The sequence below is a fragment of the Anomaloglossus baeobatrachus genome, chromosome 2, assembly GCF_048569485.1.
Source record: "Anomaloglossus baeobatrachus isolate aAnoBae1 chromosome 2, aAnoBae1.hap1, whole genome shotgun sequence".
NCBI classification, from domain to species: domain Eukaryota; kingdom Metazoa; phylum Chordata; class Amphibia; order Anura; family Aromobatidae; genus Anomaloglossus; species Anomaloglossus baeobatrachus.
In genome coordinates, this window is record NC_134354.1 from 586,514,956 (window position 1) to 586,659,134 (window position 144,179).

Genomic DNA, 144,179 nt, shown 5'->3' on the forward strand with positions numbered 1-144,179 from the left:
TATAACTAATTGACTACCTCCTCTTCACTAAAGTCTATGATGGTGAGGATAGGCTCGTGCTGGAAGGTAAAGAAAACCAAAGATGAAAATAATATGGTTCCCAGGTCTCCAGTGATATTTTAGAGCTTGCCACCTAACCTTTGGGTTGCCAGCAGCTCCTTTGTCATCTGGAAGCACGGTGGACCCTGACTGGCGATTGGGAATACACCACCTTATCCTAATCCGCCAGTCCCCCCGTAACACTTTGTGCTGTGCTTTGAGCAGATGATGGGAGTGGACGTCAGCAATACGCTTTCTGTGCGTCACTATAATCCCTCCCTCTCACCGGCCAATACTCCCCATACTCTGAACGCTGGATGCTTGATACACGCACGTGCGTTAGAGACATGCCCCTGTGAATATAACCACACCCAGACCTCACACGTCATACATGTCACATACTGATTATACTTGGAATGGCACTGCCGCAAGTCTGCGCATGCGCTATATGGTCTTTGCCCATTTGCTGATGCTTTCTACTTAGAGATGGCTTTGTTGTGATGACATCACCCCCTGATGAAGATGACACCAAAACGTGTGTTGGGGTGGGCGTCAGACACATATCAACCACCAGCAACAACACAGGTATTTGGTATTTATTACCTATTGTATTTACTCTATATCAGATGATCCACAGTGCACTCTGCATCACCACTGTGGGTTATACAAGCACTGTCTTAATTGCTGTGCCTCTGATTATAGTTATGCCTATATTGTGTTCTGGCACTATGTACTTTAGGAGTTGCCTGGGTGTGCCTTTCTCCTCATATCTATTGTTTACATGACCAAAATCTTATTGAGGCTGAGTTTATTTATAAGAATTAATTTATGAGCAATATGCACTTTGTATGATGTTTACAGAATATATTTCATCCATTGACAGAGAGATATATCTGAAATCTGTTCACACATATTTATCATTTGTAATCTATAATACCTATTATGCCTTATTGGCATAATTTTGGCATTAATTTTCTTTTGTGTGTTGATGCCCTATTTTTGTAACCATTTCTGTCACATATTTTAATAATAAAGTTATTACAGTTATGAAAAAGTTTGGGCACCCCTATTAATGTTAACCTTTTTTCTTTATAACAATTTGGGTTTTTGCAACAGCTATTTCAGTTTCATATATCTAATAACTGATGGACTGAGTAATATTTCTGGATTGAAATGAGGTTTATTGTACTAACAAAAAATGTGCAGTCCGCATTTAAACAAAATTTGACCGGTGCAAAAGTATGGGCACCCTTATCAATTTCTTGATTTGAACACTGCTAACTACTTTTTATTGACTTACTAAAGCACTAAATTGGTTTTGTAACCTTATTGAGCTTTGAACTTCATAGGCAGGTGTATCCAATCATGAGAAAAGGTATTTAAGGTGGCCACTTGCAAGTTGTTATCCTATTTGAATCTCCTATGAAGAGTGGCATCATGGGCTCCTCAAAACAACTCTCAAATGCTCTGAAAACAAAGATTATTCAACATAGTTGTTCAGGGGAAGAATACAAAAAGTTGTCTCAGAGATTTAAACTGTCAGTTTCCACTGTGAGGAACATAGTAAGGAAATGGAAGAACACAGTTACAGTTCTTGTTAAGCCCAAACGTGGCAGGCCAAGAAAAATATCAGATAGGCAGAGAAGAAGAATGGTGAGAACAGTCAAGAACAATCCACAGACCACCTCAAAGACTTGCAGCATCATCTTGCTGCAGATGGTGTCAATGTGCATCGGTCAACAATACAGCACAATTTGCACAAGGAGAATCTGTATAAGAGAGTGATGCGAAAGAAGCTGTTTCTGCAAGCATGCCACAAACAGAGTCGCCTGAGGTATGCAAAAGCATATTTGGACAAGCCAGGTACATTTTGGAAGAAGGTCCTGTGGACTGATGAAACAAAGATTGAGTTGTTTGGTCATACAAAAAGGCGTTATGCATGGAGGCAAAAAAACACGGCATTCCAAGAAAAGCACTTGCTACCCACAGTAAAATTTGGTGGAGGTTCCATCATGCTTTGGGGCTGTGTGGCCAATGCCGGCACCGGGAATCTAGTTAAAGTTGAGGGTCACATGGATTCAACTCAGTATCAGCAGATTCTTGACAATAATGTGCAAGAATCAGTGACGAAGTTGAAGTTACGCAGGGGATAGATATTTCAGCAAGACAATGATCCAAACACCGCTCCAAATCTACTTAGGCATTCATGCAGAGGAACAATTACAATGTTCTGGAATGGCCATCCCAGTCCCCAGACCTGAATATCATTGAAAATCTGTGGGATGATTTGAAGCATGCTGTCCATGCTCGGCGACCATCAAATTTAACTGAAATGGAATTGTTTTGTAAACAGGAATGGTCAAATATACCTTTATCCAGGATCCAGGAACTCATTAAAAGCTACAGGAAGCGGCTAGAGGCTGTTATTTTTGCAAAAGGAGGATCTACAAAATATTAATGTCACTTTTATTTTGAGGTGCCCATACTTTTGCACTGGTCAAATTTTGTTTAAATGCGGATTGCACATTTTCTGTTAGTACAATAAACCTCATTTCAATCCAGAAATATTACTCAGTCCATCAGTTATTAGATATATGAAACTGAAATAGCTGTTGCAAAAACCCAAATTGTTATAAAGAAAAAAGGTTAACATTAATAGGGGTGCCCAAACTTTTTCATATGACTGTATATTGACTTTTATGCAGTTTTTCTTTATTGGTCCACTTTGATACAATGTAAAGGATTCAGTGTACACCTTGTATAACAGAGTAAATTTGGTGTGCCCTCTAAATAACTCAACACACAGCCATTAATGTCAAAATTGTGCCCCAATTTACTATTTTCCCTCCCCGGTGTCATGTGACTCATTAGTTTTACAAGGTCTCAGGTGAGAATGGGGAGAGGTGTGTTTAATTTGGTGTTGTCGCTCACACACTCCCTCCTACTCATTAATGGCAGTTCAACATGGTACCTCATTGCAAAGAATTCTCAGAGGATCTAAAAAAAAAATTGTTTTTCTACATAAAGATGAACTAGTCTATAAGATTGCCAACACCTTGAAACTGAACTGCAGCACAGTGGCCAAGACCATACAGCAGTTTAACAAGACAGGTTCCACTCAGAACAGGTGTTACGCTGGAGGATATAGACCGGGCCACATCACCAGGTAACCCTGGAAGGGCATAACTAATCGACTACTTCCTCTTCACTAAAGTCTATGATGGTGAGGATAGGCTTGTGCTGGAAGGTAAAGAAAACCCAAGATGAAAATAATACAGAAATATACCCTGCTGTAAATAAATAAAAGCAATATTGCATATAAATATACAAAGTGTACAGCCATCTCACCGCGACAAGGGAAATAGGGATGGTGCCTAACACTCTCTAGTATTAAAACCTCACCATGTGTTAAAACACCTCAATCTGAATAAGGGCAGAGAGTGACTGGGTCCCAACTATGGACACACAGCCATGGTAAGTGTGCCGCCCCCACATCAGCAGCCGGGCTGCTCGGATCCGGATCCGCGGTGGCTCGAGGGGTCTCCGGACCCGGGGGGTTGTGCGGCCACTCGATAAAAGGGGGGTAATGTACAGGGGATTTGGAAAGTTCGTGACACCACCCACGGTGCGTGGTAAGATGGTGTACCTCCGCTGCTGTTGGTGGGGGAGCCCGGTGGCGGTGGTATAGCAGCAAGGTGTTTAACCCCTCCGTGGGTAGGGGGTTTTGTGCCCCGGGGCCCGTTTGGGTGTTGGTGATTGGGATGCTGTTGGGAAGAGGAAAAGGGCTTTTCAGCGTACTCACTCAGTCCAGAAATAACAACACCGACAGCTTTTCTGAGCACTACTGCAGCCTGGAGGGAGCACGCTGGGATCCTTGCCATTGGTGTTGCTGTTAGCCTGTGGCCTTTTCCGTGGCACCTTCTCACTAGTTGGACCCTCAAGCTTGAAACTTTTCGGGTCCCGCTCACCCATATGGCTAACGGAGTGAGCTTGCTCTCAGGTTTCATGCGTAGGATTTCTTTGGACTGTATTTGGGAAAGTCCTATCCCACCAGTGCATTAGTACCCCAATTTTGGAGTGGGTTGGAGATGAATCTTGAAGTCTTCATCCCCGTCGGGTAAATTACTGGGATACATGAAGCTACTTCCCGGCCTAAGGTCCACGTACCCCGTCGTGCCCTGGCCCTTGCCCGGCGATGGCTCAAGGCCGCCAACTGCCTGGACTGCGTGGGACGCTACTGGTTTCTATGGTAATGGAGGCTCAACCTGCTCCGTTGCAGCCCCTTCCTGCGACAATCCAGTCCCAACGTCCCGGATCCCAACAACTCGCCACCCAAACAACCTGTTCATCCTGGAAACCTATGGTGGGTCCGTGACTGGGTTAAGGTCCCAGGTGTTGACTTTTAGACGACTCTGGTTGGCACAGGAGGTACAACTATTATACAAAACACAAGTTTGTGTTGGTCACGCAAGTCCTGTGACCGTGGTCCATTTTCACTTATATTTATAAACTTAAACGAAGTCCATGTACTGGTTGTACACTTTTCAACAATTTACATGCAAATCTGGTAACTTTCACTCTTTTCCTTTAAACTGGTTGATTAGGCACTTATTTACTAACATTTTCTATATGGAAAATAAACTATGAAAAACAACAAACGAAAGCACCGATACCTAACAATTCTATGGCATCGCAACTACTGGTACTGTAACATTTTTTAAACACTCAGCTCCGCTCTCTGGGGGGCAGGTAATCAACAGCAGCGGCTGGTACTACTCGCTCATCGACTATAGCAAGCCGCTTCACATCCAGGGCGTACCAGCCCCGTTGAGCCCAATGCCGGGTGTAGCTGACCACTTCCCCAGCCTCCAGGTTATGACCCGGGTGGCCACTGGGGAGATGTTGCTCAAAATCTTGGGGCGTGACAAATACTTCCTCAGAGAGATCCGCTTCCCATAGGAAACTCCATCTTTTCTCAGGGTTAAACCGCCTGACGTACCCCTTACGCCGCGGCCCACGGACTCGGATTGTGGCTTTCCTCCGATGCTCTTTTTCCTTCCAGGTTCGGGCAAGCTTCTCCTTTTGTTGTCACTCTTGCGTGGTCATGGCTGGCGTTATTTGTCGTTGATGTGGTTGTCGTTCCCAGTAGGGGACATCAGCGTCCGGCCTCAGCTCCTCCCTATCTGGCTCTGGCTTTACTTGGACTCTGGCGGCCCCAACAGCCGTCGGGATGCCGTGCGGTAGCGGAACAGGTGGACATCTTGGCTTCGCTCCCGTAGGTACAAACTGAAGGACCGACTGCTCCGCAGCTGGGGTTGCAGGGTCTGGGTGTTCCGCCTCTGAGGGCGGGCCCGGTGATGTGGCCGGGTCTGGTCTGGCCGGTGTCTGGGTGGCCACTGCCATGACTGGAATGAGGGTCATGGTCTGGATCTCTGCAGCTGAAGCTTCTTGTAGATGCACTGAAGGTTCCACTGCCGGGGTTGGCGTAGGCAGCTTAGCGTTCACCGAGGATGGGGTAGTTGATGGTGGAGTGCTCACCGCGAGCGGGGATGGTCCAGATCCCTCAGCCGCTGTGGTCGGATTTGGGCAATCAATATGGACTGGGTAACCGCTTACCCTTTCTTCACATGGGATTTAAATCTCATGGGCTCGCACCGCCACCGCCAGGCTCCTCATCTCTTCCCTTCAATGATTCAGAATAAACAGGAACTGCGTCTGCATTCTCCTGCACAGCTGCTCTGTTTCCTCCTCTATCCATGTCGCGGTCCCAGGGACAGCACGTTCTGGGGAACAGTCTCGCTCCGCCATCTTGCCACTGTGTCTTCAAGGAACGTTGCCGCAGAGTCCTGGTGTCCCTGCTCCACTTCCGCTAGTAACACATTCTGGCCCGCCCCCTCGGTCTTTTCGCAGCACTCTCTCGCTGACCGTGGCCCTCTGGGAACTTCCGGTTCCAGCCTCACAAGGAAGACGAAGAGCGGGGCTTAGGCTTCACACGCTTTTCCGATGAAGACACCTTTTTGGCTCGAAAAGATGGTGAACCATGGCTGAATTGGCGGGAAAAGGACTCTGGACCTGCAGTCTTTGGCTTTCAAGGCGCACGTCATCCAGGTAAGTGGGTCCTGCTCGTATCCTGTTCGTGACGCCAGGAATTACGAGGTGTGCCACCCCAACAAAAGCAGCCGGGCTGCTCGGATCCGGATCCGCGGTGGCTCGAGGGGTCTCCGGACCCGGGGGGGGTCGTGCGGCCACTCGATAAAAGAAGGGGGGTTATGGACAAGGGATTTGGAAAGTTCGTGATGCCACCCACGGTAATGTGGTGTACCACCGCTGCTGTTGGTGGAGGAGCCCAGTAGCGGTGGTATAGCAGCAAGGTGTTTTACCCCTCCGTGGGTAGGGGGGTTTGTGCCCCGGGGCCAGTTTGGGTGTTGATGATTGGGGTGCTGTTGGGTAGAGGAAAAGGGCTTTTCAGCGTACTCACTCAGTCCAGAAATAACAACAACGACAGCTTGTAAACCAGAATTCTGAGCACCACTGCAGCCTGTAGGGAGCACGCTGGGATCCGTGCCCATAGTGTTGCTGTTAGCCTGTGGCCTTTTCCGTGGCACCTTCTCGCTAGTTGGATCCTCAAGCTTTTAAACTTTTCGGGTCACGCTCACCCGTATGGCTAACAGAGTGAGCTTGCTCTCAGGGTTCACGCGTATGATTTCTTTGGACTGTATTTGGGAAAGTCCTATCCCATCGGTGCGCTAGTACCCCAATTTTTCGAGCGGGTTGGGGATGAATCTTGAAGTCTTCATTCCCGTTGGGTAAATTACCGGGACGCGTGAAGCTACTTCCCGGCCTAGGGTCCACGTACCCCCCGTCGTGCCCTGGCCCCTGCCCGGTGATGGCTCAAGGCTGCCGACTGCCCTCCTTGGCAGTCCGTGCCCCTTGACACAATCCCCTGCGACCGGGGATCCAGCTCCTACCAGGCCCAGACTAACGTCTGCCACCTAGTACACTTCAGGAGCACTGCTCCGGACCAGTGACCTCTCTCTCTCAGAGAGTCACTTTCCACCTCTTCCTCCTTTCACTCCTGTTTTCACTCTCCTCTCACTTTCTCACTTTCACCTACCAACCCCCATATGGGCGGCCCTATTCCCTTCAGGCGCTCCAATGGTGCGTCTGGTGGGTTCGGTGTAAAGTGTTTCTAGGATTTTGACTGGCTAAGCTGTTAGCAACACCAAAGAACCAGGATCCGTAACCAAGGAGGAGTGGATACTGTGCAGAAAGACAGATTTCACAATACCCTGTGACGACCTGATAGGCCAGGGCGTCACATAAGCACTGTAGATGAAATGCCCAGCTAAGAGAAAATGGTGCCCCTCCCTACTTGTACTGAGTACAAGAGACTACAAAGAAACAAAAAAAAATGTCTCTTGTACTCAGTACAAATAGGGTATGGCCTCTTTTTCACTGAGCTAGGCATTTCATTTGTAGTGCTTTCCATGGCTGTGTGTCCATAGTCGGGACCCAGTCACTCTCTGCCCTTATTCAGATTGAGGTCTGTTTTGACACATGGTAAGGTTTTAATAGAAAGTGTTATAATCACATAGGGACAGTACCTATCTTAACATGAGTAGAATAGCAGTATTTCAAGCTTACTTCCTAAATTGAATTTATTTTAAAGCACATAATAATAAAAATATAAATGTGATAAATGTAAAAAAAACACTGATCAAAATTAGGGAACACTTTCAGATACCGGCAAGTTATTGGTGTTAATCTGCCACCTGGTGCTAATTTCCTTAATTATCTGACAAACCCTATTTAATTGGCAGCCTAACTTTCCAGTGTCCACTGCCTTTGCAAAAATGGTATGACATTCCAAAGTGACTGAAACCCTCCGGCAGAAGGTTGTCCAGATGAAGGCCAAAGGGGTGACCCTATCAGCCATAGTAAGAGAAGTTGGTCATGAAAGTCTGTGATTTCGAGCATATTGCATCTTTACAACATCGCCAACTCTTTCAAGTCGCCCTAATAAGGCTGATTGCCCTCGCAAGACAAATACAAGAGAGGATGATGCAAAGATTCTCCATGAGTAATCGACTCTCCATGAGTAATCATTTCAACACTGCAGCTGGAATTGCTCACCAATTCAGCACTGAACAGGGTAAGGATCTGTCTCGTCATATGTTTTAGAGCATTTGGACTGAAAGCCCACTCTGCAGTGACCAAACCTCTCAGTAGCAAAAAGAATCAAAAGGCTAAGCTCATCTTTGGTGAGGAGTATGTTGTGTGGACAGAAGAGAAGTAGTCCACATTTTATTTGGGTCTGATGGGAAACCTTATGTTCATCGATAAACTGAGGAAAGACTGAAACCAAAGTGTGTTAAGACGTCCATGAAAGGTGGTAGAGAAAGTGTCATGGTTTGGGGAATGTTTTCTGCAGCAGGAGTTGGACCTCTCATACAGCTATATGGCAGAATGAATGCAAATGTGTATCACAACATTCTTCAACAACACGTGGTTCCTTACTTGCGTTCATCACTCACTCAGCCAGCAATTTTCATGCAGGTCAATGCCACCTGTCACACAGAAAAATGGGTAAAGCAGTTCCTTAAAACAGAAAACATTGAAACAATGAAATGGCCAGTCCAGAGTCTTGAACTAAACACAATAGAAAAGCTCTTGGTGACAAAGTTATGGCCAAGAAACCCACAACAGTCAAAGAACTGTGGAAGAGAATGGAAGAAGAGTGGACCAAAATCACACCAGAGCAGTGTGAGAGGCTAGTGATGTCCTGTGGCCGCAGATGTGCTGAAGTCATTCAAAGCAAAGGCCTGTACACTTCCTACTGATTGGTGACTGTTGTAACCTTCAGAATATTAAGTTATAATTGTTCTCTGTGCTACAGTCATTGCTGTTCTCTAATTATAATCATCACGTTTCGGGCAAAATAAAGGGTTTATAGTGATAAACTTTGGTTCTTTTGTAAAACACTGTTCTTGTGGCATGGTAAATCCCTTACAAAAAAAAACTTCAAATGTTGATCAATGTAAATTACATTATTTAGGAAAATAGCAAGTGATCATACATTGTTCTCTAATTTTGATCTCCAGTGTATCTTTTGCGAATGCCATCCAATCTTATGACATTATTGATCAGTTTTTTTCAATATTTAGAGCAATTTTCCTATTCATTTTTCCTTTTTTTCTGAATAATATTGTGATTTCCTGGCACTCTCACAAGAAACAGAAGATCATAAGAAATGAGAGTGCTGGAAAACTTGTTTTTCATTTCTTTGTCAAGAGTTGCATTTTCATATGAATCACATTAGGAGTGCCAAATATCCTTTGTATTCTAGGGTTAAAGTGACTGGACAAAACTTTTTTGATATCTACGTTGCATGAATAAGTGCCAGCAGAGAACGGAGCCAATGAGTGGCTCAGACCACTGTTGCTTCGATATTGACAGTAAGGAAAAGTGGTTGTCTGAAATCTGAATCTGAGATGTGATTTTCCTCATACCATTATGTACAGTTCTCAATTGGACAAAGAGTCAGTAATCACTTGCTTTCCAATCAGAAGCATCTCCAATAAACCAAACTACTCACTTTTCTTTCATATTTTAAGAATTTGACAACTACTAGAAGCATGGAAAAATGTAGCCATAGAGCCTACGTAGCAGTGACAGGTTCAGTGTAAGGTAATTATACTGGGGCCTGCCAATCTTACACTGTATTTTTCAATAACAGGCATACAAATGAATGGTGATTATCCAACGAAATACACTACTTACGGGCTACATAGCAAGCACTATTTTCTCCCTTATACATAGCAGATATAAAAAGTCTACACACCCCTGTTAAAAGGTTTTTGCTAAGTAAAAAAAAATAATTTCAGAACTTTTTCCACCTTCATTGTTACCTAGAGTCTGTACAAATCTATTAAGAAAGAAACAGAAATTTGTTCATGTGGAAAAAGAAATTATATTGTGGTGGCATAAATTTGCACACCCATGAACTAAAGCGGGCTTTACACACAGCGACATCGCTAGCAATGTCGCTGCTGAAAGCACCCACCCCCGTCGGTTGTGCATTACGGGGAAATCGCTGCCCGTGGCGCATAACATCGCTAACATCCGTCACACGGACTTACTTGCCTAGCAACGTCGCTGTGGCTGGCGAACCGCCTCTTTTCTAAGGGGGCGGTTCATTCTGCGTCACAGAGGCGTCACTAAGTGGCCACCCAATAGAAGCGGAGGGGCGGAGATGAGTGGGCCGAACATCCCGCCCACCTCCTTCCTTCCTCATTGCGGGCGGCCGCTGGGACGGTGAAGTTCCTCATTCGTGCGGTGTCACACATAGCGATGTGTGCTGCCGCAGGAACGATGAACAACCTGCATCCTGCAACAGCAACGATAATCGAGATTAGAACGACTGGTCAACGATCAACGATTAGGTAAGTAATTTTTATCGTTAACGGGTCATTCGTGCGTTTCAAATGCAACTACGTCGCTAACGAGGCCGCATGTGCGTCACAAATTCCGTGACCCCAATGACATCTCATTAGCGATGTCGTTGCTTGTAAAGCCCGCTTAATACTTTGTTGACATACCCTTTGAATTTCTGACAGCATTCGGTCTTTTAGGTAGGTATCTATCAGAGTGGCACATTTAGAATTGGCAATCTTTGCCCATTCTTCTTTGCAGTAGCGCTCCAAATCAGACAGAATTTTTGAATGGCCTTTTCTTAACAATCCTATCAAGGCTGCGGTTATTCCAGTGCTTGTGCATCTTCTTCTACCACACTTTTTCCTTCCACTCAACTCCCATTAATATGCTTAGATACAGCACTCTGAACAGCCAGCTTCTTTAGCAATGACCTTTTGTGGCTTACCATCCTTTTGGAGTGTGTCAATGACTCAATGACTGTCTTCTGGACATATGTCAAGTCAGCAGTCTTCCGCATGATTCTGTAGCCTACTGAACCAGACTAAGGGACCATTTTAAATGCTTAGGAAGGCTTTGCAAGTGTTTTTGTGGTAATTATTCTAATTTTATGAGATAATAATGTTTGGGTTTTCATTGGCTGTAAGCCATAATCATCAACATTAACAGAAATAAACACTTGAAATAAATCACTCTGTATGTAATGACTCTATAGAGTATATGCATTTCCCTTTTTGTTTTGAATTACTAAAGTAAATTTACTTTTTGATGATATTGTAATTTATTGAGATGCACTTGTATATTAGTAAGAAATCTGAATGTATTCAGATTATAATTGGAATACACAGGGTGGATATATTATACAGGGTGTACACACCCTACTGTATACATACAGATAAGAGAGAGAGCTGGGTTTGCAGGGAGAGCTGGTAGCATTCCCAGATACCAAGTGAACTCTGCTGAATGCAAACATGCTCACTCGTGTAGCAATCCCCATCCCTGTCAGTTTCTAGAGCCCGGATGTGAAGGAGAATCTGATGTGTCATCACAGGAAGCAAAAGATTCTCAGACAAAGATCATGTGACCAGCAAAGCAGCTCAGGTTACTGCAGGATTTAACAAAGCAAGATATTTAGTGAAATGCTTATGTATTGCAATTAATTCACATAAAAAGGACATATACGTTAGTGGCTAATCATATTAAAGAAGTTGTCCAGTTACCAAAACTGATTTTTTTTTTTCTGATAAATCTTGCTAATATGTGCACCTCAGCACATCTAGCATGTTTTTTCAGCAAAATTACCTTTCATTGTACTCTAGCAGCACATCTTCATTGCTGGCTCCAGCTCTGATGGGGTTAATTTCTCTTCTGACTTCCTGGGTTTAGTTCCTACAAGTACCAGAATTCTTTGTGGCTCTAGGGCGGTGTCTAGCTTATCTAACACACCCAGTGTGTGTAACACCCCCACTGTCCTCTCCACCCAAAGCCTCCTCCCTGCCTCTTCCCTGTGTGGATGCACTGAGAGAAATCACACAGAGACAGCAGCAGCTCCCAGCTCTGCACACAACCAGGGGAAGAAAGAGTGTGTGAGTGTGTGAGTGTGTGAGTGTGTGTGTGTGTGTGTGTGTGTGTGTGTGTGTGTGTGTTACAGAAATTATGATTATTAGCCGGCGCAACATGTGAAAAAAATAATTGGGGAAAAAAAAGTGACGGGGTGATGAGATTGCTTCTTTTTCCCTCTTGCCTAGTCTGTGTGTCGTCCGTATCATCCGCAAACCGCATATGACCGGATCCTGTGGATTAAATGTGCAGCGCATGCAACCGTTATTTTACCGGATCCTTCTGCAGCGGGACACAGAATTTATCGGCCGGCGCTGGAGTCAGCTGACTCCTGATCTCACAGCCCGCACACGCTGCAATGGCTGCAGGTGGGCTCATTCACATGACCATTCCATTTGTCCTGGTCAGTTCCTGTTTTTTTGCGGCCCCACAGACAGGAGCATCTTTTCAATGTCTTTTGTGTAGGATCGGATGGTACACGGTAGCACTTCCATGTGCATCCGATCCTACAAAAAAATAAAACACATCGGATGCCGTATGTCCACTCCGTTATTATGGAACATGTCCTATTCTGTTCCGTAATAACGAACCGTGACTCAATACAAGTCAATGGGTCCGCAAAATTCACGGAAGCAGCACGGAAGCACTTCCGTGTGACTTCCGTCGGGTGCCCGTGCAGTCAGTGTCACGCTCCAGCCCCAGCCCCGCGGCTGCCCGCTCAGCAATGTCAGCAGCGGCCCGTACTGCAGTGTCAGCAGCCACGGAGATGACAAGCGCTACCGTCAGGAGGTTAGTAAGTTCATTACCTACGGTGATGAAGTCCTGCCCTCCTGACGTCAGCGGTCTTCACTGCCTTCTATGCTCGCCGCTTGTCACATCACCTCTCGCTGTCGACCCGAGACTGTGACTAGTGGTGACATCACGGGCCGCTCGCGATACTTGGTTTGTGAAGGCGGCGGTCATTGAACTCGGTGACAGCGCTGCTGTCAGGAGTTCAGCGATCATCGCAGGTAATATACCTCGCTAACTTCCTGATAGCAGCACTCGTCATGCCCTGCAGTGACCTGGGCTGACCTATTGATGTTAGCTCAGGTCACTGCATGGCTCTCCCAGCAAATAGGGAACATTCTGTTCTTCGTTGACTGGGACATTGACTATGGTATGGATCGTCGTGGGACCCCCTTGTATTACACCAGACCTGGATTTGTTTTTCTTTCTAATAAATTGGTGAAAGAGGGAATGTGTTGGGGAGTGTTTTTCCAAATAAAAATGTGTTTGTTGTCTTTTTTTTTTTTTTATTACTGCTTGGGTTTGTGATGTCGGGTATCTGATACACGCCTGACATCACTAACCCCAGGGCTTGATGCCAGGTGACATTACACATCTGGTATTAACCCCATATATTATCCCGTTTGCCACCACACCAGGGCAACGGGATGAGCTGGGAAAAGCACCAGGACTGGCACATCTAATGGATGCGCTACTTCTGGGGCGGCTGCAGCCTGCTATTTTTAGGCTGGGGAGTGTAAAATAACGGTGAACCTCCCTAGTCTGAGAATATCAGACCACAGCTGTCCACTTTACCTTGTCTGGTGATCCAATTTCGGGGGACCCCGTGTTTTTTGTTTTAAATTATTTATTTAAAATAACAGCGTGGGGTGCCCTCTGTTTTGGATTACCAGCCAAGGTGAAGCTGCCAGCTGTGGTTTGCAGGCTGCAGCCATTTGCTTTACCCTAGCTGGCTACAAAAGATAGGGGGACCGCATGTCTTTTTTTATTATTTATTTATTTTTTGGCTAAATACAAGACTAAGCACCTTAGTGCCACATGAAAGTCACAAAAGGGTGCCAGCTTAGAATATGCAGGGAGGTGGGACATTATATATGTCTTTCTCATCTATCTATCTATCCATCCCTCCATTCATTCATTCATCCCTCTATCTCTATCTCTATATCTATCTATCTATCTATCCATCTCTATATCTACTCATCTATTTATCTTTCTTGCTGCTTACATTTTTTGCGGTCCGCAAAAAAAACGGAAAGCACGCAGCTGTCACACGGATGCCACACGGATGCATCCGTGAAAAAAAAGGACCGTTTTTTGCGGCCCGCAAAAGCGGAACGGTCATGTGAATGTAGCCTTAACAGCAGTCACTGCCTGCTGCCGATCACATGTGACCATGTGCGGGCTGTGTGTGCGGGCTGTGTGTACAGAAGTTCAGCTGAGTTCAGATCAGCTGACTCAAGTGTCGGACGATCAGGCTGGGGCCACACGGGGATTACTGCGATCCCCTCGCATTACACTCGGCTCACGCTCAGTACAGCAGAGCTAAGTGTCATGCGTGTGTCCCTGCGACTGAGGTCCGACTGTGCGAGCAGACCTCAGCTGTGGGGGGCGGTCTGGCACTCGAGGGGTGGGCCAGCACTGAGGAGTGGTGGGAGGGATTTCTCTCCCTCTCTCCTCCGTAGTCCACCGATGTACCGCAAGTGCAGTGCGATTTTTCTCTCACCCCATATACTTGAATGGGTAAAAGAGAGAGTCTTGCATTACAGTTGTAGCATGCTGCGATTGTTTTCTCGGTCCAATTAGGGCTGAGAAAATAATCGCTCATGTGCGCTGATACACAGGCTAATATTGGTCCGACTGGAATGCGATGTTTTATCGCACTGCACTTGCACTGTTTTTCTCGCCGTGTGGCTTAGACCTTACTTGTTCTGTGTCCCCCTGCATCCATCGCAGCGTGTGCGGGCTGGAGTTCAGCTGAGTTCAGATGAGGTGACTCCAGTGCTGGACTGAACTCCGCTGACCTCACAGCCCGTACACGCTGCGATGGATGCAGGGGGACACAGAACAAGTAATCGGCCGACACTGGAGTCATCTGATTACTTGGGATGAATGAGCAGTAAAATGCTCTGGTGCTCAATGGGCGAAGCCCATGTCGATTTTTAAAAAAAAAAAAATTCATTAAAAATAAAAAAAAAAAAATTACATTGTTTGTGGGCTCCCGCTGCATTTTCTATTGCTAAGGGTAACCCACGCAGTTACTGGCTGCTAACCCCCGCTGCTTGGTGTTACTTTCACTGGCAATAGAAATCCAGGGAAGCATTTTTTTTTTTATAAAGGTTTTTGCCTGAAAACGTTTTTCAAAAAAATTACTGGGCTTCACCATATTTTTTGTACGCTAGCCAGGTACAGCAGGCAGGTACGGCTGCCCTCAACCCCAGCTGCCTATTTGTACCCGGCTGGGAACTAAAAATATAGGGAAGCCCTTTTTTTTTATTTCATGAATTTCATGAAATTAAAAAAAAAATGACGTGGGCTTCGCCATATTTTTGTATGCTAGCCAGGTACAGCAGGGAGCTACGGGCTGCCCCCAACCCCCAGCTGCCTATTTGTACCCGGCTGGGAACCAAAAATATAGAGCCCTTTTTTTTTTCATGAATTTCATGAAATAATTTTAAAAAAAAATGACGTGGGCTTCGCCAAAATTTTGAGTCCAGCCAGGTACAACTAGGCAGCTGGGGATTGGAATCCGCAGTGCAGGGTACCCAAACTTTCTGGGACCCCCGCTGCGAATTGCAGTCCACAACCGCCCCAGAAAATGGCGCTTTCATAGAAGTGCCATCTTCTGGCGCTGTATCCAACTCTTCCAGTGGCCCTGGTGGCAGGTGGCACGCTGGGTAATAAGGGGTTAATACCAGCTATGTTTTACCAGCTGGTATAAAGCCCGAGATTCTTAATGTCAGGCCAAGTTTATCCTGGCCATTAAGAATCTCCAATAAAGGGTTTAAATAAAAAAAAAAGACACCACACAGAGAAAAATTTTAATAGAAATAAATACACAGACACAGTAGAGAGCGAGGGGGGGGAGGAAAAGAGAGCGAGGGGGGGAGAAAAAGAGAGCGAGGGGGGAGGAAAAGAGAGCGAGGGGGGGAGGGAAACAGAGCGAGGGGGGGAAAGAGAGCAAGGGGGGAAAAGAGAGCAAGGGGGGGAAAAGAGAGCGAGAGGGGAAAAGAGAGCAAGGGGGAGGAAGAGAGCGGGGGGGAGGAAAAGAGAGCGAGGGGGGAGGAAAAGAGAGCGAGGGGGGAGGAAAAGAGAGCGAGGGGGGAGGAAAAGAGAGCAAGGGGGGGAGAAAAAGAGAGCAAGGGGGGGAGAAAAAGAGAGCGAGGGGGGGAGAAAAAGAGAGCGAGGGGGGGAAGAGAGCGAGGGGGGAAAAGAGAGCAAGAGGGGGAAAAGAGAGCAAGAGGGGAAAAGAGAGCGAGGGGGAGGAAGAGAGCGGGGGGAGGAAAAGAGAGCGAGGGGGGGAGGAAAAGAGCGAGGGGGGGGAAAAGAGAGCAAGGGGGGGAGGAAAAGAGAGCGAGGGGGGGAGGAAAAGAGTGAGGGGGAGAGGAAAAGCGCAAGGGGGGGAAGAGAGCGAGGGGGGGAAGAGAGCGAGGGGGGGAGAGAGCGAGGGGGGGAGAGAGCGAGGGGGTGGAGAGAGCGAGGGGGGAAGAAAGCGAGGGGGAAGAGAGCAAGGGGGGAAGAGAGCTATGGGGGGGAAGAGAGCGATGGGGGGAGGAAAAGAGAGCGAGGGGGGGAAGAGAGCGAGGGGGTGGAGAGAGCGAGGGGGGTGGAGAGAGCGAGGAGGGGTGGAGAGCGAGGGGGGGGAAGAGAGCGAGGGGGGGGAAAGAGAGTGAGGGGGGGGAAAGAGAGCAAGGGGGGGAAAAGAGAGCGAGGGGGGAAAGCGAGCGAGGGGGGGAAGAGAGCGAGGGGGGGAAGAGAGCGAGGGGGGGAAGAGAGCGAGGGGGGGAAGAGAGCGAGGGGGGGAAAGAGAGCGAGGGGGGAGGAAAAAAAGAGCGAGGGGGGAGGAAAAGAGAGCGAGGGGGGAGGAAAAGAGAGCGAGGGGGAGGAAAAGAGAACGAGGGGGGGGAAGAGAGCGAGGGGGGGAAGAGAGCGAGGGGGGGTGGAGAGTGTGAGGGGGGAAGAGAGCGTGAGGGGGAAGAGAGCGAAGGGGGGAAGAGAGCGAGGGGGGAAGAGAGTGAGGGGGGGTGGAGAGAGCGAGGGGGGGAAGAGAGCGAGGGGGGTGGAGAGAGCGAGGGGGGGAAGAGAACGAGGGGGGAAGAGAGCGAGGGGGGGAAGAGAGCGAGGGGGGTGGAGAGAGCGAGAGGGAAAAGAGAGCGAGAGGGAAAAGAGGGGGGGCAGAAGAGTGGGGGGAGAGAAGAGTGGGGGGAGAGAAGAGTGGGGGGAGAGAAGAGAGGGGGGGCAGAGGTGCTCTGTCATTAACTGTCTCCACTCTGTGACTTGTGGTGCAGGTGACAGAGTGCAGACAGTTGGTCCCATGCAGCAGGACAGGTGGCAGAGCACAGCGGTGACATGCCTGTCAGTGTCTTGCTGCGTCCTGTAGTGCTGCTGGGAGGAGCAGATGATCACACTGCCCGACATCGCCCGCTCTCCTGACATCGCAGCAGAGCGGGCGGGTGGACAGTGTGATCAGATACTTACGTGCAGGGGGGGATTTCAGCTGAAGAACCCCCCTGTATTCCACCCTGGCGCCCCGTGCCTCACCATCTGCAGGACGCTAGCCGGCTCCACACTGACGTCCTCCGTCTCCTCCCCTCGATGCTGGGCTGTGACGTGCGGAAACAGAAACAGAAGCCAATGAAGAAGATGCATATAATGGTAAGTAGAACTCATACAGAAAATAAAAAAAATGGGTGAACCACCCCTTTAATGTTGCTGTTGGCCTTTTGGTAGCCTCCCAGACCAATTTTCTTCTTGTCTTTTCATTTTTGAGAGATGTTAAGTTCTAAGTAATAAAAGCTGTGGAAAAAGAGCACAAATAGGGTCTTACCTGGTATGGGAATTAGATCTAGTGCTGAAAACACACTTACCTGATTGAGTTGTGCCAGTCACAACCACTTACTGCACATGAATAGGTGGTGGTTAGCAGCGGCCCCGAAATATAGAAGTGAAATGGATGGAGAAAAGGAATAGGGGTATAAGCCGCACTATAACCACAGAATCCAGAAGATTTAATTAAGTCCCTTTTTATTTTCATCATGACAAACAGATGTAAGATTCCTTTTGTCCTGATTAAGGAGATGGATATATCTCTGAAACGTAATGACCTGTGAAAATAAAAAAGGGACTTCATTAAAACTTCTGGATCCTGACTTCTGGGTCCTGCGCTCGCATGGAAGGCAGCCTGTGAAGAGAGCTACTGCTTCTTTATCAAGACCCCTGCAGTCCCAGCACATAAACCAGCTGATAAGAGGTCAGAAAGAGGAGATAAGATAGTGTGCATGCCCCTCAGACATAATGGAGAGGTATGTACACAAGAATGGGACTGCAGGACAGAGCCCCCTAACCCAGAGGAATAGCCCTGCTATAATGGCTGAGGAGGTGACCAAGCCCAAGAAAAGCAATAAACCTGGTAATCAGCTTACCCAGCAGGAGGGAGGGGTTGAGCAGGAGATAAGCACTGCAGGTCTCAGCATTTCTTACAAGTCCCTAGCAGATGAGGTGGTAAAGATGTTAACCCCCAAGCTTCAGGAAATGCTGGAGCAGACAGTGTCTGATGCCCTGAAGCAAATGCAGGAAGCCATCTCACAGCAATCAGAAAGACTGGCTACAGTGAAGAACAGACTCAGCACTGCGGAGGATGAGTTGGGAGAGGTGCAGGCCGAGCTGCAAAGAGTCACCAGGCTGAAGCAGCAGCTTGCAGATAAAATTGACGATCTAGAGAATCGCTCCAGACGAAACAACTTAAGAATCATTGGGCTCCCAGAAACTATGACCCTCACCAGCTAATGGGGATATGCATGGAGGACATACCTCACGCTCTGGGGATTGCTGATACACTCAAGGCCAAAAGGGCACACAGAGTGGGACCCCCAGCCCAGCACACAAGTGCAAACACACCTCCAAGACCCAGGCCAGTGATTGTCAGATATTTGAACTTTGTGGATAAAGCTAACATCTTATAAGCATTTCGGAAGAAGACATCCCCCATGGTGGTAAGGGGACATAAGATTCTGATATTCAGTGACTATTCGGCGGAGGTCACAAAGAAAAGAAGAGCCTTCAGCGATGTCTGCACAGAGCTTTTCAGAAAGAAGATAAAATTTGCTTTGCAATTCCCGACCGTCCTTAAAATCTTTGCCCCAGGAGGAGGTACAGAGACATTCACAGCCCCTGATCAGGCAAGACGTTATGTGGACAAGACTTTTGCAAAATCATCACCCCTGGCGAAGAGTGGGGATGCTACTCCCCAGAGGGGGTGAGGACATAAAATAGCCCATACAGGGGCAAAATTACTGATGATTAATGTGGAGTATTGATGCTGTTTCTAAAGGAGCGATGGGGGAGGGGGATTTGTATGGGGGTCTGGAGTTCATGATGTGGGCCTGAAAGCGTTAACTCTACCATAAACCAGACACCCCCAGTCCCTCTTCATACCCCCACTTTCCCCCCCTTTTTTTTTTTTTCTTCCTCTTTCCTTCTTCTTTCCCTGTCTTGTCCAACCCCTTTATCATCCCATCACCCAAACACACCCCCCTCCAACACATAACTGCCCCCCTATATCCCCATACCCACACTCCCTCCAACTACACTCCCCCACCCATAAACTACTTTCCACCCCCTTTGCCACCCACACCCCCCTTTGTCACCCACAAACAAACCCTCTCCTGGCCCCCGACTACACACTTTCTCCCACCCACAAACTACCTCCCACCCCATCCGTCCCAATCAACTCCCCCATCCCATTCACACCTCCCCCCATTTACGACCCTTTTCCTTCCCATAACCATCCTCTGAACCCCTCCTCCATTTTTCCCTCCTTTCTTCCTTTTGTTTCCTTTTTCTTTCTATTCTTTTCCTTCATCTCTCCTGGGAATGAGCCTCTCTATACTGGGTCAAGGTTCAACCTACTTTCAGTCCTCAGGGCTTGGGGATACTTGTATATATTTCTGAAGCTATGTTTAGCATGCCTTTAAGTGAAATGTGGAAGCTCAAGAAAGCGAAAATATTTTGAGGAGCGAAAGAGGGATCAGTAGGAGTCCCTACATACATGTGGGAAAAAAAGTGAAGTCCGCAACTGTGTTTTCCTACAAAGGATATAGGATAGCGGTGTTATTTTCTTGGTTTAATTGACTTTTTTTTTTTTTTGCACCACCAGAGAGAGACGCGGTGGACAGGTGTTAAGAAGGTTTTAGTTAAGATAGGATAAGAAGTAAGATTTCAAGTAATATATAAGGATGCGAATTGTGTCATGGAACGTTAAAGGTCTGCAGTCGCCACACAAAAGACGAATGATATTGAGGCACTTAAAGAAGCTTAAAGTAGACATTGCCCTACTTCAGGAGACCCATTTGAAAAATCAGGATTTCACTAGAATGTGCAAAATGTGGGTGGGAGAAGTGATGGGATCCTCAGCCCGAAATAATAAAGCAGGTGTGTTAATACTACTCCATAAGCAGGCAAATTGTAAGGTAATAACACAGGAAAATGATGGAGATGGGAGAATACAAAAAGCTTTGCTTGATACCCCATGTGGACGACTCAAAATCTATAATGTGTATTCACCAAATGAGAGTAATAAGATTTTCCTCCAGGAGTTGGAGAGGCAGGTTTTGGAGGACCCTGAGAGGAACATAATAATAGGAGGGGATCTTAATACGGTAATGAACGTCAAAGAAGATAGGTCGGGCACAGGACACAAATGCATGATAGCCAGGACACATGACAGGGTGCTGAATCTATTCACAGAACATACTAGCGTAATAGATGCTTGGCGAAACTCACACCCAGCAGACCGAGAGTACACTCATTTCTCCCACGCCCATAACACATGGTCTAGAATAGACTATTTTCTACTAACACAAGGTCTACTCAACAAAATGAGGAGGATCGACATATAAGATCTGGTGATATCAGATCACGCCCCATTACTCCTAGACCTAGAAGAGACCTACCCCAAGGGAACAGACATACTGTGGAGATTCCCTTCACACTTAGCCCAGGACGAGAACTTCCAAAAACTGGTGAAAATGTGGTGGCAGGAATATACATGGGATAATAAGCAGCATGAGGAAAATTCCCATTTATACTGGGACGCAGATAAGGCAGTACTAAGGGGAAGAATAATGGGATATGTGAAAGCATTGCGAAACAAAACAACTAAAGCATACACTGAAGCCAGCAGAAGGACCAGAGAAGCATACACAAACTACATTAATAATCCATCTATTGGTAATAGGAAAAAGTGGATAAAAGAGAAAGCAGAATTTGACTTGTGTGTGGACAGGGCAGAGAGGATGAGGGGCCAGAGAATTGCATCACATTATTTTAGATTCGGGAACAAGGCAGGTTCGCTTCTGGCATGAATGGCAAAGGGAATAACTCCTTTAACATCTATAACTCATTTGAGGGACCCATCTGGGGCTAGTCACAATGACCCAAAGAAAGTCAATGACATTTGGAGAATTCTACAAAAAACTGTATGAACAAGGGCCAGCAAATGACACAGAAGGAGGCATCTTCCTAAACAATCTGTCATTACCCACAATTACGGAATCGGACAGAGAAATCTTAAATGCCCCAATAAAAGAGGAGGAAGTGAGAACAGTGGTGAAAAACCTTAAAAATAACAAGGCCCCAGGCCCCGATGGAATGACGGGGGAATTTTATAAAATACTACAGGAAGATGTTATTCCTACTTTAGTAAAAGTTTTTAACTACACTCTCCAAAATAAAATTCTACTACAGTCTGGCCATATGGCGTATATAAAGGTAATACACAAACAAGGAAAAGACCCCTCGGACCCTTCATCATACAGGCCCATATTGCTGATAAATCAAGACATTTAAATAATCTCTAAAATCCTGGCGGACCGGCTAGCATTGGTCCTCCCATCGATAGTAGGACCACATCAAGTGGGGTTCGTTAAAAATAGGTCAGCAGTATTCAACATTCGGATAGTGTTGGCGGTACTAGATGGAACAAAAAGACCGGGCCTGATAAAGGGGAACCCGTGTGTTGTTGGCCTTAGACGCGGAAAAGGCCTTTGACAATGTAAATTGGCATTGGTTAGGGCTAGTATTAGATAAATTTGGTATAATGGGTACTTTTCGGAACTATGTGGAGGCACTTTACGCTACGCCTGAAGCTAGAATTTCCACAATGGGCTTTCTGTCAAAATCTTTTCAGCTACAGAAGTGAACTAGGCAGGGGTGCCCCCTGTCCCCTCTTCTGTTTGACTTGGCCCTTGAACCACTAGCCCAATACTTAATAAAATCAGATGATTTCTCAGGAATCAAGGTGGGGAATAGTGAGATAAAACTAACCTGCTTTGCAGACGATATGCTTTTATTTATGTCAGACCCAGACAACCATCTGAAGAACGTAGACAAACTGGCGTACTTTGGCTCCTTTTCAGGCTACAGGATAAATATCAGTAAAAGTCAGATTCTATATTTGACACCCCTGGGAAATAGGCAAGGTGAGGGAATAGAAGTAGCCATAGCCCCCCACTACATCACTTATTTAGTAATTAAAATAGGCAGAGACTCAATGTCATTATATAGACTTAACTATCTACACCTAATTGAAAAAATAACTAAAGAGCTAGACAGGTGGAAAAATCTTTCCCTGTCCCTGTTTGGCAGAGCACATCTGATAAAGATGATCAGCTTCTCCCGCTTGCTCTATCCTCTACAAACTATTCCCTTACTGCTGAAACACACCGATATCAACAAGTTGCAAAAAGCGTTTGTAAAATTTTTATGGCAGGGAAAGAGACCAAGAGTAGCCTACTCAAAGCTGTGCCTACAGAAAAAAGATGGAGGGGTACAAATGCCCATGATTAGATTGTACAACTTAGCGGCGCTTGCCAGACAAATAAAAGACTGGATCAATGGGACAACCTTCTTTTCTAACGTTCAGCTGGAGAGGGAGCTAACAAGCCCTTTTAACTTGGTAGCAGTATTACATATGAAGCTAGATAAAATACCAACGTACGTGAAACAGAGCTGTTTAATAAAGGACACGGTGGGGGCCTGGAGAGCACTAAGAAAACTGTATAGACTCCCTTATTGTCTTTCAAAATTTACCCCGTTGTGGGAGGATCCAAATTTTATTCAAGGGTCTCAAAACAAATTATTTCAAGGATGGAAGCAGAGGGGGATACAGAGGTTGGGTGATTTACTGAAAACTGAGGAGGGGAGAGTTCTGAGCTGGGCGGAGGTATCGGAAAAATTTAACATGGAAAATCACCATTACCTACAATATTTACAAATAACAAGACATTACACATCAGTGGTAAAAGAGGTTGGGAAGGCTGAAAAGAAGGGGAGTTTTGATGTATTGATTGGTCAGGGAGCGGAAAATGAATCCCTTTCAATCATATACCAACGATTGAGAAATCAAGTACAGGGCCCCTGGAAAGAGCAAATATTTAAAACCTGGGAGACTGCTCTAGGCGATCCGGATATCTATGATAAAATTCTAAGGGGGTTGGAATCTGTTAAAAAAGTAATGATAAATGAACAATGGAGGGAGATGCAATTTAAGCTAGTACACAACGCAATTTACGCCTTTAATATACCACATAGGAGCTCACCAGTGCATTTCTTGGACCATTGCCCTAAATGTGGACTCCATAAGGCAAAACTGTTTCACTGCATATGGGAATGCCCACGAGTGAGGGGAGTGTGGGAGGAAGCGGTGGCGTACATATTGAGGATTTGGAAAGTAGTTATACCCGTCACCCCTCCGGCCTGTTTGTTTCACTGTATAGAAGCCCCTACGGAAACTGACAGAGCAAGTGCTCACATTCCAGGTATAATACACGTAGTATTGCTTGTAGTTAAGAAATGCCTACTTAGGAATTGGCTGATAAGACAGACTCCGAGAAATACAGAAATAGTTGATACCCTAAAAACAATAATGATGTATGACAAACTGGATTCGGAGAAACATAAGGAGAAGTCCACTAAAAGAGTCTTCAAAAAGTGGAGAACATTTATTGAGCAAAGCTTCACACAAACGGAAATCACCAAGTTAATTAAAGCATTTGAACACACGTCTTGGTATTGTGTGGAAGACATTGCAGGGACACTAGGGACACTGAAGGCAGGGAGCATCCAAAGGACCAACTGAATTGAACAAATAGGTTAGGTTGTTAAGTTAAAGATAATTATTGTTAAGATAATTCTATGGAGTTGAAATTGTTGTGACAATGAAAAAGAAAATGATGTAACAGAAGCATTGTACAATACGGAGACATTTTATGGAATGTAACAACATGTTCTCTTGTTGCTATATGCCATATGCTATATGTGCTTGCTGACATCAAATAAAATATGTTTTAAAAAAAACAAACTTCTGGATCCTGTGGTTATAGTGCGGCTTATACCCGTATTCCGATTCTCCATCCATTTCACAAGTTCTAAGTAATGTCACTGTTGTGCCAAATTTCTACCACTTTTTGACTATCTTCATAGTGTTTCATATAGTCTATGGGGACCTGAACATGGTAGTAAAAGGAATAGGGGGATTGAAGCAAGGGCTTTACACTTACCAGTCACCGCAGAGCTCTAATGCTACTTCCAGGGCTGCTCATTAACCTCATGCATATCCACTGCTTCCCCGCCCACTGGCAGTCCCCTTTTCTTTGGTTACAGTCAGATGCGTCCCCACCCTGTGTGACAGTGTGTTTGACTGCTTTCAGAGACACTGTCTGTGTCTATATTGTTGTAAAAATAAAAAACAATTGGCGTGGGGTTCCCCCATATTATGATACCAGCACAGATAAAAGCATATGGCTACAGGCTGCAGCGCCCAGCCGTGCACTTTTCTTGGCTGTGTATCAAAATAAGAGGGAGCCCATGCATTTTTTTAAATGATTATTTAAATAATTTTAGAAACTGGCGTGCGGTCCCCCCCCCCCTCAATTTTAATACCAAGCCATAATAAAGCAGACAGCTGGGAACTGATATTCTCAGAATGGGAAACCCATGCTTATTTGATCCCCCCAGCCTAAAAATAGCAACCTGCAGCCACCCAGGATTGTCGCATCCATTAGATTCAACAATCCCGAAACTTTACCTGGTTCGTCCAGATTGCCTTGCTGCAATGGCAATCGGGCTAATAAAGGGTTAATGACAGCTCACAGCTGGAACTAAGCCCTAGATTAGTAATGAGAGGTGTCTATGAGACCCCCAATTACTAATGTGTAAGTGAAAACAAATAACACCAAAAAATAAAATTTGTTTTACTGTTAATTCGGTTTCTAGGAAACCCTCCACGACAGCTCACAGGAGGTTAACTCTCCGCCCTATTAGGGACAGGAAACACAAAGAGGTTAAATAACCCCTCTCCACCTCCCACCTCCAGTGTTTTTCCAAAGTAACCACAAATGCATGAATGGTCTAAATCTTTTATTTCACAAATAACCCATTAAAATGCCGAACAAAAGAAAACGATAGTAAGTGAATAACTGTGCTGTCGTGGAGCGTTTCCTAGAAACCTAATTAACGGTAAAACAAATTCTATTTTTTCTAGTCACCCTCTACGACAGCACACAGTAGGAGTACCATCGAAATGGAGTTAGGATGGGATCACAGCTTGTAGGACTTTATGACCAAAGGACAGGTCCTTATTGGAATGCAAGTCTAGTCTGTAATGTTTGGTGAAAGTATGGACAGAGGACCAAGTAGCGGCTCTTCAAATTCTGTTCGATGGAAGCATTTGCCTTCCTGGCCTAGGAAACTGACATTGATCTTGTGGAATGGACTGTTAGATGATCCGGAGGAAGGAGGCCTTGGTTAGTGTACGCTTTATTAACTGCTTTCTTAATCCAGTTGGATAGTGTGCTTTTGGAAGCCTGTTTACCTGCATTCTGACCCACTGTCTGGATGAAAAGATTTGAATCCTTCCTGAAGGTTTTGGTTTTCTGTAGGTAGGGTACTACCGCTCTATGCACGTCTAGTGAATGGAATTCCATTTTTTTCTTGTTAGCTGGGTTCTGGCAGAAAGATGGTGAGACAATGTCCTGGGATCTAACAACCAAGGAAAAGGGTGCACCGCCAAAAATGATTATATTGTGTGTTGAGGCAAGTGCTCACCCGTGCGGCAAGGGGACTGTGGAGACAAGAAGAAAAAAGTACCGCACATAATGGGGAGCACAGCAACAATAATGGTAAAAGGCAACCTTTATTTGTAGCAAAAAATTAAAAACCATTAAAATACAAAAAACACACACCTAGTAACACGGCATGCGCCCACCGCCCAGCTCCACAGCAATATTGTGAGTATTACAAATCATGAAATACAAGCATTAATGACACGTGGCAAAATTTGAAGTAACAATGAACAGCATGTATACAGCCGTAACAATACCCTTGCTCACGGGATCCCATGCTCACCCCCCGTCCTTGCCTCTACATTCTCTAATCATCCTCTCCTTTAGAGGGACTTATGGTCTGTATATGAGCATAGGCATATTGCTATATCAGGTTATTTGACTACAGTCAGTAATTGTAATTTTATACTTCTGACTATGTCCTGGTACTGCTGGGCCTCTTTCTGCCCTGTCGCTTTATGAGGGTATATGTTTATATTGATTTTTATTGTCATTCTCCCTTTTGGTATTGTTACGGCTGATACATGCTGTTCATTGTTACTTCAAATTTTGCCACGTGTCATTAATGCTTGTATTTCATGATTTGTAATACTCACAATATTGCTGTGGAGCTGGGCGGTGGGCGCATGCCGTGTTACTAGGTGTGTGTTTTTTGTATTTTAATGGTTTTTAACTTTTTGCTACAAATAAAGTTTGCCTTTTACCATTATTGTTGCTGTGCTCCCAATTATGTGCGGTACTTTTTTCTTCTTGTCTCCAATGTCCTGGGATCTATGAAAATCTGACAACAGTTTTGGAAGGAATGATTGATCCAGATGGAAGACAATCCTATCATCAAAGATCTTCATATACTGTAAGACTCCCTTATAGAAAGAGCCTGGAGTTCACCCACACGTTTGGCCGTGGTGATTGCTATCAGAAAAGCTGTCTTCCAGGATAGGGTCCTCTTGGGTGAGGAAGTCAGAGGTTCAAAGGGGGTTTGTGTTAGCTCTTAAAGAATTATGTTTAAGTCCCAAGAAGGAACTATAACGAGTTGTGTAGGATGAGACCTCACTGCCGAAGACAGAAATCGTTTGATCCAGCGATGGTTTCCTGATCAAAATAAGAACTGAGTGCCGAGACCTGGACTTTAAGTGTGCTTGGACGGAGACCTTTTTCAAGGCCGTTTTGTAGGAAGTCAAGGATGTGAGCCACATTCGGATTAAATGGGTCAAGAAGCTGGAGGTTTGCACCAGGCGGTAAAGGCATTCCATATTTTGAAACATATGAGATTTGTGACTGGTTTACAGAATTTTTGAAAAGTCTCAATTACTCTCTCTGACAGGCACCTGGCTCTCAGAATTATGGCTTCAGAAGCCACGCTGCCAAGTTCATCCACCGTAGATCATGGTGGAAGAGAAGACCTTGATGGAGAAGGTTGTGGATCTGAGGCAATATGAAGGGGCCATCCTGGGACAAGCTGATGAGGGCCCCAAGCCAGCTTCTCTTGGGCTACAGTGGCGCGACCACTATTGTAGGGACTTTATCTGTTCTGATCTTTTGCAGAGTCCTTGCCAGCAGTGGTATTGGTGAAAATGCATAGGCCAGTGGAAATCTCCAAACGAGGGAGAAAGCATCCACTGCTAGAGCATGATCATTGGGATTCAGGGAAAAAAATGGATCTATCTTTGCATTTTGCTCGGTTGCAAAGATAGATCCACCTCTGAATGGCCCCATCTCAGGACTAGGGTGTGGAAGATTTCTGACTTCAGAGACCACTATCCTGGATGACTGTCCTTCCTGCTAAGTTAATCTGCCTGGGTGTTTGTGGAACCTTTCAGATGAACTGCCGACAAAGATAGAAGATGTCTTTCTGCCCAAAAGAATATTTTTGAGGAAACACTCTGTAGGCTTACATGGCATATGATCTCGTGATGTCGAAGGTGGGCCACAGGTGTCATATTGTCCGAGTAGAGAATAACATGCGTCCCCTGTATCATGGGGACTGCAGCTCTGAGGGCTTGGTCCACTGCTTTCAGTTCCCGGTAATTTGAGGATCTGCGTCTGACCTCTTGGGACCAGAGACCCTGGAAGGGAACTTGTCAGACTATTGCTCCCCAGCCCCTCTGGCTGGTATCCATCGTAATGGTCATAAGTGCATCTTGGCTCCAGCAGACTTCTTTTTGTAGATGTTTTGGAAACATCCACCATAGTAAAGATGCCTTTATCGGACCTGGTAAAAATATCTTTTTTGCTCAGAGACCCCTGAGAACCGTATCAAAAAGCTTGGATGTGTGCTTGTAGGGAATGTGAGTGGGCCTAATCCCAGGACACCGCCGGGATACATGATGTCATGGACCCTAACACTGACATTACGAATCTTAGGGTCACAGATCTCTGACCATGCAGGTCAGTAATTTTGTTTCTGATACCCATCTGTTTGTCTATGGGCAGAAAGGAAGTCTGTTTGATGGAGTCCAACATAACTCCCAGGAAGACTTTCCTTGTGGAGGGAATTAGATCTGATTTTTGAGGATTTACTACCCATCCCAATCTTTTTAGGATCTCGAGGGTTGTCTGCACCTGCTGTTGGAGTAAATGGGCTGAGGGAGCTACTACCAAGAAGTCGTCGAGGTAGGGAATGATACATATGTTTTGATTTCGCATGAAGGCCACTACCTCCCCCATTAGCTTAGTGAAGACCCGAGGAGCTGAGCAGAGACTGAACAGGAGGGCACAGAATTGATAGTGACGGAAATGGCCATTGTGATAAACTGCAAAATGGAGGAATTTTTTGTAATAGTAATAGATTGGGACATAATTTGTGTCTTTTAAATCGACTGTAGCCATTAAAAACTTGTGACTGATAGAGGTGTAGTGGATCTGACGGATCCCATTTTGAATTGTCTGTAGACGATGTGCCGATTTAACGGTTTCAGAATTATTTTTAACTTGTGGGTGCCATTGGTTTTTTTTATCAAGGACAGATGGGAATAGTGACCTTGACCAACCTCTTTTTCTGGCACGAAAGATATTACTCCTATTTTTTGGAGATTCTGGATGCTTAACATAAGGGGGTCTTGTGATCCCTGGGAAAGGGAGGAAGTGACCCTTAGACATTGTGCAGGGTATGTGGCAAATTCGATTCTTAAGCCATCTCTGATGGTATTTATAACCCATTAGTTTGTCGAAATCTCTTGCCACTGATGAAGAAAATCCGAAAAACGACCCCCTATTCCGATGGCGTCATTGTTTTTCTTAGCAATGACTCTGATCTTCGCTCTTCTGGGACATAAAGATGTTCCTGCCTTTGCCTTCTTTTTGATAACTCCACCGGCCCATTTTACCCTTTCTTCTGTACTGAGTGGGTTGACTCTGGGGGGGATGAAAAACAATTTTCTTCTGCTTCTCCTCTGGCAACAGCTTCTTTTCATCAGTTGCATTTCCCAGGATGTCTTCCAGGGCTGAGCCAAAAACATATTCTCCTCGAAAGGGGATAGAATAAACCTTAACTTTAGAAGCCGCGTCACCGCTCCATAGCTTAAGCCAAAGGGCTCGTCTTGTAGAGGTGGAGAGAACCCCACTTCTGCTGCCACCCGGCCTGACTCAGAAGATGAATCTGCGAGAAATCCAGTCGCCTTTTGCAGAAGTGGAAGGGAAGCCAGGAGATCTTCTTTTGGTGTGACCTGGGTGAGGTGGTCCTCGAGCTGGCCTAGCCACCTAAACAATGACCTGGCTACACATGTAGAGGCTACACCGGTCTTGTGTAGTACCGCGGAGGTTTCCCAGGATTTTCTGAGGAGGTTTCCATCTTACGGTCCATAGGACCTTAAGTTGGGAGGAGTCTTCAAAGGGAAGAGTCGTCCTTCTGGCCACTCTGCTAACTTGGACATTCACCTTAGGTACTTTCCAGCAGCAGGCGGGATTGTTCTCTAGTGGGAACCTGTTTCTCAATTCCCGAGGGATGATAAGGCGTTTCTCTGGGGCCTCCCACTCCTGAAGAATCATGTCTCTGATGATCTCGTGCACTGGGAATCCCACTTTCTTTCAGGCTCTTAAACCTCCAAACATCTCTTCCTGTACTGACTTGGCTGATTTATTTTCCTCAACCCCATAGCTTCCAGCACCGCTCCCAGTAGCACATCCACGTCATCCATTGAGAAGAAATATTTGTTCTCAGATCTATCCACTGAAGAGATACCTTCTTCCTCTTCCATTACCTCATCTGGCAGTGATGAAGGAATTTTTAAAGAGCCCAAATCTGACTCCTCCATTGGGCTAAGTCTTGTCTTCTTGGGTGCCAGCTGCAGTGGGGAGGGGCTGGAAGAGGGATGCTATAGAAGACAGAACTTCCTGATGCACCAGACTTTTTAACTCTTCAATGAGGGAGGGTGGTTCCTCTCTAACTACACGGTCAGTACAGGTTTGGCACAGCTTCTTAGTATGGGCCGAAGGAAGCTTCTTGCTACACATGATACATTTGCGGCTGGAAGTTATCTCCTTCTTGGGCGCAACATTCTTATCTGCCTAAGGGGAGAGAAGAAGCCGTAAAAATGCATCCCAGGAGGAGGAGAGAACTCCTACATATGTAAGAGACTAACCAAAGTGACATATGTATACCCCGACCTTCTCCGAAGTTGCAGTATACTCACTGAACCAGCGGCTGTGCTTGGCTCCACAGAAGCAGAGTGGGTAGAACGATCTCCCTTCATCCTCAATCCAACATGGAGGGTGCTCCAACCCGGGGTCTTTATGCAAGTCCGGTTAGGTAAGAGAAAATTTCAAGTGGCGCTCTCATCACCGGCCACGGAAGCAACACAGGTAACCTCTTCATGCCCCATAGGGACAGGAAACAACACTAGAGATGGGAGGTGGGGAGGGGTTATTTAACCTCTTTGTGTTTCCTGTCCCTATTAGGGCAGAGAGTTAACCTCCTGTGTGCTGTTGTGGAGGGTGACTAGAGAAAAATCATTTATTCGTAATAAAACACAGAAAAAGATACCCTCTTTTTCCATTGTATTAAACCCCAAAAGGTCCCACGACAATTACGGCTCTGCTACATTCCTGAAGGCACAGCGTGCGGGCATAGAAAATGACTGCCTGCAGTTAGCTTCAGGAAGAGATTGAGCTGCAGCGATGAGCAGTGTCATCACTCAGATTATTTGTGATCACAGCTGGAGGTTTCCACGGTTCTCTAATTGTGACTGCAGGTAACTTTGCCTCAGGTGACCTCACTGAACTCAGTGACCTCCCGTCAGGTAAGGTCATTGAATTCACAGACTTGCATCTCTTAATAGAAAACCAAATTTTTTGCCTAAGAGATGCAGATTTGGTGCTTAAAATTCTACATATTCCTGCACCCAATCTACACCTCCTGTTAAAAAAATGCTTCAAAATACCATGCAGTTTTGATGCCATAGTGATGCGATTTTTTTTCCTGTAAATGTAGATTGGGTGCAGGAATATGGTGTAAAAATGTCAGCACCAAACCTGCATCTCTTGACCAAAAAATGCACAAAAACGGTTTTGACGCCGTTTCGGTGCGGTTTTCTGCCAGGAGATGTAAATTTGGTCCTGAACCTCCATGTTTTTTTTACTTAGCTCTATTACACTTGTTTCTCATGACTGAATATACCCTGATCCCTTATTAATTATAACTCTGCAACACCAGTTGCTGTCCTGCCCCGAATGGACCACCTAAAAACACTAACACATCTTATCCATGATTCATAAAAGGCTGTTCATCTAGGGCTCAAACATACACCTCCCCATGTGAGACATATAACCTTGTTTCAATTTATTAAAAAATATTTTATTTTTGAAAATCTGAAATTATAATTTAGAACATGAAACAGTGTATTTATAAAATGATATCCTTATCTAAAAGGTAGGGTCTCATTACTATTCAAAGTGCAGGTCTACATAGATCAAGTCTATTGGCTGCACTGCTAATTGGGAATAAATACTCTTTAGCCCATAAGAAATTGTGCTAGAAAATTACATCTTGTAATCTGTGTTCATTAAAGGACAAAATATCCTGAGTAACAATTCCACTCTTATTAAGGCATGCCCTTTAATTTAAGAACATTTCCTTGTTTTTTTGGACTTGGGGCTATAAAAATTCATCTGCTCAGTTACAGACCATTTAATTTTGGATGCATCATTGCCAGTTGGTTACTGTAATTAGCATTCCCTGTGTTGTGTCAGATTCCCTTAAGCTATGCTAACTAGGGCTACACTTCTTGTATGAAAACAGAGGCAGAATGTGCAAATGAGCCAGGCCACCCATTTCACAGACATAAGTTGGACCTAAAGCTTCTTGGCATGGAGCAGGTTGTAAACCCACACGTAGATCTTATTGACTGTGTATTTATGACAAGGACAGATAACATATGTGAGCCACACGGAAATATCAGACTCCTCTTCAATCTTATCTAAGCCTCCAATTTTATCATCCCTTGTTAATTCCATGCATGAATAATGTCATAAATTAATGCTCAACCACCTTTTACTTGTACCTGTGTACATCTGCTAATTTCTTTGCCAGTAAACCTACAGAAGACTGGTAGTAAAATTAATTTAGCATGTGTCTGGACTTCTGCCTTCAGGTAAAAATTAAGAATGTAATTAAAACAGTGCGGCATATATTAATGAAAACCTTCACGAGCTACCACTAAAATATAAAACATACCTGCATCCTCCATAATGTTCTTCTGTACTCATTACTGGAGGAAAAGGCTCAGCTCACACTAGAAAGGCAATGCTGTGACTACCAAGCAAAGACATCTCTGAGATTACTGATTGAGTTGGTTGATAGTTACCTTTTAATGGCTAACTGAAAAGATGCTAATAAATAGCTGGCTTTCGAGATTACTCAGGTCTCTTTTAAACTATTTTTTTCTAGCTACTGGCTAATATGGTAGAAAGATATATTCTACCTGATTGAAAGGGGAGAGGTTTACAGTTTGAGACGTAAAGTACATATACACAAGAGCTGTGGCTGGCAACTTTGTTTTTCAACTTCCATATACACTTGAGTTTTCATGTGTTCTCTACTGGGAGAGGAGAGAAAGCATCTGCAGGACTGCAAGTTATCTCCCAGAGAATAAAATGATTTGGCGTTTGGACTCACCTAGTGAAATGGAGCCTAAGGTATGGGTGGACATATGAGACTAAAGGCATCGTGCAGCAGGCAGGTGAGGCACACGGGAAATGTGTAGTAGAAATACTGGAAGCCGCAGGCAGACAAGAAACCGGGAAGAAGGTAGAAGAAGCACAGGAAGTCACAGGAAGAAAAGAGACCAGGAAGCAGGTAAGTAGGAGCACCGAAGGCCGCAAATAGGCAGGAGACTGGGATGAAGGTAGTAGACGTACCGGAGGCCGCAGGAACACAGGAAACCAGGAAGCAAGTAGTAGAAGCACCAAAGGCCGCAAGCAGACAGGACACATGAACACACTAAAAGTGTTAAAACCAAGACACAGGTGTGTGTCTTGGTGGGCCTTATATTGGTTCAGGCAGAAGATCACATGCACCATCTGCGAAGCTTGAGGTGGAGATCACCAGAATTCAACAGAAAGGTGTAAGGTGAGGTGAGCAAAACTGTGATTCAGAACAGGTGTGTAACAGTGGGTATTCTTTGATCTTTTTGTCCCCCAACATCATTCAGTCAAGCATGAGCGGGAGAACCCCCATAGACATCAAATGAAAATAGCAAGTTCAGTGGACTTGAAATTAATGTGCATACAAAAAGATCCTGTTGTGATTACTAGGGAGAAAGAGGGAAAAAATGGTGTGTGGAATCAGTAGGTTAATCAACATACAACTAAAGTGAAATCAGAAAACTTGGCTTCCTTATCCATTTATCACACAGTTACAGTGCCTTGTGAAAGTATTCAGCCCCCTTGAATTTGTCAACCTTTACCCACAAATCAGGCTTCAAACACAAAGATAAAAAATGTTAAATTAATGTTGAAGAATCAACAAGTGGGACACAATTGTGAAGCTGAACGAAATTTTTTGCTTATTTTAAACCTTTTTTAAACATAAGGACTGAAAAGTGGGCGTGCAATATTATTCGTCCCCTTTACTTTCAGAGCAGCAAACTCACTCCAGAAGTTCATTGAGGATCTCTGAATGATCCAATGTTGTCCTAAATGACTGATGATGATAAATATAAGCACCCTGTGTGTAATCAAATCTCTGTATAAATGCCCCTGCTCTGTGATAGTCTCAGTGTTTAAAGCGCAGATAGCATCATGAAGACCAAGGAACACAACAGGCAGGTCCGTGATACTGTTGTGGAGAAGTTTAAAGCCAGATTTGGTTACAAAAAGATTTCCAAAACTTTAAACATCTCAAGGAGCACTGTGCAAGCAATCATATTGAAATGGAAGGAGTATCATACCACTGCAAATTTACCAAGACCTAGCCATCCCTCAAAACTTTAATCTCAAACAAAGAGAAGACTGATCAGAGATGCTGTGACGGGGGGACCGGCAGATTAGGACCAGGGGGTATATTTCCCAATCGCCAGTCAGGGCCCACCGTGCTCCAGATGGCAATGGAGCTGCTGGCACCCTGTGGGTTAGGCGGAGACTATAGAGCTGATGACTGAGAGATAACCCAGGAGACCTGGGAACCGGTCACGTGAGTAGGGACATGTCAAACCGGACGTCAACCCAGTTAGCTTTTCAGTGGAGCGGGCACTACTCCGACCACGTGTGTAGGGAACACGTCATGCCGGATGGTAACCAGTTAGCGTTGACAGAGAAGACCGCTGTGACAGCAACCTGTCGGCCACGTGTGTAAGACACGTCAGGCCGAGCGGTCATCCGATAAGCGTTTCTGGTCACCAATCGACTGGCCACGTGTGTGAAGGACACGTCAGACCAGGTAGTCACACCAGTAGCATTTGACTGGGAAGCTGAGGAGGGAAATAGGGTTCACACACCCAATCCAGGAACACCCTGTTAACTCCAAAGGGGTTCTGGAATACGCTGTCCATGCGCATAGAGGGCACAAACGGACAGGTGACGCTGCAGCCGCAGTCCAGTTAACGCCACTGGACTGCTATAGCACAACTGGAATGGCAGCAAGGAAGCACGACGCCTGACCCTGTTGTGCTGAGCCACGAATCTTGGTGTGAAAGGCACCGTTCGCCTAGCCCTACCTACCGCTTCCAACAAAGCTTATGCCACCACGAACACTAAGTGAAGACTGCGTACCTCCATGTTGTCTCCAGCCCCTTTTATAACCTGAGTCCGCCTTAAACCCAGGGTGGAACCACCAAGGTCCAATAGCAGGGTGCCATGTCATCAGCAACATCACCAGTGGCCTATCCGGAACCACCACGTCATTGATGACCTCATGGCAGCCACACCCAAAACACTTCACCAGTCATCGTCTGACGACCAATGGTGAGGTGCTGTGTCACAGGGGCGGGCCTCCGCGAGCCAGTCCGGAGTGGCCACATCATCAGGACACCTGATGTGTGTCGGCCTATCAGAGCCTGCCACCTCACGGACATGCCCAGTGAGGTCCTTACCGGATCTAGCCTCTGATGCACTAAGTGCCTGAGCATGCTCAGTAGCCTGAACAACAGTCTCGGAAATCAGACTATATGCCTGAGCATGCTCAGTAGGCACAACACAGGACTTAGACACGGCATGATGTCCAAGTATCTGTGCAAAGAGGCTTTTCACACTAAGTGTAGAAGCATGCTCAATAGGTGAAACACTGGACTTAGGCTCTGGCTGGGGTAAATTGGCGAGCGCATGTGCACTAGCCGCCTCTCCACACTCCATGTGGAGGAAGAAGCAGCCAGCTGGACGACCTGAGGCACGGCCAAAAACGGCAGCCGGCGCCTGGGCGCAACAGGAACCGCAGCAGGCTGCTTGCGGCTATGGCAGCGCCAATTTGTAACAGATGCAGACAAGAGACCCATGATCACTCTGGATGAACTGCAGATCTACAGCTGAGGTGGGAGAGTCTGTCCATAGGATAACAGTCAGTCATACACTGCACAAATCTGGCCTTTATGGAAGAGTGGCAAGAAGAAAGCCATTTCTCAAAGATAGCCATAAAAGTATTGTTTAAAGTTTGCCACAAGCCTCCTGGGAGACACACTAAACATGTGGAAGAAGGTGCTCTGGTCAGATGAACATTTTGGAAACAATGCCAAACGATATGTTTGGCGTAAAAGAAACACAGCTCATCACCATGAACACACCATCCCCACTGTCAAACATGGTGGTGGCAGCATCATAATTTGGGCCTGCTTTTCTTCAGCAGGGACATGGAAGATGGTTAAAATTGATGGGAAGATGGATGGAGCCAAATACAGGACCATTCTTGCAGAAAACCTGTTGGAGTCTGCAAAAGACCTGAGACTGGGACGGAGATTTGTCTTCTAACAAGACAATGATCCCAAACATAAAGCAAAATGTACAATCGAATGGTTCACAAATAAATGTATCCAGGTGTTAGAAAGGCCAAGTCAAAGTACAGACCTGAATCCAATCGAGAATCTGTGGAAAGAGCTGAAAATTGCTGTTCACAAACGCTCTCCATCCAACCTCACTCAGCTCGAGCTGTTTGCAAAGGAAGAATGGGCAAGAATTTCAGTCTCTCGATGTGCAAAACTGATACAGACATACCCCAAGCAACTTGCAGCTGTAATCGCAGCAAAAGGTGGTGCTACAAAGTATTAACTTAAAGGGGACGAATAATATTGCATGCCCCACTTTTCAGGTTTTTTTTAAATGTTTAAAATAAACAATAAATTTCGTTCACCTTCACAATTGTGTTCCACTTGTTGTTGATTCTTCACCATTAATTTAAAAAAAAATATCTTGTTTGAAGACTGAAATGTGGGTAAAGGTTGACGAATTCAAGGGGGCCGAATACTTTTGCAAGGCACTGTATTTCTCTCCTTCTGTCTCCTGAACTTTCTTTGATAGTGAAGAAACATCTCTTCTGTCATGCTCAAACAAGATGAACTGCCAGCATAGTGAGCTCTCAGGCTACACCTTCTATTATACTCTATGAGGAGAGGAGGGGGAAGAAGAGAGGAGCAAAGTGAGGAAACAGGCAGAGGGAAACACAGAAAGATGGTGCTGAGCTTTCTATCAAGTCATTCCCTTCACTCCAGTCCTGGATTCACATGTACACAGATCAATACTGCTGTATAATGTGCTCCATACTGCTGTTCCTTTTTTGAGCTACCTAAAAAATGATGAGCAGGAATCCCTCTCTGTGTGATATAGTGCCGGCTCCGTGCCAGCATCCCAGCTGCTCGGATCCGGGTGCTCGGTGTCTTGAGGGTCTCCGGACCCATGGGGTCGTGCGGTCACTCAAATAAAGGGGGGGTATTTACAAGGGAGATTATAAAGTTCGTGATGCCACCCGTGGTATGTGATAATTAGGAGTACCACCGCTGCAGTTGGGAGTACTCGGGGATGATGGAATGGGGCAACCAGGTGTGTTGACCCTCCACGGTTAGGGGGGGGGGAATACCCCGGGCCTCGGTGATGGTAGGGGAGTGCCGTTGGGTGCAGGTTTGGGAGGTTGGAAGGCAGGGAGCAGGGAACTCACGGTTGGTAGTCGTGGTGCTGGATGAGGTTGGTGCTGTTTTGGAAGGCCATTACACACACAGACTGTAGTTAAACCAAAAGTCCTAGAGTACCGTTGCCGCTCCGGAGGGGAGCCCATCAAGGTGTCCACTCCCAATGATATTGCTTTGCTGTGTTACAGTCTAGTGTAACCTTCCGGGAGCTTCCACTCCTCAGCCCCTCTCACCATGAGGGCTGCTGCTTCACTGTCCTGGGAGCTCCAACTCCCCAGCTTTCTCTCCCCCTGAGAGCTACTACCTTGCTCCCTTTTCTTTTACTCCCCTGGAGCTGACTGCTCAGTCCCCTCCCACCAGTCTGCCTGACTCTCAGGTGGGCGGCCCTTTCTCATTAGATCTAGACACTGGTGTGCGTGTGTGACTGGGGTTTGCGTGCTGATGTTAGCAATATCATTAGGTGGCACCTGGAACCAAGGTGGGTGGGTTCTGCACTATAAGGACAGGAGTGCAGTTCCCTATGACACCCTGACTAGTGCAGGGGCATCACACTATGTATGGCAAACACTATAGCAGCTAGTCTCCTCTCACCAGCTCAGTCAAATGTAAATGAGAGATAAAGCATGCAGAGGACAACAGGTAAAAATGCAGAATATAAGTCACATAATGGCCAGATATACACACAGGACAGCTTAGGCTAGGTTCACATTTCCGTTGTTTTGCATAAGTCACATGCGTTGCTTGACGCTTGTGACTGATGCATTGTACAACGGGTGACAAGAATTGGAATTCATTGTCATGATAAAGCGGATTACGTTGTAAAACGAGAGAGAGAGAGAGAACGATTATCTGATCATTCACAATAGCCGGCCGCTAGCTTTTGAGAGCTGTCAGCTGATCGCCCAGCGGCTGGCTTCTGTGAACAATCAGCTGACCAGCCAGCTACTGTGAACGATCAGCTGATTGCTCTCAAACGCCGGCGGCCGGGAGATCAGCTGATTGCTTAAAGAAGCCGGCCGCCGGGTGATCAGCTGATCGTTCGGCCGCCGAGAGAGACATTAATTTGAATGATTAAACACAAGATTTGAGCATGCACAGTGAAAACATAAGGATTCCGCTGCTCTAAAAAACATTACATGCTGCGTTCATGCCGCTCGACGGTCAGTCGTTCCACAACTGATCAGTCGGGCAGCAAATACAACGCAAGGGCATCAGTCGCAATCCGTCGCTCATTCAAGGCTATGGGAAACAACGGAATCCGCCAAACGGATTGCGTTGTTTATCAGAGCGGCTTATTGTGAGTGATCATAAACAACGGAAATGTGAACCTAGCCTTATACTGAAAAATTTCTTTATAATATGGTTATTCTTTAGCCCTAGAACGCATACCTGGGGCCTCACAGGCCTGCTAGGTTACTTGTTTACTATGGTAGATTTCTATGGTTGCGCGTTCTAGGGTTAATGAACATAAAAGTGCCATAACCATAACTTGCCACTTCAGTAAAAAGTGTAAATATGGTAGAGGGCAACCATACAGCACTGAAAGCTAAAAATATAAAGGATTTTCTTATGTTTTTGCTGTTGTGGTATTTCATTCAGCATTTTTTTGTGATTAGGATTTTTAAGACCACAAACACACATTAAGTATTTGGTGAGTTTTTTTTACCTGAGTATTTGTAGGCAAAACCAGGAGTGGGTAATAATACAGAAGTGGTGACTTGTTTCTACTATACTTTTCCTCTGATTGTTCCACTCCTGGGTTTGGCTACAAATACTGAGGTAAAAAACTCAACAAATACTCAATATGTGCATGTGTCCTGTTTACACAGTGCGTCCCAAACCATTTCATTTCAGGCTATAGTGTAGACTGTTTTTTTGAACAAAAAAAAACATCTTAGGCTGGTTTCACACTACGTTTATTTAACATGCGTCAGGAACGTTTTTTTGCTGCAAAAGCGGATCCTGCTTTTACAGCAAAAAACGCATGCAAACGCATCTGTTATTTTGCAGGATCCTGTCACTGGATGTTTAGGGGCGGGCATTGGAGTCATGTGATCGGGAGTGAGGGGAACTAAACGTGCCAGACTGGGAGCCGGCTTCTGACAGCTGCAGACGCTCGTAACCAAGGTAAACATCGGGCTTGGATACCCGATATTTATCTTGGTTACGAGTGTCTGCAGCTGCTAGGAGCAGGGCTGTCTGCACACGTAACCAACGTAAACATCGGGTAACTAAGAGAAGTGGTTACCCGATATTTACCTTGGTTACGAGTGTCCGCAGCTCTCAGGTGGGAGAGAGAGGGAGGGGAGGAAGGGGGAAAGACAGAGATAGAGAGAGAGAGGGTGAGGGAGGGAGGAGGAGAGAGAGACAGATCACGCGAGACTGGTTCTGTGCATGCTCAGTAGAGCAAGCAGGATCCTGTCTATCAGCACGCAAGCGTTCACCTGCGTTTGCGTGCTGTTTAGTCAGGATCCGGTGACATTCAGTATTTGGACGCAGCTCAAAAACGCTACAAGTAGCGTTTTTGAAAGATGTTAAAAAACTGCAAGTCGCTGGATCCTCACTATAACGCACGCAAACGCAGGTGAACGCATGTTAACGCGAGTCCATTGCAAATGCATTGAAGTGAAAACGCATTTGCACTGGATCCGTTTTTCCGCTAAAAAAACGTTATGGACGGATGTTAAATAAACGTAGTATGAAACCAGCCTTAGCTGGAAGAGACAATCCTTGGTACCTTTGCATGAAGTTTCAAAGATAAAGCTAATGATAGGGCGTGATCACATTATGCGATTGCACTGCAAAAGTTTGCATTGATTTTGTAAAAACTTGTGTCCCTAGATCCTACTCTAGTTGGAGCCCTTATACTATTTATGCTGAACAAAAATAAAAACACAACACTTTTGCTCCCATTTTTTATGAGCTGAACTCAAAGATCTAAGACCTTTTATATGTATACAAAAGACTTATTTCTCAAATATTGTTCACAAATTTGTGTAAATCTGTGTTAGACCGTAGTCACACTTGTGAGTGACTCATATGGGGCACGCGCGAGTATCGCATTGCATCACCCGACACAGCCGCACACTCTCCAGACAGGAGCGTCTCAGTTGCACAGAGATACATGTGTAGCGCCCGTGCGGTCATGCTACTAAGATCTGCAACCTGGTTCCTGGAGTCCTAGCTCTGGCTAAATCCGCACACACCTAAAACCCTCACACAACACCACCCTGGACCACAAGGAGGCATGATCAGAGGGTTGGCCGTCCTATGGTGTAAAGCCTGTCCAGGATGTGGAGGTTGCATAGGAGGTGTAAATCCAACCCTCCTGTAGTTAGGTCCCTAAAGGGAAGGGGAGGGGTTGGTGAGTGAAGTGAAGGAGAAAATCAGGCAAGTCCAGACAGAGAGAGAAGAGAAGGAAGGAGGAGGACAACCGGCTGGGTGTCAGGTCTGGGTGCGAGGCCTGAGGTGGCACGATGCCCAGAGGAGAAGCTGGCTGCGGGGACTGCAAGGGACTCTGACAGAGCTGTGCAAGAGAAGTGCATGGAGGGGAACATAGCCAGGCTACACAGACAGAGGCGGGACAAACGGAACCAGGAAACTGTCCCCAGCACCAGGGGAGTGTAACCTGTGAGTAAATCTTCAGTAAAGACTCCCTGTTTCACTCGGATTTGCCTGTTTGGATTCCTTTCAGCCTGCACCTCATTCAGCACCACGGTAACCAGCAGTGTGTGTCCCTGTTTCCTCCATCCAACACCAAGAGGTCTCATGGCCTGTTCCTGCACTATCCACCTCATCCAGCACCTAGAGGACACTGGGGTTTACCCTACCTGCGGAGGGGGTTAATACACTTGCTGCTGATTCCATCAGCCCCAATCCCTCATAAGCAGCAGCAGCGGCACCTATTCCCTTGCCGCACTACCGCAGGTGGTGTCACGAACATTAATGTCATTATTCTTTGTAAATAGCCCCTGCCATTTCATTAAGCGTCCCCAGGGCACGGGACCAAGCAACGGCCACCCGAAGTGACATTCCCGTTTGCAACCGCCCGGCACCTAGTACTGCCTTCCCTGGGCGACACACATGCAGCTGACCCTCTTCTGTCAGGAGTGTGCGGCCATACCGGGTGATGCGATGCGATGAGATGCGAGACTCGCGAGTGTCAAGCATGAGTCACTCACAAGTGTGACTCTGGCCTTAAGGTGGTGTCACACACAGCGACGACGACAACGACGTCGCTGCTACGTCACCATTTTCTGTGACGTTGCAGCGACATCCCGTCGCTGTCGCTGTGTGTGACATCCAGCAACGAGCTGGTCCCTGCTGTGAGGTCGTTGCTGGTTGCTGAATGTCCTGCTTCATTTTTTCGTCGTCGCTCTCCCGCTGTGAAGCACACATCGCTGTGTGTGACAGCGAGAGAGCGACGAAATGAAGCGAGCAGGGAGCAGGAGCCGGCGTCTGGCAGCTGCGGAAAGCTGTAACCACTGTAAACATCGGGTAACCAAGGGAAGACCTTTCCCTGGTTACCCGATATTTACCTTCGTTACCAGCCTCCGCCGCTCTTGCTGCTAGTGCCGGCTCCTGCTCTGTGCACATGTAGCTGCAGTACGCATCGGGTAATTAACCCTATGTGTACCGTAGCTAGGAGAGCAAGGAGCCAGCGCTAAGCAGTGTGCGCGGCTCCCTGCTCTCTGCACTGTGACATGTAGCTGCAGTACACATCGGGTTAATTAACCCGATGTGTACTGTAGCTAGGAGAGCAAGGAGCCAGCGCTAAGCAGTGTGCGCGGCTCCCTGCTCTCTGCACATGTAGCGACGTTATGATCGCTGCTGCGTCGCTGTGTTTGACAGCTAAGCAGCGATCATAACAGCAACTTACAAGGTCGCTGTTACGTCACAGAAAATGGTGACGTAACAGCGATGTCGTTGTCGCTATGTGTGAACCCAGCTTTAGTGAGCACTTCTCATCCTTTGTGGAGATAATCCATCCACCTCACAGGTCTAGTATATGAAGATGCTGATTAGACAACATGAATATTGCACAGGTGTGCTTTGGGCTGTCTACAATAAAAGGCCAGATTAGTAAGTGCAGTTTTACAGTATTGGGTGGGGGAGGAGAGGCCAGTGGGGTCAGAAAACCAGTTAGTGCCTGGTGTGAATGTGGCGCCCCTGACCTGGTCAGGCACCACTGAGTACTGCACCCATGCTGGGGACAGTACAATACAGGTAATCCAGAAGGCTGACCGAGGTGTGACTACACAGGCGCATAGTGATCAGGTCTCACACATGTACCTATGAGAGGACCCCTGGGGATCCCAGGAGGGGGAAAAGCCTTCACCTCCACTGGAATAGTGGAGGGGGCCAAAAGCCTCCATCTCCTCTCAAGGGGTGTGGTAAGAGAATCTGGTTGCTAGGTGGCGTAGGCAGGCACAAAAGGGAAAAGAGAAGGAGGAGTAAAGAGTCTGCAGCAGAGTGTGGAGGAGTGAGGAGCAGGAAAGTGAAGCTCTGACAGGAGCAGCAGTGAAGGTCCCAGATGTGAGCCGGTTCAGAGCAGAGTCCAGGGAGCTCCGAGGAGAGCTGACCCCTTCCCCTGGGCTGCTGTAGTCTGACAGCGTCCGCGCAGTGGCTACCGACGGGGGAGAACGGTCACCTAGGAGTGCTACCCGAAACCCATCTCCAGCTAAAGAGAGAGCACAGAGTGGGAAGTAAGGAGACTGCTAGGGAGTACCAGGCCCAAACGGGCGGCAGATCCCGGAGCGGGGATAGATCCACCTTTCCTTGCTAAACCTGCCGGTGTGGGGCCCTCAAAGCCCACACCACAACACCCAAAAGCCGCAGCCACGTAGCCACAGTTAGGGCCCATAGTTCACAGGAGGCAAGCAGCTGGAGTGATCTGGCCCAGGCAACAAGCAAACGGCAAACGAAGGGGAGAGAGGCTTCAGCAACTTCCCTGGGTGACCCCCATAGGGACTAAAAGTCGGGGTTACCCCAAACCACCAAGGGCTAAGGAAGGCGAGTTGGTAGTCACCATCAGAAGTCAGCCTGAAGGACACCTGGTTCCCGCCTGGTTCATCCCAGCTACGCCCGGGTTACTCACCCTGCCACCTGAAGTGAGTAAAAACCCTGAAAGACATTCTGCCTGTGTGGAGTTATTCTGCGCCTTGTGGTTCTACGCACCTACACAGGGCCCTGGGGCTTGCCTCACTCTCAGGAGGCTATTCCAACTAACTGCACTCACCATCAGCCCCAGGCGTCCCTCAACCTGCAGTGGCGGTCCCCACTGACCGCAATACTGAGAGTGGCGTCACGACAAGAAGAAGATCTCCTACCTGTGACCAGATCCAGCTGAGTGGAGTCCCTGAAGGTAATGCACCGACACAACACCTGTGGGGCTTCACATGAACACCATTTTCCTCAAGCAATGCAGCACATCTCCTTTGCATAGAATTGATCAGGTTGTTGATTGTGGCCTGTGCACTGTTGGGCCTCTCCTTATCAATAGCTGTGCAAAGCTGTTGGATATTGGCAAGAAATTGAACAGTGCTATAAACGCCGATCCAGAACATCCTAAACATGCTCAATGGGTGACGTATCCAGTGAGTGTGCTGGCAATGCTAGAACTGGGATGTTTTAAGCCTCCAGGAATTGTGTACAGATCTTGCAATATGGGGCCATGCAGTATTATGCTGCAACATGACGTGAAGGTCATAAATGAATGGCACAACAATGGGACTCGTCACGATAGCTCTGTGCATTCAAAATGGAATCAATAAAATGCACCTGTGCTTGTTGTCTATAACATACCCCTGACAATACCATGACCCCACTGCCATCATGGGCGACTCGACGCACAACGTTGAAATCAGCAAACAGCTCACCCACCCGACACCATAAAAGCAGTCTGCCCTGTAAAGAGAAAATTGGCATTCATCCATGAAGAGAGCACCTCTCAACTGTACCCGTGTGAAGCCCCACAGGTGTAGTGTCGGTGCATTACCTTCAGGGACTCCACTCAGCTGGATCTTGTCACAGGTAGGAGATCTTCTTCTTGTCGTGACGCCACTCTCAGTATTGCGGCCAGTAGGGACCGCCACTGCAGGTTGAGGGTCGCCTGGGGCTGATGGTATGTGCAGTTGGTTGGAATAGCCTCCTGAGAGTGAGGCAAGCCCCAGGGCCCGATGTAGGTGCGTAGTACCACAAGGCGCAGAATGACTCCACACAGGCAGAATGTCTTTCAGGGTTTTTACTCACTTCAGGTGGCAGGGTGAGTAACCCGGGCGTAGCTGGGATGAACCAGGCGGGAACCAGGTGTCCTTCAGGCTGACTTGTGAGGGTGACTACTAACTCGCCTTCCTTAGCCCTTGGTGGTTTGGGGTGACCCCGACTTTGAGTCCCTATGGGGGTCACCCAGGGAAGATGCTGCAGCCTCTCTCCCCTTCGTTCGCCGTGTGCTTGTTGCCTGGGCCAGATCACTCCAGCTTCTTGCCTCCTGTGAGCTATGGGCCCTAACTGTGGCTACGTGGCTGCGGCTTTTTGTGGTGTTGTGGCGTGGGCTTTGAGAGCCCCACACCGGCAGGTTTAGCAAAAGAAAGCTGGATCTATCTCCGCTTCGGGATCTGCCGCCCGTTTGGGCCTGGTACTCTCTAGCAGTCTCCTTACTTCCCACTCCGTTGCTCTCTCTCTAGCTGAAGATGGATTTCGGGTAGCACTCCTAGTTGACCGTTCTCCCCCGTCAGTAGCCACTGCGCGGGCGCTGTTAGACAGCAACAGCCCCACAGGTCTGCTCCTCACTGAGCCCTATGGAGTTCTGCTCTAACTGACTCACTGCCCCTTCTCTCCTGTTCTTGCCTACGCCACCTAGCAACCAGACTCTCTTACCACACCCCTTGAGAGGAGATGGAGGCTTTTGGCCCCCTCCACTATTCCAGTGAAGGTCAAGGCTTTTCCCCCTCCTGGGATCCCCAGGGGTCCTCTCATGGGTACATGTGTGAGAGCTGATTACTATGCGCCTGTGTACCACACCCCTGTCAGCCTTCTGGATTACCTGTGTTGTACTGTCCCCAGCATGGGTGCAGTACTCAGTGGTGCCTGACCAGGTCAGGGGCGCCACACCCGACACCATCAAATATGAGCATTTGCTCACTCAAGTTGATGAACTTAAGCCAAATGGAGACCCCAATGAGGACATCTAGCATGCAGATAAGCTTCCCTGAGAAGTTTCTGACAATTTGTGCAGAAATTCTTTGGTTATGCAAACTGATTCTTGAAGCAGCTGTTTGGGTGGCTGCTCTCAATAGATCTTGGAGGTGAAGATGCTGGATGTTGAGGTCCTGGGTTGGTGTGGTTACACGCGGTCTGCGGTTGTGAGGCCAGTTGGACGTTCTGCCAAATTCTCTGAAATGCCTTTGGAGACGGATTATGGTACAGAAAGGAACATTCAATTAATGGGCAATAGCTCTGGTGGACATTCCTGCAGTCAGTATACCAATTGCACACTCCCTCAAAACTTGCGACATCTCTGGCATTGTGATGTGATAAAACTGCACATTTTAGAGTATGTTTTTATTGTGGCCAGCCTAAAGGCCCAGTCACACTAAACAACTTACCAGCGATCCCAACAACGATACAACCTGATAGGGATCTCTGGTAAGTTGCTAGGAGGTCGCTAGTGAGATGTCACACTCAGAAGCACTTTGCACGCTGCGACATCGCAGGCCGATGCTGCGATGCCGAGCGCGATAGTGCCCGCCCCCGTCGCAACTGCGATATCCTTGTGATAGCTGCCGTAGCGAACATTATCGCTACGGCAGCTTCACATGGACTCACCTGTCCTGCGACCGTCACTCTGGCCGGCGACCCGCCTCCTTATTAAGCGGGCGGGTCGTGCGGCGTCACAGCGATGTCACACGGCAGGCGGCCAATAGGAGCGGAGGGGCGGAGATGAGCGGGATGTAAACATCCCGCCCACCTCCTTCCTTCCGCATATCCTACGGAAGCCGCAGTGACGCCGGTAGGAGATGTTCCTCGCTCCTGCGGCTTCACACACAGCGATGTGTGCTGCCGCAGGAGCGAGGAACGACATCGGAATGTCGCGTCAGCGTAATCATAGATTACGCCGACGCTGCACCGATGATACGATTACGACGCTTTTGCGCTCGTTAATCGTATCATCGAGCCTTTACACACTATGATGTCGCATGCGATGCCGGAAGTGCGTCATTTTCAATTTGACCCCACCGACATCGCACCTGCGATGTCGAAGTGTGCAAAGCCCGCCTCAGCGACGCTCCAGCGATCCCACCAGCAACCTTACCTGGCAGGGATCGCTGGAGCGTCGCTACACGTGTAAGCGATGCTGTGCTTGGTAACTAAGGTAAATATCGGGTAACCAACCCGATATTTACCTTGGTTACCAGTGCACACCGCTTAGCGCTGGCTCCCTGCACACCTAGCCACAGTACACATCGGGTTAATTACCCGATGTGTACTCTGCTACGTGTGCAGGCAGCAGGGAGCCGGCTTCTGCAGACGCTGGTAACCACGGTAAACATCGGGTAACCAAGAAGCCCTTCCCTTGGTTACCCGATATTTACCTTCGTTACCAGCGTCCGCCGCACTCACACTGCCAGTGTCTGCTCTCCTAGCCACAAGTACACATCGGGTTAATTACTTGTGTAGTCTGGCTACGTGTGCAGGGAGCAGGGAGCCGGAACTGCTCACTGCACATTTAGTTGTTGCTCTGTCGCTGTCACACACAGTGATGTGTGCTTCACAGCGGGAGAGCAACAACTAAAAAATGGTCCAGGACATTCAGCAACAACCAACGACCTCACAGCAGGGGCCAGGTTGTTGCTGGATGTCACACACAGCAACATCGCTAGCAAGTTGTGCCTCAGCAGCGATGTTGCTAGCGATGTTGCTTAGTCTGACGGTACCTTTAGGCACACCTGTGCAATAATCATGACATCTAATCAGCATTTTGATATGCTACACCTGTGAGGTGGATGCATTATCTCCACAATGGAGAACTGCTCACTAAAATAGATTGAGAAATTTGTGAACAATATTTGCAATAAAAAGGCCTTTTGTGTATCTAGAAAAAGTTTTAGATTTGTGAGTTCAGCTCATGAAAAATGGGAGTAAATTGATTGATATAATTGGCAGAGAAAATGGTCAACTCCTTCATTGTTTTTCCTGGTACATCAGCGGTCCTGTTCACCTGCTAGGGATAGCATTATTCTCTATAATGGAGTCATGTTGCAATTCCCTGCCTTGTGCATGAACAGAACTCCTATGTGCTGATATATCAATTTTGTGACTTCTAGTATTTTAGCAGCTGTTTCAAGCAACCCCACCAAAATGGGTTAAGCTGGGGTCGAGTTGGAGCAGGGCGTAACTATGCCCACCTGTCATATTCATGGCTAGTGGTGGAGTTTCTTACACCTCTACTTTGAGATAATCGCACACAAAAGCAATGTAAGGCAGGATTCAGGCTAAGTATATGAACAATTCACCGTTTTTCCTCCAGATAAGGACTACTTCACTCGTCAGTTTTTCTCATACAAATATTTTCCTTATTTTTCACAGGTAGCAATCGGACGTATGATAGTCTCTGGGGTACTGCACATGTCCAATTTTTGTGGGCATGCACAGCTGCGTTCTCCCCAGGAGAACACTCACGTCTCTGCTGGAGGATCGTCACTGTGTCTAGGACGGAGTGTTCACAGATTGTGTGCACCCGCCCTTATGGTAAAAACTGACAAACTGACTGAGCGCTAATGACACTCTTACTAAACCACTGATGAAACTCGGATCTTTTGCACATAACAAAGATCACTATTGTCTGAATGAATCCTAAGGCTATGTGCCCACGGGACTCAGTACCCGCAAATTTTGCCGCGGAAAACCTGCGGATTTATCTGATATTCAAAGGGACATGGGTAGTGTCTCTGTCCATGCTGTGGCATGTGCGGCTGCGGAATATGCTGCGGATGTCTCGTAGCCGCACATAACTGCATGTCAATTATTCCTACGGAATTACCTGCGGAATTCCCGACCCTCCACTATGGAGATACAGTCCGGGACTTCCGGCAGGTAAGTCGCACGAATGTCTGCAGGTTTCCCGCAGCTATTTAACTGGAATCTTGCAGCTATGTATAGCTGCGAATTCCGGGGAGCAGCTGCGGGAAACTTGCGGCCGTACCTGCGGATATATCTGCAGGTACATAGTGCCGTGGACACATAGCCTAACAGTGACAGTTTTTCACCCATATTGTGATCTGGAGATCTGTTTCTGACATCTATAAGACATCTGTTTTTATATATCAACAATTAGAATATGACACAATGCCAAATACAGTTTCCTATGTTAATAATTGCAATGCACCCATTAAATCCAGATGCCGTACAGATGATGTCCGTGTGGCTTCAGTTTTGTTTGAAGCAGCCACTGAGTCTAATTAGCAAGTCTGATCTGATAAATGGATCAGAGTAGTGCATGCTGCAGTTTCTTAAACACAGTTCATCAGTAAAAACGTTCCTCTGAATGTCCCCATTGACTTGCTTTGGTCCGTGTGTTTGTGGTCTGTTTGGCACATAGAAAACACATGTATTGTAAATATGCCAGTCTGAACGAGTCCTAAGAAGCAAAATGTGAGTACACCCCAACAGCTACACAACAAATTCAACCACACAGGACTCAGAAAACTCATGGAGCTAAAAGTGCAATTCACATAACGCTGCCTTATATTTATTTCAAAAGAAGATGTGCCACAAGCTCCAGCAGGAACGCAGGGCCTCAGAACTCGGAGCCTAATCCTGTCATGGTGCCTCCAACGGCTCCGGCAATCCACAGGTTAGTAGACAAATGTAAAAGGGAATACAGTAGTAGTGGAAGGTAAATAGGTGGTCACAGGGCTGATTCTGTAGTCCAGCTATATGTAGTGGCTAAGCTTCCTGGTGTGGTGATTTTCACGTAGTTCTGTGAGGGCCTAGGCTATGAATCAATTGTCCAAAATAATAAAATAATCTGTCTTTTTATAACCATTGCTTAAATGCTATCATGTATACTAGGGTGCACATCTTCTGGAATGTATTATTGAAACTAATCATGCTAAGCTGAACAAAGCAGACATGCAGGAGGCTATCTTAGACTGGTCTCTTGAATGTCAGTAACAAGCTGCAGACGTACGCACATAGATTTTTGCTTATTTCCAGGTGCTTTGTCAAGGACAGTATAGTTTTGTAGGGAACTGTAGCCAAATAAGGGAATAAATGAAACCAAGTTAGATAATTGGTCAACAGCAATACAAATGTACTGAATGAATTGTATAACTGTGATTGTTTTACAATATACGGGTTAGAAGACCATTGAGCTTCTCCCAGATAGAGATACGTCTCTGTGTGGTCATTTTTCCTCACACATATATCTGCGCAGATCCAATCTGGAATCCTCCTCCGAGACTCTGAGAGACACCATAGAGGTCTCCCCCAACAGTTCCTGTTATACGCAGACACCCAGATCATATGGCATGAGATAGAAGCCGGGGTGAATGCAATCCCACAACAAACACAGACATCGGATGTTTCATGAACAAAGAGAGTGAACCTTTACTCCACATGAACTGCAGTATAGACAATGCACCCTATAAGCCATTCCATATAAGGCCCTGTGCCCACACTGCGTATTTTGACACAGATTTTCAGAAATCTGCAGCAAAATCTGCATGTCCATTGTGAAGCCAGCAAATTCTATGACAATTTCAAAGTGCTGTGCCCACGATGAGTATTTTTCCCTTGCGTATTTGGTGCAGATTTCTTTTTTTTCTGCACCAAATATGCAAGCGAAAAATAAGCAAGGTGGGCAAAGCACTTTTGAATTCTCAGACTTTGCTGGCTTCAGAATGGACATGCAGATTTTGCTGCAGATTTCTGAAAATACGCATCAAAACTACACAGCGTGAGCACTGGGCCTTACAGTTTCCACAGCCTATATTATAGTTTTTTCCTTATCAGCAGGATTAAGGGTATGACCGCACTTTGCGTCGTCCTAGTTGCATTTCTAAACGCATGTTTTAGAATTAATTGATTTTGCCAAAGTTGCCTTTTTCAGAAATTTAGCGCTAAAAACGCATGCGTATTTACCACGTTTTAGATGCGTTTTCAGCGCTATTTGCATGCTTTTTCCCTTGCATTTTGACAGATGCGTTTTGAATATCAAGACACTGCTAAATAACAGAATGAAAAAAGAGAAAAAAAAGCAAAACATATATAATTTTTGAATTATTTAAGAAAATAGTTAGATTTCATGAAATTATAGCAGGTTTATAATATTATTGCTAAAATAGAAATAAAAACATAATTTTCAAAAATGTAATTGTCGGACTATGTGTGTGTAAAGGGACATATTATTCCATTATTTTAATGTCTGAAAAGCATGCGTTTTTGAAGTAAAAAACGCAGTGTTTCTGCACCTAAAAAGCATGTAAAACGCAGGAATTTTGATGTTTGTTGCTTTTTGATACTTCTCATTGGCTTCAATGTTAGCAAAACGCTGCAGAAATGGCAAACACAATTGACGTGCTGCTTCTTTGAACGCATGGGTTTTGCCACAAATTATGCAAATTAAACGCAGTGTTTTAAAACGCAAAGTGTGGACTAGAAATCTACATTTTCCATAGACTATTATGGAAAAGCAAAACGCATGCCTTTTGGCATCAAAATGCTGCAGTTCAAAACGGACTTAAAAAGCAGCTGAAACGCAGGTAAAAACCAAAGTGCGGTCATACCTTTACTCTCCCTCATCCAAGCTCTGAGAGGATCTTAACATCAGGCATCTATAACGGTCTTGGCTTTGAGCAGTTTTTGGGTTTTCTGGATCTTGCTATTGTTTGGCTTCTACCTTGATTTAGAATAAATGGCAGCCTGGATTTTCCCTCACCACAGTTTCCTTCTCCTTACCAGACACAGACACTAGAGGATAGAAGTGACTGGAAGGAGGCCCACTGACTCCAGCATTCATGCACCTCTCCCACCAAACTTAGTCCTCACATCCTGAGTCCTCAGCCAGAGACACTGTTCTCATTTTTCCTATCAGAAAAGGACCCAGAAATGTCCTCACTGCTGCTTCACTTCCTTTTACCATATAAGGTAAGGGTAGTTTTGAGAAAGGCCAGTAGAGGTCAGTGTGGATGCTGCATCTCTCAGAGCAAGGCTTCAGAAGGCACAGATAATGTCCAACCTTATAGGAAAATACGTGGCCCATCAGGGGACTTTCTAGCAGTGTCTACTCTGAGTCACTCCAGATGTAGCAACTACAGATGAGCAAACCTGAGGTTTGATGTTCGCACCAAACACAGACTTTACAAAAAAAAAGTTCACGTTCCGAGTTTGGATGCTTTATGTATGCAAACCACTCGTGCGAGCATTGCTGTGCCCGGACACGCTTGGTGCTCAGCCCAGTGTGAACCGCTTGTAGTGTTTGATAGGCTCGTACTGAGGGTAACAACAGTGTGATAAGATGTAGTGTGCACCAAGCAACCCACCCCTGGAAGTGATATGTTTATGGCTGGCTGCTAATGGGTGGAGACCCAAACTGCCCAATTAGTGACTTCCATTGGGGTTCAGGTTAAGTCCAGGTCCCATAATAGGAGTAAAGCTGGGCTCTACTGCTTGTAAAGGGGAGGTGCTTAAAGGGAAAAAGAACTATAGATAGTATGATAAATCCCAAGCACTCAATCAAACGCAGGGGTAAATGCCAAATATAATTTTATTTGTGGATTATTTGCAAACAGAAAAGAATGCCACTACCAAAGAGCAAAGCCAAGCCGACGTTTCGGCCTATGTTAGGCCTTTGTCAAGGTCTTGCGTTAGAATAGTACGGTGAATGTAGACAAATTAGACGTTTGAGGACTGTATCACAGGTAGGGCTTTTTACTTTTCAAGAACAGTTTGCCAGAGTCAGGAAGACATAGGAAATAGGAGGAGGAGTAGAGAGGAAGCCTGAGGCGCACAAGGGATGGGGACAGGGTCCCAGAGTTACGGGCAGGAGGCATGTGGCCTACATTGAAAATCAAAAACAAGTCCGGGTCCCAAACTGAACTTCATCTTAAGTCCGGCTGCACCCACCGAATCGAACTTCCATGGGTCCGCTCATCACCAGTAGTGACTTTTCTTAAGGCTGGGGCCACACAGGGATTACTGCGATCCCCTAGCATGACACTCGGATCACACTGGCAGTACAGCAGAGCTGAGTGTCATGCTAGTGTCCCTGCGACTGAGGTCCGACTGTGCGATCGGACCTCAGCTGCGGAGGGGAGGGCCGGTACTGAGGAGGAGCGGGCCAGTGCTGCGGAGGGGAGGGAGGGATTTCTCTTCCTCTCTCCCTCGTAGCCGGCTATTGCGATTCTCGCCCTGCACTCGTGGTACACTGGTGTACCGCGAGTGCAGTGCGATTTTTCTCTCGCCCCATTCACTTGAATGGGTGTGAGAGAAAGAGTCTCACATTACACCCACAGCATGCTGCAATTGTTTTCTCGGCTTCATTAGGGCTGAGAAAATAATCGCTCATGTGCGCTGACACACAGGCTAGAATTGGTCCGAGTGGAATGCGATGTTTTATCGCACTTCACTTGCACCATTTTTCTCGCTGTGCGGCTTAGGCCTAACATGAAATAAGGCTGTACATCAAACTTAGATAATGGCATAATGCCTCAAGCATATGGAAAAATATTGGAAAATACAATGAAAAATGCTACTTGCTAACTTGAACATGTGAATAATGAATTGCATACCTGCCATGAATATTAGGAAAAAGGAGATATTTAGCAATCGCATTGATCAATGTAACTGAGCCCCAAAACCTCGTCAAGGTATATCTCTATATTAGGGTCCCTAGCTCTGTGACCCTAACTGTGTGTCATCTCATTGCAATTAAAAACTGCTGTGGGTGGAGAGGGGTAACCAAGGACTGTCTTATATAGGAGATGGAAAAAATATGGCCGAAGGGGGCGGAGCTGTGTTCACATTCAGAAAAAAAAACTACATATAACTGAATAGGATAACTGAAGTGAGCACTAATATATATATTCTGAGTGCAAGCCAAAAAAATACATACTATATAAGGATAAGGCTGCACATCAAACTTAGATAATGGTATAATGCCTCAAGCATATGGAAAAATATTGGAAAATACAATGAAAAATGCTACTTGCTAACTTGAACATGTGAATAATGAATTGCATACCTGCCATGAATATTAGGAAAAAGGAGATATTTAGCAATCGCATTGATCAATGTAACTGAGCCCCAAAACCTCGTCAAGGTATATCTCTATATTGGGGTCCCTAGCTCTGTGACCCTAACTGTGTGTCATCTCATTGCAATTAAAAACTGCTATGGGTGGAGAGGGGTAACCAAGAACTGTCTTATATAGGAGATGGAATAAACATGGCCGAAGGGGGCGGAGCTGTGTTCACATTCGGAAAAAAAACTACATATAACTGAATAGGATAACTGAAGTGAGCACTAATATATATATTCTGAGTGCAAGCCAAAAAAATACATACTATACAAGGATAAGGCTGCACATCAAACTTAGATAATGGTATAATGCCTCAAGCATATGGAAAAATATTGGAAAATACAATGAAAAATGCTACTTGCTAACTTGATATAATATAGAGATATACCTTGACGAGGTTTTGGGGCTCAGTTACATTGATCAATGCGATTGCTAAATATCTCCTTTTTCCTAATATTCATGGCAGGTATGCAATTCATTATTCACATGTTCAAGTTAGCAAGTAGCATTTTTCATTGTATTTTCCAATATTTTTCCATATGCTTGAGGCATTATACTATTATCTAAGTTTGATGTGCAGCCTTATCCTTATATAGTATGTATTTTTTGGCTTGCACTCAGAATATATATATTAGTGCTCACTTCAGTTATCCTATTCAGTTATAGGCCTAACATGAAGACTCATAAACTCCAGCGCTGTGTTTACAGGGGTATTGATGTGGCACACCAAATGTTAAGCATTCTCCAAATAGGGGTTTGATCCACTTTTTCAGCCATGTTTCATCTATTTATCCGTTTTCATCATCAAAGTGGCATATTTTTCCCTTTAAAAAAAAAAACGTTTCCAAGCTTTTCTTACCCATTAGACAATAAAAATGGACAGCAATAGAATGACATCCAATGGCTGTTATATTATATACCTTTACTTGAATGTGAAGTCTGGTCTACAAGTTAGCTCAAAAGCGGACGACCATAGAGTACGAGTGCGTTGTGCTATCAGTAAAAACACAAATAGAACAAGTACATGAAACACGGACGTCAATGAGGCCCCAAACTAAACTATTATTCACACAGCCCAGTCTTGTTTTACATCTGCAAAATTCATTAATAAGAGATGGCACATGGAGGGTTTGAGCGTTCCTTCAATTCTATCAGAGTCCCATAGACTGAACAGCTTATTCGGATCCCTAAAAGCAAACCAGAATATTACACAAACGTTCAATATCTCAGTTCAATATCTCAGACACATGGTTCAGATACATAACCAGTGTGAACAGCTCCACCGAATCGCCACAGTCCATGTGTCATTTTAGAAAAGGCCCAGACATACTGCCATGGGTATGAGGCCTCAGCAAAATAATGTGCCAATGTTCTCACCTTCCCCATTTCTGAATGCCATCATGCCCCCTGCCCACCACACTGGTCACAGCACCCTAAGGCTGATTTCACACATCCGGTTTTTGTTGAGCGGCACAATATGGCGCTTTGCAGAAAAAACGGAACCGTTTTTTTGCCGTTGGTTGCGTTTTTTCCGCATAGACTTGCATTAGCGCCGTATTGTGCCGCATGGCCTTGCGTTGCGTCCATTTTTGCTGGATGCGGCATATTTAGCCCATGCGGTGGCCGGATGGAACGTTGCCTGGCACTTTTTTTGTGCGGCGATGAAACCGCATCGCGCCGGATCCAGCGCGATTTACAATGCAAGCCTATGGACGCCGGATGCGGCGTCATGCGGCAAAAAACGCATTCGGCAGCGGATGCGTTTTTTGTACTGCACATGCTCAGTATCAAGCCGCATCCGTCAAAAAACAGACGGGGCGCATGGAAAAACTTATGCAACGGATCCGGTTTTTCGCCGCATCCGTTGCATAGGTTTTTGAGCCGGATTGAGCCGCACTGCAAAAACCGGATCCGGGACGGTTGGGAGGTATGCGCCGGGATGTGTGAAAGCAGCCTAAGCTGTCACTGCTGCGGCAGACTTGTCTTGTAGCCTTGGGTACAGGACTTGTACCCGCTCCCTGCATGCTTGGCTATGCACGCTCGGCTATGCACGCTCGGCTATGCACGCTCCTGCACAGGACATGGAATCAGCCATATACCACATGACTTGTTGGTCACTGCTAATACAAACTGGCAGAAACCAATCCTCAGAATACAGGCTGGGGTTACAATCACACCCGGACCATGAGGGCCACAAAAATCCTGTAAGAATAGCAATGCCATTAAAGACTTGCAATACTTGGGGCCCATGAGTTTCAAGTTACACCACTGACAATACCTCTTCACTTTTTATAGAAATAAAACTTATAATTGGATTTGAGCAAGTCTTCACGTTTCTTAAGATATCATACAGGGCGCCATCTCTGCAGTAGTGATGGGTAGCTCCTGAACGAGCCGGCTCTTCATAGTGAATCATATGAGTCGGCTTCTGGCAGGGAGCCAATTGAAATTTAAACGGCTCTTTGCCAGTTCCGTTCCACAGTCAGTCCCCTCTTGTCCCGCCCCTCCCTCCCGGCAGTAGTCACTCTGATCTTATCCAGGAGACTGAGAATGCATGCTCCTCCTGCTGCAGCACATAGCACTGACTCACTGCCCCGCCCCCCTCCAATCTGTGACAAGCAAGCAGCAGTCAGGCAGTCAGGCATTTTATTAAAGGAACACTGACATCTGGATTTAGCCTGATTATAGTTATTTACCGCCAGCTTGTAAATCCTCGCTGAGTGAGGGAGAAACAGCGGATGTAAATGTGCGTCCCTTGTTCTCTCCCATTCACTTGAATGGAAGAGAACAAATGATCCAGCGATGCATATGGGCAGGGCAGATAAGGATCTTCTCTGCAAACATACCATCGCTGGATTGAGCATCACTGGATCGCAGGCTCAGGTGCTGCATCGACTGTGTAAATGCACCATTAGCTAGTGCAACTTGGAATGGTTATGTTGTTTCTGGTATGTGAACAGGGCCGGCGTCAGCACGCGGCATACCCGGGCAAATGCCGGGGCCCTGGAGAGCCGGGGGGGCCCACTCGGCCTCGTCAGTTCTGGTGCCCCTTGGCTGGGGCCCACTCGCCTAAGTTCTGCTGCCCCCGGGCCGAGTTCCGGGGACCGCAGTCCTCGGCAGGAATCTGCAGCGCCGTCCCTTTAAGGCGTGCAGACTTCCTGGTTTGAACTTCATCTGTGGGCGGAGCGACCGCCCGGCGTCCTGCTCAGTCCCACAGATGAAGGAGTTGCAGTGCCAGCCCACGACCCCCAGCACAGCACTTCTCTCCGGCGCTGTGTGGGCCCCCTTTCCATCATGACCTGAGCGGTATGTGCCCTCCCCGCCCCCCGATTTATGGGCCCTGGTGAGCTGTATGGGCTTCTCCCCCCCTCCTAGGTGTATGCCCTGCCCCCCCGGTGCCGTATGTGCTGGACCCCGGAGCTGTGTGTGTGGACCCCCCAGAGCTGCGTGTGTGGGGCCTCCCAGAGCCGCGTGTGTGGGCCCCCCAGAGCCACGTGTGTGTCTGTATGTATGCAGCACAGCTATGTGTGTATGTATGTAGCAGAGCTATGTGTGTATGTATGTAGCAGAGTTATGTGTGCATGTATGCAGCAGAGCTATGTGTGTATGTATGCAGCAGAGCTATGTGTGTATGTATGCAGCAGAGCTATGTGTGTATGTATGCAACAGAGCTATGTGTGTATGTATGCAGCAGTGCTATGTGTGTATGTATGTAGCAGAGCTATGTGTGTATGTATGTAGCAGAGCTATGTGTGTAGCAGAGCTATGTGTGTATGTAGCAGAGCTATGTGTGTATGTAGCAGAGCTATGTGTGTATGTAGCAGAGCTGTGTGTATGTATGTAGCAGAGCTGTGTGTATGTATGTAGCAGAGGTATGTGTGTATGTATGTAGCAGAGGTATGTGTGTATGTATGTAGCAGAGCTATGTGTGTATGTATGTAGCAGAGCTATGTGTGTATGTATGTATCCATCAGAGTTGTGTTGTGTGTGTATGTATGCATGCAGCAGAGCTGTGTGTGTCTGTATGCATGTATGATGTGTATCTATGTATGTCAGTGTATATGACTATAGATGTGTCAGTTCTATATGTATTTTTGTGAGTTTGTCTTTAAATATGTATGTGTGTGTCTGCGTTTGGATGGGGCCCACTGGGACTCTTCCGCCCGGGGCCCACAAAAACCTGGAGCCGGCCCTGTATGTGAATAACCTCCCAGCAGCCCCTGTTACATGATAGCAGTGCCATTCTGAGGGACCAACTTCATGCACAGAACTAGTCCTATACAAGGCAGTACAGCACTCTCAAATCACATCCGATTTTGCATACAATTGCCAGTAGTGTTGAGCTAACTGAATTGCACTTGTTTGATTTCTGCACTTTTGTGCGGTCCAATTTGAATGTTTAAATTAAACCGCATTGTGAATATACGCGATACTGCGATATACGCGACCCGTATACAATCATGGGTTAAAACATACCAGAATTTGGCTTCAAATTTAAAGCCAAAGGTAATAGGAAATGAAGAGCCGTTTTCGGAGCCAAAAGAGCCGGCTCACCAAAAAATCGTATTTTACCCATCACTACTCTGCAGTCCGCGGCGCAGTGCCAGTGTGAATATAGCTATACTGTACAGGAAGAAGTGATGGGGCACGCTAGCTCGGTGCATGCCCTGCGGCTGCGCAGAACGGCGCCTCACAGGTCAGGTACCCGCGCTCAGCGCTTCACAGCGGGTCTCGTGCATGCGCGCAGCGCATCACAGCAGGGCTTGTGCCCGCGCATAGAGCCTCACAACATGTCTCGTGCCCGCGCATATCGGCTTACGGGTCAAGTGCTCGCGCACAACGCTTCCCAGGTGACGGGGGAAGCCCGCGGAGAAGGAATCATGGCGCCAACCACCGCGCGTTCTCCTGCCTGCAGGAGTGTGGCCTCTGCCGCCACCCGTAGCTGCGCTTTGTGTATGGAGAGGAGTGCTCTGTAGTGGGTGAGGAGTCGCGGGCACAGAGGAGCATGGCACACAACGTAACGCTGGCACTAACGCTGCCCATTACCTGCCACATCTGCCTGGGCAAGGTAAGCTGAGCCGGCTGTGCCCCAGCTGGATCGTCTGCACGGGTCCTGCTGTGGAGGTCTGTAGTGCCTGCAGAACACATGGAGTTGTGCTTCTGACAACCAGGCGCCTGGCTCTACTTTCCCCAGAGTTGTCAGGCTTTGCACACAGTTCAGGGTCAGTAATGTTGGGTAGTTGTGTGAGGAGTGATGGCAGTGGGCATGTGCCCGGCCCCGGGAGACGCAGCGCCTCGTGCTGACAATGTCAGGCTTCACATTTTGGTTTTTGTTGCTGTGGATCTTTGGAATTGTTGGGTGCGATGTGTACCCCTAAGGCTAGGCACACAGTACGGAGGGCACCGGCAGGATGATGCCAAGCGACATAGGTACCCCTGTGATAAAACATACTGCCTGGTATACATTGGTCTGCCATTTTAATAAGCGGCCCAATCTGCTGCGATTTCCCATAAAGGCAAATAAACGGCATATCAGTCAGAGCTAGAAACCCGGCGGAGACTTTACAGTATACATCAGGAAAAGGTCCTCGCGCTGTGGCGAGGTGCAGAGATACAGAGGGGGTCCAGACGCCGCTGTGTAGCATACCAGCCCAACACTCTTTTTGGCCTTGGCTAGGATAAAGGATTTGTCTATAGGATAGGTGATAAATGGTAGTGAGCCACCACTATAGTACCACGCTCAGTACTAGTGATGAGCCACCACTACAGTACCACGCTCGGTACTAGTGATGAGCGAGCACTATAGTACTACACTCGGTACTAGTGATGAGCGAGCACTATAGTACTACACTCGATACTAGTGATGAGCGAGCACTACAGTACCACGCTCAGTACTAGTGATGAGCGAGCACTACAGTACCACGCTCTGTACTAGTGATGAGCAAGCACTACAGTACCACGCTCTGTACTAGTGATGAGCGAGCACTATAGTACTACACTCGGTACTAGTGATGAGCGAGCACTATAGTACTACACTCGATACTAGTGATGAGCGAGCACTACAGTACCACGCTCAGTACTAGTGATGAGCGAGCACTACAGTACCACGCTCTGTACTAGTGATGAGCAAGCACTACAGTACCACGCTCTGTACTAGTGATGAGCGAGCACTATAGTACTACACTCGGTACTAGTGATGAGCGAGCACTACAGTACCATGCTCAGTACTAGTGATGAGCGAGCACTACAGTACCACGCTCAGTACTAGTGATGAGCGAGCACTACAGTACCACGCTCGGTACTAGTGATGAGCGAGCACTACAGTACCACGCTCAGTACTAGTGATGAGCGAGCACTACAGTACCACGCTCAGTACTAGTGTTGAGCGAGCACTACAGTACCACGCTCGGTACTAGTGATAAGCGAGCACTACAGTACCACGCTCGGTACCAGTGATGAGCGAGCACTACAGTACCACGCTCGGTACCAGTGATGAGCGAGCACTACAGTACCACGCTCGGTACCAGTGATGAGCGAGCACTGCAGTACCACGCTCGGTACCAGTGATGAGCGAGCACTATAGTACTACACTCGGTACTAGTGATGAGCGAGCACTATAGTACTACACTCGATACTAGTGATGAGCGAGCACTATAGTACTACACTCGATACTAGTGATGAGCGAGCACTACAGTACCACGCTCAGTACTAGTGATGAGCGAGCACTACAGTACCACGCTCTGTACTAGTGATGAGCAAGCACTACAGTACCACGCTCTGTACTAGTGATGAGCGAGCACTATAGTACTACACTCGGTACTAGTGATGAGCGAGCACTACAGTACCATGCTCAGTACTAGTGATGAGCGAGCACTACAGTACCACGCTCAGTACTAGTGATGAGCGAGCACTACAGTACCACGCTCGGTACTAGTGATGAGCGAGCACTACAGTACCACGCTCAGTACTAGTGATGAGCGAGCACTACAGTACCACGCTCAGTACTAGTGTTGAGCGAGCACTACAGTACCACGCTCGGTACTAGTGATAAGCGAGCACTACAGTACCACGCTCGGTACCAGTGATGAGCGAGCACTACAGTACCACGCTCGGTACCAGTGATGAGCGAGCACTACAGTACCACGCTCGGTACCAGTGATGAGCGAGCACTGCAGTACCACGCTCGGTACCAGTGATGAGCGAGCACTACAGTACCACGCTCGGTACCAGTGATGAGCGAGCACTACAGTACCACGCTCGGTACCAGTGATGAGCGAGCACTACAGTACCACGCTCGGTACCAGTGATGAGCGAGCACTACAGTACCACGCTCGGTACCAGTGATGAGCGAGCCCTACCATGCTCAGTACTCGTAACATGCATTTAGGTGCTTGGAAGATTCTTATGGAAAAATGAGCTCCCCATTAATTTCTGGTACACCAGTCACGCCCATCTGAACGTCTGACCTGCTTGTTACGAGTACCGAGTACGGTAGTGCTCACTCATCACTAGTACCGTGCACCTGAGCATTGTAGTGCTCACTCATCACTAGTACCGTGCACCCGAGCATGGTAGTGGTCGCTCATCATTAGTGATAGCTTATTGATCGGTGGGTTTCCAACTTCTGGGATGTGCAGCAGTCATCAGATCAGGCCCCATCTCTGTTACAATGGAGGAGTAGTGCGCATGCTCTTCCACTGCTCATCCTCTGCTGCCGATTGCTGCACTCAGCTTTTTCCAGCAGCCAAATAGAGGTGAGTGGAGCGGCAGTTGGGAGGAGGACGACCCGCTGCTCCATTTCATAATTGTAATCAAAGACTTCCCATCAGATTATAAATGTGGGACGCCCCCTCTCCGCTCCCCCAATCCTGCAGATTGGTGATACTTTTTCTCCAGACAACCCCTGTAATGAAGCCCTATGGATGCACTTAGCATGTACGCTGGTAAAAGATAAACCTAGATTACTAATGTGATCTGAGCAGTGGTGCAATTTCCTAATCCAAAGTGTGACTTGTAACGTGAGTATGGGACTTGTTACACTCTCATCTAATTTGCTACTACAATTAACTTGAGGGAAATCTCTGAAAGTGATTCTTTTTTTTATGTTCATATTTTACCAATTTTTGGATTATCTAGTTCTCTAATTTATATCCAGATGTTCAGGTATATTAATAATGAACTTTCAGTTGTATATTAGGGACATAGTGGCATATCTGCTTATGCTCCGTAGGCTGTTATAGGAAGCAGAGGGCACATTATACTAACATTTACCACCCTGTCCTGGTCGTTGGGCGCTGGCTGTGTTATGAGAGCCTGTGCCAGCTGCCGTACCCACAGGGCATATCATTCCTTACTGTCCGGCTCCACTATTGGAGATATAATGTACATACTCTAGCCAGGCTGTATATTGTGTTCAATATGTTTACAAGGGGTTGAACTGCTCATCTTCATCCTGTGACACTATTATGTCCGTGCTTCTATTAAGGTCCCTTTTTTTTGGTTACAGGTACGAGAGCCCGTCATTTGCACCAACTATCATGTTTTCTGTTCTGTCTGCATTGAACTATGGTTGAAAAACAACAGCCAGTGCCCTGTTTGTAGGGTGCCCATAACTCAGGAGAACCCCTGCAAGAATATCATAGGTATGCTAAATTGGGCTCATTTATTTTTATTTCCATGCCTGACCATTAAGAATTCTTTTGATTTTGTAATGTATTAATTCTATTATAGTCATACATCACAGATTTGTTACCTGACCCTGATAGTGGTCATAGGCAATACTGTACACAGATGGTATTATTCATGTATTTAGCTCCATTAATGCCACAGCGCTTTACATACACTAGCTACAGTGTCCTCTTGGAGCTCGCATTATAAATTCTCTTTCAGTATGTCTTTGGGGTGTAGGAGGAAACCCACATAAACACAGGGAGAACATACAAACTCCTTGCAGATGGTGTCCTCCTTGGTGGGATTTAAACCCAGGTCCCCAGCGCTGCAAGACTACAGTGCTAACCACTTGCGCCTAATACCACGGTAATGTGCACAACTGTCCCGACACCATCCACATCCCGTAATGTGCACAACTGTCCCGACACCATCCACATCCCGTAATGTGCACAACTGTCCCGACACCATACACATCCCGTAATGTGCACAACTGTCCCGGCACCATCCACATCCCGTAATGTGCACAGCTGTCCCGGCACCATCCACATCCCGTAATGTGCACAACTGTCCCGACAGCATCCACATCCTGTAATGTGCACAGCGGTCCCGGCACCATCCACATCCTGTAATGTGCACAGCTGTCCCGGCACCATCCACATCCTGTAATGTGCACAACTGTCCCGACACCATCCACATCCTGTAATGCTCTCAGCTGTCCCAACACCATCCACATTCTGTAATGTGCACAACTGTCCCGACACCATCCACATCCTGTAATGCTCTCAGCTGTCCCGACAGCATCCACATCCCGTAATGCGCACAGCTGTCCCGGCACCATCTACATCCCGTATTGTGCACAGCTGTCCCGACAACATCCACGTCCCGTAATGTGCACAGCTGTCCCGACAGCATGCACGTCCCGTAATGTGCACAGCTGTCCCGACAGCATGCACGTCCCGTAATGTGCACAGCTGTCCCGACAGCATCCACGTCCCGTAATGTGCACAGCTGTCACGACAGCATCCACGTCCCGTAATGTGCACAGCTGTCCCGACAGCATCCACGTCCCGTAATGTGCACAGCTGTCCCGACAGCATCCACGTCCCGTAATGTGCACAGCTGTCCCAACACCATCCACATGCCGTAATGTGCACAGCTGTCCCGGCACCATCCACATCCCTTAATGTGCAGAGCTGTTCCAACAGCATCCACATCCCGTAATGTGTTCAGTTGTCCCGACACCATCCACATCCCGTAATTTTCACAGTTGTCCCGACACCATCCACATCCCGTAATGTGCACAGCTGTCCCGGCACCATCTACATCCCGTAATGTGCACAGCTGTCCCGACACCATCCACATCCCGTAATGTGCACAGCTGTCCCGACACCATCCACATCCCGTAATGTGCACAGCTGTCCCGACACCATCCACATCCCGTAATGTGCACAGCTGTCCCGGCACCATCCACATCCTGTAATGTGTACAGTTGTCCCGACAGCATTCACATCCCGTAATGTGCACAGCTGTCCTGACACCATCCACATCCCGTAATGTGCACAGCTGTCCCGACACCATCAGCATGCCATAAAGTGCACAGAATGATGTGGTTGAATTTGATGGAGATTTGGGGTTTTTTTTTCAACCTAATTAACTGTGTAAATATAAGATTTCTCTCGCGCCTCCCCGAAACTCTGATATATTGGGGAAGAGCGTTTCAGACTCTCACCTACAGTGGAAACCTTCAGAAAGAACCTGAAGATCTACTTCTTCCGACAAGCCTACATCCTGCATTAACCCGCTTTCCTCTATACCGCTGCATGACTGCCCCCACTACTGTACCCTCACCCATCCCCTGTAGACTGAGCCCTCGCAGGCAGGGTCCTCTCTCCTCCTGTACCAGTCTGTGCTTTGTATTGTTCATGAGTATTGTACTTGTTTTTTCATTATGTATACACCTTTTCATATGTTATGCACCATGGAATAGATGGCGCTAATGTGCTTGACATCTGAGATAATGTGCCTCCGCAGGCTCCCTCTGCCCCCACCCTTTTAAAGAAACCTCTTTTACACAGTCTTCTCTATCCATGTTTAGCATTAGTATAGTAAGTATATTACATTTCTAAACTTTGTAGAAAGTGACATTGCACTAAGCCAGAGGACATAATTCTTTAGAAAGCACATTTGTCTTGTGCTTAGTGCATTGTTACAGAAACCATACATTCTTCATATCGATTTTTATTTGCAGCAAAATGTGTCTATCATCAAAATCAAAAAGTATTTTGTTTTGTCAGGTGGGACAAGTGAAGATGAAGGCACGCTGACTCATACAGGCCGAAAGCACCTCCGCAAAACTAGACTTCAGCTTCTTCAGAAAGAATATGAGGTAAGAGATACTCAACTTTACGTGGATAACAAGACGTGCTCTGAAACACTTGGATTGTATCTTAGAGAAGAAGAGTATAAAGGAAAGCCCATCCACTGAACACAGTGCCTTGTCGGATGAACCTGTAAGCAGAATGGCTTTTAACCCCCTTTACCTGCCTCCTGCAGAGTTGTGCCATCATCTGCATTGAGCGCTCACACTGATAGCGTTATCCTCTACTTTGACAGTGAGCTGAAATAACCTGTTTAGTGTCAAAAGCAACATTTTAATTTTATTCTCAGAAAATTTATTCTCTGTAATTTTGATGTTCTTACAATTATGGTCTGGGGTCTATTCCTACCCCAGATCGTAATATGTAAAAAAAAAAAAAAAAATATAATCTTTATGCTCCCCTCTCCAGCCCCTCTGCTACTCACTGGCATCTGTTTGCTCCTCATCGCATTTTCAGTTCGCCCCTACATATGGTGAAATTAGGGGAGGGCTCTGTGCACCGTTCATGCTGTGCTAGCTTGGGACCTTTCATGCGCTTGCACAGAACCCTCCCCCATGCCTCATCACAGCTGGGAGAGCTGGCACACAGTGAGAGGCTCAGGGATTTCGTCACAAGTCGCCTATCTAAGGCCCCTTTCACACAGCAGTGATACCAGTATGTATGATGTCCATTTTCATACGTACCGGAGACAAGGACATACGCAAACCCATTAAAATCAAGTCAGCGCAGACATAAATGTTTTCACAAGGACCGTGTGTCCGTAAGGCGCACACGAGTGTCCGTATGTTCCGCACGGAGACAAGTTTGGTTTTCTCCAGCAGCACTGATGTCACATGGACCACACAGTGGTGTGATATGTGTCACGTACTGGAGAAAACTTTGAAATAGAATTATTTTCTATACTCCACTGTCTCCAGCGCTGCTGTTTTTGGCGCTACTCTCTCGTTTCATGGCCCGCTCATTATGCTCATGCATATTCACTGCACCACAGACCCGGAGTCAGCAGCCCTGGGGACAGATGAGTAAAACGTTCCCGATCTCTGTGCTATCACAGCTAGCACATGATGAACACACTTGTGCCAAAATTATGGAGGGCCATAGCCACCTTCAACACATCCATGAAAAATGTGTGTTTACCACGGACATGTGAAAGAGACCTAAAAATATGGCGAGGTACGGAAGGGTGATGCGGAGGTGTAAGATAGATGAGCAGTAAGGTGAGTTTAAGGGCTTTTTTTATTTTCTAACATTTTGATGGCCTTCTAGGGTTCAGAAATAAGCTAGCTGCCATTTTGATGAGTCTGTATGGAACTAAATTACTGGATTTTTCAGACTATAAGACACTCCAGACCATAAGCTGCACCTAGGTTTTAGAGGAGGAGAATAGCAAAAACTTGAAGCTAAAAAAAAATAATGTGGTTATGATGCACTATTTTGGGGGAGATCTGCTGTTGAAACTGCTATAGAAGTAATGTCCCCCATCCTCGGCCCCATTCTGGTATATATGTCCCTCATCCTTGTATATATGTTACCCATACTGAGCTCATCCTGGTATATATATCCGCCATTATGGGCCCATCCTGGTATATAAGCCGCACAGATAAAAAAAAAAAAACAATTCTACTCTTCTTCCCTCTGCTCCACCCTGTGAGTGGCGTCCTCTTCTGATGCCGACAGCTGACTTCAGCTTCTAAGTGACGGGCAGCGCATGACGTTACTGCCATGCACCCCCATTCGCCGATGGTAGTAGTCGGGTCACTGCTGCAGGAAGTCGGTGGCGGCAGGTGCAGTGAATATTCGTTTTCCCATTAAAGGGAAATGAATCTTCACTGCTCCTCACACCTATTATCCCACCCACCTCTTGGCACTGAGGTCAGTGATAATAAAAAAATCTTCAGTCATTTACTGTCACTGACTTCGGTGCAGGGTTGGGTGGGATTATGAGCGTGGGGAGCAGTGAAGATTCATTTCCCTTTAATGGAAACAGATAGTCACTGCTCCTGCCACCGCTGGCTTCCTGCAATGAGGACCCTGCTCCACCACACGCTGCCACAGCGAGTCAGGTACATTCGATTTACAAAATTCACCCTCATTTTTCCTTCCAAATTTTGGGGAAAAAAGTTCATCTTATAGTCCAGAAAATACGATGCAAAACAATCTGCATTTTCACTAATGTGTATTTTTGTAACATTTCAGTAGAATTTAATTCAATAAAATCTATTCTCTCCTATCGATTGAATACCCATGTTCATTAGGAGCGCTGTATTCTTCAAGGATTGTCTCTTCTTCCCAAATGGGTTAAATTGTAAAACCAACTTCGCAATTTACTTCTTGTTAAAAAACAAAATCCTCTCTTCTCAAAAATGGCAGTTTGTTTGGGTTTTTTTTTTTTTTTTTACTTTTTAGATTACAGCTGACAGGTTTCCTAGGCAAGCAACAGTTATAAACTCTTTGCTATAGAGCTTGCAGGCGCTGCTCTGAAGCTAGCTGGGTCTCTGGATTTGTCCAGCTCCCCTGTTCCTGCGCTCCTCCGATGCTGCAGAGACAAATCTGCCCTGCTTACAGCATGGGATACCACATTTTGGACCTGCGGTGAAGCCATACTACAGTGACCTGTCAGTCAGGACTACACCGTGCCGGGCGGAACCGTAGAGACTGATTTGTGGTGCACTCCTGAAGATTGAGGATGAGCAGCTGCTTTTGCACGTCTGGCTGCTATTGAACCCTGTAACACCATTAATGATCTCACAGGGATTCTCTGTTCATTGGGGGCTGAGACATACAGACAAGACACAATCTGGATCTTCTCTGCACGTCTCTAATCACATCCGTTATTTGTGTGATCTATATGTGGGCAATAAAAAGAGGAGATCTAAAAGATAAATACATGTGAACTTGCAAATGCCAAAAATAAAATATATAAAAACAATATGTGCATTAAACTGAGCCAAACGATGTACTTGTATTGTATGTCATAGCCATGTATGGGAGTAAAGATTATGAATTACTGAAACAACCTCAAAACAGTATGTGACGAAAAGAGAAATTCCATCAGATTAAAAAAATAACATTCCAGAAGATAAAATCTCTGCACGGTACATATTCACGATCTAGTGCCAGTGGCAAGGTTGAATGTGGCTGTTGCTTAGAAAAAAAGCCATAGAACGTCTTAACCGTCTCGCGATTATTACTCTTCAGTATGTGTTTTGTATGTTTTAGGATGAAATAGAATCCCTATTGCAAGAGATAGAGGAGCTAAAAAGAGCAAATCTTCATCTAGAAGAGCGCCATGCTTCCAATCCTGCTGCCACATCCATATCCTGCAACTGTGCAAACAGAGACGCTGACGATGGAAGAGCTAATATTCGTGATAGTCTGCTGGAAGAATGGAGCAGAAAGTTGGAAATGGTGAATGCCGCCAATAAAAAAGTTCTGCAGGACATTGAAAAGTTAAAAGAGGTGATTTTCTTTTCTTCTATATACCGTATTTTTCTGACTATAAGACGCACCTGACCATAAGATGCACACTGGTTTTAGAGGAGAAAATTAGGAAAATAAAATCTTAACTAAAAAATGTGGTCATGACACACTGTTATGGGGCGGGGATCTGCTGCTGACACTGTTATGGGGGTAATGTCCCCAAATTCTCTACTAAGGTACCCCATTCTGGTAACGATCCTCCTGCCTTGTATATGATCCTGCTCATAAACCCCCATCCTGCTCATATATCCCCATCCATCCTGCTCATATACCCCCATCCATCCTGCTCATATACCCCCATCCATCCTGCTCATATACCCCCATCCATCCTGCTCATATACCCCCATCCATCCTGCACATATACCCCCATCCATCCTGCACATATACCCCCATCCATCCTGCTCATATACCCCCATCCATCCTGCTCATATACCCCATCCATCCTGCTCATATACCCCCATCCATCCTGCTCATATACCCCCATCCATCCTGCTCATATACCCCCATCCTTCCTGCTCATATATCCCCATCCATCCTGCTCATATACCCCCATCCATCCTGCTCATATACCCCCATCCATCCTGCTCATATACCCCCATCCATCCTGCTCATATACCCCCATCCATCCTGCTCATATACCCCCATCCATCCTGCTCATATACCCCCATCCATCCTGCTCATATACCCCCATCCATCCTGCTCATATACCCCCATCCATCCTGCTCATATACCCCCATCCATCCTGCTCATATACCCCCATCCATCCTGCTCATATACCCCCATCCATCCTGCTCATATACCCCCATCCATCCTGCTCATATACCCCCATCCATCCTGCTCATATACCCCCATCCATCCTGCTCATATACCCCCATCCGTCCTGCTCATATACCCCCATCCGTCCTGCTCATATACCCCCATCCGTCCTGCTCATATACCCCCATCCGTCCTGCTCATATACCCCCATCCGTCCTGCTCATATACCCCCATCCGTCCTGCTCATATACCCCCATCCGTCCTGCTCATATACCCCCATCCGTCCTGCTCATATACCCCCATCCGTCCTGCTCATATACCCCCATCCGTCCTGCTCATATACCCCCATCCGTCCTGCTCATATACCCCCATCCGTCCTGCTCATATACCCCCATCCGTCCTGCTCATATACCCCCATCCGTCCTGCTCATATACCCCCATCCGTCCTGCTCATATACCCCCATCCGTCCTGCTCATATACCCCCATCCGTCCTGCTCATATACCCCCATCCGTCCTGCTCATATACCCCCATCCGTCCTGCTCATATACCCCCATCCGTCCTGCTCATATACCCCCATCCGTCCTGCTCATATACCCCCATCCGTCCTGCTCATATACCCCCATCCGTCCTGCTCATATACCCCCATCCGTCCTGCTCATATACCCCCATCCGTCCTGCTCATATACCCCCATCCGTCCTGCTCATATACCCCCATCCGTCCTGCTCATATACCCCCATCCGTCCTGCTCATATACCCCCATCCGTCCTGCTCATATACCCCCATCCGTCCTGCTCATATACCCCCATCCGTCCTGCTCATATACCCCCATCCGTCCTGCTCATATACCCCCATCCGTCCTGCTCATATACCCCCATCCGTCCTGCTCATATACCCCCATCCGTCCTGCTCATATACCCCCATCCGTCCTGCTCATATACCCCCATCCGTCCTGCTCATATACCCCCATCCGTCCTGCTCATATACCCCCATCCGTCCTGCTCATATACCCCCATCCGTCCTGCTCATATACCCCCATCCGTCCTGCTCATATACCCCCATCCGTCCTGCTCATATACCCCCATCCGTCCTGCTCATATACCCCCATCCGTCCTGCTCATATACCCCCATCCGTCCTGCTCATATACCCCCATCCGTCCTGCTCATATACCCCCATCCGTCCTGCTCATATACCCCCATCCGTCCTGCTCATATACCCCCATCCGTCCTGCTCATATACCCCCATCCGTCCTGCTCATATACCCCCATCCGTCCTGCTCATATACCCCCATCCGTCCTGCTCATATACCCCCATCCGTCCTGCTCATATACCCCCATCCGTCCTGCTCATATACCCCCATCCGTCCTGCTCATATACCCCCATCCGTCCTGCTCATATACCCCCATCCGTCCTGCTCATATACCCCCATCCGTCCTGCTCATATACCCCCATCCGTCCTGCTCATATACCCCCATCCGTCCTGCTCATATACCCCCATCCGTCCTGCTCATATACCCCCATCCGTCCTGCTCATATACCCCCATCCGTCCTGCTCATATACCCCCATCCGTCCTGCTCATATACCCCCATCCGTCCTGCTCATATACCCCCATCCGTCCTGCTCATATACCCCCATCCGTCCTGCTCATATACCCCCATCCGTCCTGCTCATATACCCCCATCCGTCCTGCTCATATACCCCCATCCGTCCTGCTCATATACCCCCATCCGTCCTGCTCATATACCCCCATCCGTCCTGCTCATATACCCCCATCCGTCCTGCTCATATACCCCCATCCGTCCTGCTCATATACCCCCATCCGTCCTGCTCATATACCCCCATCCGTCCTGCTCATATACCCCCATCCGTCCTGCTCATATACCCCCATCCGTCCTGCTCATATACCCCCATCCGTCCTGCTCATATACCCCCATCCGTCCTGCTCATATACCCCCATCCGTCCTGCTCATATACCCCCATCCGTCCTGCTCATATACCCCCATCCGTCCTGCTCATATACCCCCATCCGTCCTGCTCATATACCCCCATCCGTCCTGCTCATATACCCCCATCCGTCCTGCTCATATACCCCCATCCGTCCTGCTCATATACCCCCATCCGTCCTGCTCATATACCCCCATCCGTCCTGCTCATATACCCCCATCCGTCCTGCTCATATACCCCCATCCGTCCTGCTCATATACCCCCATCCGTCCTGCTCATATACCCCCATCCGTCCTGCTCATATACCCCCATCCGTCCTGCTCATATACCCCCATCCGTCCTGCTCATATACCCCCATCCGTCCTGCTCATATACCCCCATCCGTCCTGCTCATATACCCCCATCCGTCCTGCTCATATACCCCCATCCGTCCTGCTCATATACCCCCATCCGTCCTGCTCATATACCCCCATCCGTCCTGCTCATATACCCCCATCCGTCCTGCTCATATACCCCCATCCGTCCTGCTCATATACCCCCATCCGTCCTGCTCAAATACCCCCATCCGTCCTGCTCATATACCCCCATCCGTCCTGCTCAAATACCCCCATCCGTCCTGCTCATATACCCCCATCCGTCCTGCTCAAATACCCCCATCCGTCCTGCTCATATACCCCCATCCGTCCTGCTCATATACCCCCATCCGTCCTGCTCATATACCCCCATCCGTCCTGCTCATAAAATACCCCCATCCATCCTGCTCATAAAATACCCCCATCCTGGTATATAGCCTGTATCCTATGGCACAGAAAAAAAAAAAACGTTTATACTCCCCTTCCCTCACTCCCTGCAGCACCAATCATCTTCCTCTCTGTCTCAGCTGCAGCTCTGCTGAGTGGAGCCGTCACCGTTGTCCTGTCTGTGCCGGTCAGCTGATCTGTGTGGACACTAGCGGCGTGCACAGCGATTACATAATCGCTGTGCTCACCGCTCTCTACACAGATCAGCTGACCGGCACAGACAGGAAGACATCGCGATGCTGCAGGGGGATGGCTCCACACACGGTGACGGGTTAGTACACTGATTCACTGCACCCCGCGCTGATAATGATGCACGGGGACAGTGAATACAGACGCACATGATCACTCCAGGCTGTCGTTGCCAGCGGCCGGCTGTAAATTATGCGCGCACCCCCCCTCCCACCTGTCAGCGCCGGCTTCACCGCTGAGAGATGGGCGGGAGGATGGGCGTGCATATGAAATGAGTGGGCCCACGTGGTCACTGCAGGGGCTGCTGCAGCCTTCTCGTGCCCCCGATGACCCGCTCCACCTCAGCACCCTCAGTCCCCGCAGCTACATTCAGACCATAAGACGCACCCCCCACTTTCCCCCAACATTTGGGTGGGGGGAAAGTGTGTCTTATCGTCCGAAAAATACGGTACCCGCTAGCACAGTACAAATATGTATTTTGAGTAATGAGTTTGTGCTTTATTCTGCAATGAAATAGAAGTGTAAGATTAAAATCGCTTTGTAGACGAGTATAATTTTCATGTAGGAGAACCTTGGAAAGCAAAGTTAATAGTTCAAAAAAGTGTCCCTGCTTTCAATAATAAACACATTTTGCCAAAAGGCAACAAAAACAAAAGACCAATACAATTAACTTTTATTGGCTAAATTTATTAAATGACCAAAATTATGTTTAAAACAGGTAGCAGGGTGGTATATTGTATTTAGTCATTATGATATTAGTGTAGAATGTAATATAGGATATTCGATTATTAGATGGCCACAGACCAATCACTCCCTATTTATCTTCCTATTTAGGTTATTCCTACCCTGTATCTGCTAGTTAAAGGGAACCAAACATCAGGATTTTTCCCTGCCGCCCATGACAGCACCACCTGAGAGATAGGTTCCGCCCACATCAGGACAAGAAACCCACTGATAAAAAAAGCGGTACCTCTCCTCCACATCAGTTTGGTTTCCTGTCCTGGTATGGACAACCCATTGCTGTCCCAGGTCCGACCCGATGTGGAAGCCTGGTACTTACCAGAAGCCGATGTTCAGGCCTGGATGCACCCCCCCTCGGTCTCAGACCTCTGCGGCGGTGAGTCGCGGGCCTGGAGCGGGAGCTCGGCCCGGCATCGCTCCAGGGATGTGCGCACTCGCGGCGGTGGAAGGCTTGTTCCTGCTGTGCATTACGATGGAGTGCAGCTGAAGACACCACTCCTCCTCAGTGCATAAGGGCGAACTCCACTAGAGCAGTGTCTACGTCTTGGGCAGAGAGGGCTGATGCCTCTATTGACAAGATCTGTCGGGCGGCTACTTGGTCGTCTCCTGGTACACTATAGGCTGAACTTCTCCTCCACAACTGACCTTTCCTTTGGGAGACGGGTCTTGCAGGTGGTGGTCCCTCCCTAAGGTGGTAGTCTATATGAATCTCTCAGGTGGTGCTGTCATGGGCGTCAGGGAAAAATCTTAATTACTCACCGGTAATGGGATTTTCAATAGCCCATGACAGCACCCTTCGTTCCCCCCCCTATTCACTGGTTGTGGGCACCCTTCGGGGAGTGTTAGAGTTAATGGTGTTTTCCTTGGGTGGTGGTATGATTAATCTGTTGTTTGTGTTTTGTTGGTCCCGTCTGGCTCTGAAAACCTACTGATGTGGAGGAGAGGTACCGCCTTTTTATCATTGGGTTTCCTGTCCTGATGTGGGCGGAACCTATCTCAGGTGGTGCTGTCATGGGCCATTGAAAATCCCATTACCGGTGAGTAATTAAGATTTCTTTGTCGCTCCATTGAGAGACCCAGACAATTGGGTGTATAGCTTCTGCCTCCGGAGGCCACACAAAGTATTACACTTTAAAAAGTGTAACCCCTCCCCTCTGCCTATACACCCTCCCGTGGATCACGGGCTCCTCAGTTTTTATGCGTTGTGTGGAAGGAGGCACACATCCACTCATGCATTCTCATACTTAGTTATGTCGGTTGGAAGAAAAGAGGGCCCCCACGGGGCCCCCGGCATGTTCCCTTCTCACCCCACTACGTCGGCAGTGTTGTTAAGGTTGAAGTACCCATTGCGGGTACAGAGGCTGGAGCCACATGCCGTCTCCTTCACCATCCCTTATGCAGCTCTGGGAGAAGTGGGATCCTAAGCGGTCATCCATTTACTGGGACCGTGCTCCCTCCGCAGCCCCTGTGGGAACCTGCCGGACCGGAGCCTCTTCAACCTCAGGGACCGGGCCCTGCAACTCAAAGGTACTCTGTGTCCCCATAGGGGACTGTGCAGGGAGCGCACCTTCTTCCCGGAAGCCGCGGCAGCTGCTGAATTGAGAAGGCCGGTGGACTTCCGCGCCGACCGTGCCTGGTTGTCGGGCGCGGTCTCAAATTTAGTCCCCGGCTTCATCGCGGCCTAGTCGCAAAAATACCGCCCCCGGGCCTACCTGTCAGTGGTAAGGGCGGGATTACCGACCTGACGTCGGATGTGAGGGCTGGAGCATCCTGCATGTTTTCCTCCCCCCTCACTGATCACTGTGGGGACCCCAGATTCCCGCACTTTCCTGGCGCCGCCCACGGCTCCACTCCTCCCCTGAGAGCTCCAGCAGCCATTTTTTGGCATTCTGCCGGTGGAGGATTCTCAGTGAACAGCTCTGCAGCTCCGGGGGATCCAAGGCAGGGAATCTGGAAGACACACTCCGCTCGTTAGCGGTCGGTAAGCCACACCGATCACCCGGTGCTGGTCCCCCTAGGGTGCCGGATTAGATACGTATATATCTATATCTATCTGTTCGGTCGGGCTGTATACCCCTTTTCCATATACCCTCAGTGATCACTCTCCTAGGAGACAACAGCATGTCGTCCACAAGGAGCAAAGCTGCTAAGGCACAGGGTTTTTTTGCCGCCTGTACCTCTTGTGGGGCTATGTTACCTGCGGGTTCCACCTACCCTCACTGTGAGCAATGCTCGACCCCTGTTTCGCTTGCTCAGCCGGAGCCTCGGACACTAGTGGGCCCCTCGGCTCATGTAGACCCCCCTGCTCCCCCTGTCCAGGCTGCAGGGAGAGAGTTCGCCTCTTTTGCTGAGAAACTCTGAGTCACTTTCTCAATCCATGGCTCAGTCTATGGACAAATGGTCTTCTAAGCTGCTAGAGGCTTTGCAGTCCAGACCGGTCCTTTCACAGGCCCCGGCCCCTGTTGGCTCGTCGCCTCCAGGCCCCTCTCGGTCCGCGCCGCAGCGCGCTCCCAGGTTGGCCCCTAGGTCTTAGGCGGAGGACTCCTGCCCGGACCACAGTCCTAGACCGGCTAAGCGGGCTCGCTGGGAATCTTCCCCGACTTCCTCACGCTGCTCGGGATCCCAGCTTGAGGACTCTCTGGAGGACGAGGCGGACGTCGCAGCTCAGGGCTCTGACCCTGACGTCGCCCTTAACCTTGATACACCTGAAGGGGACGCCTTAGTAAATGATCTTATCTCGTCCATCAACCAGGTGTTGGATCTCTCCCCCCCGCCTCCTCCTGTAGAGAAGTCGGCGTCTCAGCAGGAGAAACACCAGTTTCGGTTCCCCAAACGTACACGCAATGCGTTTTTCGATCACTCTAACTTCAGAGACGCTGTCCAGAAGCCCAGAGCGGTCCCGGAAAAGCGCTTTACTAAGCGCCTCACTGACACGCGTTACCCCTTCCCATCTGAAGTCGTTAAGGGTTGGGCTCACTGTCCCAAGGTGGATCCTCCAGTCTCAAGATTGGCGGCTAGATCCGTGGTATCGGTTGCAGATGGCTCATCGCTAAAGGATGCCACTGACAGACAGAGCTCCTAGTGAAGTCCATCTATGAGGCCACGGGCGCGTCTTTTGCCCCGGCCTTTGCAGCCGTGTGGGCACTCCAAGCTATCTCGGCTTGTCTGACTGAGATTAATGCTGTCACACGTAATTCTGCTCCGCAAGTTGCGTCTTTGACCTCTCAGGCGTCAGCCTTTTCATCCTACGCCATGAACGCCGTCCTGGACTCTGCTAGCCGTACAGCTGTAGCATTCGCTAACTCTGTGGCAGTCCGCAGGGCCATGTGGCTGCGCGAATGGAAGGCAGACTCGGCTTCCAAGAGGTTCTTAACTGGTTTGCCGTTTTCTGGCGACCGTTTGTTTGGCGAACGATTGGATGAGATTATTAAGGAATCCAAAGGAAAGGATTCCTCCTTACCCCAGGCCAAACCTAAGAGACCTCAACAGAGAAAGGTTCAATCGAGATTTCGGTCCTTTCGTCCCTCCGCCAAGTCCCAATCCTCTTCGTCCAACAGGCCGGAGAAAGGCCAGAGGAACTCCTATGCGTGGCGATCCAAGTCTCGCCCACAAAAGGCCGCAGGAGGCACTGCCTCCAAGACGGCTTCCTCATGACTCTCGGCCTCCCCTGACCGCATCCTCGGTCGGTGGCAGGCTCTCCCGCTTTGGCGACGCCTGGTGGCCACATGTTCAAGACCGATGGGTGAGAGACATTCTGTCTCAGGGTTACAGGATAGAGTTCAGCTCTCGTCCTGCGGCTCGCTTCTTCAGAACCTCTCCGCCCCCCGCTCAGGCCGACGCACTTTTTCAGGCAGTAGCCGCTCTAAAGATGGAAGGAGTTGTGATCCCCGTTCCCCTTCAGGAACATGGTCGCGGATTTTACTCCAACTTGTTCGTGGTGCCAAAAAAGGACGGGTCATTCCGTCCCGTTCTGGACCTCAAGCTACTCAACAGACATGTGAGAACCAGACGGTTCCGGATGGAATCTCTCCGCTCGGTCATCGCCTCAATGTCACAAGGAGACTTCCTAGCATCGATCGACATCAAGGATGCTTATCTCCATATACCGATCGCACCCGAGCATCAACGTTTCCTGCGTTTCGCCATCGGGGACGAACACCTCCAGTTCGTGGCATTGCCTTTCGGCTTGGCGACAGCACCACGGGTTTTCACCAAAGTCATGGCATCCGTTGTGGCGATCCTGCATTCTCAGGGCCACTCGGTGATTCCCTACTTGGACGATCTCCTAGTCAGGGCCCCGTCTCGGGTGGCGTGTCAACAAAGTCTATCTGTCGCTCTGGCGACTCTCCAGCGGTTCGGGTGGATCATCAACTTCCCGAAATCCAAGTTGACACCGACCCAATCACTGACATACCTTGGGATGGAGTTTCATACCCAGCAAGCGTTAGTCAAGCTTCCGAGCGACAAACAGCTTTCTCTGCAGGCAGGGGTGCAATCCCTTCTTCGGAGTCAGTCACACCCCTTAAGGCGCCTCATGCACTTCCTGGGGAAGATGGTGGCAGCTATAGAGGCAGTCCCGTTCGCGCAATTCCATATTCGGCCACTCCAATGGGACATTCTCCGCAAATGGGACAGGAGGTCGGCTTCCCTCGACAGGAACGTCTCTTTCCCTTGCAACCAAGACGTCACTTCAGTGGTGGCTCCTTCCCAATTCTCTATCGCAGGGAAAATCCTTCCTACCCCCAACCTGGGCTGTGGTCACCACGGGCGCGAGCCTGTCAGGGTGGGGAGCGGTTTTTCTCCACCACAGGGCTCAGGGAACCTGGACTCCGATAGAGTCTTCCCTTCAGATCAATATTCTGGAGATAATGGCAGTGTATCTAGCCCTATTGGCTTTTCATCGGTGGCTGGAGGGCAGGCAGATCCGTATCCAGTCGGACAACGCCACTGCCGTCGCATACATCAACCACCAAGGCGGCACTCGAAGTCGTCAAGCCTTCCAGGAAGTCCGACGGATTTTGCAGTGGGTGGAAGCCACAGCCTCCACCATCTCCGCAGTTCACATCCCGGGCGTAGAAAACTGGGAAGCAGATTTTCTCAGTCGTCAGGGCATGGATGCGGGGGAAAGGTCTCTGCACCCAGACGTGTTTCGAGAGATCTGTCGCCGCTGGGGAACGCCGGACGTCGATCTCATGGCGTCACGGCACAACAACAAAGTCCCGGCATTCATGGCACGGTCTCAGGATCACAGAGCTCTGGCGGCGGACGCGTTAGTTCAGGATTGGTCGCAGTTTCGACTGCCTTATGTGTTTCTCCTCCTCTGGCGATGCTGCCCAGAGTGTTACGCAAGATCAGGTCCGACTGCCGTCGCGCCATTCTCGTCGCTCCAGACTGGCCGAGGCGGTCGTGGTACCCGGATCTGTGGCATCTCACGGTGGGTCAACCGTGGGCGCTTCCAGACCGCCCAGACTTGCTGTCACAAGGCCCGTTTTTTCATCTGAATTCTGTGGCCCTCAACCTGACTGTGTGGCCATTGAGTCCTGGCTCCTAGCGTCTTCAGGGTTATCTCAGGATGTCATTGCCACCATGAGACAGGCCAGGAAGCCTACGTCCGCCAAGATCTATTATAGGTCTTGGCAAATCTTCCTATCCTGGTGCGCTAATAACGGTTTTACTCCATGGCCGTTTGCCTTACCCACTTTTCTTTCATTCCTTCAATCCGGAATGGACAAGGGTTTGTCACTTGGCTCTCTCAAGGGCCAAGTATCGGCGCTCTCCGTATTTTTTCAAAAGAGCCTAGCCAGGCTTCCGCAGGTCCGCACGTTCCTGCAGGGAGTTTGCCACATAGTCCCACCTTACAAGCGTCCGCTGGAACCCTGGGATCTTAACAGGGTGCTAATGGCTCTTCAGAAACCACCTTTCGAGCCGCTGCGGGATGTCTCTCTATCACGTCTTTCACAGAAGGTGGCCTTTCTAGTGGCAGTCACATCACTTCGGAGAGTGTCTGAGCTAGCAGCGCTGTCATGCAAAGCCCCCTTCCTGGTGTTTCACCAGGATAAGGTGGTTCTGCGTCCGGTCCCGGAATTTCTCCCTAAGGTGGTATCCCCCTTTCATCTCAATCAGGATATCTCCTTGCCTTCATTTTGCCCTAATCCAATTCACCAGTGTGAAAAGGATTTGCACTCTTTGGTTCTTGTGAGAGCACTCCGGCTCTACGTGTCTCGCACGGCGCCCCTGCGTCGTTCAGATGCGCTCTTTGTCCTTGGCGCTGGCCAGCGTAAGGGTTCGCAGGCTTCCAAGTCAACCTTGGCTCGGTGGATCAAGGAACCGATTCTCGAAGCCTACCGTTCTTCTGGGCTTCCGCTTCCTTCAGGGCTGAAAGCCCATTCTACCAGAGCCGTGGGTGCGTCCTGGGCATGGCGGCACCGGGCTACGGCTCAGCAGGTGTGTCAGGCAGCTACGTGGTCTAGTCTGCACACTTTCACGAAACACTATCAAGTGCATACCTATGCTTCGGCAGACGCCAGTCTAGGTAGGCGAGTCCTTCAGGCGGCGGTTGCCCACCTGTAAGAGGGGGCCGTTTTTTCGGCTCTTTTTTTATTGAGGTATTCTTTTACCCACCCAGGGACTGCTCTTGGACGTCCCAATTGTCTGGGTCTCCCAATGGAGCGACAAAGAAGGGAATTTTGTTTACCGTAAATTCCTTTTCTTCTAGCTCCTATTGGGAGACCCAGCACCCGCCCCTGTACCCTTCGGGCTGGTTGTTCTTTTGTGTACACATGTTGTTCATGTTGAATTGTTCTTTTGGTTCATGGTTTTCAGTTCTCCGAACATCCTTCGGATTGCATTTACCCTAGACCAATTTATAAGTTTTCTCCTTCCTGCTTTTGCACCTAAACTGAGGAGCCCGTGATCCACGGGAGGGTATATAGGCAGAGGGGAGGGGTTACACTTTTTAAAGTGTAATACTTTGTGTGGCCTCCGGAGGCAGAAGCTATACACCCAATTGTCTGGGTCTCCCAATAGGAGCTAGAAGAAAAGGAATTTACGGTAAGTAAACAAAATTCCCTTCTTTCCTATATAAGGTGCAGCCAGTGCAGTACTGGCACTATCATGCACATTGTGTACATACCATTAGGGTGCAGCTCGGGTGTTTAGGTAGTGAAATCCAACTTTATAAAGTTTGAAAATTCGTGCACTTTTTGATTGACGTGTGCACCTCTCTCCTAATGTCCGGGCGTGTTATGGATGTTCCCCCCCCCCCCCCGCCTGTTCCTCCCTCTCATTGGCCGTATGTAAATTTCTCTCTTTAGAAACATGGCGACAGAGTTGGCACCTGCGCATAGCGCTTATCTCCGGCGCCATGTTTCTGAAGCTCGCTGTACTTAGTATTTTTCAGGAGAGGGCGGCGCATGCGCCCTCGCTTCTTCAGATTCCGTTGTGACCGCGGGAGCGGAGCGCGCGTGGTCACAACAGGACTGCAGAACAGCTGATGAGAAGACGCGATTACCTGCAGGTAATCGCGTCCTCTCATCAGCTGTTCTGCAGGCCTGTTGTGCCAACGCGCGCTCCCGCGGTCACAACGGGATCTGAAGAAGTGAGGGCGCATGCGCCGCCCTCTCCTGAAAAATACTAAGCACAGCGGGCTTCAGAAACATGGCGCCGGAGATAAGCGCTATGCGCAAGTGCCAACTCCGTCGCCATGTTTCTGAAGAGAGAAATTTACATACGGCCAGTGAGAGGGAGGAACAGGCGGGGGGGGGGAACGTCCATAACACGCCCGGACATTAGGAGAGAGGTGCACACGTCAATCAAAAAGTGCACGAATTTTCAAACTTTATAAAGTTGGATTTCACTGACTAAACACCCGAGCTGCACCCTAATGGTATGTATAGCCTGTGCCTGATAGTGCCAATACTGCACTGGCTTCGCCTTTTATAGGAAAATCCTGATGTTTGGTTCCCTTTAAAATAGTTCAGCTACTAGCCTTTCCTCAACATGTTTCGCCATGTCTGGAGTCATGAGGGGATCAATCCTAGCCTCACCAACATGTTTCGCCATGTCTGGCTTCATCAGGGGATCAATCCCAGCCTTCCGAACATGTTTCACCATGTCTCGATTCATCAGGGGATCAATCCTAGCCTCCCCAACATGTTTCACCGTCCCCTGATGAAGCCAGACATGATGAAACATGTTGGGGAGGCTAGTAGCTGAAATATTTTAACTAGCAGATACAGGTTAAGAATCCTCTAAATAGGGAAATAAATGGGGACAGTGCCTTTGATCTCAGTGATTAGCTGCAGTGCTGCACCCTGGGATGGCGAGTAAAGAGCCATGTGCTGTTTTTATAACACACTGAACCAAGAAATAGGATTACAGACATGCTATACATCAGATATACACTGACCACTGGGGAAGGGGGAGAGGAGTAAAAGTACAATCTTCAAAGATTCAAGAAAAAAATAACCAGAACATTGTTGTCCTTGTGACATCAGATAGAACAGTGATTTAGATAGTTTTGTTATACTATTTATAATTCAAGTATGGGAAGGGGTATCTGAGCTTTTCCAATGTTTTGCTGTTCAATTCTTAGTTGCTGTGAGCATATTGAAGATGGTCTCCATTGGCAGCCATCAAGTTTCACAGATATTACGGCAACCTCTGGTCCCCAAGATGGTTTATAGCTGATAATTTGTTTTTACGTAAGTGGGTGCATTATTCCACAATCTCACCAGTGCCCACTTCCTTACATCTCCAACATATGTTTGAATGTGTGGGAAAGATTTTACAGAGGTGGTAAATGTCAGCTACAAATCAGTTTACGGGACGTTTTCTAAATGGTCTACACAATACAAAACTTTAACATGAAGTTGATAGTTGCATGTCTAGTGTTCTTCTGAAATTGTGCATTGTAATTAAAGGCCCTGTTACACGCTACAATTTATCTGACGATCTCAGCGATGTGACACGCCCAGATCATAGTTACGATTTGCCGAGATCGCACATAGGTCATTTATTTGCGGTCACACGTAACGATCTCACAAACGACGTAACAGCGATATATTGTTTGACCAAGGCGGTCGTGTGGATGTTGTTCGTCATTTGCAGGGTGTCAAACGTACCAATATGTCTACTGCGATCCAAACAACAAACAATATTTTGAAACTGAACGACGTGTCAACAATCAACGATTTTCAACCTATTTGTGATCGTTCGGAGTCGCACGTAGGTGTCACACGCAACGACGTCGCTAACTATGCCGGATGTGCGTCACGGAAACCGTGATCCTGACGACATATCGTCAGATAAATCGTAGCGTGTAACGCCGGCTTTAGACTCCCCCTTAGCTTGGCATTTATTGGGGAAGTGATGAGTTAGGCTACTTTCACACTGCGTTTTTACTTGCGTTTAGTGGTCCTGTCAGGGCATCCGTCCGATCTGCCCCTCCCTCACCCCGCTAACGCTAAATGAGCCTGCTCCATTATAGTCAATGGCCCTGTTAGCGCATGCCTCCAAAACACGTTTTGCGGGGTAGGGGAGGGGCTGTTCGGGCTGATGCCCCGACGGGACCACTGAACGGAACTAAAAACGCAATATGAAAGGGGCCTTACTGTAGCTGTATAGAGAGTTCGCTTTTTCACTTTCATTGAATCGAAGAAGCATGTGTCGTAAGCTGAACAAGGGTGCTGATAAGAGAGAACGTTAAAATTAAATGTCTCATTTCAAGGTCTTTATAAAAGTCTGTCAAAGGTGTATTACACTGCTTTGCTATTTTACTCTCGGGAGGTAACTTATTTTCTAATATATTGCCAAGTGTTGAGATGCCAAGGTTCACCCAATTAGTATAGTCCAAGCCTGGGATGCATTGTACGGAGATGCTATTTTCTGCCACGTGTTGACCCCAGCTATTATAGTGGGGGATGTAAAACGGATAGTTTTGTTCTGGTCGCAAGAGCCAAAGAAAGGAAGACAAACAGGGTTGGCCATTCATAGAGGTTTCAATTTCGGTGGTTCACCTAGCCACCAGAACTTTAGCTGATCTAGAATTGATGTGTATACATTTCCAAGACCTCATGGATAACCATTGTACCCTGAGATACAGGTAGAAAAAAAAATTCTAGTTGGTACATGGGCATTCTGACCAAGGCTGTGGAGTCGGAGTCTGTGTCCATTTTAGTGGAGTTGGAGTTGCAGTCTGTATAAAATGGACCGACTCCTACAATATATATAATAAATTGGGTACAGCGGTTGAAGTCAGTATGTGATGAATATTTTTTCATAAGAATTTGGGAAAGTTATGAAATGTCCTATTCCTGATAAAAAAAAAAAAATCTAAGCTTTTAGTTGATGAATCTGTGCTGCACTTCAGCTACATGATATAAGTAGTGATGTTACCATTTTACTACAGTAAATTTTATCACAAACATGAGTCATGTACAGTTGAGACCAGAAGTTCACATAAGCTAATAAGGCACATCTGCATGTTTTTTTCACTATCTGACATAAAATCAGAATAAACCTTTCCCGTTTTTGGTCAATTAAAAACTAAAATTATTTCTATTTGCTAAATGCCAAAATAATGAGAGAGAATGTTTTAAGGCATTTCTATTACTGTCTGGAAAGTCAAAAGTTTACATACACTGAGTAATTATGCTTTTAAACAATATAGGACAGCTCATATGATGATGCCATAGCTTTTGAAGCTTCTGATAGATTTATTGGCAACATCTGAGTTAATCAGAGACACACCTGTGGATGTATTTTAGTGCACACCTGAAACACACTGCTTCTTTGTGTAGCATTATGGGAAAGTCAAAAGAAATCCATAAAGATCTCAGGAAGAGAATTATGAACTTGCACAAGTCTGGTTGATCCTTGAGTACAATTTTCAGATACCTGAAGGTGCCTCGTTCATCTGTACAAACAATTATATGCAAGTACAAATCAAATGGGAATGTCCAGCCATCTTACCGCTCACGAAGGAGACGGGTTCTGTGTACCAGAGATGAACGTGCTTTGGTCAGACGTGTGCATATCAACCTAAGACAAAAGCAAGACTTTGTGAAGATACCAGCGGATTGTGTCATCCACAGTGAAACGAGTACTGTGTGAACATGGGCTGAAAGGCCACTCTGCCAAGAAGAGTCCCTTACGCTAAAAGATACATAAAACAGCCAGATTAATTTTTCAAATGCACACAGGAACAAAAACGTACATTTTGGACAATTGTCCTGTGGTCTGATGAAACTAAAATTGAACTGTTTGGCCATAATGACAATCGTTACTTTTGGAGGAACAAGGGAGAAGATTTGCAGCCGAAGAACACCATCCCAACTATGAAACACTGGAGGGGGTGTCAGCATCATGTTGTGGGGTTGTTTTTCTGCAGGAGGGACTAGTGCGCTTCACAGAATAGATGGCATGAGGAAAGAAGATTATGTGACACCAAAACGAATTATATTACCTTAAAAACTATTACTTTATTCACATATATGCCACAAAGGTACACACATTTAAACCAAAAAGTGATGAGAAGAAAGGTGGGAATCAATTTCCCCTAATCCTCACCCTTCCTGTCATACAGGGGTCGGCGTCCTACAGTTTATTGACGTCGATGAGGAACGGCGGCGTCCATAAACTGTAGGACGCCGACCCCTGTATGACAGGAAGGGGGAGGATTAGGGGAAATTGATTCCCACCTTTCTTCTCATCACTTTTTGGTTTAAATGTGTGTACCTTTGTGGCATATATGTGAATAAAGTAATAGTTTTTAAGGTAATATAATTCGTTTTGGTGTTTGATAATTAATTTACCTTGATATCGAAATCGGTGTGTTGTGAAAGAAGATTATGTGGCAATACTGAAGCAATATCTCAAGACATCAGCCAGGAACTTAAAGCTTGGGGTCTTCTAAATGGACAATGACCTGAAGCATACTGCGAAACTGGGAATAGCAAAGTGAAGAGAAAGACATACGCCTAAAACTTAGCCTTTAATCTAATGTATTATTAAAAATCCACAATGGACCTAAAAAAACAACAAACAGACCACTAAAGCAGCCAATACACTCGTACACGGTAGAGGACAAATTGGCTGATCACACAATTTGATACGTGGAATGTGAAATTCATATATGTAATTAGCACACTGTACCGCACAATATACCAGCAGTAATGAACATGTAATGAATATCACACACTATACAGCCACAGTAAACACATGCCAGAACTACAGCTGGCGGTGAGTACAGGATGAAAAAAGGAACGGTCTTACCCCGTCTGCCGTGTCACCCTTTCCCTGTACCAAATGGAGCACTTATTGCTGGGTGTTTCTGGTAACCATAACATATGAGATCGCCTGGTCCTTAATCTAGATGACTCAGGTCTCCACAGGTTCCAATACAGTATCCAGCAGTTGTGCAAGATTCTCCCAACGCGTTGTCTTTACATCATCAGGGGAGGATAAACAATCCGGTATTCAGGTCACAATGAGACCCATGCAAAGCGGCATATATTACTGTTAGAAAGCATAGGCACAAACCATGTCAAAATGGTGAAGGGGTCTATGTTAATAATGCAATGCGAGCGGTCTAACATAACGCGGCGGATGCAGCTTACCTCCATTAATACCAGGGATATTCCTGGGCAGAGTGCGCCTGACATAGTACGCCGTCAGGTTTAAATGAACCGCTCATTTACGGTGGCGTCTGACGTCACATCCGCCTGCCGCAGTGAACCCACTTCCGGGTCACATGATCGCGGTCGCGATGTGTACGTCACATAGAGGGCGTGCGCAGTAGTCATGTAAACCTTGACAACGCAGGTAAATAACCACAACAAAATGGCCACGGCTAATATCGTAAGATCAGCGTTACACAACGGCCATATGATTAAAAAAAACGGCCCATCCACATCCACATTGGGCCGAAACAAGCCTGTCATATATAGTACAGGCACCCAGATAGGTAGGAGGCTCATACATAATACAGGCAATGAAAAAAGTATAATGCATCAGCAGACACATTCATTCAGAAAGGAAAAATAAATATATATATAAACAGATTATGTACGTTGTTTATATAATAACAAAGGACCAGGACACAAAATGTGTCAAGAGGATCAGGAGAGGTCAGTAAGGACTTAGGGAGAATTAGGTGATACGATATGAGGAACAAACCCGTTGTATGGCCTGAGAGGGAAAAGGTAGAAAAAACACCAACACCATTCTAGAACCAAACTACAGCCCTATATCTAGGCCTGGCCCTACCTATTTGTGGAGGTCGGCACCCTAGGATAGAACGGTGGTTGGTGCCCCCACTCGGGCGACGACTATCCCTCCTAACCACTTATCTGTACTAATCTACCACAAAGGGTGCAAAAGAAAGAGCTTCATTAAGGCCCAAAGGTTTGCTAGTTTTTAGCCAGAAGATCCACTTCGTTTCTTGTCTCAGAATTTTGTTATCCCAGTTACCGCCTCTGAGGGGGGGAGTCACGACATCAATACCCTGAAAACTGATTGATTTAATATCACCTGCGTGATGTTCCATAATGTGACGGGCCACAGGCGTATCATTGCCCAGGCGGATATCGCGGATGTGTTCCCCTATTCTCCTCCTAAATTCTCTCTTGGTCTTTCCCACATATTCTTTCTGGCAACTACAGGTGGCTTTGTAGATAACGCCCTTCGTTTTGCAGTTAATAAATGAGCGGATGTCAAAGCGTTTCCCAAGGACATGAGAAAAGAAAAATTTACCTGGGTTGATATGACCACATGCAATGCAGCCGCTGCATTTATAACATCCTTTGACTGGATTCCTTAGCCATGTCCTATCAGGACTCGAAAAGTGGCTGTGGACCAGTCTTTCCTTAATTGAGCGAGCCTTCCTGTAGGTCACTGAGGGGGCATTAGGTAAGAATTCACCGATATCATTGTCCATCTTGAGAATGGACCAATGTCTCTCAAGGATCCTTCTAACCTCCCCTGATCCATTATTATAGGTGGTAATGAACCGAATAATATCCTCATCAGAAGTGGATCTTCCTGGTCCATGCAAAAGGTCATTCCTAGTCCTCTGTTGAGTCTCAAAAAAAGCTTTCTTAATCACATGGTCGGGGTAGCCTCTATGCTGAAATCTAAGGCTCAAGTCACGTGCCTGTTGTTGAAAACCCTGCTCATCCGAGCAGTTTCGTTTTAGTCTGTGAAACTGCCCCTTTGGAATACCTTTCTTTAGAGCATGAGGATGACTGCTCTCCCAACGTAAAAGAGAGTTGGTGGCAGTCGGTTTTCTGTAGGTGCTAGTATGGATATTACCCACCGAATCCCTCTCCACAAGTACATCCAGGAAAGGTAACTTCCATCTGTCAAACTCACAGGTAAAAAACAAACCCAAGGAATTGTCATTAAGTGCAGCAACCGTTCTTACGATCTCATCCTCAGTGCCCCTCCACAGGATGAATACGTCGTCTATAAAACGACACCACAAGACAATGCTGTCCTGAGGCACGGGGGATGACTCACCAAAAATGCAGGTTTCTTCCCACCAGCCGAGAAGGAGGTTAGCATACGATGGGGCCACCGGACTCCCCATCGCGGTCCCCCTCAGCTGGTGGAAAACCTGACCGTCAAACAGGAAGGAATTATTCTTAAGGCAAAATTCAACAAGACTCAAAAGAAATGCATTATGCTCATCAAATTGTTGCCCCCTACTTCTCAAGAAAAAACTTACCGCCTGTAAACCCAAGTCGTGTCTAATTGAGGAGTAGAGGGATTCAACATCAATGCTCACAAAAATGACATCGTCCTCGATGGTAATCCCCTCCAATTTTTTAAGCAAATCCGTAGTGTCTTTAAGATGAGAACCCAAAGATGTAACAAAAGGTCTTAATATTCTGTCAGCATAGACACCAATATTCTGTGACACGCTTCCGATGCCTGACACTATTGGCCTACCTCGCAAGGGGGATAGGCCCTTGTGTACCTTTGGAAGGCAATAGAAGGTCGGAGTTACTGGGAATGGAGGATATAGAAAGTCAAATTCCGTTTTATTAATCAAGTCTCTACCACGTGCACTCAACAACAATTCTCTCAAGGTCGCCAGATAGTCAGATGTGGGATTCCGATCAAGTTTCTCATAATTGGATCTATCATCCAGGATGTCCAAACACATCTTTTTGTAATCAAAGACATTCATAAGTACGATGTTGCCACCTTTATCTGATTCCTTGATTACAATATCAGTGTCCTTCTCCAAATTCCCAAGACATACCATCTCATCTTTAGTAAGATTAAATTTACTATTGTGCTTTTCAGTGATCGTAGCTAGATCCCTTGTGACCAAGTTGCAAAAAATATCAATGGAGGATACCTCACTAATAGCCGGAGGCATCTTACTGCTCTTTAGTTTCAGGTCAGTGAAGGGACCTCTACCCTCAGAATTTGGATTAATGTCACTCAGATTGTACAGGAATCTGACATCCTCCAACAAATCATTCGCAATACCCATCTCTCTACAAATTTTCTTATTCTCCATGGCAAAGTGTTTCTTCCATTTAAGTTTTCTTGTAAATAAATTAAGATCTTTTACCGCATCAAAATGGTTGAAATCAGACGTAGGAACGAAGGAGAGCCCCTTACTGAGTACCGTCATTTCTATCTTGGAGAGGGGTCTACTCGAGAGGTTAATTACCTGGGTTGAATCCCCTGTGGATTGAAACCCACTGGGCCTTGTTTGCTCCTCAGGAAGTGGTTGGACTCTAAAAAAGGTCCCTTATTGAAACCACCCCTGTCTGAATTCCTACCTCTTCCCCTTTGTTTAGTCCTCCGCTGGTTCCCCCTCCCCTCTGTATCAGAAAACTCTGTATCGGTAGATGTGCCTTCTGTATCACTCGGTTTATTATATCTAATGACAGGAAAATTATATGCCTTGTTGTCTCTAAATTCCTGCACGTCTCTAATGTAAAACCTGTGTTTTTTCTCCTTCAAATGATACTGATGTTTCTCAATAATACCCTGTAAGGTGGTCTCCTTCGTCCCAAATTCCGTCTCACTAGAAAATTTTTTTGTGATCTCAACTTGTTCCCTGAGTAAGCCGTCTAACTTGGCCAGATTTTTCTTCTCCTCTTCCAATAGGAGGGTCATTAATTTCAGGGAGCAGTTAGTGATCTCTTTATGCCATGCAGAAATTAACTCCGGGTTTTTATACCTGTAATTCGGAGTGAGAGAGATGCGTATGTTACGTGGTACAATATGGTCCTTGAGATAACATTCAAGGGATTGTATCTCCCACCAGGAAGTAATCCTGTTTTTATAGGTTTTGGTCAGATCCCTGAAAGCACCATTGAGTGATGGTGTGTATTTTTTCTGTGTAAATTCCCTTTCTGAAAAAACCTCTTTTGCCTCTGTTGCCCATGAGCTGGTATCAAAGCCTGTAGTGAGGAAGCCAGCCATACCCCTCAATAAATATTGAAATAGCTACTGGGTATCAATTCACTAATAATTCTGAATGAATGTGTCTGCTGATGCATTATACTTTTTCATTGCCTGTATTATGTATGAGCCTCCTACCTATCTGGGTGCCTGTACTATATATGACAGGCTTGTTTCGGCCCAATGTGGATGTGGATGGGCCGTTTTTTTTTAATCATATGGCCGTTGTGTAACGCTGATCTTACGATATTAGCCGTGGCCATTTTGTTGTGGTTATTTACCTGCGTTGTCAAGGTTTACATGACTACTGCGCACGCCCTCTATGTGACGTACACATCGCGACCGCGATCATGTGACCCGGAAGTGGGTTCACTGCGGCAGGCGGATGTGACGTCAGACGCCACCGTAAATGAGCGGTTCATTTAAACCTGACGGCGTACTATGTCAGGCGCACTCTGCCCAGGAATATCCCTGGTATTAATGGAGGTAAGCTGCATCCGCCGCGTTATGTTAGACCGCTCGCATTGCATTATTAACATAGACCCCTTCACCATTTTGACATGGTTTGTGACTATGCTTTCTAACAGTAATATATGCCGCTTTGCATGGGTCTCATTGTGACCTGAATACCGGATTGTTTATCCTCCCCTGATGATGTAAAGACAACGCGTTGGGAGAATCTTGCACAACTGCTGGATACTGTATTGGAACCTGTGGAGACCTGAGTCATCTAGATTAAGGACCAGGCGATCTCATATGTTATGGTTACCAGAAACACCCAGCAATAAGTGCTCCATTTGGTACAGGGAAAGGGTGACACGGCAGACTGGGTAAGACCGTTCCTTTTTTCATCCTGTACTCACCGCCAGCTGTAGTTCTGGCATGTGTTTACTGTGGCTGTATAGTGTGTGATATTCATTACATGTTCATTACTGCTGGTATATTGTGCGGTACAGTGTGCTAACTACATATATGAATTTCACATTCCACGTATCAAATTGTGTGATCAGCCAATTTGTCCTCTACCGTGTACGAGTGTATTGGCTGCTTTAGTGGTCTGTTTGTTGTTTTTTTAGGTCCATTGTGGATTTTTAATAATACATTAGATTAAAGGCTAAGTTTTAGGCGTATGTCTTTCTCTTCACTTTGCTATTCCCATTATTTATTAGTGAATTGATACCCAGTAGCTATTTCAATACTGCGAAACTGGTTACAAATTGGCTTAATGATAACAAAGTCGATGTTTTGAAGTGGCCATCAAAAAGCCCTGTTCTCAATCCTATTGACAATTTATGGGCAAAGCTGAAAAGGCGGGTGCGAGCAAGGTGACCTACAAACATTGCTCAGTTACACCAGTTCTGTCAGGAGGAATGGGCCCAAATTCCTACCAACTATTGTGAGAAACTTGTGGAAGGAGATCCAAAACTTTTCACCTAAGTTATACAGTGTAAGGGCAATGGTACCAAATACTAATGAAATGGAGGGAAACCTTTTGACATTGCAGAAACTAATAAAAATGCCTTAAAACATTTTATCATTGTTTTGGGATTTGGCAAATATATAAATAATTTTGGTTCCTATTTCACCTAAAAGGGGAAAGGTTTATTCTGATTTCATGTCAGATAGTGAGAGAAACTTGCAGATGTGTCTTTATAGAGAGCAGAGGGAATCTTCTGGTTTCAATTGTATCAGGGAGTCGTGGAATCAGTGAAATTAAAGAGTCCGAGATGGAGGTTTGGCTTACCGACTCCATATCCCTGATTCTGACTCTAACAAACTAAAGCTGGGTTCACACATAGCGACAACGAAATCGCTGTTACGTCACCATTTTCTGTGACGTAACAGCGACCTTGTAAGTCGCTGTTATGATCGCTGCTTAGCTGTCAAACACAGCGACGCAGCAGCGATCATAACGTCGCTACATGTGCAGAGAGCAGGGAGCCGCACACACTGCTTAGCGCTGGCTCCTTGCTCTCCTAGCTACAGTACACATCGGGTTAATTAACCCGATGTGTACTGCAGCTACATGTCACAGTGCAGAGAGCAGGGAGCCGCACACACTGTTTAGCGCTGGCTCCTTGCTCTCCTAGCTACAGTACACATCGGGTTAATTAACCCGATGTGTACTGCAGCTACATGTCACAGTGCAGGGAGCCGCGCACACTGCTTAGCACTGGCTCCTTGCTCTCCTAGCTACAGTACACATAGGGTAAATTACCCGATGCGTACTGCAGCTACATGTGCACAGAGCAGGAGCCAGCACTAGCAGCAAGAGCGGCGGAGGCTGGTAACAAAGGTAAATATCGGGTAACCAGGGAAAGGTCTTCCCTTGGTTACCCGATGTTTACAGTGGTTACAGCTTTCCGCAGCTGCCAGATGCCGGCTCCTGCTCCCTGCTCGCTTCATTTCGTCGCTCTCTCTGCTGTCACACACAGCGATGTGTGCTTCACAGCGGGAGAGCGACGACGAAAAAATGAAGCAGGACATTCAGCAACGAGCAACGACTTCACAGCAGGGGCCAGCTCGTTGCTGGATGTCACACACAGCGACAGCGACGGGACGTCGCTGCAACGTCACAGAAAATGGTGACGTAGCAGCGACGTCGTTGTCGTCGTCGCGGTGTGTGACACCACCTTAAGCTCATAATTAACTTCTGATTACGTGTTAGAATAGATTTGGGCACTTGACTGCAGTTTGGTGTAGTTACTGATTTCAGTGGGAAAATGCTCACATTCGATGGCAGACTGCATGTATTACATCATGAGGGTGAGCAGTTTGCTGATGTCAACATTGTGAATTGAGTCGTTCATGGTGGGGTTGTAGTACGGGCAGGTGGTGTATGTTATGGACAGCAAACACAGGTTTGTTTTTCTGTCGTTTTGGTTTTTTTATGCCATTTTGAATCCACAGAGATACCATGACTAGATCCTAAAGCCTATTGTTGTGCCATTCATCCACAACCATCACGTCTTGTTGCAGCATGATAATGCACCACCCCATGTGGCAAGAATCTGTACACAATTCTTGGAGGCTGAAAACATCCCAGTTCTTGCATGGCCAGCATACTCACCGGACATGTCACTCATTGATTGGGATACTCTGGATCAACATATACAACATTGTTTTCAAATTCCTGCCAATATCCATTCTCCTTGTGGAGACTGACAAACCAATCTGGCTGTCAGTGGTGAGGAGTCTATAGCTACAATGCTCCTCTGGGAAATATTCACATTGTCTCTTCAGGGAGAAAGGAGACAAACTCTAGTGCCACCTATTCCTAAAAGTGAACAGTAACTCTCCAACAATCCTTTTCACATGACCTAGGATTTATGCCAGATCAGAACCTCAATTTGCAGACACGGTGTTTCGTGATGATTGTCCCTCGTCCGTGCAAAGTATGAGGTCTAATCTGGCTGAACGAGAAGCTCTACTGGGGTCTCAGGGGAAAACTATTCTCCTTGCAGAGACTGACGAACCACAATCTAACTTTTAGGATTGCTACTTCCAATAGGTAGCGCTAGAGTTTGTCTCCTTTCTCCCTGAAGAGACAATTTGCCAGTAACCAGAAATTTTACACAGCCATTGAAGATAAGTGGACCAACATTCCACAGGCAACAATCCAGAACCTGATCAACTCAATGGGAAGGAGAAGTGTTGCACTGCACGATGCAAATGGTGGTCACACCAGATGCTGACCCCCCCCATACTGTAAGAGTGCACCTTGTAAAGTAGCCTTTGTGGCCAGTCTAAGACACACCTGTGCAATGATCATGCTGTCTAATCAGCATCTGAAGATGCCACACCTGTGAGGTGGATGGACTATATCTTGGCAAAGGAGAGGTACCTGTAGAAGTACCTTCGGGCGCGAAACAGCTGTCTTCTTTTTTTTGGACCATTTAATATTCACACCTAATCTGCTGTGTTTTAACTATAACACAATAAACCTGAATTTTTACACAATGGTGAGAGCAACTAGTATGTTCTTTTCTTCTTCTCCATTAAAATATACTGTGTTTGTCATGTTTTGCTGTGAGCACCACTCAAGAGCGATTTAATTGCTTATCATCCATATGTAAGGTGGTTGCAGAGTTTTTTTCAGTGGTGCAGAACCGTCCTCCTGTTTGCCTTTTAAAGGAGACGTAGTCACGAACACAGATTTAGTCACATTTGTGAAAAATATTTGAGAGAAAAAACCTTTTGTGTTCAAAGAAAAGTCTTCCATCTTTGAGTTCACTTCATGAAAAATAGGAGCAAAAAAAAGTGTTGCGTTTTTTGTTTTGTTTTTTTATTCGGTGTAAATAGAAAATAAAATTTGGGGATTTGTTGCCATTTTCCAAGATTTGTTACGTTTTCATTTTTTGGTTGATGGACTGTATGATGGCTTATTTTTTTTGGGGAAAGACAACATTGTTATTGATATCATTTTGTGATAGATATGTCATTTTGTTCGCTTATTGCAGCATTTTTTTTTGTGTATTGCAGTGACCAAAAAATAAAGTAATTTTGGTGTTCCTGATTTTTTTTTTTTTATTTCCATAAAGGCTTTTTGCCCATGCCCACGCTGCATCTTTGTAGTCACCATAAAGATGCAGCCTGTGTTAACAGAAACGCATCCCAGGCAAAAAAAAAAAATCAAAAAACGTATACATCGTATAAATGATGTATGTGTAACGTTGCTACTGGAAGAGTGGGTGAGAGGAGGATTGAGACGGAATAAATTGTTGGCCACTGCACTTTGGTAAAATCACTTACGCAATGCGTTCATGGTTTCTCTCGCACCCATTCAAGTCTTTGGGGCAACAATAAAATCGCACTGCACTTGCAGTACATCGGTGTACCGCGAGTGTAGGGCGAGAATGACAATAGCCAGCTACGGAGGAGAGGGAGATAAATTCCTCCCCTCCGCAGCGCCAGCCCACCCTTCCTCAGCGCCGACCCTGCCCTCAGTACTGGCCCGCCCCCCGTAGCTGAGGTCCGATCGCATGATCGGACCTCCGTCGCAGTGACACTCGCATGACACTCGGCTCCCACTGTACTGCCAGCGTGAGCAGAGTGTCATGCGAGGATCGCAGTAGTCCCCGTGTGGCCTCGGCCTCATGAAGAAAAAATTAAGGAATCATGAAAAACAAACGAACACTCCAATAAATCACTAGTATTTTGTTGCACCACCTCTGGCTTTTATAACGGCTTGCAGTCTCTGAGGCATGGACTTAATAAGTGACAAACAGTACTCTTCATCAATCTGGCTCCAACTTCCTCTGATTGCTGTTGCCAGATAGGCTTTGCAGGTTGGAGCCTTGTCATGGACCATTTTCCTCAACTTCCACCAAAGATTTTCAATTGGATAGAGATCCGGTCTATTTGCAGGCCATGTCATTGATCTTGTGTCTTCTTTCAAGGAATGTTTTCACAGTTTTTGCTCTATGGCAGGATGCATTATCATCTTGATAAATGATTTTATCATCCTCAAACATCCTTTCAATTGATAGGATAAGAAAAGTGTCCAAAATTTCACTGTAAACTTGGGCATTTATTGAAGCTGTAATCACAGCCATCTCCCCAGTTCCCTTACCTGACATGCAGCCCCATATCATCAATGACTGTGGAAATTTACATGTTCTCTTCAGGCAGTAATCTTTTTATTATTTAGCTTTTCTATATGTAAATGCCAGTTTTTTAGGCGGTTTCTTACAGTTCGGTCACAGACATTGACTCCAGTTTCCTCCTATTCGTTCCTCATTTGTATTGTTGTGCATTTCCTATTTTGGAGACATATTGCTTGGCCTACCAGTATGTTTACCTTTAACGACCTTCCCATGTTGTTTGTATTTGGTCCAGATTTTAGACACAGCTGACTGTGAACAACCAACATCTTTTGCAACATTGCGTGATGATTTACCCTCTTTTTTTAAGAGTTTGATAATCCTTTCCTTTGTTTCAATTGACATCTCTTGTGTTGCAGCCATGATTCATGTAAGTCTACTTGGTGCAACAGCTCTCCAAGGTGTGATCACTCCTTTTTAGATGCAGACTAACGAGCAGATTTTATTTGATGCAGTTGTTTTGGGAATTAAAATTTTTACAGGGTCACTTCATCATTTTTTCCTCACAATTGAATTCCATAATTTTTCCCCCTGTTTTGTCTTGAAAAGTAACCATTATTAGCTAGCACATTGTTTTCATGATTTTTTTTTTTTTTTTTTTTAGTGTTTCTTAAAGCTAGAAAGTTGCCATTTGAAATTACTTTAGTTTTGTGCCATGTCTGTGATCTGCTTTTTCTAAACCAAAGTAAACAACTGAATGAACATCCTCAGAGCCAGGTGATTCCATAATTTTTGCCAGGGGTTGTATATGCTGATGGTGGTTGTGTGTGATTTTGTATGTAAATGTGAAATATGCCCTGCTGATAGTACAGCCATACAGTGGCTATAAAGAGTCACCTACTACAATTCAATTGAAAAATGAAACAAAATCTTTTTGGGTCGAAAAAGAGAGAGAACTAATATGCTGAGGCTATATAAATCTGCACACCTTAAATTAATACTTTGCTGACATAACCTTTTATGAATTTTTGACTGCATTGTTTTTTTTGTGCAGGAGTCTATCTCTACAATAGTGCTCCAAGTCTTTCAAATTGTTGGGGCATCTCCTGTGTACAGCGCCCTACTCAAGTTAACCCATAGGCTCTCAATGGGGTTCAGATCTGAACTCTGGCTGTCCAATTCCACAACTTCAATCCTCTTCTGGGAAAGCCATTCTTTGGTTTATTTGTAATCATAGCCAAAAAGTTGGACTGGGGAAACGAAAAAAAAAACTGGAGTGGTGCTTTACTGTTGATGTTTCCTCTTGCACATTCTCTTAATACATTTCTTCTAGTCTTTTTAATTAGTTGTTGAGGAATAGCCAGTTTTAGGAAATGTCATTGTTGTGCAACTTCTTGATGACCATCGTCATAGGATTCCTTGGTATATCTAAATGCCTTAGTTTTTCTTCTACTCTTCTCCTGACTGATGACTTTCAATAGTGAGATCCTTTTGCTGTGTTGTAAGCTGTTTACGGTCCATGGCTTTTGCTGTAAAATGCAACCAAAACAAAATGTCAGATAAATCCTGTACTGACTACCATAATATGAGTATAGCCCCTTCACCGCCGAGTAAATTTCCATTTTTCCTTCCCCCCCCGCCCCCCATTTCTTCCAAAAGACACCGTATTTTTCGGACCATAAGACGCACTTTTTTTCCCCCAAATGTGGGTTAAAGTGGGGGGGTGCGTCTTATGGTCTGAATACAGGGCTGCGGGGAATGAGGGTGCTGCGGTTGATCGGGTCATCGGGGGCACGAGCAGGCTGTAGCAGCCTGCCTTGACCACGTGGACCCGCTCATTTAATATGCACGCCCATCATCCCGATGGATAAACAGCCGGCCCGCATGATCACCCAGTGCACTACAGCCTGGAGTGATCATGTGCGGCTGTATTCACTGCTCCCCGCGCATCATCATCAGCGCAGGGTGCAGCGAATCAGTACACATTACTCACCGTTCCCCTGCAGCACCGCGATCTCCTCCTGTCTCCTCCGGTCAGCTGACTTGCGTGGAGACTGGCGCTGCACACAGCAATGACATCATCGCTGTGCGCACGTGTCCACACGGGACAGACAGGAGGAGATTGCAATGCTGCAGGGGGACGGCTCCACTCAGCGGCGCTGCCACTGACATAGACGGTAAGAGGAGCGGTGCTGCAGGGAGTGAAGTGAGGTAAAGTGAGTATGAACGTTTATTTTTATTTTTCTTTGTCGCTCCTAATTGGGAGACCCAGACAATTGGGTGTATAGCTATGCCTCCGGAGGCCACACAAAGCATTACACTAAAAGTGTAAAGCCCCTCCCCTTCAGGCTATACACCCCCCGTGCTGCTACGGGCTCATCAGTTTTCTTGCTTTGTGCGAAGGAGGTCAGACATGCACGCATAGCTCCACAGCTTAGTCAGCAGCAGCTGCTGACTATGTCGGATGGAAGAAAAGAGGGCCCATGACAGGGCCCCCAGCATGCTCCCTTCTCACCCCACTCTTGTCGGCGGTGTTGTTAAGGTTGAGGTATCCATTGCGGGTACGGAGGCTGGAGCCCACATGCTGCTTTCCTTCCCCATCCCTCAATTAGGGCTCTGGGTGAAGTGGGATCTCATCGGTCTCCAGGCACAGGAGACCGTGCTCCATCCACAGCTCCTGAGGACCCTGCTGGATAGGAGCCGGGTATCGTTCAGGGACATGGCCCTGCTACTTGGAGGTACTCTGGATCCCCGTGGGGACCGCGCACAGCAACACTCCAGCATTGCTGGGTGTGCTAGTGCACCGGGGACCGCAGCGCTGACTGCGTTTTGTGCCACTATACACTCAGCGTTGCTGAGTGTGTTTGTGTAGGGGGACTGCCGCGCTGGCCGCCGCTGCCATGGGTACACTGCGGCGCGGCTGGGACTTTTAGTGCGCCGGGGACTTCCGCGCCGACCGCGCTTATACGGCGGCCGCGCTTATAACTCGAGTCCCCGGCTTCTGCGGCCTAGTCTCTTTTTCTTCCCGCCCTCAGCCCTGCCAGTCAGGGGAAGGGCGGGACGCTGTACAGGGTATGGCTACAGTACAGCAGCACTGAGGGCTGGAGCATGCTTTGCATACTCCACCCCCCTCACTCTGCACAGTGGGGCACCAGTTCCCGCACTTTTCTGGGTCACGCCCACGGCTCCCTCCTCTCCTCAGGACGCTGGCAGCCATTACTCTCAGCTCTGCTAACGCTGGAGAGGACAGACAAGCTGAAAGAGACCCAGGCAGGAATTCTGGTGCCCACACAAACGATTTGCAAGGGCGGTAAGCAGCACCCGTGGTGCTGGCCCCACTAGTGCAGAAGTGTATTTATAGTTTATGGATTATAGTCTATACTTTACACTGTATGGTGCACTGTTGATTTTTGGCTATATCCCCTCCTGTATTGCTCAGAGGAGACAACAGCATGTCGTCCACAAATAGCAAGGGTGCCAAAGCACAGACTTACTATGCTGCCTGTGCAGCATGTACGGCTATACTGCCGGCAGGTTCCACTGACCCTCATTGTGTGCAATGCTCGGCCCCTGTGGCACTTTCTCAGCCGGAGCCTCTGCTAAGGGTGACCCAGGGAGATCCACCTGTTAACGCTGTCCAGGTGACAGGGACGGAGTTTGCAGTTTTTACTGAAAGACTTTCTGAGACTATGGCTAAGATATTAGAAGCCTTGCAGTCAAGGCCAGCATCTCAAGCCAGGGGCACTGTAGAATCATTGTCCCATGGTCCCCCTCAGTTGGAACAGCAATGTCTTCCCGGGGTGTCTCATGGATCCCAGGGTGAGGTCTCTGACACGGACCGCAACCCCAGACCGACTAAGAAAGCTCGCTATGAAATCCCCTCGACATCATCACAATGTTCAGGGTCTCAGCGAGAGGACTCTCTGTATGATGAAGCGGAGGTAGCTGATCAGGATTCTGACCCTGAAGCCGCTCTCAACCTTGATACTCCTGATGGGGACGCCATAGTGAATGATCTTATTGCGTCCATCAATGAAATGTTGGATATTTCTCCCTCAGCTCCTCCAGTGGAGGAGTCAGCTTCTCAGCAGGAGAAATTCCGTTTCAGGTTTCCCAAGCGTACAAAGAGTATGTTTCTGGACCACTCGGACTTCAGAGAGGCAGTCCAGAAACACCGAGATTGTCCAGATAAGCGTTTTTCCAAGCGCCTTAAGGATACACGTTACCCTTTCCCCCCTGACGTGGTCAAGGGCTGGACTCAGTGTCCCAAGGTGGATCCTCCAATCTCCAGACTGGCGGCTAGATCCATAGTCGCAGTGGAAGATGGAGCTTCACTCAAGGATGCCACTGACAGACAGATGGAGCTCTGGTTGAAATCCATCTATGAAGCTATCGGCGCGTCTTTTGCTCCAGCATTCGCAGCCGTATGGGCACTCCAAGCTATCTCAGCTGGTCAGGCGCAAATTGACGCACTCACACGTACGTCTGCGCCGCAGGTGGCGTCCATAACCTCTCAAACGTCGGCATTTGCGGCCTACGCTATTAATGCTGTCCTGGACTCTGCGAGCCGTACGGCGGTTGCAGCCGACAATTCGGTGGCAATACGCAGGGCCTTATGGCTGCGGGAATGGAAGGCAGATTCGGCTTCCAAAAAGTGCTTAACTGGTTTGCCATTTTCTGGCGAACGTTTATTTGGGGAGAGATTGGATGACATCATCAAACAATCCAAGGGAAAGGAAACATCCTTACCCCAAGCCAAACCAAAAACACCCCAACAGAGGAGGGGACAGTCGAGGTTTCGGTCCTTTCGGGGTGCGGGCAGGTCCCAATTCTCCTCGTCCAAAAGGCCTCAGAAAGATCAGAGGAACTCCGACGCGTGGCGGTCTAAATCACGCCCTAAAAAGACCGCCGGAGGTGCCGCTACCAAGGCGGCTTCCTCATGACTTACGGCCTCCTCACACCGCATCCTCGGTCGGTGGCAGGCTCTCCCGCTTTTGCGACACCTGGCTACCACAAGTAAAAGACCGTTGGGTGAGAGACATTTTGTCTCACGGTTACAGGATAGAGTTCAGCTCTCGTCCTCCGACTCGATTCTTCAGAACATCTCCGCCTCCCGAGCGAGCCGATGCTCTGCTGCAGGCGGTGGACATTCTGAAGGCAGAAGGAGTGGTGGTCCCGGTTCCTCTTCAGCAACAGCGTCACAGTTTCTACTCCAACCTGTTTGTGGTTCCAAAGAAGGACGGGTCCTTCCGTCCTGTTTTAGACCTAAAACTGCTCAACAAACACGTAAGGACCAGGCGGTTGCGGATGGAATCCCTCCTCCACTCTCAGGGTCACTCTGTGATACCCTACTTAGACGATCTGCTGGTCAAGGCACCCTCTCAAGAGGCATGCCAACACAGCCTCAACGTCACTCTGGAGATTCTCCAGAGTTTCGGGTGGATCATCAATTCTCCAAAGTCAAATCTGACACCGGTCCAATCACTGACATATCTTGGCATGGAGTTTCATACTCTTCCAGCGATAGTGAAGCTTCCGCTGGACAAACAGCGTCCGCTACAGACAGGGGTACAATCTCTCCTTCAAGGTCGGTCACACCCCTTGAGGCGCCTCATGCACTTCCTGGGGAAGATGGTGGCAGCAATGGAAGCAGTACCTTTCGCGCAGTTTCACCTGCGTCTCCTTCAAGGGGACTGAGCGGTGGTCACGACGGACGCGAGCCTGTCAGGGTGGGGAGCAGTTTTTCTACACCACAGGGCTCAGGGTACGTGGACTCAGCAAGAGTCCTCACTTCAGATCAATGTATTGGAGATCAGGGCAGTGTATCTTGCCCTAAAAGCGTTCCAGCAGTGGCTGGAAGGCAAGCAGATCCGAATTCAGTCGGACAACTCCACAGCGGTGGCTTACATCAACCACCAAGGTGGGACACGCAGTCGGCAAGCCTTCCAGGAAGTCCGGCGGATTCTGCTGTAGGTGGAAGACGATTGGTCGCAGTTTCAGCTTCCTTATGTGTTTCCTCCTCTGGCACTGTTACCCAGAGTGTTACGCAAGATCAGGGCCGACTGCCGCCGCGCCATCCTCGTCGCTCCAGACTGGCCGAGGAGGTCGTGGTACCCGGATCTGTGGCATCTCATGGTCGGCCACCCGTGGGCACTGCCAGATCGACCAGATTTGCTGTCTCAAGGGCCGTTTTTCCATCTGAATTCTGCGGCCCTCAACCTGACTGTGTGGCCATTGAGTCCTGGATCCTAGCGTCTTCAGGATTATCTCAAGAGGTCATTGCCACTATGAGACAGGCTAGGAAACCAACGTCCGCCAAGATCTACCACAGGACGTGGAAAATATTCCTGTCGTGGTGCTCTGCTCAGGCGTTTTCTCCCTGGCCTTTTGCCTTGCCCACTTTTCTTTCCTTTCTTCAATCCGGATTGGAAAAGGGTTTGTCGCTAGGCTCCCTTAAGGGACAAGTCTCTGCGCTCTCTGTGTTTTTCAGAAGCGCCTGGCCAGACTCCCACAGGTACGCACGTTCCTGCAGGGGGTTTGTCACATCGTCCCTCCTTACAAGCGTCCGTTAGAACCCTGGGATCTGAACAGGGTGCTGATGGTCCTTCAGAAACCACCGTTCGAGCCAATGAGGGATATTTCGCTCGCACGCCTTTCGCAGAAAGTGGTTTTTCTAGTAGCAGTCACCTCACTTCGGAGAGTCTCTGAGTTGGCAGCGTTATCATGCAAAGCTCCTTTCCTGGTGTTTCACCAGGACAAGGTGGTTCTGCGTCCGGTTCCGGAATTCTTCCCTAAGGTGGTATCCCCTTTTCATCTCAATCAGGACATCTCCTTACCCTCGTTTTGTCCTCATCCAGTTCACCAATGTGAAAAGGGTTTGCACTTGTTAGATCTGGTGAGAGCACTCAGACTCTACATTTCTCGTACGGCGCCCCTGCGCCGCTCGGATGCACTCTTTGTCCTTGTCGCTGGCCAGCGTAAAGGGACACAAGCTTCCAAATCAACCCTAGCTCGGTGGATCAAGGAACCAATTCTCGAAGCTTACCGTTCCTCGGGGCTTCCGGTTCCCTCAGGACTGAAGGCCCATTCTACCAGGGCCGTGGGAGCGTCCTGGGCCTTGCGACACCAGGCTACGGCTCAGCAGGTGTGTCAGGCAGCTACCTGGTCGAGCCTGCACACTTTCACAAAACACTATCAGGTGCATACCTATGCTTCGGCAGATGCCAGCCTAGGTAGGCAAGTCCTTCAGGCGGCAGTTGCCCACCTGTAGGACGGAGCCGTTACGGCTCTATTATGAGGTATTATTTACCCACCCAGGGACTGCTTTTGGACGTCCCAATTGTCTGGGTCTCCCAATTAGGAGCGACAAAGAAGAAGGGAATTTTGTTTACTTACCGTAAATTCCTTTTTTTCTAGCTCCAATTGGGAGACCCAGCACCCGCCCCTGTTTTTTTGTATACACATGTTGTTCATGTTAAATGGTTTCAGTTCTCCGATATTCCTTCGGATTGAATTTACTTTAAACCAGTTTATAATTTTTTCCTCCTTCTGGCTTTTGCACCAAAACTGATGAGCCCGTAGCAGCACGGGGGGTGTATAGCCTGAAGGGGAGGGGCTTTACACTTTTAGTGTAATGCTTTGTGTGGCCTCCGGAGGCATAGCTATACACCCAATTGTCTGGGTCTCCCAATTGGAGCTAGAAGAAAAGGAATTTACGGTAAGTAAACAAAATTCCCTTCTTTTATGTGCCACAGGATGTGGCCATACACCAGGATGATGGGGTTATATGAGCAGGATAGGGGTTTGTTATGAGCAGCATGGGGAGTATATGAGCAGGCTGGGGAGTATAGGAGCAGCAATGGGGAGTATAGGAGCAGCAATGGGGAGTATAGGAGCAGCAATGGGGAGTGTAGGAGCAGCAATGGGGAGTGTATGAGCAGGATGGGGAGTATATGAGCAGGATGGGGAGTATATGAGCAGGATGGGGAGTATATGAGCAGGATGGGAAGTATATGAGCAGGACATTACCCCATAAGTGTCATCAGCAGATCCTCGCCCCATAAGTGTGTCATGACCACATTTTTTGCTTAAAATTTTATTTTCCTCCTCTAAAATCAGGGTGCGTCTTATGGTCAGGTGCGTCTTATAGTCCGAAAAGTACAGTAATTTTTTCCTTCAATATAGCCATATGAGGGCTTGTTTTTTGCCAGACAATTTGTACTTTTGAATGACACCATTCATTCTGCCTCATAGTGTAGTGGAAATGGGGAAAATGTGCGGTGAAATTGCAGGAAAAGGGCAACTCCACAATGTTTTTTGTTTTTTTGGTTTTTTTTTTTGTTCGTTTTTTTTTTTGTGGGGGGGGGGGTTATTTATTATGTTCACTATATAGAAAAACTGACCTGGCAATATGGTTCTCCTTGTCAGTACGAGTATGTAGATACCAAATGTGTATTGTTTGGGGGGTTTTTTAAGTAGTAAAAAAATTTCTGAAATTTGTCATGAAAAGAATCTCGACTTTGTCACGATTTTTCCAAGATCCATAATGTTTTCATTTTCCAGCATCTGGGAGTTTAGACCTTTTACATTTAATTATTAATAATCCCTATTGTCAGACAGGAAGATGGAGACTTTAGAACTGAGAGCTGCCAGCCCCCTGATAGCTGCTTCCTAGCAGTCTGAGAACAGGGGGGTGTGGCCTGCTTCATGCTGTTAGTAGCTGCCAGCCCCCTGATAGCTGCTTCCTAGCAGTCTGAGAACAGGGGTGTGTGGCCTGCTTCATGCTGTTAGTAGCTGCCAGCCCCCTGATAGCTGCTTCCTAGCAGTCTGAGAACAGGGGTGTGTGGCCTGCTTCATGCTGTTAGTAGCTGCCAGCCCCCTGATAGCTGCTTCCTAGCAGTCTGAGAACAGGGGTGTGTGGCCTGCTTCATGCTGTTAGTAGCTGCCAGCCCCCTGATAGCTGCTTCCTAGCAGTCTGAGAACAGGGGTGTGTGGCCTGCTTCATGCTGTTAGTAGCTGCCAGCCCCCTGATAGCTGCTTCCTAGCAGTCTGAGAACAGGGGGGTGTGGCCTGCTTCATGCTGTTAGTAGCTGCCAGCCCCCTGATAGCTGCTTCCTAGCAGTCTGAGAACAGGGGGGTGTGACCTGCTCCATGCTGTTAGTAGCTGCCAGCCCCCTGATAGCTGCTTCCCAGCAGTCTGACAACAGGGGGGTGTAGCCTGCTTCATACTGTTAGTAGCTGCCAGCCCCCTGATAGCTGCTTCCTAGCAGTCTGAGAACAGGGGGGTGTGGCCTGCTTCATGCTGTTAGTAGCTGCCAGCCCCCTGATAGCTGCTTCCTAGCAGTCTGAGAACAGGGGGGTGTGGCCTGCTCCATGCTGTTAGTAGCTGCCAGCCCCCTGATAGCTGCTTCCTAGCAGTCTGTTGAGTATTTGGCTCATTTTTTCAGATACCACAATAGTACATTCAAATGCAAAGAGGGGTTATAGGGAATCTGTCACCAGGTTTTTGCTCGCCCATTTGAGAGCAGCATAATGTAGAGACAGACCCTGATTCCACAAATGTGTTACTTACTGAGCTGTTTATCATTTTGATAAAATCAGTGTTTTCTCTGCTGCAGATCTAGCAGTTACACAGAGCTCATGAATATGCTGGACTACCTGGCAGCACGCCAAGTAGTCCTCTAATGATAATCTGCTAATTAAACAGTGATTTTAAAAAAACACCAAGCAGCTCAGTAAGTGAAACATCACTAAAATCAGCGTCTCTGCCCCTACATTATGCTGCTCTCAGATTAGGTGGCAAAATCCTGGTGACAGATTCCTTTTATCGTTCCTCATTCAGAATTAAAGGGCCTAAATTGTGAAAATAAACTGTGCCGCATTCTACCCTCCAACTCGTGTAGCTGTCCAGTGTGCTTTTCCTTTATTCTACATAGTGTTGTAATGGTTAATCTGACCCCATCACCAGGACTTCTTTGGCCAAAAGTCCCTAAAGAGTGAAATATTCATTGTAGTGGATTACTTGAAAACTCAGACCTTCTTATTTCACATTTACTATGTCGTGTTTTATTTAGTCAAGTGAAGAAAATTATCATCTATTTTGCTGATACCTGCATATTGTAATTTCACTTGGCCACAAAATATCTAGCCATGTGAAAAAACATGGAAAAGCAATTAGTACATTCCCTTAATGACTTTCTGAACTAACTGCAAAGCTTTGTTTGCCTCCCTAGATAGGGGACGTGCGTTGTGTTCTGGGAATATGAATACAAAGTGCCATTTCTGTCCCAGTGTTAATTAAAGACAATGTTCCTGCATTAGGAAGACATAGCTGCTATCCTTTCCTCCAGTTTAATGCCACTATGCTACCTGTTGTACTCATCTTGTTCTATTTTCTTATGTTAAAGGAAAACCAGAAGCTGAGAAATGAGAATATTGAATTCATAAGAGAAAACTTAAGATTAAAAAACGAAGTAGACCTCCGATCACCACAAAAGTAAGTGAACTTAGGAATGGCATTCCCTGTATACAGAGACCTGACAATCCACGCTGCGGATGCAATGAGCATCTATGTAAAGCGTAATCATTCCAGCGATTAGGGATTTTACATACCAACTAGTTGGGGGGGGTTGTCTGTTTTTCAAAAGTCAGAATATGTGAAGCAATGGAATTAAGTATTTACAATTCAAACTGAAAATATTAATCCAATTGTACGTGCAGCCTTCAGGAGTGTTATTATAGGAATGATTGGAGACCTATTAATAACAGTAAAACCTCAAAATTGGTTACCACCTGCCCATTGTTTAGGTAGTTGCGGATACTTTTAGGGGTACTTTGCACACTACGACATCGCAGCTGCGATATCGGTGGGGTCAAATCGAAAGTGATGCACATCCGGCGTCGCAGGCGATATCGTAGTGTGTAAAGCATTTTTGATACGATTAACGAGCACAAAAGCGTCGTAATCGTATCATCGGTGTAGCGTCGGAAATTCCCATGATTTGGGAAAGACCGATGTTACGATGTTGTTCCTCGTTCCTGCGGCAGCACACATCGCTGTGTGTGAAGCCGCAGGAGCGAAGATAATCTCCTACCTGCGTCCTGCGGCTCACGCCAGCTGTGTGGAAGGAAGGAGGTGGGCGGGATGTTTACGTCCCGCTCATCTCCGCCCCTCCGCTTCTATTGGCTGCCTGCCGTGTGACGTCGCTATGACGCGGCATGACCCGCCCCCTTAGGAAAGAGGCGGGTCGTCGGCCAGAGCGACGTCGCAGGGCAGGTGAGTCCATGTGAAGCTGCCGTAGCGATAATGTTCGCTACGGCAGCCATCACCATGATATCGCAGCTGCGATGGGGGCGGGGACTATCGCGCTCGGCATCGCAGCATCGGCTTGCGATGTCTTAGTGTGCAAAGGGTCCCTTAGGCAAAGAGAGAATCAGTGTGGGCCGAAGCAAAGAATCCCAAGAAAAAGAAGGGTAAAGATACAAACCCAACTCCAAAAAGATGGGACACGGTGTAAAGGAACCAAGAGTGCAGTTATTTGGAAGTCTTTCAAGGCCATATTTTATTCATAATAGAACACATATCAGAAGAGATTTCTCCATTTCACTATAAATAAAGGCGTTGCCCAGCATTATGGCCTATCCTTATGTAGAGCGCTGCCACACTCCAGGCCCTTGGGATACTCGGTTCCGGGTGGAGGATAATGGGGATCAACGTCACAGGTGGCCGTGCCCGGTTCCGTTACCTGGGGGGGGGCACTCGGTAACAGGGTTATTTGGTATGTCACTTGTGACGCCACTGGCGGGTTGCGGTAATAAGATGTCCCGCCGCTGCTGTGGTTTTAGGGACAGATGGTATAGTAGCAAGTGTGTTTGCACCCTCCGCCAGTAGGGGCTTAAGTCCCATGTAGGTGTGCTGCACCTTTTGGTGCGCCAGTAATAAACATGACACAGTTCTTGCAGATTAACTGGTAATTTACTCACTGGATGTTGCAAGTGTAGTTTGGCACGGCTGGTCAACCGACTTTCCTTTGTCCCGGTGCTGACGTGAGTCCCAGTTGAGCCCTGCACATGCAGAGCTGATGGTTCCCTTGCCTGAAGCTGTTGCTGACCTGTGACGCTCTGCTCCTTTGTCTTTCCGGGCCCAGTATGACAGGCCTCGTGGTCCCTTCTGTCCCCTCCAAAACTAACAATATTCATCTGCAGATATGGTGGAAATCTGCAGGTAAATTTTGCTTAAATCATGTTAGGCCTCCGACACACATCCGTGCCACCAGTACGTGTTTGGTACGTTTTTGCATGTACCGGTGGCACGGAGACACGTACACCAATGCTATCCTATGGTAGGAGGCACACACACGTAAAACCACACGGAACGTGTGTCCGTTTATACATGAGTGCGTTTTCCAACACGCTGACATGTCCACGTTTTCTCCGGCATCACGGGTGTCACATGGCCCGCACCCGTACCACACGGATGTAGTGTGGATGCGGTCCCGTGTAACACGCGCCGGAGAAAACTCGTGTGTCAGAGAAAAAAAATAACAAATCTTTTACTCACCTTCTCCAGCCCTCCTGTCTCTGCCGCTGCTGTCACTTGCTGCCGACGGCCGCTCATTATGCTCATTTAATATTCACTTCACTACGGCCGGAAGCAGCAGCAGCAGCGGGGAGTCAGCAGGGCTGGAGACCGAAGATCAGCACCACTGACAGCAGGAAGGACCACGTGAGTATGCAAATTACCGGTTCTCCGTGTGTTATCGTGGATAGCACACGAGAACACACGTGGCCCGCACGTACCGGAGACACATACTTACCTACACGCAACACGCAGGGAAAATACGTGTCTCTCGGCACGTGCGTGATTTTCACGTGAATGTGGCAAAGGCCTTAGACAGTTTTACGGGAGCAGCGGCTACAAAGAGAAAGTTAATTTATATCTTACCTGCAGCCTCTTGCTTCCAGTCATAAAAGCTGAAAGGGTTCTCTTTTAACATTAAAACAATGGCAGAATTGCATATCCTTGCAGATTTTTTTTTTTTCTTTTTAAGTTTATTGTAAAGTTATATAAAATTATTATTTATTATAAAATTAATAAAATTATAAAATTTAATAAATTTCACACAAAGAAAACATGCCCATTTATGGCCAGGAGTTTTAAAAAATGTTATGGTTCTTGGAATGGGAGGTTCAAAAACTAAAATGAATAGGCTACAAGTGCTATAAGTCACAATTACAGCAGTACCACTACACCGTGCCACAAGACAAACCATCAGTGCCCTCACCAATACCGAGTAATTTTGTAATGCGTAAAGGATTCATGTTTGCAGTTCTTCAAATGGAATTGCTGGTTCTTTAAGATCATTTCACCAACATTAATTAAGAATGTTTTCACATTCTGATTTAATTAAAGATATTAATGACTAAGCTGTAATTAGCCTACAGATATAAATTATGCAGATTTTACTATCATTTATACACAAGGGCTTCAGAAAAAAGGACAAAGGGAAACCGCTGGTGCTTCGCACTCATTATTTCATTGATGTTTTCCTTCAGCAGTGATTTTCTGTTCTGCACAGTAGTGTGACGCTACCATGCCTTACCTACAGCATCCTTGTATTCTTATATAGTATATATAGATAGACATCTATTACAAGTGAGTACACCCCTCACATTTTTGTACATATTTTATAACTTTTTTTATGGGACAACACTGAAGATATCACACTTCGATACAATTTAAAGTAGTCAGTGTTCAGCCTCTATAATAGAGTAAACTTGGTGTGCCCTCTAAATAACACACAGCCGATAATATCTAAACTGCTGGAAAGAAAAGTGAGTACATTCTAAAGTAAAAATAGCTAAAGTTTGCCCAAAGTGTCAATATTTTGTGTGGCCTACGTAATTTTCATGCACTGCCTTAATTCTCTTGGAGCATGGAGTTCACTAGAGCTTCACAGGAGCTGCTGCAATCCTGTTCCACTCCTCCATGATGACATCATGGAGCTGGTGGATGTTAAAGACCTTGTGGTCCTCCACCTTCCATTTGAGGATGCCCCACATATGCTCAATAGGGTTTAGGTCTGGACACATGCTTGGCCAGTCCAGCACCTTTACCCTCAGTTTCTTTTAAAAAGGTGGTGGTGGTGGTCTTGGAGTTGTGTATGAGGTTATCATGTTGGAATACTACCCTGCGGCCCAGTTTCCTTAGGGAGGGGATCATGCTCTGCTTCAGTATATCATATCATATATCATTGGTTCCCTCAATGAACTGTAGGGCCCCACAGCTGGCAGCACTTATGAAGCCCCAAACCGTGACATTTCCAACACCATGCTTGACTGTAGGCAAGACACACTTGTACTGCTTACCAGGTTGCTGCCACACACACTTGACGCCATCTGAACCAAATACATTTTATCTTGGTCTCATCAAATTACAGGACATGGTTAAGTAATCCCTGTACTAAGTCTGCTTGTCTTCAGCAAACTGTGGGTTTCTTGTGCATCATCTTTAGAAGAGGTTTCCTTCTGGGACGACAACCATGCAGATCAATTTGATAGTGTGTGGTGTATAGTCTGGGCACTGATGGGCTGATCCCCAACCCCTTTAATTTCTGCAGCAATGCTGGCAGCACTCGTACATCTATTTTAAATAGATAACCTTTGGATATGACACTGAGGACGTGCACTCCGCTTCTCTGGTCAACTATGGTGAGGCCTGTTCTGAGTGGAACCTGTCTTGTTAAACTGCTGTATGGTCTTGGCCACTGTGCTGCAGTTCAGTTGCAAGTTGTTGGCAGGCTTCTTATAGCCTGGGCCATGTTTATGTAGATCAAGTTCTTCTTATTTTCAAACCCTCAGAGAATTCATTGCCATGAGGTGCCATGTTTAACTTTCAGTGACCCTTATGAGAGACTGTGAGCGATAACGCCAAATTTAACACACCAGCTCCCCTTTCACACCTGAGGCCTTGTACACTAATGAGTAACATGACATTGGGGAGGGAATGGCTAATTGGGCACATTTTGACCATTTTTACTTAGGGGTGTTCTCACTTTAGTTGCCAACGGTTTAGACATTAATGGCTGTGTGTTGACTTATGTAGCGGTAACACCAAATTTACTGCTTTACAAGCTGTACGCTGACTACTTTACAGTGTATCAAAGTGTCACATCTTCAGTGTTGTCTCATAGAAGTAGTTATTGAGGCTTTTAACAAAACCATGTTTTATTGTAGTCCGTTTTTACATAGTGTCAATTTTAATAAACTATTGGGACGTAAGGTAGTTTTTGACATCAGTTTTATTTGAGGCTGTGTTGCCATTAGTTACGCCATATTCATCAATGTTTTGCATACTGTTTGGGTGTAGCTCTTCTGTTTAGACTCGTTTTTATCACTTTCTTCCCTCCACTCCACAGCTAAAATAAAAATTCCAACTTTTTAAAAAGTTGCAGTTTATGAATCTGCTGTTAACCTACTTTGCATAGCCAACTATACTCAATATTCTGCCCACTTTTCAGACATAGCAAGCGCTTAAGGGGTACTCCAGGGACAAAAAAATTTACTCAGACATGTTTTCAAACACAATAAAAGGCTCATATCCAGAGTGTTATTCTCAATTGTCCCTTGATATGCTATTGAGAACTAATCACTGTGATGGAGATGCATCTCTTGGGCGCTCCTCTTCCGTTTTTAGTCACTACGTCACAGACCAGGGGACATGGTTAACTTCTGACTCCTAATACAAGCCAGCACTTTTAGTGTTCATTTTAAAGTAAAATTGACCCGGGCAGTATGATTTTCCAGGTCAGTATAATTACGCAGAAACCAAACATGCATTGTTTTTTGTTTTACACCATGTTCCAAATTATTATGCAAATATTTTTTTTCTGATTTTGCTAAATGGTCGGTGCAAATGACAGTCAGTCTAATAAATCATCACCCGTTAGAGTATACATCGAATTTTATTGAAGAAACCTCCCAATGAAAACAGTATAATATTCAAAATTAAAAAAACTCAAAATGCACTGTTCCAAACTATTACGCACAGTAGAGTTTCTAAGCATTTTATATGTTTTAAAGAACTGAAAATGCTCGTTTGTGGAATTTGCAGCATTAGGAGGTCACATTCACTGAAATAAAAAGCTATTTAAATTCCAAACATCCTAACAGGCCAAGTTACATGTTAACATAGGAACCCTTCTTTGATATCACCTTCACAATTCTTGCATCCATTGAACTTGTGAGTTTTTGAAGAGTTTCTGCTTGAATTTCTTTGCATGATGTCATAATAGCTTCCCAGAGCTGCTGTTTTGATGTGAACTGCCTCCCACCCTCATAGATCTTTTGCTTGATGATACTCAAAAGGTTCTCTATAGGGTTGAGGTCAGGGGAAGATGGTGGCCACACCATGAGTTTATCTCCTTTTTATGCCCATAGCAGCCAATGACAGAGATATTCTTTGCAACATAAGATGGTGCATTGTCATGCATGAAGATAATTTTGCTCCTGAAGGCACATTTCTGCTTTTTGTACCATGGAAGAAAGTTGTCTGTCAGAAACTCTATATACTTTGCAGAGGTCATTTTCACACCTTCAAGAACCCTAAAGGGGCCTACCAGATGTCTCCCCATGATTCTGTCCCAAAACATCGTCGCAGCCTTGTTGGGACATGGTGGCCATCCACCAACCATCCACTACTCCATCCATCTGGACCATCCAGGGTTGCTCGATACTCATCAGTAAACAAGACTGTTTAAAAATTAGTCTTCATGTATGTCTGGACCCACTTCAACCATTTTTGCTTTTGGTCACTGGTTAGGGGTTGCTGAATAATAGGTTTATGCACCACAGCAAGCCTTTGAAGGATCCTTCACCTTGAGGTTCGAGGGACCCCAGAGGCACCAACAGCTTCAAATATCTGTTTGCTGGATGGAATGGCATTTTAGCAGCTGCTCTCTTAATTCGATTTACTTGCCTGGCAGAAACCTTTCTCATTCTGCCTTTATCAGCACCAGCACATATGTGCTCGGAATCAGCCACAAATGTCTACACAATACGATGATCACGCTTAAGTTTTCGTGAAATATCTAATGTTTTCATCCCTTGTCCAAGGCATTGCACTATTTGATGCGTTTCGGCAGTAGAGACTTTTTCTTTCCCATGTTACTTGAAAACTGTGGCCTGCTTAACCCCTTCACGACCATGAACGATATATCCGTCATGGAGCGTGTCCCGTTAAGCCCTGCCCCCTGCCGCGGGCAGGCGGCGGTCGGCACACATATCAGCTGTTTTCAACAGTTGACATGTGTGCCTGCATGTTGCGAGTGGAATCGCTTCCACTCGCAACATTTAACCCCTTAAATCTCGCTGCCAAAGTCTGGCAGCGAGATCTATATGCGCGCGGCCATGATTTTTACTTACCGCCGCCCCCACCGGAAGTCACGTGCGTGATCACGTGACTTTCAGTGGTTGCCATCGTAGCACAGGTTCATGTGATAACGCCTGCAGCTATGAAGTTTCACTTTTGTTTTCCCTCGGTTGAGAGCAACAGGAAGTGACTGAATCTGCTGTTTAGAGCTGTATAGCTGTGATCAGCAGATCGATAAGAGCGATCGGATTGCTGATCGCTATAGCCCCCTAGGGAAACTAGTAAAATAAAAATAAAAAAATTAAAAAAAAAAGTTTTAAAAAATAAAAAAGTTCAAATCACCCCCCTTTCCCCGCATTGAAAATTAAAGGGTTAAAAAATAAATAAATGTACACATTTGGTATCGCCGCATTCAGAAATGCCCGATCTATCAAAATATAAAATCAATTAATCTGATTGGAATTTTTTGCCACTACGCCGTTTACCAAATGCCAAAATTACGTTTTTTGGTCGCCGCAAGTTTTACGCAAAATGCAATAACAGGCAATCAAAACGTAGCATCTGCGCAAAAATGGTACCATTAGAAACGACAGCTCGAGACGCAAAAAATAAGCCATCACTGAGCCATAGATCCAGAAAAAAGAGAATGCTACGTGTTTCGGAAAATGGCGCAAAACGTGCGCCACTTTTATTGGACAACCTTGTGAATTTTTTTTAACCCCTTAGATACAAGTAAACCTATACATGTTTGGTGTCTACAAACTCGCACCGACCTCAGGCATCATACCCACACATCAGTTTTACCATATTGTGAACACCGTGAATAAAACATCCTAAAAACTATTGTGCCATCACACTTTTTTTTTTTGCAGTTTTTCCAGAACACCATATGGTAAAACTTATGGTTTCATTTAAAAGTACAACTTGTCCCGCAAAAAACAAGCCCTCATATGGCAAGATTGACGGAAAAATAAAAAAGTTACGGCTCTCGGAAGAAGGGGAGCAAAAAACAAAAACGCAAAAACGGAAAGTGCCCCGGGGCTGAAGGGGTTAATATTGTGGAGCATCCAGTTTTCCTTTTATTGGGCTCACCTGGCAAACTAATTATCACCGGTGTCTGAGATTGAGTTCAGTGATCTAAAGAACCCTGAGACACAATACCATCAATGAGTTTCATTGAAAAAAAATAAATCGGTATGACACTTAAATCCAATTTGCAAAATAATTTGGAACATGGTGTAAGTACTTAAAAAAAATTTCTAAAAAATTAGCTGTTTTCATTATCCGTGAGTTGTAATAATGTTTTCAATTTTCGGATATGGACCTGAGCCATTGTTATTACTGTTGTCATTTTGGGATAAAAGGATGTTTTGATCACCTGTTTACATTTTTTTTGTGGTGTAGTGGTGGCTAAAAAAACTCAATTTTGCCATTTGCTTTTTTTTTTGTTGTTACACCATTTTGTAATCTGATTTTTTTTTATATATATATATATATATTAATATATATATACATATACAGAAATGTGTTTTCAGATAATTAGCTATTGTTTAACTTCATGACGACAAGGTAACCTAAATGTATTTGTCCTTTTAACCTCATGTCATTTGTAAATTTACTTTGCACAGTTAAAGCTCCTGCAGAGTAGCAGGTGCTAGTTTAGTCCCTGGCTGACAGACCCAGCCATGAGGACCGTGGGGAGAGGACAGAAGAGTTTGCTAAAGTTTTCTGTCTTTTGTTTTGCTAGCACTTGGTAAACCAGTATGCTAAAAAGTACATCTACAAAAAACATCTATATAGGTCCCTATGATATAAACATACAATATAACAAAAAATGTCCTAGATATTAGGCATCCACCATAATAAACCATAATAAACAGGTGGATTCATTCAACAGGTTGTTTGGTGTGGAATACAAACATTAAACAAAAATGTCTTTCTTTTCTTGTGTAGTGAAAAAAATGTATATAAATTACACAGTAATTTTGATGTACCCCCAAAATGGCGCTAAAAATAGTACAATTGGTCGTACATAACACAAACCCCTAGACAGCCACATTAGGCTGCTTTCACACATCACTTTTTTGCCATCAGGCAAAATCCGGCAAAAACATGAAAAAATGGATCCGGCGTTTGTTGCTGCCGGATCAATTTTTTCCCCCAAAGACTTTCACTAGCGCCGGATTGTGCCGGATGGCCTTGCGTTTCATCCGTTTTTTGCCGGATCCGGCAAAATTTACTTGTCCGGCAGTTGGATGAAACGTTGAAGTGAACGTTTTTGTGTCCTGCAAAAAAAAAACGTATCGCGCCGGATCCCACGCCGTATGGCATGTTTTACAATGGAAGCCTATGGGCGCCGGATCCAGTGTAATGAGGCAAAAAAAACTGATCCGGACGCCGGATCTGTTTTTTTGAACTGAGCATGCTCAGTATCACACCGGATCTGTCAAAAAACTGATGCAACTGATCCGTTTTTTCACCGGATCCGTCGCATCAGTTTTTTTGCCACATTGTGGCTGCTGAGAAGAGAATTTGCAAAAATATTACTTAACTTTTTTTTGCATTAATAATTAAGGGATTAAATCAAGTGTTTTATGTTTGATTTTTTTTTATGTTGCTTACTGTCTATATACCTCTTGACAAAATGCCGTGCCTAGAAAACTACTCCTCCATAGAAATTATCAAAAATATTTGTGTATGTTTTCCTATAGTCCATGTATCTGCTGTAAGGCTACTTTCACACATCAGGTTTTTTCCATCAGGCACAATCCGGAAAAAAACGGGTAAAACAGATCCGGTACCGCATCCGTTTTATCCCCATAGATTTGCATTGTTACCGGATTGTGCCTGATGGCTTTGCGTTACATCCGTTTTTTTCCGGATGCGGCAAAAATTAATTAAAGCGGCGGCCGGAGGCAACGTAGCTTGCAACGATTTTTTGTCCGGCAAAAAAAACGCATCCCGCCGCTGCAGCGCATTTTTCAATGCATGCCTATGGACGCCGGATGTGACGCGATGCGGAAAAACGCATCCGGCCGCCGCATGCGTTTTTTCCACTGCGCATGCTCAGTAGCGTGCCGCAACCGGAAAAAAACGGATGGGCCGCATGTAAAAACTTATGCAAAGGATGCGGTGTTTTCGCCGCATCCGTTGCATAGGTTTCACAGCCGGATTGAGCCGCACTGCTTAAACCGGATGTGTGAAAGTAGCCTTAAGGACCCCTCTAAGTGCAGTTAACAGCAACTCAGGAAAAATAACTGTCTCCATACTCATGAAAAGAAAACTGAATATAATTTAGTCTGACAATTTAAAAAAAAAAATATTTATATATACAGTACAGACCAAAAGTTTGGACACACCTTCTCATTCAAAGAGTTTTCTTTATTTTCATGACTCTGAAAATTGTAGATTCACATTGAAGGCATCAAAACTATGAATTAACACATGTGGAATGAAATACTTAACAAAAAAAAGTGTGAAACAACTGAAAATATGTCTTATATTCTAGGTTGTTCAAAGTAGCGCCTTTTGCTTTGATTACTGCTTTACACACTCTTGGAATTCTCTTGATGAGCTTCAAGAGGTAGTCACCGGAAATGGTTTTCACTTCACAGGTATGCCCTGTCAGGTTTAATAAGTGGGATTTCTTGCCTTATAAATGGGGTTGGGACCATCAGTTGTGTTGTGCAGAAGAAGTCTGGTGGATACACAGCTGATAGTCCTGCTGACTAGACTGTTAGCTGCTTTTTTGTTGCCATAATACAAATTCTAAGTAAAGAAAAACGAGTGGCCATCATTACTTTAAGAAATCAAGGTCAGTCAGTCCGAAAAATTGGGAAAACTTTGAAAGTGTCCCCAAGTGCAGTGGCAAAAACCATCAAATGCTACAAAGAAACTGGCTCACATGAGGACCGCCCCAGGAAAGGAAGACCAAGAGTCACCTCTGCTGTGGAGGATAAGTTTATCCAAGTCACCAGCCTCAGAAATCGCAGGTTAATAGCAGCTCAGATTAGATACCAGGTCAATGCCACACAGAGTTCTAGTAGGAGACACATCTCTAGAACAACTGTTAAGAGGAGACTTTGTGCAGCAGGCCTTCATGTTAAAATAGCTGCTAGGAAACCACTGCTAAGGACAGACAACAAGCAGAAGAGACTTGTTTGGGCTAAAGAACACAAGGAATAGACATTAGCACATCTGTGCTTTGGTCTGATGAGTCCAAATTTGAGATCTTTGGATCCAACCACCGTGTCTTTGTGCAATGCAGAAAAGGTGAACGGAGGGACTCTACATGCTTGCTTCCTCTGTGAAGCATGGAGGAGGAGGTATGATGGTGTGGGGGTGCTTTGCTGTTGACACTGTTGGGGATTTATTCAAAATTGAAGGAATGCTGAACCAGCATGTCGACCACAGCATCTTGCAACAGCATGCTATTCCATCTGGTTTGCGTTTAGTTGGACCATCATTTATTTTTCAACAGGACAATGACCCCAAACACACCTCAAGGCAGTGTAAGGGCTATTTGACTAAGAAGGAGAGTAATGGGGTGCTACACCAGATGACCTGGCCTCCACAGTCACCAGACCTGAACCCAATTGAGATGGTTTGGGGTGAGCTGGACTGCAGAGTGAATGCAAAAGGGCCAACAAGTGATAAGCATCCCTGGGAACTCCTTCAAGACTGTTGGAAAACCATTTCCGGTGACTACCTCTTGAAGCTCATCAAGAGAATGCCAAGAGTGCGCAAAGCAGTAATCAAAGCAAAAGGTGGCTGCTTTGAAGAACCTAGAATAAAGACATATTTTCAGTTGTTTCACACTTTTTTGTTGAGTATTTCATTCCACATGTGTTAATTCATAGTTTTGATGCCTTCAATGTGAATCTACAATTTTCAAAGTCCTGAAAATAATGAAAACTCTTTGAATGAGAAAGTGTGTCCAAACTTTTGGTCTGTACTATATATATTTATTATGCTTTTCTAAATTGTTTTGGTGCCAAAATGTAGGTGATATCTCTACTTTTAAATGATCTCATTTTTAGTACCTGCAGTCAAGAAAGTTTAATTTTTTTGATGCATTAAAATGTGTAGTTGTGTTTCACTTTGGAACATTATTTGCTAAACTATGATTTCATAAACTTTCCTGATGTCTTTCTTCTAGGTTTGGGAGGTTCACAGTGGCTGCACTGCAAGCAAAAGTAGATCAGTATGAACGAGAGATGAGCAGGCTTAAAAAAGCTCTGGAGAGGAGCGATCAATACATAGAAGAACTTGAAGCTCAGGTTGAGCAACTGAAAAGACCACTAGAGGATATGCAAAAAGAAAAATCTCCGTGTGGAAATGCTGCTCATGTACATGATCCTACAACCACACGTTCCTGCCAAGAACTGAAAGGAACACATCACCTTTTGAACCAAAACCATAAAACAAGGGTCTGTTCAGAAGTATCCAGTAGTACCTCATCCAAACTAAAGTCATTTTGTGGAAATGCCGGCTCACCTGAGCTAAATATGACGTTTAACAGATACTCATCTACTTTAGAAAATAGCAATGAGCAACTAAGTATAGGTAGAAATGGTCAGAGGGTAGGTACTGAAGTGGCTGAAGGCTTTGGAAGCCCTACTTCATCGTTGCCTTTTAGCTCTCTTCATGTGAGCACACCAGGTAGCAAACCAAATTGCTCTTCCAGCCATGGCCATCTAAAGAAACCTCTGACTTATCTCAGGAAACTGGTTTTTGATGATATGCCTAACAGAGGAATTTCCACCACTTCTAATAATGAAATCAATTTGAATACTGGTGAAGGCCAAACATACGTTAGAGAGCCAAAGCCAAGTTTCTTACATTTTTGCCAAATCAATGATGCGTCACGAGATAGTAAATTACCATTGCAAAGAGACGTTGGTTTACAAAAGGATAACAGACCAGATCTAAGAAAATATGCTGAAGACCTTAATCACAGAGTCTCAATTGAAAACACAGTGGAACTCTGTGACCATAATGTCAATGACCTTGATAGTGTTTGTAATGGAAGAAGTAAAAGCTCATCTACATCGGGATCAAAAATGAAATTACAGATTGATTCTGCAGGCAAGGTTGGCAAAGATCATGGAGATTATGCATTTTCTCAGGAAGGTGGAGAACCTATTGCTTCATGTTCTTCCTCTGCAGTTGGATATAGTGAACAATCTCCACACTACATGAAACACCCAGCTGGGGCTATCCAGGATAAAAACTTTCATAGCCATCTGCCACATACACATACTCAATCATGTAAACCATCATTACAGTCGAAAGAGCAGCTAATGTTTCATTCTGCCACAGGAGAGGCAAAGTCTACGGGGCCTTCATCACAGTCATCTCAGCTGTCCCAAATCTACAGCAACAGTCCTCCAGCAAAACGTAAAATGCTAAACCTATCTAGTGACAGCCCTTGTAAATCATCAAAGCCATGAGTTGGGATTTTGTTGTGTCTTCATGGCTTGATGTCATTATTAATTCTAATGATTAGAAGAATCTACCTTCTAATTTCTCATGGATTCTGTTAAGGTGGTGTCACACATAGCAACGCAGCAGCGATCACGACCAGCGATCTGACCTTATCAGGATGGCTGCTGCGTCGTTACATGGTCGCTGGTGAGCTGTCAAACAGGCAGATCTCACCAGTGACCAGCCCCCAGCCAGCAGCGACGCGTGGAAGCGTATTTAAGGTAAATATCGGGTAACCAAGGAAAGCACTGCTATTGGTTACCCGATATTTACATTAGTTACTAGCCTCCGCCGCTCTCACGCTGCCAGTGCCGGCTCCCTGTTCCCTGCACTCCTAGCCAGAGTACACATCGGCTTAACTACCCGATGTGTACTCCAGCTACGTGTGCAGGGAGGCGGCACTATCGGCGTGAGAGCGGCGGTGCTAGTAACTAATGTATATATCGGGTAACCAAGGAAAGGGCTTCTTGGTTACCCGATGTTTACCGTGGTTACAGCTTACTGCAGGCTGCCAAACGCCGGCTCCCTGCTTGCTTCAGTTCGTCGCTCTCTTGCTGTCACACACAGCGATGTGTGCTTCACAGTGGGAGAGCAACGTCTAAAAAATGAAGCAGGACATTCAGCAACGACCGGCAACCTCACAGCAGGGGCCAGGTCGTTGCTGGGTGTCACACACCGCGACAGCGACGGGATGTCGCTGCTACGTCACAGAAAATGGTGACTTATCAGCGACGTCGTTGTCGTCGTCGCTATGTGTGACACCACCATTAAGCAGATGTCTCCTGATTTTACAATGCAAATTGAATGCTCTTAGGGGTGCTTCACACACAGCGAGCTCGCTGCTGAGATCGCTGCTGAGTCACGCTTTTTGTGACGCAGCAGTGACCTCATTAGCGATCTCGCTGTGTGTGACAATGAGCAGCGATCTGGCCCCTGCTGCGAGATCGCTGCTCGTTACACACAGCCCTGGTTCGTTTTCTTCAAAGCCGCTCTCCCGCTGTGACACACAGATCGCTGTGTGTGACAGCGAGAGAGCGACAAATGAAGCGAGCAGGAGCCGGCATCTGACAGCTGAGGTAAGCTGTATCCAAGATAAACATCGGGTAACCAAGGTGGTTACCCGATATTTACCTTAGTTACGAGCCTCTGCAGCTCTCACGCTGCCTGTGCTGCCGGCTCCGGCTCTCTGCACATGTAGCTGCTGTACACATCGGGTTAATTAACCCGATGTGTACAGCAGCTAGGAGAGCAAGGAGCCAGCGCTCAGTGTGCGCGGCTCCCTGCTCTCTGCACATGTAGCTGCATTACACATCGGGTTAATTAACCCGATGTGTACTGTAGCTATGGTAGGAGAGCAAGGAGCCAGCGCTCAGTGTGCGCGGCTCCCTGCTCCCTGCACACACAGCTGTGCGCTGGTAACTAATGTAAACATCGGGTAACCATACCCGATGTTTACCTTAGTTACCAGTCTCCGCAGCTTCCAGACGGCAGCTCCGTGCAAGCGAAGCGTCGCTTGCACGTCGCTGCTGGCTGGGGGCTGTTCACTGGTCGCTGGTGAGATCTGCCTGTTTGACAGCTCACCAGCGACCATGTAGCGATGCAGCAGCGATCCTGACCAGGTCAGATCGCTGGTCGGATCGCTGCTGCATCGCTAAGTGTGAAGGTACCCTTAGACATGTTGTGTACTTACTTTGAAAAGCCATGGCTCTATCAGTCTTTGTTTAAATTTTCACTGCTAAAGTTTTACATGAACATCAGTTGCATCCAAATAGACCTGGACTCCTAAAATATTTATCCTAAAACTTCCAAAAAGGAATATATAGCCATACTAATGTTGAATTGCAAAGAAAGTACACTAACCTCATCTGATCGGAGTTATTAATATATGCAGTGTCAATTGTGAAATCTGGTCACCCCTGCATTTACATTGTCATCTTAAATACTCGCTAAACGTACATTGTAGTTTTATTTTTTTGTTTTTATAAAGTAATTTATAGTAGTATTCATTATGACATTATGTATGACTAATATTCTAGTTTGAATAATAAAAAATCATGAACAATTTTTATTTCAGATTTATGTTCTTTCATTAACAGTAGAGCTAACATTGCTTTATTAGATGCAGTATTAAAGCAAATTCACACTAGTATTTGACCAGCACAGTCTGATAGTCTGGCACTTGTTTCTAGTACACATTTACAGTACAATGTGTAATTTCACAAAAATAAAAATCAGAAGACTGGTCAAAATATTTATAATATTGAAATCGCCACTCAAAGTAAGAATATGAAAAAACTGCCTTGGTGGAGAAGCCTATCCTTGGTTTCAAATGTGTCAATCCCTAACCCTTAAGGGGTCTTTACACGCAACGACATTGCTAACGAGATGTCGTTGGGGTCACGGAATTTGTGACTCACATCCAGCCTCATTAGCGACATTGTTGCGTGTGAAACATACAAACGACCGCTAACGATCAAAATTACTCACCATATCGTTGATCGTTGACGCGTCGTTTTAATCTCAAATATCGTTGCTGCTGCAGGACGCAGGTTGTTCGTCGTTCCTGCAGCAGCACACATCGCTATGTGTGACACAGGAACAAGGAACAACATCGTAACTGCAGCCGCCGGCAATGAAGAAGGAAGGAAGTGGGCGGGATATTCCGGCCGCTCATTTCCGCCCCTCCGCTTCTATTGGCGGCCGCTTAGTGACGCCGAACAAACCTCCCCCTTAGAAAGGAGGCGGTTCGCCGGCAACAGTGATGTCGCTAGGCATGTGTGACGGGTCCTAGCGATGTGCGCCACGGGCAGCGATTTGCCCATGACGCACAACCGACGGGGGCGGGTGCTTTCACCAGCGACATCGCTAGCGATGTCGCTGTGTATAAAGTGGCCTTTAGTCTTTTTTAAGTTCAAGCTGTAATCCCATGGTACGCATTACTTTGCAGAGTGAACTATATACAGTTTTTGCTGTGGTTTTGCATTACTTGTATCTAACTATATTTCCCTAAAAGCATTGTGGTAAAAGTACTTCACTGTGTGAAATCCCCTATGGTGGATGAAAACTGTTAACAGGGAGTCTTCCTCACCCCACCCAAAAAAAATTACGGTTTGATCTTAACCCCTATCACAACCATACATTTGTTGTGCAAAAAGCACTTTGTTTGATACGCATATTCAGGTGCTCTTTGTACCCTTCGTGTGGCCATGAGATTCCTCAGTAAGCTTGCGCTACTGACTCACTTGGCCTGAACAAGCGCTACCTGAAACCGTGGTCACGGTTAAAGTCTGCTCACCCCCGAAACCGTAAGTCACGTGACATGATCACGTGGATCCGATGGTAGCTCACATGACTCACTTCCTGTTTCACCAGGCCTAGAGCTGTGTTAGATAGGAGATGAGCATATCTGGTGTTAACAGCTGTGTAGCTGTGATTAGCAGATATGGAAGAGCGATCAGACTGCTGATCCTTAGTCCCCTAGGGGTACTAGTAAAATAAAAAAAAGTAAATAAAGTTTTGAAAAATTAAAAAAAAGAAAAAACCTGAAAGTTCAAATCACCCCCCTTTTGCCCCACTGAAAATTAAAGGGTTAAAAAAATATACACACATTTGGGCGTTTCTGAAGGTGGCAATACCAATCTATCAAAATGTAAAATCAATCTAATCGGTAAACGGCGTAGCGGCAAAAAAAAATTCCAAACACCAAAGATACGTTTTTTGATTGCGGCAAATCTTGTGCAAAATGCAATAACAGGTGATCAAAACGTAGGATCTGCGCAAATTTGGTACCATCAAAAATGTCAGCTTGAGATACAAAAAATAAGCAGTCACTGAGCTATACATCCCGAAATATGAGAATGCTACGGGTCGCAGAAAATGGCGCAAAACGTGCGCCACTTTTTTGGACAAACATCTGATTTTATTTTAACCCCTTAGATAAAAGTAAACCTAATACATGTTTCGTGTCTACGAACTGGGACCGACCTGAGGCATCACACCCACACATCAGTTTTACCATATAGTGAACACAGTGAATAAAATATCTCAAAAATAAACGTCGAATCGCACTTTTTTGCAATTTTTTCCACATTTGGAATTTTTTGCCGCTTTCCAGTACACTATATGGTAAAACTAATGGTTTCATTTAAAAGTATAACTCGTTCCACAAAACAACAAGCCCTCACAAGGCTATATTGACAGAAAAATAAAGTTACGACTCTCAGAAGAAAAATGGCAAAAACAAAACGGAAAGTGCAAAATCGTCGTGAAGGGGTTAATAGGGAAGCTTGAGCAACATGCTGCAAAATTCTCTGAACTATATTCGAAAATTATTTACTAAGGCATAGTAGCATGGCAAATCTTATCAGCACATGGCACAGGTTAAAAAGAAGGAAGCGTGAACCATTTTTGGTAACAGGTACCATTTAAAATAGGAACAAAACTTGTATGGAGGAAATCTGGGGTGCAGCAAGATTGCAGTATTAGGCTATGTGTGCACAGTGCGTTTTTCGCGGCGTTTTTGCGCGTTTTTCGGGTGCGTTTTTCGACGCAGGTGCGTTTTTGTGCGTTTTTAGCCACCAAAAACGCAGCGTCAAAAAAACGCAGCGTGCGCACATAGCCGTACTGCTCCTGGGGCATGGGTTATGCTCATTTTTACATCTCAATTGATGAGAAAAATAGGTATCTATTAGGCTGTGGAGTCAGAGTTGGGGTCCATTTTGGTGGAGTCAATATACAATGGACCGACCCCTACAATGTATAGTAAAATCGGTACAGTAGTTCAATGCAGTATGGGATGAGTATTCATAAACATTTGGGAAAGTTATGAAATGTCCTATAAATGTCTGTTCTATTCCTGGTCAAAGAATCTAGGCTTTAAGTTGAAATGAATCTGTGCTGCACTTTTGTATGCTGAGTAGTGAATATCCTCCTCGACACATAAGGGTAGAAACACATTGAGAAGGAAGGAATGCCTGCACTCATCTCAGAACTGCTAGAACAGGTTCTGGCTATTGTAACCGACAATGCTTCAAACATGACAAGTAGAATTAAACTGATGAATGAAAATAAGGGCTCATTCAGACGACCGTTCCGTCTGTCCTGTTCAGTTCATGTTTTTTTGCTGACCTACTGACAGGACCATCTTTTCAATGTCTTTTGTGTAGGATTGGATGGCACACAGAAGCACTACCGTGTGCATCAGTTCCTACAATAACACACATTGGTTGCCGTATGTTCGTTCTATTATTACAGAACATGTCCTATTCTGTTCCATAATAACGGACTGTGACTCAATACAAGTCAATAGGTCCGCACAATCCTCGGAAGCCGCACGGAAGCACTTCGTGTGACTTCTGTCGGGTGACCCTGCAGTCTGTCCTGCTCCCACGGCTGCTCACACTACAATGTGTCAGCATCTGCTTGCACTGCAGTGTGTCAGATTCTGCTCGCACTGCAGTGTGTCAGCAGTTGCGGGGATGACAAACACCAACATTAGGAGGTTAGCAAAGTTAATTACCTGCAGTGATGGTCTGTTGCTCTCCTGATGTCAGCGCTCGTCACTGACTTCCATGCCCGCCGCGTTCTCACATCAAGTCTCGCGGGTGGCCCAAGACTGTGACTAGCGGTGACGTCACGGGCTCCCGCGATACTTCACTTGTGAACTCAGCAGACAATGGAAGTCAGTGACGAGCGCTGACGTCAGGATTGCAGCGGCGTTTATCACCGCAGGTAATGTACCTAGCTAACCTCCTGAAGTCAGCGCTCGTCATGCCCTGCAGTGGCCTGAGCTGACCTATTGATGTTAGCTCAGGTCACTGCACTGCTCTCCCAGCCAATGGGGAACATTCTGTTCTTCATTAACTGGGACAGTGAGTATGGATCGTCGCGGGACCTCCTTATTGGATTACACCGGACCCGGATTTATTTTTTTCTTTTCAATAAATTGGTGAAAGGGGGAATGTGTTGGGGAGTGGGGGTTTTTTTCAAATAAAAATGTGTATTTTTTTTGTTGTTTTATTACTGACTGGGTTAGTCATGTCGGTTATCTGATAGACGCCGTGACATCACTAACCCCAGGGCTTGATGCCAGGTGAAATTATAAAATTATACAGCTGGTATCAACCCCATATATTACCCTGTTTGCCACCGCACCAGGGCATTCGGGATGAACAGGGTAAAGTCCTGGGACTGTTGCATCTAATGGATGCTGCAATTCTGGCCGGATAATGGCTGATATTTTTAGGCTGGGGTCTCCCAATAACGTGGGTCTCCTCAGCCTGAGAATACCAGCCAGGAGAGGCATTATCTTGGCTGGTATCAAAATTGGGGGCACTGCATGCCTTTTTTTTTTTTTTTTTATAAATTTATTGTACTGTACGATATAGACCCGTGTTGCAGTCAGACAGCTGACACTCAGCGTGGGGGTGTGTCTGACTGCAACCAATCACAGACGCCGGTGAGCAGGGAAGGAGTGAATATGAAATGAGCCTAATGAGCAGCCGGCTCGGAAGAACAAAGAGGAGCAGTGTGACAGCTGTGACAATGATCGGTGAGTATGTAGCACTTGCTCCTACCCCTTTGCACCGAATTCTGTTCCCCGTAGACCTTATCTGAGGACCAACATTTGGACAGATACCCAAATGATAGGAGCATAGGCTAGTTTTAAAAACCAGGACACAAATTACTTTAATTCAGTGGAAACCTATGCCATATTTGTATTTTTAGGCCAGCAGTTGACACTAGTCTTTTCTGCATTTATCTCTAGATATAAACTGTATAGTTGCGATCTGTGATCTACAAACACTTTTACACTAATAATAAATGAATGATAAATTGCAACTTTAAAGGTTAACTGAGTAAAAAAACCTATTGTAATGTACCCCACAGAACCTTTTCCCTCCAGACCCTGAAGGGAATTGAAGGGAATCTGTTAGTAAGATCAGTACCCCCACCCCCAGGTGGAATGTTTGAGCATACAGATCTTTGAAAATAAATCTATTGGCACCTTTGTATCTTCTATCTGTTGCTGCATTCCTGAGAAATAAGCATTTTGACTAAATTGGAAATGAGGCATTAAAGGTCCAGTCACACTAAGCAACTTACCAGCGATCCCAACAACGATGGGGATCGCTGGTAAGTTGCTAGGAGGTTGCTGGTGAGATGTCACACTGCGACGCTCCAGCGATCCCACCAGCAACCTGACCTGGCAGGGATCGCTGGAGCGTAGCTACACGAGTTGCTGGTGAGCTCACCAGCAACCAGTGACCAGCCCCCAGCGCCGCGTGGAAGATGCTGCGCTTGGTAACTAAGGTAAATATCGGGTAACCAACCCGATATTTACCTTGGTTACCAGCGCACGGAGCTACACGTGCAGAGAGCAGGGAGCAGCGCACACTGCTTAGCGCTGGCCCCTGCTCTCCTAGTTACAGCACACATCGGGTTAATTAACCCGATGTGTCCTGCAGCTACATGTGCACAGAGCAGGAGCCGGCACTGACAGTGAGAGCGGCGGAGGCTGGTAACAAAGGTAAATATCGGGTAACCAAGGACAGGGCTTCTTGGTTACCCGATGTTTACATTGGTTACCAGACTCCGCAGAAGCCGGCTCCTGCTGCCTGCACAGTTAGTTGTTGCTGTCACACACAGCGATCTGTGCTTCACAGCGGGACAGCAACAACTAAAAAATGGCCCAGGACATTCAGCAACAACCAACGACCTCACAGCAGGGGCCGGGTTGTTGTTGGATGTCACAGCGACATCACTAGCAACATCGCTGCTACGTCACAAAAGTTGTTCTTTAGCAGCGATGTTGCTAGCGATGTTGCTTAGTGTGACGGGGCCTTAAGTGTTCTGGGCATAACAGAGCATTTCCTGAGCCTCTGCCTCTGAGGTTGTTTCTCCACCTAGCTTCTTTAAGGTCCAGTCACACTAAGTAACTTACCAGCGATCCCAACAACGATGGGGATCGCTGGTAAGTTGCTAGGAGGTTGCTGGTGAGATGTCACACTGCGACGCTCCAGCGATCCCACCAGCAACCTGACCTGGCAGGGATCGCTGGAGCGTCGCTACACTAGTTGCTGGTGAGCTCACCAGCAACCAGTGACAAGCCCCCAGTGCCGCGTGGAAGATGCTGCGCTTGGTAACTAAGGTAAATATCGGGTAACCAACCCGATATTTACCTTGGTTACCACCGCACGGAGCTACACGTGCAGAGAGCAGGGAGCAGCGCACACTGCTTAGCGCTGGCTCCTTGCTCTCCTAGTTACAGCACACATCGGGTTAATTAATCCGATGTGTGCTGCAGCTAAATGTGCAGGGAGCAGCGCACAATGCTTAGCGCTGGCTCCTTGCTCTCCTAGTTACAGCACACATCGGGTTAATTAACCCGATGTGTGCTGCAGCTACATGTGCACAGAGCAGGAGCCGGCACTGACAGTGAGAGCGGAGGAGGCTGGTAACAAAGGTAAATATCGGGTAACCAAGGACAGGGCTTCTTGGTTACCCGATGTTTACATTGGTTACCAGCCTCCGCAGAAGCCGGCTCCTGCTGCCTGCACATTTAATTGTTGCTGTCTCGCTGTCACACACAGCGATCTGTGCTTCACAGCGGGACAGCAACAACTAAAAAATGGCCCAGGACATTCAGCAACAACCAACGACCTTGCAGCAGGGGCCAGGTTGTTGCTGGATGTCACACACAGCAACATCGCTAGCAACGTCACAAAAGTTGTTCGTTAGCAGCGATGTTGCTAGCGATGTTGCTTAGTGTGACGGGGCCTTTAGTTTGATACCTCACTATCTGTGACCTCGGATGCCAGATAAGGAAATTGAAAGAAAACAAGACAACTGCACTCTGAAATGATGAAGCATGCAAAGCATAAATGTAAGAATATAGACCTACATTACTGCTAAAGGAAATCTAGGAAAAATTGAGATATTTAGCATACACAAATGGCCATTTCTATATCTGCCCAGTAGCCACGTCAAGGCATATCTCGTCTACTGGGTACCCACTCTAAGGGGTGCTTCACACACAGCGAGATCGCTGCCGAGATCGCTGCTGAGTCACGCTTTTTGTGACGCAGCAGTGACCTCATTAGCGATCTCGCTGTGTGTGACACTGAGCAGCGATCTGGCCCCTGCTGCGAGATCGCTGCTCGTTACACACAGCCCTGGTTCGTTTTCTTCAAAGCCGCTCTCCTGCTGTGACACACAGATCGCTGTGTGTGACAGCAAGAGAGCGACAAATGAAGCGAGCAGGGAGCAGGAGCCGGCGTCTGACAGCTGAGGTAAGCTGTATCCAAGATAAACATCGGGTAACCAAGGTGGTTACCCGATATTTACCTTAGTTACCAGCCTCTGCAGCTCTCACGCTGCCTGTGCTGCCGGCTCCGGCTCTCTGCACATGTAGCTGCTGTACACATCGGGTTAATTAACCCGATGTGTACAGCAGCTAGGAGAGCAAGGAGCCAGCGCTCAGTGTGCGCGGCTCCCTGCTCTCTGCACATGTAGCTGCATTACACATCGGGTTAATTAACCCGATGTGTACTGTAGCTAGGAGAGCAAGGAGCCAGCGCTCAGTGTGCGCGGCTCCCTGCTCCCTGCTCACACTGGTAACTAATGTAAACATCGGGTAACCATACCCGATGTTTACCTTAGTTACCAGTCTCCGCAGCTTCCAGACGGCGGCTCCGTGCAAGCGCAGCGTCGCTTGCACGTCGCTGCTGGCTGGGGGCTGTTCACTGGTCGCTGGTGAGATCTGCCTGTTTGACAGCTCACCAGCGACCATGTAGCGATGCAGCAGCGATCCTGACCAGGTCAGATCGCTGGTCGGATCGCTGCTGCATCGCTAAAGTGTGAAGGTACCCTAAAGGTACCTTCACACATAACGACTTAGGGTACCTTCACACTTAGCGATGCAGCAGCGATCCGACCAGCGATCTGACCTGGTCAGGATCGCTGCTGCATCGCTACATGGTCGCTGGTGAGCTGTCAAACAGGCAGATCTCACCAGCGACCACTGAACAGCCCCCAGCCAGCAGCGACGTGCAAGCGACGCTGCGCTTGCACGGAGCCGCCGACTGGAAGCTGCGGAGACTGGTAACTAAGGTAAACATCGGGTATGGTTACCCGATGTTTACATTAGTTACCAGCGCTGTGTGCAGAGAGCAGGGAGCCGCGCACACTGAGCGCTGGCTCCTTGCTCTCCTAGCTGCTGTACACATCGGGTTAATTAACCCGATGTGTAATGCAGCTACATGTGCAGAGAGCAAGGAGCCGCGCACACTGCTTAGCGCTGGCTCCTTGCTCTCCTAGCTGCTATACACATCGGGTTAATTAACCCGATGTGTACAGCAGCTACATGTGCAGAGAGCCGGAGCCGGCAGCACAGGCAGCGTGAGAGCTGCGGAGGCTGGTAACTAAGGTAAATATCGGGTAACCACCTTGGTTACCCGATGTTTATCTTGGATACAGCTTACCTCAGCTGTCAGACGCCGGCTCCTGCTCCCTGCTCGCTTCATTTGTCGCTCTCTTGCTGTCACACACAGCGATCTGTGTGTCACAGCAGGAGAGCGGCTTTGAAGAAAACGAACCAGGGCTGTGTGTAACGAGCAGCGATCTCGCAGCAGGGGCCAGATCGCTGCTCAGTGTCACACACAGCGAGATCGCTAATGAGGTCACTGCTGCGTCACAAAAAGCGTGACTCAGCAGCGATCTCGGCAGCGAGCTCGCTGTGTGTGAAGCACCCCTTACCTGCGATCCCAAAAACGATGCGACCTGATAGGGATCGCAGGTAAGTCGCTGGGAGGTCGCAGGTGAGATGTCACACAGTGAGATCTTACCAGCGATGCAGGAACAATACAGATCGCAGTAGCGACCTGTATAACGATCTCAGCAGTCACTGTGATCCTGTTACACAGTGTCAAACACAGCGATGTGTCCTGCCCAGCAGGACATCGCCTTTGAAGAAAATGACCTGGACCATTCTGCAACGACTAGAGATCTCACAGCAGGGGCCTGATCGCTGGTAAGTGTCACACATAACGAGATCACTAACGGGATCGCAACTGCGTCACCAAAACGGTGACTCAGCTGCGATCTCGCTAGCGATCTCGTTATGTGTGACAGTACCTTAACTCCTCCATCATGCTAAAGAGGCTGGTGCTGGACAGGGAAACCACCTCAGGAGGCAAAGGCACACAAAGTGCTCTGACATGCCTAAAACACTTAATGCCTCATTTGCATGTGAATTAAAATGCAGATTTCTTGGGAATCCCTCAACAAATAGAAGATATAAAGGCATCTATTGATTTATCTGAGCCATGAATGTGGTGAATAGGATTACTGACAGATTTTCCTTTAAATGGGTTGTCCACTACTCTGGCAAACCAATCTCAATTCATACATTTCCCCTTTTAAAATAATAAAACTTATACTCCCCACTAATGCAGACACCGTTCCAGCAGTGTTGGCGCGCCCTCCCGGGATCGCGCACCAGTGTAACGTCAGGCGAGCCCTGCAGCCAATCAGCAGCCACTTCACTCTCTCAGCCTTCAGACAAATCATTTACATTTGGAGAAAGTGACCGCTGCTGCTGCTCTCGGTGGCTCAGTGGTTAGCACTGCAGTCTTGCAGCACTGGGGTCCTGGGTTCAAATCCCACCAAGGACACCATCTGCAAGGATTTTGTATGTTCTCCCCGTGCTTGCGTGGGTTTCCTCCTGGTACTCTGGTTTCCTCCCACACTCCAAAAAACATACTGATAGGGACTTTAGATTGTGAGCCCCAATGGGGACAGTGTTGCCATTGTATGTAAAGTGCTGTGGAATTAATAGCGCTATATAAATGAATAAATATTATGTGATATGTGCGACGGAAGAGAGCAAATTGGCTACTGATTGGCTGCAGGGCTCATGTACATCCCACTAGTGTGCAATCCCGGGAGGGCGCACAAACACTGCTAAAATGGTAGCAGAATGGGCCGAAGGAGGGGGGAGTGAAAGTTTTATTATTTTAAAAAAGGGAAACATGAATTGAAAAATGGTTGCCTGACTTTTCTATAACCTCTTTAGAAAATAAGGCCTTGCCTACAACTAGTCAATCTGTAAATAAGATATTTTGTTCCCATCGTAGTTGGTTACTGTTTAGTCCTATAAAAACGGAAGAATGATTTATTGGAGGAGACTAAAGCGGGCTTTACATGCTTCGATATTTCAAGCAATTGCTAGCGATATCGTACACAAAAGCACCCGCCCCCGTCGTGCATGCGATATCGTGTGATCGCTGCCGCAGCGAACATTATCGCTACGGCAGCGTCACACGCACTTACCTGGTCGGCAGCGTCGCTGTGACTGCCGAACAATCCCTCCCTCAAGGGGGAGGTGCATTCGGAGTCACCGCGACGTCACTAAGCGGCCGGCCAATCAAAGCGGAGGGGCGGAGTTGAGTGGGACATAACATCCCGCCCACCTTCTTCTTTCCTCATTGCGGGCGGGATGCAGGTAAGGTGAGGTTCATCGCTCCTGCGGTGTCACACACAGCGATGTGTGCTGCCACAGGAACGAGGAACAACATCTATAAACAACCATTAACAATTTTTGGTTTTAGGACGACCTCTCCATGGTGAACGATTTTCACCACTTTGGAGGACGTTTAAGGCCGCTGGTATGTGTTTCACACTGCGATACCGTTAATGACGCTGGATGTGCGTCACTAACGACGTGACCCCGACGATAAAACATTAACGATATCATAACGTGTAAAGCCCACTTAAGAATTGGCGAAAGCCATCCTGTCATGAAGTGGTTAAGGCTTCTGCATATATCTGCCACAAGTCCCGATTGTGGATATAAGAATGCTTCATAAATGCAGTGTGATGTAAATTAGTGCAGAAGAGGCTTTTGGAGCCCCGGGTACACTTATCACAATTTAATGACTGGGCCCCTTATGTCCATCTCGTGTTGGTAATTCAGTCACTGAGCCCTGCTATTGAAAGCATTGTTTTCCCTTAGATGTGCTGTGCCAAATCAGAAAGACATTAATCTGTCACTGAGCCGTCTTAATTAGTAGCCATGCAGTTTAGCTTAAAGGGTAATTAGGCAGAGCAAAATAAGTCAAAATTCTGGCTCCTGAATGTGCAAATGTCTGCTAATTGTTAGAATCGTGTATTGCGTGTTGGTATATCTTTAGGTTACATTTGTGTAGTGTAAGTCGAGCATCTCTGTGTATTCCCGTTAGCAAGTGAAGTATGTGATTAAGATTTCCACAAACATAATTAAATTGATTTGCCAAATCAAGCTCCATGATATTTGTGAATATATTTGCAGTCATTATTTCAAATGATGCCATTTCATAACTCCGCTCTTCAATGTTTTATGGTATCGGGCACTGCCAAGTCTATCTTTACAGCCACCATGGAATCAGAATGACAATAGAGAAAGTGAAGGTCCTGGCTGGAGGAGAGAAAGGGAACACAAGGCAGATCTTTAATTGAGCAACGAGAAGAAGAGCCCCTGCTGAGGGCAGTGAAATTCATTAGAAAGTGGATAGATGTGAGGCTGCCTTGTAAATGATGCTGTTAGGTACAGTATTAGAGGTGAACTCCGGAGACCATAGGTTCTGTTTACCGAGCTAATGATTTTCCATCATTGTTTAGGTTTGCACCTGGCCTAAAATCTGATACACATTACACCACTAAATGGTGCTAAATACTCCCCATGCATCTTGTCCTCTTTGCCCTCCCTTGTGATTACAAGAAGCGCTGTCCTTTGTATATTACTGCTGGCTAATGAAGACAGCCATTGTTTGCTAGAACTGTAATAAATGCACAATGCACTTTCTGAATTGTCTGACAGTGAAGCTGGGCCTAATCAGATCTGTTATTTGTATGATGGGGCCAAAAGTGTGCCCCCGACATAATCATGGCATCTAAACCAGGCCATTGGTTTGATAGCTGTTATCTGATCGTCATTCCTTCCAACCCCATCATTAATATGCATGTTTGGCTCTTCTATTAGAAGAGGGGAATGCACAGAATTGATTTTTTTCTTTTACAAGGCTCCTGTACATGATCCGCTGACTGTGTATGGGAGTCTCCTGACTTTCAATGATGGCCTTCAACATGCTTAAAGGGACTCGTCAGCAGGTTTCTGGTACCTCATCTGAGAGCAGCATAATGTAGGTAGAGATCCTGAATCCAACAATGTATCACTTAGATTACTGGGTGCAGACATTCTGACACAATCAATTTTTTAGATTGTCATGTAACACAGCTGAGTGAGCTGTCCCACCCACACCAGGCTCTCAATAGATATTGTACATAGACAGTGAGGTGTCAGTCACTGGAGGGGGCATCCTGGACTGCAGTGCGCGTGACTTTGTAGTCCTGCAAAGATAAGGATCCAGCTGCTTAAACAAACCTGGCAAACAACATAGTAGTGGAAAAAGACATGGCCGCACATCCAAAACTCATAAGTTGATCTAAATCCACTAGGCAAAATTTAAATACCTGAACATGAGGTTCTTTGTTCATTCTGATCAGACTGTATGAAGCCCACTACCACGTCACTGCAAACCTCTGAGTGGGTTCCTAATTACGCCTTAAATGTGTGGCACCGTACACCAACCGATGCAGTAGCGACAATGCAACAGCAGGGCAGGTGACCTGGTGCTTCAGAGCGCACATACCTGGCCTCATGACTCCAGGCCTCACCACCCCACAGACACAAAATCACCGCAACAATGGCCACCACACAGTACAAACACCATGTGCAAGAAGCTGAGTAACTCACCTTCCACAAGCACCAGCTGTTTTTTTTGTTTTTCTTGGAACAGCACTCTTCCCATTTGGCAGAGGTGTTTTTATTTAGCAGGAGACTGCATGAGGGGTTCTGCCTTTTCTTTGCTCTCAGTTCACATACCGGGAGTTGGTGGAAGGTGAGCTATTCAGCTCCTTTCACAGGGTGCTCGTGGTGTGTGGCGGTCATTGTTGCAGTGATTTTGCGTATGTGGGGCGGTGTGGCCTGGAGTCATGGGGACTCAGCCTTGCAGTGTGGGCACTATGAGGCACCAGGTCACCTGCCCTGCTGTTGCATTGTCGCTGCAGCAGTGGTTGGCACACTGCACTGCACCTTTTAAGGCATAGATTAGGGACCCACTCAGAGGTTTGCTGTGACAGTGGCAGTGTCAGTGGCTTCATACAGTCTGATCAGAATATTAAACCAAGAACTTCATGTTCAGGTAGCCAAATATTGCCTAGCGGCTTTAGATCATCTTATGATTTTTGGATGTGCAACTATGTCTTTTTCCATTACTATGTTGCAAACATAGCAAACAAACAACAGATCAGACTGTGACAAGACAGGCATCACTTAATCCTATGTTTTAACCCTTGCGGCATGCTGGCTTCAGCTTACATATCAAAAACCTGCTGACAGATTTCCTTTAATTCTTTAATGGGTCTCTGTAGAACAAAGACTCATGGATGTTAAAATCTATCATTGAAAGTCGGTAGACTCCCATACACATTAGATAGCGTATCATGCCACGGAGAACTTATAATACCAAAATCCCAATGATCAGAAGTAAAAAGAATGGGGAAAATAAGTTGCTCTATGTTAGAGGGAATTGGAAACCTAAGAACAAGATGTGTAAATCAACTGTTGCCGAAGTTAACTGTGATACAATCATGCAGAATTGCTGCTAGTATTTCCACATAGGGCATACATGAAGTGGCAATGAAATCCTATTTTTACTACAGAGCTGACTGCCCCTCCTTTTGGCCTGTGCTATACGTTCAATTCACCATTGTGCCTTCCTGCTGCCTTCTTAGCATGTTTGCAGCACCATGTGAATCAATGAAAAGTGATTGTTTCTAAACTTTAAAGACTGTTTCAAAATCTTGCATTATGGTTGACAGTGCCATAATCTTAGTTTTATACTTGATTTCTTCCACCTTAAATAAATTTAATTACAAAATAGCCACCATTTCTAAAATTTAGTTTTAAAGTGCTGCCTCAAGTTTTTCAAGAAACGTTTTGTTTCTAGTCACATCCTTTTATTTAGGACAGGCTAGACTAATCTGCGAAAATTTGCCTTTATGTCATTAAGTCAGATGTCTTATTACAGAGATTATACACTTATTTCCCCATATCGGATTATACACTTATTTCCCCATATCGAAAAATAAGGGATTACATTCGGATCACTAAGTAACCATCTCAGTCTTCCTTTTCTTATATTCTTAGAACACTGTTTTGTATTAGTACAATTTATCTTGTGGAAAATGACAACATAGCCGATTTTATATACGGTATATTCAGGGATATGGAGATTGGCTAAATAGTTAAAACAACAAAAGCCATAGTGATGGCCTCTCCCAAAAGATTGCAATCCAAAGAGATGAAACCTTCTCTTGCATTACTCCTGCTCTGAAGTTTTTCTTTTTTTTATCAATATGAAAAGAACAACAGAAATCTTGTAGTTGTCTCATTGTAGGCTGACCCTTCTTTCCTATAGGGATTATCGTGATGTCTGGATTACAATGAAAGGTATTGCTTAAATATAGGTATGTTACACACTGACAACTGGCTTATACTTGACCTCCACTGTGCACAATGATGTCTGCACAGAGCTTAGAGAATGCCCACAACACGCACATTATCAGTCAACATCTTTCATTATTCCTATGGGCCACAGAGTTACTGTCAAGCTATAAATTCTGTTAAACTACTGCTCCGAAAAGATGGCTGCCGCATAGTCACATGTAGAAAATAGAATTGCAATTATTGATCTACAATCAGAAAAATAAAAAAAAGTAAAAGTATATCATTTTTTTGCTTTTAGTGACTGTTATTGTCATCAATTTTACTTTTCTTTTCCATATTTATGGGCACATATACCGTACTTTTCATTTTATAAGATGCACCGAATTATAAGACGCATCCCAAATTTAGAGAAAAATAAAGGGAAAAAAATGGGGTCCGTTTTACAATCCGGTGGTGTCTTACCAGAGGGGGGCGGCAGCGGTGGTGGAGCAAGTTCATAGGAGGCAGGGGTGGTGCTGCAGTAGGGTGATATTGCAGATGGTGCAGCGGGTATCCCAGATGTTCGCTGTGGGCACTGTAAGGCAGAGGAGGAGTATCCAGAAACTGTCGGCGATGCAAGTTTCAAAGAAATGGTGCCCGGAGTCAGCACGTGTGCAGATGGAGCTATCAGGTCAATGACAAGCCGAGATCTCATCTGCGCACACGCCACCTTTAGACACCATTTTCGTTAAGTCCACTGCAGGGAGATGAATGGGCCAGATCTTAAGATCTTGAGCCGAAAGCTGAATCTGCACACGCGCCGACTCTGGGCATAATTATTTGAAGCACGCACCACCGACATTTTCAGAATCGTCCCTGCCTCACCGCCCACAGTATAGTGCACCGCCCCACCCGCAGTAAGCTCGCAGTACAAGGCCTGCGGCCCACAACATCTCCTGTGACCTCTCTCCACCTACATTCGGATTATAAGACGCACCTCTCATTTTACTCCCAAAGTTTTGGGAGGAAAAGTGAGTTTTATAATCCGAAAAATACAGTGTTTCTTTTGTCTCTTTTTGTAGTACAAAATTTAATTAAAAAGAAAAAAAGAATTGTTCAGCCAAAGTTAAGTTGTTGCAGTTGGTAGGTTCCATGTGCAGTCATAGCTAAATGTTTTGAGATTGAGACAAGTTTTGGTTTTCATAGTTTGCTGTTTCTATTCTAATCTTTTAGTGAAAAGTTTCTCTGCTATGCTGAAGTGCAATAAGTATTTCAGACGTTTTTACACTTTTATTCACAAATCTATTAAGTTTATGCAAAGACTCAATATTACAAGTGTTGACCCCATATTTTTCAATTTGCCAAGGGACACTGGATACTAGCTTCCCTGCCAAATCCTGACTGATGACAACTCATTCTTGCCTAAGCAGTACTTAGAGTTTATCACAATTTCTGTGTTTTTGTTTGTCCACCTTTTTTGGAGAATTGATCACAGGTTCTCAATGGGATTGAGATCTGGGAAGTTTCCTACGAGGAGACTCAAAATGTCTTTGTTTTGTTTACTGTGTCACTTGATTATCACTTTAGCCTTGTAGTGTGGTGCTCCATCATCAGGGCCAATTCTAACTTTTCTGCAGCCTGAGGCTAAAATTGAAATGATGCCCTCCCAGCACCTGCAGTGAATACTTGTAATTCCATCATTATTTTTTAGTTTTGCTTTTATAGTTCGTCTTTTATTATTTAGTCACCTTAGGGGAATTGAGCATGATTATTTTTACTATATATGACAATACCACCGTACTGCAGTATATAAAATAACTGTCTTCTGGGAAAAAATGCAGCACCAGTGCCACCATTGGCGCAAAACTACAGCATCAGTGCCACCATCGGGACAGGAATACAGCACCAGCGCCACATTGGCACAGGACTACAGTACCATAACCATCACAGTCACAGATACATCATCAAATTCACCATCAGTACATGAAAACATCACCAAAACCACCATCTGTACATGAATAACATTAAATCACTAGCAATAACATCTGTATATGAATATACTGTAGCTCCAAGCTTTTTAGAGTGATCAATTGAAATACAAGTTCAGCCATATGTATATTTCTATTGCATGAACCTACAACTCCTAGTATGTCCCAAAAATAGTAAGTAAATGCTGCAAACTATACTAGAGCCGCGTTACCGACTAGACGCATGCAATATCTGAACTAAAGATTTGCATCCAGATACCTTACATGTGATTATAAATGCATACAGTCTCACACTGAAAAAGCCAAAAATATACAAGGAAAAATATGGCACTGCATTACTGCAAAAGAGAGATATTTGGTTTATGTATTGGCCAATGCATGTAAGCCCGGAGACCAACGGCAAGGTATATCTCTGTAATCCGGGAACCTAACTTAAATGCCACTATCTAGGTTAAAAACATCCGTATCTGGGCAAAATGCCACTATTTGGACTGCAAACCTCCATGTATGGGCAGCTAGACTCCTGCTATAATGGTTATGAACAGCCAGGTCTTAGGGTATGTGCGCATGTTGCTTTTTACCTGCTTTTTACCTGCTTTTTTGCTGCTTTTTCTTCTGCGCTGTTTAATGCCAAAATGGATGTGTTCTTCTATTCAAGCAAAGTCTATGGGAATTTGGGTTTCTTGTTCACACTATGTTGTTCAAAATGCTGCCTTTTTGTGGCAGAACTTTGGTCAAAAACTCAGCTTTGCAGTGCAAAACCCAAATGGCAAAAACAATTGACATGTTGCTTCTTTGAAAAGCTGAGTTTTTGACCAAAGTTCTGCCACAAAAAGGCAGCATTTTGAACAACATAGTGTGAACAAGAAACCCAAATTCCCATAGACTTTGCTTGAATAGAAGAACACATCCATTTTGGCATTAAACAGCGCAGAAGAAAAAGCAGCAAAAAAGCAGGTAAAAAGCAGGTAAAAAGCAACGTGCGCACATACCCTTAGGGCGGAGTGCTCAGTCAGAAAAAGACTCACTGGAAATATCAAAAAACTGACCCGCACATCCAACAAATGTGAACAGGTGCTAACTGAACAAACATAGTAACTATAAATGCATACAGTCGCACACTGAAAAAGCCAAAAATGTTTTTATATATATATATTTATATAATATAATTATATTTTTGGCTTTTTCAGTGTGCGAGCCTTTTTCTGACTGAGCACTCCACCCTAAGACCTGGCTGTGTTCATAACCATTGAAGCAGGAGCCTAGCTGCCCATACATGGAGGTTTGTAGTCCAAATAGTGGCATTTTGCCCAGATACGGATGTTTTTAACCTAGATAGTGGCATTTAAGTTAGGTTCCCGGATTACAGAGATATACCTTGCTGTTGGTTTCCGGGCTTACATGCATTGGCCATTACAGAAACCAAATATCTCTCTTTTGCAGTAATGCAGTGCCATATTTTCCCTTGTTCATTTTTGGCTCTTTCAGTGTGTGACTGTATGCATTTATAGTTACCATGTTTTTTCAGTTAGCACCTGTTCACATTTGTTGGATGTGCGGGTCAGTTTTTTGATACCTTACATGTGGTGTCTTCTCCTCTGATTTGAAGTATTCTCATCCCTTTTGTTTGCATCTGGTCTAGCTACCATGATAACTTTGGACATCTACATCTTATCGCTGCAAATTCCCATGTTCTCCAGTTTTCTGCTGTATATCCTATCAAGATGCTCAGAAGTCATTAAAATGCTTTGGATTAAAAATATCTGCCCTAGATTGTGCCCTTGAATAATTGCCCCTAACTGTGATCCTCAAACAAAATAAGTGCTCTGATACTGTCCCTCTTGTGGTACATGCTCTCTACACTGCCCTCTCCCATAATATATTTCCTCCATGCTATCCATTCTTATGAACTATAAGACAGCATAGCCCCTTTTATTTATTTATTTTATTTTACTCACTTATGTAGTGCTATTAATGTCACAGTACTTTACAGGTGTGATCATCACTGTCCCCATTGGGGCTCACAATCTAAGTTCCCTATTAGTACAGTATGTGTTTGGCATGTGAGAGAAAACCGGAGTACCGAGAGGAAACACACACAAACACAGGAAAAACATACAAACTCCTCGCAGATGGTGTCCTTGGTGGGATTTGAACCCAGGACCCCATGCCTCAACACAGTCCACCCACACTTTCCACCCTTATGTACTGTAACCTCCACATCATCCGACCTCATGAATTATGACCTCCACAATGTCTACCCTTATGAACTATAAACTCCATTCTTTTGTATAATAGTAATACCCCTGTGGTTCCCTGCAGTGATAATGGTTCCCTATTGTACCTCCTTAAAGCATAACCGGCATTATAATTTTTATTTCATAAATCAATAGTACACGTGAAAATAAGTAACTGTGTAATATATATGATCAGACAAATTTGATTCTGTCTCTGCCAGAATTGATCAGTCATTAATTATCAAAATGATCAATTCTGAGGTCAAATCCGTATTCAGTGAAGACTTTCCCATAACTAAAATAGAAGATGGTAGTTGTAACTGAAGAGATTCTATGTAAGTAGAAGAGGGAGGGACACTGTCTCTAGCTCCTCCCTTCTCCCGTCATCATGGAATCTCATCAGTAACAAATGCCATCTCCTATCTCCGTAATGAAAAAAGTATAATACCCCATATCCCCCCATGCACACAGTGGGGGTTTTCCCAATAGCCTTTTACATGTTATAATGGCTAGTGATGGTCGACCATTAAAATTCTTGGTTGCTCGGTACTCAAGTCAAGCAATTTGTAATGCTTGAGTATCCGACATAATAAAAGTCAATAGAGAACTCAAGCACTTTTCCGGCAGACCCCCCGCCCATGAGGTCTGGAGGGACCTGAAAATCACTGACATAGATGGAAACCCAGCTGAAATGGAATGGGAAGAGCATGGGAAAGACACCTGGACACATCTCTGACTCCAAAGTCGCTGCTGAAAACAATATTGTCAGAGTATTACGCAACTTTTACTGACTAACAATACAACATACAAAACCAAAGCTACAGTGGGTTTCACTGAAAAAAAGATATATATGCCGTATTTTTCGGACTATAAGACGCACCGGACCATAAGACGCACCCTGGTTTTAGAGGAGGAAAATAGGAAAATTACATTTTAAGCAAAAAATGTGGTCATGACACACTTATGGGGTGAGGATCTGCTGCTGACACTGTTATGGGGGTAATGTCCCAAAATTCTCTAGTAAGGTACCCCATCCTGGTAATGATCCTCCTGCTTTGTATATGTACCCCATCCTGGTATATGCCCTTATCCTGCTATATACCCCCATCCTGCTATATACTGCCATCCTGCTATATGCTCCCCATCCTGATATATACTGCCATCCTGGTATATGCCCTTATCCTGCTATATACTGCCATCCTGCTATATGCCCTTATCCTGCTATATACCCCCATCCATCCAGCTATATACCCCCATCCATCCTGCTGTATGGCCCCATCCTGCTATATGGCCCCATCCTGCTATATGGCATGTATCCTGTATCACACTAAAAAATAAACGTTTATACTCACCTTTCCTTGCTCCATCGCACCTCCCCCTGTCTGTGGCGGCAGCAGCACTGCTGACCTGTGTGGAACCGTCACTGTTCCCTGCAGCGTTGCTCGTTCTGCTGTCTGCCGGTCAGCAGACTTGCGTGACTAGCGGCGCGCACAGCGATGACGTCATCGCTGTGCTCACCGCTCGCTACACAGATCAGCTGGCCGGCAGACAGGAGGAGATCGCAGTGCTGCAGGGGAACGGTGATGGGTGAGTATACTGATTCACTGCCCCCGGCGCTGACCTGTGTGGAGCCGTTCCCCTGCAGTATTGCAATGTCCTCCTGTCTGCCGGCTGATGCGTGTGGAGAGCGCGCACAGGGATGACATCATCTCTGTGCTCACCGTTTGCTACACAGATCAGCAGGCCGGCAGACAGGAGGAGATCACGGTGCTGCAGGGGAATAGTGAAGGATGAGTGTACCGTACTTATTCACTGCCCCCTGCGCTGATGATGATGCGCGGGGGGCAGTGAATACAGCCGCACAGGATCTCTCCAGGCTCTAGTTGCCAGGGGTGCTCACGGCCGGCTGTTTAATATGCGTGCACCCCCCCGCCCATCATTCCGCCCACCTGTCAGCATTGGCTTCAGCGCTGAGAGATGATGGGCGGGATGATGGGCGTGCATATGTAATGAACAAGCCCACGTGGTCACGGCAGGCGCTGCCACAGCCTGCTCGTGCCGCCGATGACCCGCTCCAGCGCACAGCACCCTCATTCCCGGACGCAGCCCTTTATTCAGACCATAAGACGCTCCCCCTACTATCCCCCAACATTTGGGGGGAAAAAGTGCGTCTTATGGTCCGAAAAATACGGTATAAGGCAAAAGAAAAAAAAATGCTTCCTCTATCCCTTAGGCCATATTCATATACAGCATTTTTGCTGCATTTTTGCACTTTCTCATTACTTTCAATGCTCAAAAAAATGCTGCAAAAAAGCTGAAATCATCGAGATGCTCTTTCTTTAAAAAACACAACATTTTTCCCTTTCAGTGATGAAAAAAAAGAATTTTATGCATTAGATTTCTCAAATTGTTTTTCCCATTTGTAAGCAGTGGGACTCAGACTGGTAAAGCCTATGCACTAGCTGCAAGGTCTACCAAAAATTGAAAGGCGGGATTAATACGCCCTGGAATACACATAGCCTCAGACAACATTTTTCCCCATTTGGAAGGTGTGGGATTCCTAGCATGGTAAAACATATGCACTATGTGTAAGGGCTACCCAAAAATTATAAGGAGACTTTGTAATACACCCTGGAATACACATAGAGTAGGGCCTAAAAAAAAATTTACATTTAGGAGGACTGGGACTTCTGTGGCCAATAACAAGGAGTCCCAGAAGCCACTGCTCAGAGTACAAGTGGCACAACAAGGACCTTCAAGCATCCAACTCTGATTTTGCTCCAGCTAAGGCGGGCGGCAGTTCTATCCTTTGACAGCTCAGGGCATCAATCAGCCCCAAGGCTTCCTTATTTCCTTGGATACCTTTGCTAATGAAAATTCATGAGCCATGTATCGGGAACTTCTCCCTCCTTGCTTAAGTTGATTCCGTGAGTTGTTCGTGCCACCGGGAGCATAATAACTAATAGGCACATCCGCCTGTCAAATTAAAATGCTGACAGGCTCACTGTTCAAAATGAACAAGGCCTGGATTGGCCCCGCCTTTTCAACCCCAGCGGATAACAGCAGAAAATAAAGTCAATTTGAAATGGGGTTTTTTTGGGGGGGGTGTAAAGTATGACTAAAAACGGTATATGGTCAATGTTTTTTTTTTTTCTTGCCCTCCTCCTCCACAATATCCACAGAGTCATCATGTGGCAGTCGCTCATAATTTCTAGATGGCCAACTTGCAGGCCTCAATCAAGTTTTAGAGGGCCAGCAGCCATAACTCATAATTTTCAGAGGGCGAGCATTTGGACCTTACTCATAAAATGTAAAGAGGGCCAGCAGCCGGCCAGTACTCATACTTTTTAGAGGCCAGCAGCCTGTCTGTCATGCTAGGTATAGGGGACTACCAAGTGAACAGTGAATGGGGAGGGGAACACTGCGTTTAGGGAAAGGGGATATGGTGACCCCTGACCAAATCTACCATTGGTCCCTGGGGTCCCTCACCTCCCTAGATAGGTTCCTCACCTATGCGCCAAGATGGATACCTGACACTTGATATCCCTAGTGCTGGACATTAAATAGAGAACGGGTGGGATGAGCTCCATGTCATCCCCACTAAACACTAAAGAAGACACAAAGAGGACACACGGAAAAAGTGCATGAACTACTTATTCACAGATGACTCAGGTAGAAGTTCAGCAACGATACCACAGATGAGTACAAGCCACCTATTTGCAACCGGAGCTTGAATGACCTGAATAATATCACCAGCACAAGTCCAGGGAAGATGGCGGTATTTAAGCTCAAGGGGAATACTGATAATCGGCATTTGGATGGAAGGAGAGATCCGCTGGGTCCTAAAGGGGAAGAGATGAAAGTCAGGGAGCATTTTGTGCAGCCAAATGCTGTGGCTTTCTATTGCCATAAACCACATGACTGTCACCCGTGACACACCCATGACACTGCCCTTACTCATAATTTTTAGAGGGCCAGCAGTCAGACCTTACTCATAATTTTTAGAGGGCCAGCAGTTGGACCATACTCATAATTTTTAGAGTGCCAGCAGTCAGCCCCCAATCATAATTTGTAGAGGGCCAGCAGCTGATCTGTGCTCATAATTTTTAGAGTGCCATCAGTGGGCCCATACTCATAATTTTTGGAGAGCCAACAGCCAGCCCTCACTTATAATTTTTAGAGGTCCGTCAGCCGGTCCTCAGTCATAATTTTTAAAGGGTTAACAGCTGTCCTGTACTCATAATTCATATAAGGCCAGCAGCTGGGGTGTGCTCATAATTTTTCGAAGGCCAGTAGCCAGTCCGTACTCATTGTTGAAGGGCCAGAAGCCAGCTCTTACTCAATTTTTTTTAGAGGGCCAGCAGCTGGCCCTTTCTCGACTTACAAATTTTGCAGAATCAACTAAGAAGGTGAGCGGCTATGACGCCATAATCAGCGTAAATATCTTATTTCTGCAGCTAATAGAAGTATTAATAGGGAAAAAATTAGATGTAGGCCTGAAATGGACTTTTGTTTTAGGTTGCAGCAGCAAGATATGTAAGGCTAGAATCCCTGCCTACATGCTTCTAATGCACTATCCTTTCTCTAGCAGCTTGCCCTACACTTTTGCAGCTAAGGCCGGTTTCACATCTCCGGTATTTCGCCAGAA

The 144,179-nt window shown here is 46.4% G+C and overlaps 1 protein-coding gene across 1 annotated transcript; it reads left to right on the forward strand.

The window, feature by feature from the left end:
* Positions 1 to 58,727: 58,727 nt before the first annotated feature.
* On the forward strand, positions 58,728 to 119,879 carry OBI1 (ORC ubiquitin ligase 1). Its single transcript, XM_075334362.1, has 6 exons — positions 58,728 to 59,067; positions 62,506 to 62,641; positions 64,964 to 65,055; positions 68,267 to 68,506; positions 105,334 to 105,422; positions 117,454 to 119,879. Exons 1-6 carry the CDS (start codon positions 59,005 to 59,007, stop codon positions 118,745 to 118,747), a joined length of 1,914 nt encoding a protein of 637 aa, XP_075190477.1. The 5' UTR covers positions 58,728 to 59,004; the 3' UTR covers positions 118,748 to 119,879.
* Positions 119,880 to 144,179: the final 24,300 nt, after the last annotated feature.

What these genes read in the sequence shown, in the direction of transcription:
- OBI1 (XM_075334362.1), top strand. Translation starts at nt 59,005, where the DNA reads ATGGCACACAACGTAACGCTGGCACTAACGCTGCCCATTACCTGCCAC. An exon ending in GCCACATCTGCCTGGGCAAG is followed by an intron (nt 59,068 to 62,505) that starts GTAAGCTGAGCC and finishes TTTTGGTTACAG; the next exon opens with GTACGAGAGCCCGTCATTTG. An exon ending in CCCCTGCAAGAATATCATAG is followed by an intron (nt 62,642 to 64,963) that starts GTATGCTAAATT and finishes TTGTTTTGTCAG; the next exon opens with GTGGGACAAGTGAAGATGAA.